The sequence below is a fragment of the Pelmatolapia mariae genome, linkage group LG10_11, assembly GCF_036321145.2.
Source record: "Pelmatolapia mariae isolate MD_Pm_ZW linkage group LG10_11, Pm_UMD_F_2, whole genome shotgun sequence".
NCBI lineage: Eukaryota > Metazoa > Chordata > Actinopteri > Cichliformes > Cichlidae > Pelmatolapia > Pelmatolapia mariae.
In genome coordinates, this window is record NC_086236.1 from 58,180,529 (window position 1) to 58,288,370 (window position 107,842).

The 107,842-nt window shown below is 41.4% G+C and overlaps 3 protein-coding genes and 1 long non-coding RNA gene across 6 annotated transcripts; 3 read left to right on the forward strand and 1 right to left on the reverse strand.

Annotated features, from left to right (window-relative positions):
* Positions 1–204: 204 nt before the first annotated feature.
* Positions 205–40,912, forward strand: adamtsl4 (ADAMTS-like 4). The gene is made up of 17 exons (XM_063486525.1): positions 205–471; positions 1,981–2,044; positions 5,167–5,753; positions 6,565–7,255; positions 24,183–24,285; positions 31,478–31,617; positions 32,076–32,280; positions 32,713–32,897; positions 34,845–35,010; positions 35,523–35,789; positions 35,936–36,065; positions 36,469–36,673; positions 36,912–37,085; positions 37,340–37,519; positions 37,649–37,828; positions 37,927–38,074; positions 38,157–40,912. Exons 1-17 carry the CDS (start codon positions 449–451, stop codon positions 38,285–38,287), a joined length of 3,579 nt encoding a protein of 1,192 aa, XP_063342595.1. The 5' UTR covers positions 205–448; the 3' UTR covers positions 38,288–40,912.
* On the reverse strand, positions 13,776–15,310 carry LOC134636514 (uncharacterized). The gene is made up of 4 exons (XR_010095015.1): positions 15,201–15,310; positions 14,725–14,784; positions 14,536–14,626; positions 13,776–14,369 (listed from the first exon to the last, which is right to left on the reverse strand). It is a non-coding gene; the product is annotated as an uncharacterized LOC134636514 (long non-coding RNA).
* A 2,724-nt stretch (positions 40,913–43,636) lies between the features above and the next one.
* Positions 43,637–76,987, forward strand: LOC134637903 (CUGBP Elav-like family member 3). 3 transcript variants are annotated; one of them, XR_010095200.1, is made up of 16 exons: positions 43,637–44,263; positions 44,588–44,618; positions 45,051–45,294; positions 47,288–47,370; positions 68,007–68,055; positions 68,577–68,705; positions 68,793–68,872; positions 69,199–69,354; positions 69,795–69,939; positions 70,595–70,741; positions 71,027–71,092; positions 71,814–71,918; positions 72,072–72,215; positions 72,387–72,550; positions 73,326–73,424; positions 75,957–76,987. XR_010095200.1 is itself a non-coding variant. In XM_063488462.1 (15 exons), exons 3-14 carry the CDS (start codon positions 45,150–45,152, stop codon positions 72,512–72,514), a joined length of 1,377 nt encoding a protein of 458 aa, XP_063344532.1. In that variant the 5' UTR covers positions 43,637–44,263; positions 44,588–44,618; positions 45,051–45,149; the 3' UTR covers positions 72,515–72,550; positions 75,957–76,987. The 3 variants fall into 3 exon arrangements, 2 of the variants coding, with proteins under 2 accessions (XP_063344532.1, XP_063344533.1); XM_063488462.1 differs by lacking the exon at positions 73,326–73,424; XM_063488463.1 differs by lacking the exons at positions 43,637–44,263; positions 44,588–44,618; positions 73,326–73,424 and adding an exon at positions 46,157–46,233 and having other exon boundaries at positions 45,185–45,294.
* A 1,705-nt stretch (positions 76,988–78,692) lies between these two features.
* Positions 78,693–106,914, forward strand: cers2b (ceramide synthase 2b). The gene is made up of 11 exons (XM_063486493.1): positions 78,693–79,148; positions 95,408–95,581; positions 96,096–96,213; positions 96,320–96,438; positions 98,967–99,024; positions 99,266–99,316; positions 100,740–100,832; positions 102,634–102,762; positions 103,791–103,897; positions 104,008–104,161; positions 104,412–106,914. The coding sequence occupies exons 2-11, from the start codon at positions 95,409–95,411 to the stop codon at positions 104,565–104,567; spliced, it is 1,158 nt and encodes a 385-aa protein (XP_063342563.1). The 5' UTR covers positions 78,693–79,148; position 95,408; the 3' UTR covers positions 104,568–106,914.
* The last annotated feature ends 928 nt before the right edge of the window (positions 106,915–107,842 follow it).

The window sequence follows — 107,842 nt, forward strand, 5'->3', positions numbered from 1 at the left end:
TTTAGGCTGGGTGGGGGTGTGTGTTTTTCATGTGTGAAAGAGAGAGGGAGAGAGAGAGAGTGTGTGAGAAAGTTGTGTAATCTGTCCATTTTTTGTCCCCCCCCCCCCTTCTCTGTCTCTCTTTCTCCCGTGCCCCCCCCCCCTGGCGCTGTCAGGCGTCACACCAGTTTATATTAAGAACCCAAAGAAGTTGTCGAGTGAACGGCACTGAAAGAGAAAAAAACGAAACTCTTCCCACTCTCCAGAAATCACGGGGAGTGACTGTGACAGGAGGAAGGGGACAGAGAGAGAGAGTGAGGAGAGAGAGAGAGGAGAGAAGAGAGCTGAAGTCCTCGCAAGACTTCATCGCGTTTCTTTCAGGGCTCCACAGATCGGATTAGACCACTAAACTGGACTGATAATTATTATCTGTGAGCGGAGTCGGGACCGTGCGGGAGATTCTTGGAGCATGCAGCTCGGTTTGCTGTTCAGGTAAAACTTCTTCACGTTTGCTGCACCCTGCTGCTTCTCTCGGTCTGCCCGTAGAAAACACCACATGGGAGTCTGAGTCCAACTTTGCGCGCAGAGTTGTTTCAGAAAGTTGTTTTGTTTTGTGGTAAAGTTTGTGGTTTTACGCACGATGCCCTCTTGTTGCGCACTGGGCGCTGTCCAGGTAATCTGAAAGGAATTCACCCAAAGGCGACTGTTTTTTAGCTCGGAGTTCCCTCTGTCTCCTCGGGGCAGATTTTTTGGGAGTTTTCTCCACTGATATAATTCTCTTTCTCCCTCTGTTCCCCTGTCCCCGCTGCTCTGAGGTTATTCTACAATGTGCCACTGTAGCGGCGAGGGAAACGTGGACCCGCGTAGGGGGTCTTTACTTCGGCCTGAGCGGCTCTGTTGTGCGGGATCTTTGTGTTTTTCGGGGGTAATTGTGTAGTCTGGTGTGGGGAAACTTCCAGAGACCGCGGCGGTGCACCACACTGGGTAGAAGGGACCAATTACTCTGACTACATGTGGCTTGCGGAGTGGTGATTGTGGGGATGGTTTGGTTCTGGTGGTGAGCGCTGAAAGGTCCATCTTAGCAAGTAGTTTAGGATCGTGTTCTGGCTATTTTCCTTGTCAGATGGAAAGAATTTATCCCTCTTGTTTCAATACACTTGTCTAGGTTTCTATGACAATTATAGACAGACTTTGAAACAAGTGTATTATCTGACCTTTTTTTCTTTTTACTTTCTCAATGAATAGTGAGACTTCTACGACTCATGTGAGGATTTAAACTACTTTTTCAGGTGAACAGCTTTTGCCCAGCCCAGTCAGCGACTCAACATAATCCCCAGTTGTTGCTTCATGCCCAATTCAACAACTCCAAAGCCACCCCAGCCATACAGCACGTCTTTGAACATCACACCTTCGAATTAAAAGTAGCTGAAATTACAAGATGATTTCGGATGTTGCAACTTATTGAGCCCGAGAGCGTGGCAGCTGTGTGTGTGTCTCTAAAAACCACATCCTCAGGGTGTGTACACACGCAGGGAGAGGCATGCGGAGGGAAAACATGCTTGCTGTTAAAACCCATTAGTTTGTTAGCACCTCCCAGGCTTTCCCAGATTGATTGAGATGCTTGCCTGTGATCCTTGAAGGGGGAAAAAGAAACTTTTGTTCACACCCATTTGAGCCCACAGGCCACCCAGAGTGGGGGAGAAAGTGGCATAATTGGTTGGTAAAGTACACTTAGGTCACTGGAACATTTAATAAGGTGTTTGGGTAACACTTGTAACACCTTTTAAAACAAATGTACACTGAAGGAAAAGTTTAAGAAAGCTGACAATCCCTCAACAGGGACTAATGAAAGTCTTTAAGTCTGAACATTATATAGCAGCAATTTCTGATTTAGGTCATGGATTAACTGCGTGCTTTACAAAAGACCTTATTCAACCTGCTGATATTTTAAATCCTGTATATCTCCCACTTTTTTTAACCCTCTGTTCTTTCTCCCTCCAGGCTCTATGCGCTGTGGAGCTTTGTGGTGGTCACGACCTCCGTGACCAGGACTGCCAAGAGGAAGGTGAGCCATGAGCCATTAGATCGTTAAGTTAGCTCAACACACAACAGTGTCGCTACAGAGGGGTGAAAGGTGACAGCAGTTGAAAGGACAGGTTCACCTTCTCTTAAACGTCACTCACATAATCATGTACACTGAAAGAGTTACAGGACATGAAGGTGTCCATCCTGTCCTTACTGCCCGTGAGGACGTCCAGTGAAAGACAGATAGCAAAATATGTAGTCATCATGTTTTATGCAGCTATTGTGAGACTTTACCAGTCAAAACTGAAAAAATTAAGTGTTTTTTGGTGATTAACATTCCCTCTATGATTTACTTTAGCATCCTCGTACTGCAACTAGGCGAGAAAAGGCCGTCAGGGGAAGAATGCTGAAGCCTGAAGTTTGCAATTCACAACAGCATCTTTTAATTAAACAAGAACAGCAACCCTATTTTTAGCACTTTGAAGATGAATTTAACAGATGATCTGGTTAAGACCAAAGCAGACGTGTGCTGCTTGGCCCAAAAATTCATTACAGAGTAAACAGATTCAGCAACACAGAGCACCACATTGGAAACTAGTTGATCATTATTGTTTTATTGCTACTAAATAGTTTAAAAAAAAACAACCCACATCATTAATAAAACTGCTTTTAATGCCAAGCATGATGATGATGGACCTGTTGCATTGCTGCAAAAGTAGAGCCAGGTTCAGCTTTAGTTATTGGATGAGTTCTCTGTGGCATTAGCTTCTTTCAGGTGAACGTCACACCTGTGTTTCACCACACGAGGACAAAGACACTTCTCTACCTATAAAGCAGCACGTCATTGGAAAGAACGTCTCTTGAAACATACAACAACCATAAGAACCAAAGCTTACTGACTTATAATGATCAGTGTTATATTCAATCAGTCAGCCAATTTCTGCGTCACGTCGTTGACCTTTGTGTCAGACTCCTCTCATTTGTACTGTATTGTACATGTGCACATTTCTTTCTCCTTTTTTAGCATCATTTTTATCACTTTATTCACGTGAATGTTCTTTGCAAAGTGCTGCATTTTTATCTTGAAGGCCACAAGCCAAAATGTGTCTCTCTGGCAATAAGATGAAAGTGTAAGATGAAAGAAGGAGGAAAAAGTTCTCTTCCACTGGAAACCCACAATGCCACTAATGATTAAAGCCACTCTTTCACTGTAATCTGGCCGTGTGAATATTGTTTTAAAAAACGGCTTTAAAGGGCAAAGTCCCACCAGTGTGATCTTGGAAAATGACTGCGCGGAGGGAAGACATATCTGCACCCCTGACTGGTCCAGGCCTGGTAGAGGAGCAGTGTCGCTGGAGTTTAACCAGTAGTTCCAGAGGTCGGCGGTGGCTGCTGTGGGGGTCACTGCATGGAGCTCGTTAATGGTCCCAGTTATGTGGCAGCTGTGTTTGATGTCACTCATTACGACAGAGCACGCCTCCCCACTTCCACACACACACACACATGCGCGCCTCGACCCCCTCCTCATCCTCCTCACTTCTTTCTCTTTCTTTTTCTCCCACCCTCCTGCCATGTTACCCCAGTCCAAGACAGGAACTTTCTTTTTTTTTATAATCTGGTGGCGAACTGGCGGATCAGAGCATGCCCGCACATGCGCTCAGGCTTATATTTGTCCCCTCTCTCCACTGTCCACAAACAGTTTGTACAAGATGTTTACTTGCACATTTCTGCCAATTTAGACATGCATTTACACACTTGGAAAGAGAGAGGAGAGAAGCGGAGCACAGATTCACGTTTTGATTCGTTCTCAATGGAAACTTTTGTTCAGCTCGCATGTTTGCAGGTCTGCCAACCAGGCCAGCGCTTCAGTTATGAAACGAGAGGAGAAACATTTCTTTATGACCACAGAGGAAGAGAGCAAAGCCTGAACTGGCACCAACATACATGCATTCACACACATTCATATGGACAAACAAGACTGCACAGAGCAATCAGCCCTGATTTTTGTCATTTCTGCAGTGCGTCCATATGACGCCGGCTCCTCCTGCTCACAAGCTGCTGGCAGGTGCCCGAGTCTCTCCTAAGCCTTGGCGAAGGATAGTATGTGTAGGATTTATATTTTGGCCCCAGAGGAAGGAAATTCATGAGACTATAGCTCATCAGTGAACTCTGTTTCTGTGAAGAAAAAGGATTTCAAGAGAGTTTGGATTTTGCAATGGCAGTTATTACTGAGTTAAGAACTTCTTTAAATTATTGTCAGGGTTTGCAAGTTTCACCCTTTGAGTCAGAGTTGCAGCTGCTGCAGTGGTTTGTTGGAGCACTTTAACATACTTAGTGAATTTTCTTTTCCCTTTATAGACTTTTTTGACCTTTAAATCTTTAAAAAACTAAATAGCTGCAGCAGTTTATTGAAACATAGAACATAGAAATACAGTATGTTAGAGTTTGTGCAATTCTCATGAGCTTGTAAGTCAAGATTTGGTACCTTTATTCTTCAACACAGCATGAACTCTCTGAGGCATCTTTCTCACAGTGTCTGTAAGTAGTCTTCAGGAATAGTTCTCCAGAATTCTTCAAGGACTCTTGAAGAGCTCTTCTTTGGATGTTGGCTGCCTTTTGTTCTGTTCTCTGTCAAGATGATCCAACACTTTTTAGTAAAGTGGAGGTCCGGGTTGTGGGGAGGGCATTTAGTGTATTTGCAGTGTGGGATCGTTGTGATGCTGAAAAATGAAGCTGTTGCCAATCAGATCCTTTCCTGATGCTATTGCATGGTGGATTAAAATCTGATGGTACTTTTTTTGCATTCATAATTCTATTAAGATTTAACAAGAATGTTCAAAGAAGAACTTTGAAAGACTTTCAGAAAGCCCGGAGAACTATTGTTCAAGACATCTTTAAAATTTTACAACAAGGTTTTGGAAGAGTAGCTTGAATATGTCAGTAAAGGTGATCACTTCATCAGAAACAGTTTTATTGTGTCACACTTGCCCTCTTTGATATAATGCAATTATTATTAATATTAGTAATAGTATTATCATCATCGTTTATCTTTGATACTCCTGTTTGGATTTTCTTCCATTGAATGAGATTTTAGGATGTTGCCATGTCTGTCTGATCTTGGCACTGCTTTTTATTGACAACTTGTGTGTGTTTGTGTCTCAGGTGGCAGGTCGAAGGTCCAGACAGGTGTTTGAGCCTGCAGCAGGCGTGTGGTCAACATGGGGGGAGTGGTCAGAATGCTCTCAAACCTGTGGCGTGGGCATCTCACAGAGGAGCAGGAAGTGTTTACCTCCACCTCCTCAGCAGGCCCCTCCACTATCCCACTCTCCACCAAACTGGGCAGGTTATCTGCCCGAGGGCGTCGGAGATCCTGCCGTCTCACCTGTGCGTCCCTATTATCCTCCTCGTTACCCTGGGCAGCACCACCTGCCTTATCGCTCTACATCAGTCTCCACCAATCAAAACCCAGGATTGCCTCTTTATCGGGACACACCCGCTGAAGGAGGAGGAGGGCCTCCCGTACCAGCGCAAACCAATCGATCACCTCCTTTGTACCAGCCAGAATTCTCCTCAAACAATCAAGACCCCGTGCCTCCTGTTTTCAGATCTCCCTACCGTGCGCCAGCACACGGCTACAACCAGCCAGCACGGGTCATCAGGCGACCAACCAATCCTGGAGCACTGAGAGCAGGAGGAGGGGGGAGCAGAAGGTCGGTCTCCACCAGTCGGGAGGGTTTACCTACAAGAAGGTTAGTGATTTAAAAAAAGACCAAAAAACACAGCTAATTTTACTTAAAGAGCAACAGTTTGGGTGCACCACTGCACCTGTAACCCACCCAGTTGTGACGTAACAGCGTAACAAAACACCTTAAGGATGATGAACTATAAACCACCAAGTCAAGAAAAACAAGGTCCAAATTTAAGGATGCTAATCTACGTAAGCTTCTTTCCATCACAGTTACGGCACGTATCAAAAAAAAAAAACAAAAACCAAAAAACAAAGAAGAACATTTACATTTGGCCTTACTCAGCACTCTTGAGTTCGCTTTTTCCAGGAAAATGTCAAAGGAAGTGAGTTTTGCATCGCTGGCAGTAGCAACGGCGGTTTGTTTAGGATAAATAGACAGACTCAGTTGTTTGGATGGGGAACAACAGCAGTCGCCGTGAACAAAAACACAAAAAAAGATTGATCACCGGGCGTGAGGGAAGGTGTGATGTTACAATAATGAAAGAAACTGCCGGTTTGTTTTCAGAGTAATGTTTGACTGACATGTTGAGGTTTCATTCAGGTGCCATTAGTTAAACCGCTGACATTGTTTAAGCGTTACAGGGTTTGTTATTATGTTTCAAGCTTTGGGAACTGGCGTTTTGCCCATCTCTGTTTCTGGTATCTACTGTATTATTACATCATTACGTCTGGTTTTTGTCATCCAGACAGGCAAGGCATCACCCTCCCCGCTCACCACAGTCTGCTGGCTGTGTCGTTTATAATAAATTTACTCTGCCTCTCTGTCTATTCTCCTTTCTCTTCTTCATCTGCCTTTTCTTTTTGACCCTCAGGTCTTCCAACATCCGTCCAGGTCAGTTTGGATACGGTAGAGTTCCCTTCTCTCTGCCTTTGCATCGTCAAAACCGCCAAGCTCGCCACACTGTGAACGGCACTGAAGATGCCACAGTAGCGCCCGAGCAGGCTGCTCCTGAGGACATCATAGAGAGTAACAGGGGAGAGGAAGAGGAGGCTGGGAGGGATGAAAGGGACAGGCAGGAGGAGGAGAATGCAGAGTGGGAGATTTCTGAGACACCTGCCGCAGAGAAGGTGCCCACAGTGCCCACCACCCGCCCTCTGCTGCGACCCTCTCACACCCATACACAGCACGGGAGGGCCAGAGGGCAAGTCCCACCCTCTCGTCCCTTATCACGTTCCTCGCTACCGTCTGTCTTCAGTAACCGCCAACGGTTTGACTGGAGCTCCGTCACTGCCCCACCTCCACCCGTCCCTCCTCTGTCGCGGCCCTACTCCCCTGCAGCCGGTTCACCTTTTTCCCCACCTCTCCACCGCAGCAGCCCTGTGCACAGAGACAGGGAGCTCCACACGGCCTTCAGTCCCCAAGCTCCACCTGCCGGAAGCATCTACCCCTTACAGCACCCGCACGTCTCACACCTGGGGATGGAGTCAGGCAGAGAAGGTGGGGCTCCTCGCACGTACACATGCGCAGGGCCGGAGAAGGAGTACCGCAGGTGTTTCGCGCAGGTAAGACCTAAAGATTGTGTCCAAATCTTCACCTGTGAGTCTTCAACACACAATTAATTTTCCACTTAATTTACCGGCTTCACACCCAATCATTCAGTCTGCAGTCGCGCTCGCTTCGTATGCGTGCCATGTGTTTTAGGGAGCAGTCAGGCCACCACGCAGTGAATATTTGATAGGTAGACCATTCTCCAGTTTCTCCAGTTCCAACACTAGCTGGTTGTCTCTGAGCACTGAGACGGAAAATGCCTGCTACTGCTTCCGCTACGCCATGCCATTTGTGTATTCTGGGACACAACCAGAACACACATTTACTCCAGTGAAACTACACAAATAATTAAGCACATGTGCATGTCTTTACAGCACACATACATGTGAGTATAAACACCGTGGGTGTTACTCTGGGCAAATGCGTGCACCTAGCACATCTGGCTCGGGCCCTGCATTGATTGCCGTCTTATGATTGGGGTTGCGACCTGCTCCATACCTATCAGTGCAGCACAGTGAGACCTTTATCTGAGCAGAGAGCTGCCAAGAAGAGGAGCCAGAGACACCGACGGGCTGCTCGTGCCAGATGGGCCAACTCACTGTCAACGCACAGGTGAGAATCTGGGGTCGACCTCGCAGCAAATCAGGCTTCACTCAGGCGAGAATGCCGCACTTGATTTCACTCAATTAATTGTGAGATTTAGAGTGGATATTGCGGATAAAGTTTCCGAGCAGTACAGCAGGTATTAGGTGTATCTATGGTGCCATTTCAAGCTGACCTTACTTGTTTAAAAAGGGAAAATAACTCAAAGCACAAAGGCTCTGCACATATGATAGTATTTTCAGCCATCAGCTGCATTCAGCCTGGTAGGATTACAATTGGCAAGCTTAGACGTTTTCCACCTCTTGCTATGGCTGCTGTAAATTAACAGCAGACTTCCACACAACCTTCAGCCATCGCTGCCATTTTTCAACTATCAATCAGTCAAATCTGGTCTCTGGAGAGGGCGACAGCACATGGAAATTTACATATTTCAGCTCCAGTAGCCAATAAGCATGAACTGTAGTCAGGCATTCATAAAAATACCTGATTTATAGACACTGTGTGATACCTGAGGATCAAATTAAAATGCTTTCGTGCACGTGGCAACAAGTGTCCAAAGCTATTTTTCAGTTTTCTTAGCTTTTCAGCTGCTTTAAAGAATGATTGGAATTATATTAGGACTAAACCTTAGATACATGCGTAAAAGCTAACCTCTCCCTCTGCAGATGGAGAGACGAGTAAACAAAACTGAACGAAACATGGCACTCGAATCACGGCAAAAATACCCAGGGTGACATGTGACTGGGTTATTTATTCCAGCAGGTCTATCTTAAGTGGGCGCGCAGGAGGACGTGATAAGACTGGGCTCAATGAACGCCACACTCACATGCGCACCTACACCCTCCTGCCCCCACAGTCCACATCTACAGCTTGCTCTCATCAGAGTGGAAGTAGACACTCGAACGGGGCACTCACGTTGGCACTCACAATCCCTTGACTTTTCCCTCTGCAGATAATTTGGCAGCCTCTCTGCACTTGTCTTTTATCCCCCTATCTTTCTTTCCTTCTGTCTGTGTCCTGTTCTGTGCTCAGTAGTCCCCATGTTAAAACAGATTTAGTAGCTGGCAGAATACATGACCTGTGTGTGCCAAGAGTGCTAATAGCAGTCCTGTGATGGCTGAGCCTGACTCATTGGGTTACATATTTACCCAACATTAGCCTCTGTTTCAGCCTCTCTTGCTGCTCCAGTAGATTGTTGGTTTTATGTGTCTTAAAAATAGGTTCAAGTCCTGCTGAATGCAAGACTTTGCCCAGGCTTGTATGAACTGTATATATAATGTGTGTGTTTGTAATTTAGGGAGTGAGCCAGATCTGGAGAATGACACATCCTATTATCTATTAGGTGTGTTTGTCAAAACACGGTGTGCCTGAGGCACATTGCAAGTGTGATTGGCTGTTGCAGTGAAGCAAATGGGGAAGCAAGAGAGGGACAGAGGAAGCGAGAGGGGCCAAAGGTCAAATGTGCAAGATGTGTGCGTAAGTGTCAGAGCGAGGGTATAAGGGGAGGGTGGTAAAGGAAGTGACGCAGTTAAGTAGTAGTGAAAGGGAGTACTGTTTTTAGAAAATGTGCCCATAGTAGTGGGAGGGCGAGCCAAAGGGCAAGGGAAGAAAAAAGGTGGGGAGGGAGCAAGGCGGTGAAGAAAGAGAGATGGAAAATGAATGAGTGTTTCGGTGTGGAAGGATGGGGACAGAGGTGTAGAAGGAGGCGTGGTTCACAGAAGCAAAACAACTGACTTGGATGGAGAGGAAGAAAAAGATTCTTCTGGAAGACGAAGTTTATGTCAAAGGAAGAAACAGATTCATGGAAAACTGTGTGTGTGTGTGTGTGTGTGTGTGTGTGTGTGTGCGTGCGTGCGTGTGTGTGTGTGTGTGTGTGCGTGCGTGTGTGTGTGTGTGTGTGTGTGAGAGAGAAAGAGTTTGGGTTCATGTGTGTGTGTAACAGGAGAAGAAGTTATTCTGTGTGAGGAAGAGTGGAGGAGAAGGTGAAATTTGAGAAGAAGAGGGGAAAAAAGAGTTCGAAGCAGACGTTTCACAAAGACACCTCCTGTCCCTTCCTGTCTGAGGTCTTTCTAATAACTTTCTGCGATCGTCTAAGTGCTCCATCTTGTCTCAGTTCCTCTTTCTGTGCTTTACATGAGTGTAAATATTTACATAGAATCACTAACAGTGAATACTTCTACATCAGCAAGTCAAGGAAGCGATCCTCAGACCCAATGATGTAATTTATAGTCACGACCGGCAGGACATCCACCTCGCACTTTCCAAAAAACACAGTTTTATTAGTCCTAGTTTAGTGTCCTCTCTCTATATCCAGTTTCCTCTTAATTTATTGTTCTTGTCATTGACCTAAACCAGTGTTTCTTCCTTTGCTGTATTTCTCAATTTGGAAGCCAAGATAAACTTCAGTCCCCACCAACAAAAGGCTCTTAGGTGAGATTTAAGGTGAAGGTTAGAAAGATGAAATCAGAAAACTCCTGCAGTGGTTCTGTGCCCACCTGTCAGTTACAGAGCCACAGTTTGAGAACCACAGGCTTAAAGCAACATTATTTATGACCCTCCTCAAACCAAACTCTTCATCTTGATGAGACAATAACACAAAAGATAATGCATATAATGCTTTTATGTATTAAAATTTCACTGATTTCACTCCTACATCTGACCCACTTCCACAGCACTGTGCAAAAGTCTTGCACCACCCCTCATTTCTTTACAATTTGCTAGGAAAATGCAAAATAGTATTGATTTATTACAACATATACAAACATACCTGGAATACTTTTGGTACTGATCCCCAACAGCACTGGCGGAAATGCTGCCCTTTTATAGATGGCTGTTGTCCCTCTCTCCTGACCTCCTCTGTACATATGATGATTAGAAACACAGATTTTTCAAATTTAGATTAATCACTCCATAAGTTTCCAGTAATTTTCAGCTAGGTTCTTCTGTTTGGTGTACAAATAAGTACGGATTTATTCTGGTCAAACTGCATTTTTTTTGTATTGTCAATTAAAGAAATAGAAACAAATAAGATGTTTTTCTAACAGGCTGCTAGAAACAAATTCCCCATCATATAATTTAATATGGTTCTTTCCCATTTTGTTTGTTATGTGTAAACACAACACTGGTTCATCCTAAGTTAGGGGCTTTTTTTCATGGTTGAATGATTCATAGGTCAGTGTTAAGTGTCTTAACAAACAAAAAAAATTCCTCTGAAACTGATCTGGTACAGGGAGTGGACTGAAAATGGAGAACTTTGAAAGATCTTCTAAACTATCGCTCAAAACCACCAAAAAAAATGTAGAAGTCTGGTCCGTTGGAAGCAAAATATAAAGAAATGAGGGGTGTTTCGAGATCCTACAGACACAGCACTGTACGTTCTGGCCATCAAGACAAGCACACTCCTGTTTTCAGGCTGCTGCAGCGAGTCAGATGATCTAATCACACTCTGTCATTACAGAAGTGGTATTAAACAGAAAATATATTATGACTAACAGAGCTGAGGAGCCACACTCCTCAGCTCTAATGAGTATGTGCTGGCCCTGCCACGCTCACTGCGGTTCCCAGGAAGTGACAAACAGGCCCAGATGTGCTGGGTTGTGGCATGAAACCACACAGACTCATTCACAGGGATCTGAGCTTTATGTGCTTTTGTGCATTAACAAGCAGAGCTACCTGCTTTTCTAGAAAAAACAAAAAAGCAGGTGCTGCCTGCTTCGCCTGCTTTTAACAGCTACTGCGTCCTGATTACTTTCATGTTCCTTTGATCTCTTTCGGTCTGTCTTTAGTTAGCTCCCACTCGAGAGACGTAGCACTCGAAGAATCGTGAATTAAAACCACAGAAGTACAACTGCCAAAGAAAAAAATATAACTTTAGAAAACTTTTATTTGGGGGCAAATCAATAAACTTTTTAAGCCTTTTTTGATCAAATTTGGCTGATGGCTGCATATGTGCGGTGTTTATGCCCCAGTGAGCACTGAAATTAGAGTTAGTTTAAATTAATTTAATTTAGTAACGTGCTCTGAGACGTTACCAAGACAGCTGCCTAGTGGTGAAAGCCCCTCTTAAAAGCCTGCATCCTTTCAAGAATTTCAACATTAATTAACGATGTAGGCTGTTATTTGTTGGGTTGCACACTTATTTGCACAGTCATCCAATGAAATGCAGTTTTGTCTGCACTGTAAAAAAAAAAAACTGTCAAATTTACGGTAAAATACCGGCAGCTGTGGTAGCCAGGAATATACCGTGAAAAAAATGTGGAATCTGTAAAAGACAATACGGTATACTGGTTTTGTAACCCTAAATTTTAAGGTAGACAACGTACTATTTTACCAAAATCATGATAGAAAAAAACAAATATATTTGTCAATTATACAGCAATTTAATGTAAAAAATGCAACTTTCCATAGCTTTTTACGGATATTTGCAGTAAAAAAAAAGTTATAATATAATAATATTTACAGTAATTTGTTGTTAATTTAACAGTAATAGGATAGACCCTATTATTGTAAAAAACTGTAAAAATAACAGAAATATGTTAAACCTTATTAAAACCTTTGACAGTAAAAAACACAGTGAAATTGTATAACAAATTACAGCATTTTATTTTGACCAGATACATTTTACGGTAAATTCCTGGCAACCACAGCTGCCGGTATTTTACCGCTAAAAATACAGTACAATATGAGGAACATAAATGGTTTACCGTAAATTTTACATTTGCAACCGCTAAATATAGAAAAACCTAAAGATGCTCATATATAACCAAGGTAGTGAATATTACTGATAAACAATGAGAAAATTTGACATACCATTTGAAAACAGACTAAACATATCATTTTCTCTATTCCTACAAAACAGCATAGATCTTGAGAATACAGCATGTGTCCATATATATGGCTGGTAATCCATGGAGGAATGAATAAACATGAAACAAAATATTACCTGCCCCTGACCTATCAACACTAATGAGTCATTGGGTCCTGCCTTGGTGAAGGAAAGGACTCAGTGGAGTTTCTAATGCGCATGGTGTCGAAGATACAAGCTCTGCAGGAGTACTTCAATGTCCATCAGGAGTTCACTTTGGACTGGCAGGATCCCCTCTGCAGCAAAAAATGGACAAAGTTTGATCAGTGCTTGAGCAAAATGCACAGAAATGAACAAAATGTGCTGCCAAAAACAGATCTAATGATAAATGATTTCTTAAGTGTAAAATATACAGTTCTTAAAGGATAGCTATTGTCAAAATGCAACCTGGGCTGGTTTTTTTTTTACTGTAAACGAGACAAACATATATCTAAAAGCATAATTACGACAAATGAGCCGTTTTTGAGATTGACCTTGATTTTGTTTTGTGGTCAATAGCCAGTGAATGGGAATACTAGGGGGCCAGGTCATAAATTTGAGCGCATCAAAATCAATACAGTAAAAAAAAAAAACAGCCCAGGTTGCGTTTTGGCAATATTTATCCTTTAAATCTACTTATGTAAAAGTGATACATAGACAACCCAGCCCTAATCACAATCACAATTTGTTGGAAAACGTATTTAAGTTTCCTATTGATTTATCATAGATAGGGCTGTGCGATATGAGCAAAATCTCATATCCCGATATAAGAATTCTATCGTCCCGATAACGATATAATTCACAAAAATGTAACATTTTCTGTAAATTCTGTGAATCTCGGGCAGCTCGTCTTGCGGGAAGTGTTTCCAGCTGCGCGTCATGTACTTTGAGTCGAGTGTTTTAACCGATGCATGAAACTATACATTTTTAGATATAAGTTGTAATGGCCGCCGTTTTCTTTGTATTTATTACACGGCGTGCTGCGGGGAAAAGCCTGTTCTAACCTTTTAGTCTAAGGTTTATTTTTTAAACAACTGTTGGCTCTTTTTTTTACTTCTCATCTGTAAATAATCTGCTCTTTCACGTGATTCAGTTTATTTTGAAAAGTCTCAACAGGATCTTGAGCTTTATTGTGAAAGGTTTATGTGGAACATAAACAAGCGGACACGCGATGCTGTTACCGTCGTTGTTGCTAACCACAACGCATAAAAACAGGGGCTTGTCCGTCTGTAGTGTGGTTATATTAAATATAAGAGAAAGAGAGAACTTTAAGAAATTAATATAGCCACTACAGTGACCGTCAAAACAATGAAAAAATACTGCCGTAAACAGTTTATTTTGTGACAGCACGAAACAAACGATAGTGTAAATCATCCGATATATATCGTTATATCGAACAGCCCTAATCATAGAACTTGAAGTTAATGGCTGAATGCATGGTGATGAGACCTATCATTCAATCTACATTTTATAGCGTATGAAACTGCTCACCTCACTGCTCACTTGAATAATACCACTGCTTACCTCTTATTGAATCTTTGGGTGCAGACTTAATTGAAGAGCCTCGTATAAACAGGCAGGGTGTGATGTTTAGGGAAACCAAAGAGTACAGGCGCCATCATTTCTGCCAGAAGACTCATGGGGTGCACCGAAGCTTTCATTGTGGACTGGCTAGATACCTTCTGCATTCAGAAAGAAAACAAGAAGGGCATACACCATAAACAATAATAACTGACAAAAATAATGAGACAAGAAATTAAAGTAACAAAATAAGTGCAAATCAAGTTTCCCTGTGTTGCAGTGTAGCTGAATGTTTTTCAACAATTTGATTTACGGTAAAACACATACCAAATATTTCCAGCCAAGGTTTGTTTCAATCTTCAGCATGTTTTTCCTGCCATTGTCTTGAAACTGTTTCATCTGTCCCTCTCATTTGATGCTGTTTATAAAAAGAAAACAGCAATATTGTAAAGGGAAAAAGGAAAATGAATTTAATGGGAAAAAAAAGAAAAAAAAGATTATGACCTGAAATCTCACCATTTCCTGAGAGTCACAGGTCCTTTGAGTATCCTTATGGTTTCTGCTCAAATTCAGTGTCTGAAAAGGGCAGGAACAAAACAAAGCTTTTTAATCATAATAAAGACAAAATAAGACTTAGAGACAGACAACAAAGAAATGTGTAAAATATGTACACCGAAAGAAACAACGTGGCTCATTCCGATGCAGTTTACAATGAAGCACGTAGCCCCTTGATGACTGAACTACCTTACCACAGAAATTACAGATTAACATAACTCCATGTACTTTGGTAATTCCTCCCTAGCGAATTAAGCAGCCAAACACAGAAACTAATCCACAGCAATGCTTTCCTGGCGACAGTAATGCTAACTCAACTCACAAATGCTAACTAAATTCACAACCTCACTCGTAAAAAACGAACTGCTAAAATTATCTATAAACGCTGGGCTGGTGGATTTTTATAACAGAGATTACTTGAAGTTGCATGTACTCACCTCACCTCGAACTAATTGTAAGCTGCCAGGATGTCTACAAATTCCGAAGATGCTGTGGTCCAAGCAGCCATAAATGGCGCTAATATAGGAGTTCAAAACTGTGTCCGTTAGCGAAGCCAACTTGAGTCTCCTGCATGAAAAAAAGAGCGGTTGGCACACAGCTCAGCAGCGCGCCGCGCTATTGGTCATTTTCAGGTGACGTCATCCCGCAATGTAACGTCGCTCTTTGTTTCTTTAGGAGGAGGTTCGAATTTGATCAGAAGTCACGTCTGCAGACCGCTGCAGCCACGTCTTGCCTTGCTTCCCCTTTTTTTGGTGAAATGGTTCGCTCATACTGCACAATGTTGCTACCAGAATTTTTTTTTCTCTGCAATTCGAACGTAAAACGTCTGTACACAGTTTACCAGCAGTTTAGCTACCAATCAACAGCGATCACACAAACTCAAAATTTAAGGCGGACCCACTTAAGGTGGTCTGATAATATGGCGTGAAACACAACAACATAAAGTTGTTTTAAAATAATAATTAAAAAAGATTATTGAAATCAATTTTATTCACAACCATGAACTTTATTTTTAACATCTTCTTTTGCTGTTGATTTTTTTTATCAGAAGGTTAACAATGATAAACTGCAGGCCTAACTTTTAATCTGTATATCAGTATCTGAATTTTAAAATAAAAAAAAATACTATCAATTTTATTGTCTTTCACTGCTGATATTTCCTTTTTTTTAAAATGGTATTTACTGGTTGTATTATTACAGTGGACCCTATTTTTTAACATCTTGCTTCTGTAAAAATGAATGTTTTTGTTTGCTTAAAAATCTACAGCTTTATACTGTGAATTCCAATGTGCACAACCCCAAAATATGTAGTTTTACTCAAATAATACCGTAAAATCTAAGTGTTTCAGACATTTTCAGCATTACAATATTTAATTGTAAAATGTATGCATATTTTTTTGTTTTCACAGACAATATTTATAATTTCAACATTTTATTACAGTAAAAAACTATGTTTTTTCCAGTCTCACAATTAACGGTTATTCAATCTATTTAATACAGTAAAAGGAAGTTTTTGGTTTTACGCTCCATTACCGTTGGAATTTGACGGTGTTTTGCTGTATATTTTACTGACTTTTGTTACAGTGTGATGCCTCCTCCATCTCCCAGCATGCTCAAGATGACTTTTAGCATCAGTGCTCAGACCAAGTTTATTATAGAACTAGAACTAAACTTAAAGCTAAATCGAGAGTTGAGAGAGAGAGAGTTGTAATAATCTCACCATCTACGTCTTTGTTAAGATAATCAAGTAAATATTGAAGGAATTCAAGCTGAAAGGCTCATTAGATAAAAATGAGGACATAAATATATATTACAAAGTCATATAGAAGATGTTCCAGTAGAAATAACCTTAATGCCATATTACATCACCCTCAGGGACATCTCAGCTCTTAAAGATGAATGAGATTAAACATCAGCAGCTCGGAGGTGAATTCACTGAGAGATCAAATATTTCCAGGTTCAGACGGTTGGACTCTTTTCACACTTGCTGCTTCTGTCTCTCTCTCTTTCTGAGGTCCAGGTGTTATTAAGAAAGTGAGGGTGATTTCTGGGTATTAAAAACATTCTGGTTTAAAAAATATGTTGTGGATTTGTAGAGCTGCTACATGGAAAGTGAAGCATGGAAATTGGCATTTCAGTGCTTTGAGCACAGCTTTGGACTTGTTTATTGATCTTGTGGTCACAGTGTTCTTTTCTTTTCTTTGCTCAAACCCACATTTCTCCCGAGGACAGCATCAATGTTTCTCGCCATTCTCCCACCTTCACTCGTTGCCTGTTTTTTGATTAGTGAGAAATATTTTCTTTAGGGGACTCATGACACCCCCCGCCCCGCCAGGTCATAGCTGAAAGCTGGGTGGCGCCCTATGAAGAGGCGGCACACGGCCTCAGTCACAAGATTAGGCACAGAATGTTAATCACTCGGGACAAACCTATACACACACATATGTCAGCGTATGTCACGGATTTGCATGCACGCAGAGACTGATTAGTCATGCTGCGAGGTGATTCATGGCTGCAGGGGCCGGCCGTCAGTTGTTTTGTCTGCATTGTGCTGCAGTCATGCTTGAGGAATGACCGGCCAGCCTTAACCTGTATTGAGGCGATTTTGCCAGCTGTGCAGGCGTGGGCTTCAGTGGTGAATAAATGAGCAATGAGCAAGATGATAGGAGTGTGTCTTCAGAGGTTTCTCTGCTGAGACACGCACGGCGCTAAAGGTAGATCCCGACCAAGCTGCGGTTTGGCTCGTGTTATTGGTGGATTTCGACCTGTCACTTGTCAGTGTCAGAGTATATCGTGTCCATTATGCAGCAGTATAAAATTTCTTTAAACATAACAAAACTGTGAAAGGTGTTAGAGGTATTTATCCAGCCTTCAACTTCATCTAATTGTCTGGGCAAGAAGAAGGCACAGAGAACAGACAGTCTGACAAAGGATTATATATATTATACATATTATATATACACACAGAGGTGAGACACAGGCACAGGCAGTAATTAAAGTCAGACAGTTGCAAAAGAGGGAAAAGAACAAAAACAGAAAGTAAAACCAAATCAAGATACGTGAGAAAATTAATGTTTAAAGTGAAACTGAAAGCAACTAAAAGACAATAACAGAAACAAAGAGATGTTGGAAAGTTAATATACACCCTTTTCAACTTAATAAAGTATGAACATTCATATTGATACACCAAAAACCTGCATCTGGATCCAGCATTGGTCACAGGGCTGTTTCCAGGATTTATTTGAACTGGGGTGACGTGTCAGGGATCAGAATATTTAATAAGAAATTCAATCAATGTGAAAGACTGGTCCAAAACTCGAATGCCACAATTTTCTGTCTCATACACAGGTGTGTAACCCTACTTAAGTAGCTTTATAGTGCACAAGTGGTATAATTCAAATATATTTAAAGTAACTAAGGTAAACATACCCCTTATGCCGAATGACACTTTTTAGATTCATATACAGTATATAATCAGATCATAATTATTGATTTATGTGTATTCGTTGATGTGTATATCACTTAAACGTTCCAGCTTATATAGTATATAAGTATAATATAGTATCTTAATGGATAGCTTGAGCTAAAATAATGCAGGATTTGGATTATTTGGATTAGCAAAGTAATAAACAGAAGACAAATAAATAAGGTTTAAAATAAATGCTGTGGAGAAGAAAATACAAAATTTGAAGTAAAAGCAGAAAGTAGCATAGCAAAGATTACCCAATTAAAGGAAAAGTACTTCAAACCTGTACTAAATAGAAAATTTACTAAGTGGCATTCCTAATGGTCCTGTCCAAGCTTTTATCCAATGGAACTGCCCAGTGTAAGGCAAAGGAGTTTGCGAAGAAAAGCGTCTGGACTTCTTTAAGTTGCTTGAAGACGTTTCACCTCTCATCCGAGAAGCTTCTTCAGTTCTGCCCAGTGTAAGGTTAACAGTACTATAGTCCAATGGCGTTGGCCAGGACGGTGCCAGACAATCTTCCCACAACCCCCAACTACTACCACCACCTATTCATGAATGATCAGTTGGGCTCCTTAAACCTTAATTCCTAAACAACATCCTCACTTAAAATTAAACATCACATTTTACTTTTCTAAAACTTCTCATTTTAACTTGGATACACAGAGTTTTCTGTACTTTTTGCCTCTGTGCTACTTTCCTTTAACAAATGCGTGCCGAGTATGGAAAGTTGAGCACAAATGCTCCAGGGACTGTTAATGATCATTATGATGATGATAATGAGCATTATTATTATTTAAATCCTTTATTTGAACAGACTGAGATCTGTTTTTCAAGAGAGAAGGGTGTACAGAAAACACACACACAAACTGAGACCAACAGCCACACAATGAAACAACACATTATATGTGATTACAAATAAAGAAAAACATGTGTAAGGGTAGTTGCAGATAAATAAATATAACCTTTTGAGATGTTTCAGTGAAATCCAAGAATGTAGCTACAGAGTTTATTTTTGCAGCTCATTCAATCCATTTACAGGCAACAAAGTATTCAGAGATGATCATTAATTAAGTCACGTTGCCGTGGTAAGTGTGTGTTTCAGCTGTGTTGTGTTAAGGCTTCGGCTGTTGTGAATGTGTGATGTGTTTCTGTGGCTCAGAAAATATTGACCAAGACTCCTGCAGCATTTAATGTCTTCTGGCCGGTGTTCAGCTTCCGGGTTCGTTGTTGACGTGTTAATTAAAGCTGCGTTCCTCTAAGGGACCTAAGAATGCGTATAAGTAATCTTAACTTTCTAAACTAAATGAATTGTGGTTTTCGTGATCGCATTTCTTTTACAAAATATCACGAGTTGGCTTAAAGCAAAAAGTTCCATATTTTGTTCCTCTGCAGAACTCATTAGTGTAGTCTGGGTGTTTGTTTCACATTCGAGTGCGATGTGTGATCAGGGCTTTGGCTTGTGTGGCATTTTTGTGAGTGTGTGCAGAACAAAGCCGTCACCCCGTCTGCTCCACATGTTCTTATATATACTGCGCACAGATCTCCTCCCCCCCCCAGCCTGGGCAGTAAAACACATCTATAACCTTCACAGCTACCGTACAAAAAACACTAACTGTCCCTCTTCCTCCAGCTGCATTCACTTTACTCTCACCTGCTGCTATACGCTAGTCTGTCGCTCAGTCGCAGACATTTTTTTAAATCTCTTGCCTCATTTCTTTTGTGTTTACAGCACAATCTCTGAGCTGCTCTGACTTTATCAGATATGTTTGGTAGTATTTCATTAAACTAGGCAGCGAGGGAGTGGGAAAGTCCACTCTGGTGGAATTTGAGTCTCATATTAATGGTTTTGGCCTTCATTTCTGTAACACAGCATTTCTTAAGTTAATTGCTGAGATCTGTAATCTGCAAAGGAAATTAAACACGCAAAGAAACAGAAGTAATCAGATGATAATCAAGGTGTTACACAAACCCACCGGTTAACCTAATCTGTGTGGGAATCTCTCCATCTATCATTCCTTATCTTGAAAGTGTTTTTGCCTTGTTGGCCCATTTAATAACCTCCTTTTCTCCCCTCCATCCCTTATGAGGAGATTCGCCCCTCGCCCTGTGCTCACAGTATACCACTCCTTACAATTACACACAAATTATCCTCCAGAACCATGAAACACCAGAGAGCACGTCGCCTTCTCTCTTCTGCTTTTCCCCTCAAACCGTCTCCGCTTTCCTCCCCTCTCCATTCAGTCCATTGTCTTTCCTGACGTCCTTACACACCCTAGACTTCTTTTTTTTAGAGCAGAATCCACTCCTACCGTCTTACATTCTTTCTTTTTACATTCCTTTTCCTTTTTTTTCTGTACTGTAGCATCCCACGTCTGCACACTACACCCTGTGCACATGTGTGTTTGTTTATGGGGTTGTTGTCCGTTTAATGTTTGCAGGCGAACACACATGCCCTGCGACATGGAGCATATCCAGTTTAAAACAGGGCTCTGCATGTTTATGTGCAGCAGAAATATTTACAACCAGTACCAACCGTATTTCACACACAAATCCGGGCAGATTTGCACGGTCCCCTGAAAACATAAGGTCGCATACGTGCGCTGACCTTCAAGGAGCCCGTATTCAGTCCTATATTCAGTGGATGTGGCTCGACACATTCCCTTATAAGTGGTCTTAACCAAATGTGTATCATATCACCCATAAATTATGCCAGGTTAAGTCTGTTTTTTGAGCAGCGAGGACATGTGGTGAGCCGTACCACATAAAGTTTCATGAGCTGGTTTCACACTTTGACAGAGGAGAAATACGAGACATAGCAGATACACACACACACACACACACACCAGTATGAAAATGCGGCTGGGGGGGGGGGTTCAGCATCACAGAGTGCATGCTTTGATGGTTTATCCATGAGAATCTTTTACACTTTGTCGCAGAGGATGGTTCACGTGGGAAATGTTGCTCTGTGTGTGAGTCTGAACCTTAGTATTCGCTCTCCCCAGACGAGCTGCTAGGAACTTTCCAGCTGTTTGTGACAGCTGTGTGCGTGACGAGAGGTTCAGAAAAAAAATACAAGAAAGAAAAAGAGGAACGAATCAAAGAAAGTAAAAAATGAAAGACAAGAAGATTGCAGAGCTGACAGAGATTAGAGTTCCAAGGAAATCTGAGAGCTCCGTGTGCGGCATGCAAGAAAGTGTCTTTGTGTGTGTGCGTGCGTGCGTGCGTGCGTGCGTGCGTGTGTGCGTGTGTGTGTGTGCGTGTGTGTGTGTGTGTGCAAACTCCTCGGGAGGGTGATTGTGGTTTACCACAGAAGTGACACCTGATGAAGCTGAGTGTGTGTGCGCTGGTGGGAGTTTTAAAACCTGTTATTTAACTAAAAATGAAAACAGTGTAAGACTGCTCTGCAACGAGTAAAAGCAGAGAGATATTACTGACTAAATGCACTGCCCTGCACGTCTTTTAGATGTTGATGGTATCTGTGGTCATTGATTTATTCTTCAGCAGGACAGTGATGCCAAACACAGAGCTATCTTCAGCAAAAACAAGAAAGATTAGTTCTGTAGCAGATGGTCTGGCCCTCACTGAGCCCTGGTCTCAGCGCGATGCGGTCAGTCTGGGATTGTGAGCTCTCCAACTCAACACACTCACCAAATACCTTCAAAAGCTGTGGAAGTGTACCAAAGACAAGTGGCACTCGTTTAAAGGCAAAGGGTGTAGTTTTTTCCTTTTTACAGCACTTTTCTGAAGGACTATTGATAAATGCAGAGTGATAAAGATAATTTTTTTTAAAACAAAATATCACAGGACTGTGTTCAAAGGAAATCATTACATGGCATCTTAAAATTATGGATCCTGCTGGCAAGTAACTTATCAAACACACTTTAAAGGCTGATTCTGTTCATAACGTAGCTTGCCATCACCAGTGTGTGAATGTGTGTGTGAATGGGTGGATGACTGGATGTGTAAAGCGCTTTGGGGTCCTTAGGGACTAGTAAAGTGCTATACAAATACAGGCCATTTTTTACCATAACATTTATGGACAGAGATTCAAGGCACAGCCAAGTGGCATGGGCTTTTTGGTTTGGTGGCCTCAGGATCACCTCTCTTTTGGAGGATGATGTGGTTCTTTTGGCTGGATTATGTGGCGAGTCTACGCTCTCAGTTTCCAGCCAAGTGTGAAGCAGCAGGAATGAGAACCAGCACCTCCAAGTCTGGTTCTCAGCTGGAAAAGGTTTCAGTTGCAACTCCGGGAGTTGCCCCAAGTGCAGGGGTCTAAGTATCTACATTCCAACCCTCACCTATGGCCACAAGACGTGAGTAATGACCTACAGAATGAGATTGTGGATACAAATGGTGGAAATGAGCTTCCTCCGAAGGCTATGTGGGCTCTCCTGTAGAGATAAGGTAAGGAGCTCGGGGAGAGGCTCAGAGGAGAGCTGCTACTCCTCCATTTGAAGGAGCCAGTTAAGGTGGTTTGGTCATCTGATTAGGATACCTCCTGGACACTTCCTAATAGAGGTGTTTCAGGCATGTCCTACCAGGAAGCAACCCCATTGTAGACCCAGGGCACACTGGAGAGATTATCTCAGCCTGCTCGGGAATGCCTTTGGCTCCCCCCACAGGATGAGCTGGAGGAGCTGGCAGCAAGAGGGAGGTCTGGGCATCTCTGCTTAGGTTGCTCCCTCCAAGACCCAGACCCGGATAAGCAGCAGAAAACAGATGGATTGATAGTAAAGCATACTCTCCTCCTTTTTGACTCCAGTGGGAATCATAATTTAAAAAATGAGCTTTTTTGTCATATCCAGCATAACTTTAAACCAGTGGCTTAATTCCTAAAATCATCAGGAAACTATTTATTGAAGCCAAAGAGCAAGTGAGATGAAGAGTTATATTATCCCTTAGACTTCAATACAACTGGAAATCTTTTTGCAGCCAGTGGAGTCGCCCCCTGCTGGTCATTAAAAAGACTGCAGCTATAAGACACAACCTGGAAGCTACGCCAATCTTTATGTTTGGAAATGAGTAATTGCACTTATTGTGGCTACTTCCTCCTATTTATAGTCTTAATTCTAAGTAAGGCTAACTGACTTCTTATTAATTAACTTGAATCAATGAGGAAGTGGCATTTTAATGTTATGACAAGTTAAGGTTGAGCATTTACTGTATAACCATTTATAACCAGGCAGGTTTCTAATGTGAGCCATGGACTGAGGCCCTTTTCGTAAGGCAGTAAAGATGATTAATGCGGCACAGTGAAGAAGAAACTACAGTCTAATACGAATATTTGAATTTACTTTTTGACTCTAAATATTTTTTCCTGTTTAGCGCAGCATTTAATGGTTTTTCTTCTTAAAAACACTTGTGTGTTTTGTGTGTACGGCAAACCTCAGCGAGTCATAGCCGCTGCAGTGTAAACCAGCAGAGTCGTGTCTGCCTGATGTCTCAGCTGTCGTTTAAGTGCATGTATGATAAAAACTGTTTCCACTATACGGCTCCACAAGGACTCTTCTTAAGCGAGCACAAGCTGGACATGTGTTCTTACACACACACGCATAGACACACACTCGTACATGTGCTCACACAGTCACTCACATTCTGTGGCCATGCACCGAAAGCCACGGTGGATTTATGTGAGCAGCCGCTTCCAAAAAATCTATTATTTCCATATGGTTCTTATACTCTCGCACACTGGCCAGAGCAGCATGGGGAGTGCTTGTGTGAGTTTTTCTCCATAACAGCATAGCGTGTTTGTGCTTACCTCTGTGATCTCAAGTTAATTCTTCCCTTCTTTATTAGCTGCTTGTCCTCAACTTTTCCTCACTCCACCCTTACTTCCCCCAGGGACTAGGAGAGAAACGGCCCTCTGTGTAATCTGGGGTATTTCACATCAGTTCAGTTTGTGGCATTAATTGTTTGACCTCTCTCTGTCTGCTTTGGTGTTTCTGTCCTGCAGGTGTGCCGAGGAGGTGCACTGGACTCCAGGGCGGAGCAGTGTGCGGCCTTTAACACCCAAGAGTTCATGGGTCGACTGTACAACTGGGAACCTTTCACTGAGGGTGAGAACTGAGTTAACACACACTGTAGTTTAGTGGTGAGCTGCACAGTGCTTCAATGTTATAATAGGCTTATTGGGGGAATTAAATGGTATGATGGGGGAGGCGGGGTGGGGGGGAATGTGTGTTTGAGTGAGTTAAATATTTCTCTGGTATGAGTGTGTCCCGGCTGGCCTGCGCTGATTGCCCAGCCCACCACAATCCCCGCTCTCTGTCGTTTGAGCAGGCCAACATCTGCATGCAGCTTCGAGGGTGGTGAGAGTCAATAGAAACAGAGAATGACTGGAACCCAATCTGCTTTGATTCTTTGCACCGAACACTTTCCCTCTTCTGTTTTTCTTCTCATTTGTCCAACATCTCCCTTTCTCCCCTCCTCTCCTGCCAAGTTTCTCCTCCCAACTCTGACTAAGCACACAGATTCCTACTGAGTGAGATAAAGAAGGAGAAAGAAGGACGGGGAGAGGGAGGTGAGAGGTGATGGGATGCGAGTGTTTTGTCACATGACCGCTGGGAGCAAACGGAGACAACGTGGCTTGGGTGCGTGTGTGTGCGTGTCTTTGTTTCTTCACACAGAAGTGTGCAGCTCCGTGTGTTTGTTTACTCTTTGGTTAAGTGTGCAAAGGTTCGCAGCAGTGGAGCTTGTCTTTGTTTTCCAATGCTGGAGGCAAAGAAAGAGAAAAGGCTCAGCGGATATTTGAGGAATTTGAGCGAATAGGAAGGGTGAATATTGCTTGCATGGAGCTGAGGGAATCGAGGAGGGAAAGAGAAGAGAGAAACACAGCTGTGGGATGATATCAACAGTATTTGTCATTAGAATTAGAAATATGTGCTTGAGCCTGTGTGTATTTGTGGTATTAACATATTGGCAAGAGTGCTTGTGCTCTAGATGAATAGCTTAATGGAGCTCAGATAAAACAGAAACAGGGGGGGAGAAAGCGTTTGCTCATTCGTGTTTGTGTGTCCGTCTGTCTTTGCACTTGTGATTACTGGATGAGCTGGATGAACTCCTTCGACCCACACAGACACTGGGGGAAGCACAGACCCAGTAACAGTAGATCAGCAACACCACCCGGCCTGCACACAAGTACATTAGTTTGACAAATTTTGTCAAAAAGAAATACACAGTTAGCACACTAGTCCAAATATAGACAGCACACACAGCTGAGAACGTCGAGTCAGTAGAGTTTACTCATTAAAGTAGAGCACGACATGCGATCAATACAGTAAAAGTTAAAGTAGCTCCAGTTAATAGATTATTTAATGGAGCAGATGAAAGCAGTTCAAAGAGTTCTCCCACTGAGTGTTTTATCAACTTCCAGCCCACTATCTTGATTTTCCATCCTGTTTAAGTTTGCTGTTATCACTCTTGTTTTTGGTCGCAGCAGGAAGCTGTTTTTAATGTTAAAGCTCCATAAACCGACTGTTTATGGAGCTGCTGAATACTGTGGAGCAGTCGTGGAATCAAAATAGGCTGCATGTACTTTTGATTGAGCAAGGACCCCTATGGCCAAAAGAAACTTCTTTCCAAGCTAGTGTCATTTAAATTTGGAGATCCATCTCTGTTCTGGGACCTCGCCATGCTTTCATGTGCATACACACTGCAGTGCAAAATCAAGCAGGCATCACTGACAACATAGCTGGGGTGGAGGTGGCTTGCAAGGTGGCTTGCAGGTTCTAAAGTACACTACATGGACAGCCCCTAATCTTGTCTTTTTTCACTGCCGTTGCCACAACTGTATAAAATCAAGCAACTAGCCACGCAAACTGCCTTTCCAAACATCTGTGAACAAACGGGTTGTTTCTTAAGAGCTCACTTGATGCGAGTGTGATATTGTAATAGGATGCCACCCTCACCACAAGCCAGTTTGTGAAATTTCTTCCCTCCCAGATATTCCATAATCAGCTGTAAGTGGTATTATTGAAGAGCGAAAGCATTTAGAAACCACAGCAGAGGGGCAAACCACGTAAAGTGCTGAGGCGTATAGCGTGTAAAAGTCACCAGCGCTCTGACTCAGTAACTCCAGCGCTCCAAACCTCCTCTGGCATTAACATCAGCACAGAAATTATATGGATTTCCATGCCTCAATAGCTCCTGTAGGTGCAATTTGTAGGCAGCCCAGTACTTTTGGCCATATAGAGTAACTGTAGGCAGGCTAAAATAATTAAATAGCATGGCAGGTATGACATTTACCAATGGGATGCATGGAAGGTGTGCAGATCCCATCATTTGGCATGTTGATAAATGTATACTTTGTTGAGAAAGTATGAATTGAGTGCTTTTGCTCTGACTTCATCTTGAAACAATAAACCTCTTGAAAGGCCCGCAGACTGGAGCGGGTGGGCATGGATAAAAATCCTCTATCAGTGAACCTATTGCAGTGTTGGAAAAACCCTAAATTGTTGTGAAATGAAAAAGTAACACAGTAAAGCGTGCTGTCTGAGCATAGTTTAAAAAGATAATTATGAGTTTTTGTCTGTTATTTGTAACACTCATACTTACATACTTACTTGTACTTGCAGCCAGAAAAAATAAGCCAATAGATGGATATCATTTTTTCCCATTACCTGAGTGAAAGGTCAGAGGCCGGTGTGTTTCAGCTGAATGCCTTGTGTTTCCCAGGGGAATACAACATGTCAGCCATGAAGGCTGTTTAAGATTTCAGTCAGACTTTGGGAAGTTTGAGGCGGATCTACAAGATTAATTCTGTGTGTTTGCACCAGAAGTCATCGCCGGGGTATCAGCTGGAGTCAAACTGTCTGCATAAACACACGGGAGCTTTCCTTTTACCCACTGCCATGTTTCTGTGCGTTTGTGAAACGGGATTGGGGGGGAAGAGATATCGCTGCATCCTGAATTGAGCTGCTGTGCGTCCTTGCCCTCTGCTTCACTTTGGGTTGTTTTAAACTGATGTGTCCTTGAGGTCTGCTGAGAAGGGGAGAGGGCTGTATAAGGGGGGGACAAAAGGGCAACCTCTGGTAGGGGGGATTTTATGGGAAAATAGTCAAAAACAGTCACCAAAGTCCACGCTTTGGCTGCACTATGCTGCTGTGCTGTGGGGGGCAGATGCTGTAGCCAGGTGACGTCACACTCGATCAGCACCGGAGATGATCCTTTCCCACTCCGCTAAGTAAACTCTATCACATTGTTTACTTCAGTCCGGTCCCATTGGCCACAACCCAGATTTTCATATCTGGCTTCCTATCAACACGCTGGAGGCTGCGATGGAGTGCTTGAGTGTGTTTGAACACTGACTGCTGCATGTCATTTTTCTCCAGCTGCTCTCATCTGTTTAAAGCTCTGTAGCACTGCATACATTTCCAGTCAGTATTTATGTTACGCGGTGCAGTCAGCTTGTGAACGTTTTCGCCTCCAAGGTGACGAGCCCTGTTATGTTTGTTCTTCGGAGTGGCGCGGCCTCGGGTTTAGAAGTGTACGTTTAAACAGTAAAGCTGCCACCGTGGTTATAAGCCACACAAGCGATGGGCCCTGACTAATTTCCTGCTACACGCTCGGCTCTGGTTAGCAGCGATTCTATAGATTTGTAAGCGCTGCACGTGCAGGTGTTGTTTTACTTGAATATTTCCTTTTTTCAGGCCTCATCCCCTCTGTGCACACCCAGCCTCCTCTCTTCCTGTCCCACTGCCTCTCTCTTTCTCTCTCCCCGTTGGAGTTTGTTTAGATGAAGCGATAGCGGGGAAGTATATTTAGGCACCATATATTCCACTGTCTGAACACTAAGCTCAGACAGGGAGCGAGAGTTAGAGCGACAGTGGAAGAGAATGAGAGAGCAGAGAAAACAGAGAGGCAAAGACGAGTAGGAAGAAACAAATGGAAGATAAAGGCTAAATTTAAAGAAGACAGTTTGGAGCTGAGACGCGCTCGAGCGTGGCTTAAGGAGACGGAGAATGAGGGAGGTGATGAGGAAGGCAGAGAGAGCATGTGTGGCGACACGTATCCCGCTTTTAGCTCCCCTGCTCTTTTCTGTCACTGTCTCCAGTCTAATCTCTCAAAGATAACTATGACAGACAGATGGAGAGAATGAGGGTGGAGGGAGAGAGGGTGGGAACGCTGCCTCTCTTTTTCCATCTCTTTCTCTCTCTCTCATTCTTTCTAAATATGTACCATATATCTTCTCATATCTCTCTGCAGTCATCAGATGGTAAACAAGGGGGCACATCGAGGCTGAAAAAAAGTACAGTTTTGCACAGTTGGATGCACAAATTAATGCACAGTAGAAATTCAAAAAGTTTGTGTGTTCATTAGAATCTGTCAAATGATTTATTTTAATCAATAAAAATGAAACATCATCATTTTGATTTGTTTTTTTCTACCACCTTATGTCAACAGCAAACTTTTCTGATATATTGAAATCAGAATAAATTACAATTACAGCAAGACAATTAAAGGCTAGCCTTAAGAAATTAGTTCCAGGAATGAAAAGCATATAATATACAGTAGTATACTTCTTATTTATATAATATATAAGAACTATATTATACTACTCATCTATTTTTCAAATGTGCTGGTTTGAATATTTGTTAATGGCCTGTTATTAATAAGCTTTTTTTCCCGTTGGCATTAGATAGTTTCCATTTATCTAGTCTAGATCACATTGTCCTCAATGCGACATATGTCTGCAATAAGTTTTCCCCACTTGAAGCATCTCCTCCAACTCTGCCTAAGACCACATGATGTCCTCCATCATGTGGTCTTAGGCCTGCCCCTCTCTCGCTTTCCAACAGGGATCCATCTCGGGACACGATGACATATTTTTGTACGTGATAAAGTGTTTTATTTTGTCCTGTTTTCACTGAGAATTAATACAGTTTCTCTGGAAACTCTGCTGAGCCCCTTCATCGCTAAATCTGTTGCTGTTTAGTCTCTTCGTCTTTAGTCCCTTGAAAAATTGTTTAAATTCCTCGAACTCCATGTTTACCTGTGTTGAAGGACTGCTGCTACATTATCACAGTGTATTTATAAGCAAACTTATGCGCAATCTCCTGCCTTACATTTGTGTCTGTATAAAACTGTTAAACATCAAGTCTAGATCAACTGTTTTGCTTTAATGCCCTCCTCACCACTTCCATCCACTTAGCGAGAGGAAATTCACTCCTTAACGCTGAAAATATGTGTTCCCTTTGTGGAAACATAAAAACCACAGATCTCGATCTGTACGTCGGCCCAAGCTTGAAATGACATTTTAACAGTCTACTTTAACTTGCACTTATCTTCCAAGTGGAGGTTATTCATTAACGTTTTTAACGACTTCTCATCTATGATATGATTTTCAACCCATGTTTCTCTCAGTCTGTGATCATTGCAAAATGTGATCCCGGAGCCTCGGTTCCTTTAACAGGAACTACCACGAAGGTTTTGAGTACTTTGGCAGGTGTTTGTCCTTTCTGAACTCGACGGCCTTGCAGTCGTGCCAGATGCAGTCATGAAATTGTACAGGTGTGCAGCTGACATTAAAAGTTGAGTTTAAAGATGGCTACTCTCTGGGCCATCGGGACTGAGTAAACGATGGTAGAGGTAAGAGGGCCACGTTCCCTCAACCCCAGTTATCACACATTTGTCACACATTCTTTTTCAGTTTAATGCTTTTGTAAGTCACTTTTGAGTGATCTGGTGTACGGTGTCACAGCTGCTTTGATCCCGGCAAAAGATTGTTTAGTTTCCTACTTCTGTGACACCTGGCTGAGCAATGTGGTACTCTGAGAGATTTGAGGACCCTGAAAGCATATGGATTTCCTTTGAATGTGAGTCATACGACACTCTTTGAATCCTCTCTTGGACACACAAGGTGAAAGCAGGGCATTGGTATTTGACCTTTACCCTTTGTTCTCCGTTATCTCCTATGAACCTCATGACTTCGAAGGTGATGGAAAGCTCGGTTTACTTTCTGCTGATGTCATGACTTGGAGTGGAAATTTTTCCGTTCTGCAACAGTGTAACTATTTCGCAGCACTGCTGTATTATCACAAACAACATTTGGTTGCATCATAAGATTAACACAGGCTTTTGAAAATTGTTTTAAGAAGAAAATTATTTATCTGTATACTGTTTTGACTGCACTGGGCAAAGTGGCATGGTGTTCATATATGTACAGAATTTAATGGTTTTTACAGTTTCAGAAGACGAGAATTTTTCCTTTTAACCCCCAGCCCCTCCCTCCTCTCTTCAGCTACCTCTTCTTCTCATGGAGTGAGCTCATGTCATTAGCCCTGTTTCAAACAAACATGATCACAGGCCTGTACATTCACATACCCCTACAACTTCTTCTTAAATAAACTGCAAAACAGTGGACCCAATCACCAGCCGTGATCCCCCCCTTCCTCTGTGTCTTGCTCTTCATTTTAAATGAAGATCTTAACCTTTTGGGAAACAGATCCATACTCTTTCTCCTAAGACTATGATGAGAAGTTGTAGGCTACATCATACATTTGAGGAAACCAGCAACTAACTTTGTCTGGGGTTTGGTTGTGGGAGGGAGTTGTTATGCTTCAAGACTGTTTTATTCCTTGGTGTTTTACATGCTGAATTACAGTAACTCTGAGTCTTTCATAAAATACAGGTTACTTACACACCCTGCAGTCTGAAAAAGCATCATGTTTAGGCACGAATGGAGGACTGAAGACGGTCTGCTGATGTTGTGCTCATGCCATGCCCTCAAATATATTAGTTCTTTTTCTTCAAAAAAAGCTCCTTATTTTCTCCACATTTTCCTTTTACCACTCTGCCCTGTGTAGTTTTCTGTATTCTCCACACTATTTATCTTCCCTATCCTCTCTGCACTGAATGACTTTCATTTTCTCTTTTACCTTGAAGCGGTGCCCTTTTTCTTCAGTTCTTTGACTCTGTGTTTCCACACACACTTCGCCCTGCTGCATGCATCCTTTGGGTCGCACTCATAAATCTTACCTTTTTCAAGCTTAAGATTACACCTCTTTTCTGCGTATGTATCCGCTGGGAAGGTGCAGCAATGAACAGCGGGGGAAATAGCTGATCACTCTCCCTCTCAGGGGTTATATGGTCTGGCCTTAGTTTCCTGACCACATGGAAAGACGTTCATCCTTCCAGCTGTTTCTTCTCCGTGGTTGTCAAAGAGAGAAAAAAACACACACACACACACAGAGTTAAGAAAAACATACATGCTGTCTAGTGACCCTGCTGCCCTGTGTTTCTGTGTTACAGTTGGGGCAGACAAGCAGTGCGAGCTGACCTGCAGACCCGCTGGCTATCGTTTCTACGTCCGTCAGTCAGAGCGTGTCAGAGACGGGACCCCCTGCTTCAATGTTAGCACCAATGATGTGTGTGTGGAAGGACAATGTCTGGTGAGTGGTTTCAAATGTGTGTGCGAGATTTCTTGTTTCACGTGTCTGAGTCCAAGTGTCTCCTGTCTCGAAGAGGTTGACAAAGCCCAGAATCTGGCTGTCTCAGTCTCACGTCTGGAAGCTGATTTAAACTGGCATTCAGAGTCAGGCTCTTTTTACGGCCCTTCTCAGGGCCTCTTTTCTTCGCATCTTTTCCTCTTTCTCTCATTTGCACTCTCACTCTCTGATTTTACCCTCGTTCCACCCTTCTGCTCCTGGCAGGAATCTAGCGAGCATCAGTTACCAATTTAAATAAGCAACGTTGAAATAAACACTGGCAATGGATGCGAAATGTCAACAAGATTGGACTCGTTTTTCTCCATCCCGACCCCTTCTCTAACATCTCAATTGTTTCCCAGCCACATTTCCTTCATTGTCCGACCCATCACTCACATCTTTTCAACTCCTTCTCCTGTCAGACGGAGGGCTGTGACGGGGTGCTGGGCTCCGGCTCTGTGATTGACAAATGTGGAGTGTGTGGTGGGCGAGAAACATCCTGTCGAAAGGTGACGGGAAGCTTCCACAATACCACGGTTCCTCTTGGTTACCACAAGATCCTGGACATCCCACCCGGAGCCACATTCATCAACATCACCGAGAGACGAGCGAGCCCTAACTACCTGGGTAAGCTGAGTTGCACACGCACACATTCGGTTTAGGGTTTCTTGAATAATGCTGGCCTACAGCTCCAGTAAAAGTGAAATACTGGCGAGGATAGTGCAGATTTGGGAATGAGATTTGGCCCGTGATCGTGTGTGTGCTGGCTTTGACTGAGACCTGAGATTTTTGTGGCCTCACAGACTCTAAGCTAGCATTGTTAGAGCTCATAAAGAATCAGTCAAGTGTGTAGGTTTCTGTGTGTGCGTGTGTTTCTTGTCAGCCTCCTGTTTGTTCACCACACAGCACTCCAGGGTCTGTGTTTGTCTTTTTTGGGAATGTGTTTGAGCATATGGGGGGATTTTCTAAGAATTCACCAGACTAAACAAGGTCCTAATAAGAAAAGAAAAATTCACCCCAGTTCTTCTGACATTCCCACTCCCTCCTCCCTTTTTCCAGCCATGAGGAGTGGAACAGGAGCTTCCGTGGTGAACGGACGTTGGGCTGTGGACCCCCCAGGGGAGTATCAAGCAGGGGGCACTACCTTCACCTACACCAGGCCTAGAGCACAGGCGGAGGGGGAGGAAGCAAAGGGCGAGTCCCTCTGGGCACCAGGACCCACAAAGACACAACTACAGCTATATGTAAGTTCTGTAAGCAAACATGGACCAGCACTACAAAATTAAGATTTACTCAGAGAAACATGTATACGTACAGAATATTTCTCTAATATATCTCCATGTCACTGTTTTGTGCCCGAAGCTGTGTTCTTCTGCTCTGTGTCAAGATCCTCCAAGGAGACGGAATTATTTTAGTATTATGGCAGGATAAAGAAGGATATACTAAAGCTTATCCTGAGCCACCTGAAACTATCCAAGGCTTAATAATAACAGCGCTAACCTCAGGCTAAAATCTTATTAAAGATCAGGAGTCATGTGTAGCTTCACATCCAGTAACATCAGGATCAGAGGAGGTAAAAAAAATAGCTCTGGTTTGATCTCCCCAAGAATCACCAGCATTTTTAAGGTTTAGCGGGATACAAAAAGTAAGATATAAAAAGATTAAAACGCTGTCACCATGGCAGCGGCACTGTGATGTCGTGTAGCTCATTGCATGCTTGTTAGATGGATTAAGAATATGTGCTCCCTCTAGATCCTTGCCAGTGTTGCAAAATAAATATATAAATAAATCAACTTTTTGGCACACCCTGTAGATTTGAGTTAACACACAGACCACAAACTAAAATGCCTCACTCCAGGGACTTTTTTTTCCTTCACTCACAAGGGCACGTGAAGTAGGGGGGTGTAAAGGCCCCAAATGTCCTCTTTTTTTTAAGTCACGGGTTGTATCCCTGTTTTAAATACACCTTCCAATATTAGGAAAAATAGTCAGTGGTGTCTTGGGCAGTAAGGCACAGAGGGACCTGTCCAAAGGGAGGGCATGGAGTGGCACTGAAACCACTCCATGTTTTCTATATTGTGCTATATTATTATAGATAATGTTACACAGAATTAATAAAGTCATTAAATCATCTGCTTTTACAGAATTAAGGTAAGCGCATGACTGATTATAATCCAGTAATTGTAATCCAATAATATGATACATTTAATTTTGTATAATACTTATATTTAAATAAGCAATACTTACCTAAGTAATAGGTCTAAATGTTTGTTTCACCATTTGTTAAATAGCTATTCAATATTAAATGTTTTACAGTCACAGAGAGCTCCCTTTCCATGTAACACATCTTTATTACGGTCCTGCACATGAGCATGAAAACTTACCTTACATTTTTAACTTCATGTTTTCTGCAACCTCATTGTAAAAAATCCCAGAAATGCTTCTGACAGCACTTGATTTTTCATCACAAGGCCAGCTGTTTGACTTTAGGACCCAGGTGGTAATTTAGTATTTTGGAAATGAATCCTGTGCTCTTGAATGAGGGGGTTAAGGAAAAGCCAACTAGAGCCAACCGAGCAACTAGACAGCAAAGCATACTCTAGCATGGAGACTGAAAGCTAGGGGAAACAGCTCTGACTCTTTTCAAAAGCAGCCAAATCAAATATCTTGCACCCCTAAAACTCAGACATTTAGATCTTGTTTGTTTAACACAGATAAAACACCAAAAGGTTAAATGACGTGGGTGTATTAATGGTGATACAGCAGCTATATATTTAAATCTGAACTGTTCAGTTAATCTCTAAATCATCCTTCTAGGAATTAGATGTTTTAAAAAAAGCATATTTTGACTCTTAGCACTTCCAGATGAATTTCACTCTGCAAGCAGATGCTACTCCGCCAAACTAAAGCAGTGACTGAAGGCCCTCAGGATCAGTTGCAAAATATAGCAGATCAAAATGTTTTTGAAATGAGACCCCTGCTGATTAAGTCTAAATGACCTTGACTAGATTATATCTTATATATAAGACTGTAGGATTATGTAGGGGGTGCGTTCTTGAGCATGATATCAAGCTCCTGCCAGTTCATTCTGACCTCTGACCTGTAACAAGTACATTTCTCTGTGGGAATCAGTAATGCGATTTTCAGGCATTTTTTTTCACCCTCTTCTTTGGCTCCGTTTTGCTCTTTAGATAATCTTCCACAAGGACAACCCAGGCATTGACTATGAGTATTACATTCCGGTTGAGAAAAAAGAGGGAGAGACCGAGAGGCTAATGGAGAGAGAGCGGGAGACGCCCAGAGAGGCACCCAGGGAGAGACCAAGGGAGCGAGAGCCAGCGAGGGCACCCCTTCGCAGTAAGTCTATGACACCCCGGCTTTCTGACCTCCTCTCTTCTGTTTGACAACCATATTTTCTCTATGCTGTGTACAGTAGCCTAGATGGCAGCTTTCCCAGCAGTCATGTGCAGCACATAGCTGAACCGTGTCAATGTGGAGCTCTCCAGACTCATTCTTTCCAAGTTACTAAAGGAAACATCACTGTAATGCAGATTCTGGGAGAATGACTGACGTCTTTATGGTTTATGATGGGTGTGGTTGTGGGCCAAATGGGAGGGATTATTTCACGAGTGTGTTTGTGTGTATTTGTGTGCGTAGATGACCTAGATGGGAGGCTATCTGATCCATATGTTGGCTGTCATGAGATCCTGACCTCATCATGACATCATTAATGTTTTCCTCTTATTTTCATCATTTCAACATGTTTTTCGACTTTCCCCGCTCTTAATAACTCCTCTTGTTTGTTTCCCAGTCATGTTCTCCTTTATATTTGAGCTTTAATGTCCATCTTTGTTCCCATTCTCTCACAGGTCCTCTCACCGTCTCAGTTGAAGACCCTGTTCCTGCTCCTCCTCCCAATTCAGTCCATTCTTACCCTTCCTCCTCCTCGTCCTCCTCCTCTGTGTTTTCGCTCCCAACTTCGAACCAGTGGACACCTGAGCGGTCACGCCCACGAGGATCTGCGCCCAATAGGAATGCCCGGATCCCCCCTCGCACCGACCTGCCACTGGACACCCTGCCGCCATTTGTGTGGAAGAGAGGTGGCCTCACTGAGTGTTCTGCATCCTGTGGCAAAGGTAAGACTTCTGATTGTGGGACTTCATACGTGTTACACCCCAAAAATTCTCTCATCTGCTTAATTACTTTGGATGAGGTGGTGTCTCCCTCCTCTGGTTGTTGGAAGCAAGTACAAGAATCTGTCCATGTCTTTCTCTCTCTTAAGGTACTCAGTATAGACTCATCGTATGTGTGAGCCGTGATACAGACGAGGAGGTCTCAGAGAGCAAGTGTGACTCTGCAGCCAAACCTGTTCCTGAGGAGGAGCCTTGTAACACACACCCCTGCCCGCCATTGTGAGCAACCTATAGTTTAACTTAATCATATACAGGTTATATAGAAAATTAATTTCTATATTGCATTTTTTATACATTGAATCTTATTTAACAGCTTATTTTTAAAATGACATTCATTTATCTTGGCTTGAAAGCATAGATTTTTGCATTTTACTTGAACATAGAGACATTTTATGCATATTTTTGCATACAAAAAGTAGTAGAAGTAGTAGTAGCTACATGGCAGTTAATTTGTTTGGGTTGGCTGTATTTTGTGCCATGCTTAAGAATTACTGTGAAGAATTAAAGATAATTCCACAAACTGTATAACATAATTATGAATGGAAACTAACTGCTTACAAAAGTCTCTTTGCTTGAATGACTTGTAAATGTTTTTAAGTGGATCCTGTCTCCTCTGTCACAGCTGGGAGGCTAGTTCGTGGTCGGAGTGCAGTGTATCCTGCGGCCCGGGTGTCCAGCAGAGGCAGCTTCAGTGCAGGCAGAGCTTTGGCGATCGCTCCACCATGGTTCACCCCCAGCGCTGCGCCGACCTCACCCAGCCAGTGCTGACACAGCCCTGCCAGCTCCGCCTCTGCTCCCACTGGGCGGTCAGCTCTAACTGGAGCCAGGTGAGTCCACAACACATGTATGCAGCTAGCAACAGCCTCTGTTCTTGTCTGGAAATAACAGACCAAGAGACCCTCTCACATTGTCAGCAAGCGGGACACTTGTATAGTATAGTGTCTCAACAAGGCGCTATCATTAATTTCAAAAAGCTATAATTAATACTACAAAAAAAGCTATAAAAAGAAGATTCGTTTCGTGGTTTGTCTGCATATTCTCATGTTTGTCCTGTTTCTGCCTCAGTGCTCGGTGGACTGCGGAGTAGGGAAGAGAACAAGGAGTGTGCGCTGTGTCAGCGATCAAGGTGACGTGGTGAACGAGAAGGAGTGCAGCTCCAGGGCCCGTCCACAGGGAAGTGAGGAGTGCAACATGGGTCCCTGTGTGACCAACTGGTACTTTACAGACTGGTTAAAGACTGTAAGTAATGCACACGCATTTCAGCTTTCAAAAACTTTTTAAAACCTTTTCAGCTTTAAAAAAAAACAGTTGAAAACACATCTATTTAGACAGGCAGTATTTTTAATATCCTTGTAAAGCACCTTGTAATAGATTCTTATCTTAAAAGGTGCTATATAAATGAATTTTACTTACTTATGTACTCACAGCAACAAAAGAATAAAACATGCATTTAGCATCGGTCCTCAACATGTTCCCTGACTTTGTGTGCTCAGTGTTCAGCGCAGTGTGGCCCTGGGGTGCAAAAGAGAGAAGTGGTGTGTCTCACCAGAGGAGGAGTCAGAGAGGGTGGAGAAGGAGGAGACTGTGTTGGGGACAAACCAGCAGAGATGAAGGCATGTAACGGAGGCCCCTGTGTGCCAGTAGCTATGTGGTATAGCAGCCCCTGGACACAGGTAGGAGAGTGGTGTCTAAAAACTTATTTTGTGTTGTGAGTTTGGGTCTCATATTGTGTTTTCTGTCCTACAGCTGCTTTATTCTTGACTAGGGTTGGGTATGTCACTGATTTGTGGTCTTTTTTCCAGTGTAACGTCCCATGCGGGGATGGAACTCAGCGACGAGACATCATTTGTGTCCAGAAGATGGGGAACGATTTTACTGTTGTTCCAGACGCTGACTGCGCTAAGCTGGACAAGCCTGCATCAGTCCAGCAGTGCAAGATGGGAGCATGTCAGGCACAGTGGTTCACCACAGAGTGGAGCGCGGTGAGAGATGAAAGGACAACGAAGAAAAAATTTTTAAAAATCAGAGATTTGTGGAAATTATATTTATACTCTTGGCCTGCCTGTGTTTTTGTTCTCAGTGCTCAAAGTCTTGTGGAAAGGGCTTACAGATGAGGGAAGTTCGATGTCTAACACCAGAGAAGAAGCACAGCCATGAATGCGACTCCAGCACTAAACCAGTCCAGGAACAAATCTGCAACACAATACCCTGCAGCCCACAAGTCTCAGGTCGGTGCGTGTGTCAACAAAACTGTGATCAAGTGTGTTTTGATATCCCTGCCAACCTCTCTGTCCTTCTGTCTGCTCACAGATGAAAACTGCAGAGACGTACGTCAACAGTGTGAGTTGGTGGTGCAAGCCAGACTATGCGTCTACACCTACTACAAGAAAGTCTGCTGTGCCTCCTGTGTTCAGAGTGCTCAGCGTGCCAAGAGACACTGACCGGCCAATGGCAGACAGCCCCTGTGCGCAAGTAGTGGAGGATTAGGTCAAAAGGGCTAATCACCCCAGAAATGACAAGTCTGTAGAAATGAGCAGCCCAGAGTAGACACGTGAAGGCGTTTGGATGATATTTAGCTTTTTTGTCCTAAATCTTAACATAAAACACTGTGAAAGTTCCTCTTATCAGTACCAGTCGCTTAAACCTGCACCTTCCTCTGAGTTTGCTTCAATATACTATGTGTGTTAGCTTTAACAGTTTGCTGATTTCCCACACACAGTTTAATTGAATTTCATTGTCATTATCTTCACTCTCGGAGACTCATTTCTGTGACTTACAGGTTGTAAAGAAAGGAGGACACAGCTGTGTTTCAGCAGCAAATTTAACAATTTTAAGATTCCTCCTAATCTACGGGATCTTCAAGCAGACATGCATACCACTAATTATGTGCTAAACGAATGATTACCATGTGTGCTAAGATCTACTGGAATAGATCTGTTATCAAGTGCCCCACTGAGCTACAGTGGAAAAAAACCCTCCCAGACTAGAAGGATTTTATTTACATATTTTATCTATTTTTTTCTCTTTGCCAAAAATATTTCCTCAAGTGTCCTCTCAGTATTTGGACAGATGAACCAAAGGATTGGGGTGGGCATAAGAGTTAGTGACCAAATATAACAGGGTGGGAAGACAGAGATGAGACTCTTCCCGAACAAGAAGGTCAGCTGACATAGGACATTCACAACAAAGGTTGCCCACAAAGAAATTTTTGTTTAAATTCAAACCTAGCTATAAAGATTTGTAATTGCAAATGTTTTGGGGTTTTGTTTTGTTTTTTAATTTTATAAATATATATCAACGAAAGAACTGATAGGACAGCTGTTGCTGTAGAATTTTCTTCTTGACCAAGAACCAAGTGTATACCACATTGTTAGTCTCACTTCCCAACTATGCATTTGGCATACTCAAGATATCATGTAAACCTTTACTTGCCACTAAAATATAAACAGCAGGGCATTACTTAAGCAAGAGTACTGTTGACAGTAGGATGTTGACAGTCCTAAATGACTAACAATTCAAAGTCTGCATTTATCTTCCAGCTTCAGCCCGCTGGTTTCGCTCCACCCTCCCTTTAAGCCAACTTTCTTCTGATTGGCTGCCACTTGCAAACACAAGCATGAACAGCAGGTGGGTGGGACTTCACCTGCTGTGTGCCTACAATGAACATATTAAGGATATCTCCTTCCAGTGACCTCATACAGAGCAGAGAGTAAAAAAAAACCTGCCTTAAATCAATGTTTAGACCATTCTGAAGCCTCAGGGTTTTGACTGAATTAATCTTTTTTTTAATTATTTGTTAGCTATGTATAATATTAGCATCCATTTTAGCATTTGCTGCTTTCTTTGGTCAGTCATTGCTGGTTTTGTACTTTTCATGACATTTCCTTTCAGTACAAACCAGAAGGACATTCAGAGTGTGCATCCTCTGTCAACTGATTTCTTTATTTTTAACACTTATAAATAAAGTGACCTAAATTCTCCCCAAAATTTGACAAGTTCTTAACATTATCATAAAGTCAGCTTCATAGTTTCTGCATAATCTTGCTGAACAAAAGCCAGTGATCATATATGTTCAATAGACAATACAGAAGGTGGCCTTTAACCATTAATAATTACTGAATGATTGATTTTGCAATCGTTATGATTAAGCTATTAGAAATATCTTTATGTCATTACCTTTTTGGGAGGGAATGTTGAATCTGTCTAGTGAAATCAGGTGAAGTCATAATAGGAAACCTTAAGGGGACTGAAAAGTTGCTTTCTTACATGTAGTCTTCTAGATATGATTGGATCATATGCAATGATCCTGCTTTGACCTGAAACATAAATAATGCATATCGAAGTGGCAGCCTCTGTATATGTGTGTATGTACTGTTTAATGCTCTTTCTCTGGCCTTGGTTGTTTTTAATTTGCTCCCATTTTCTTTTTCACCTCCCACCCTGACATATACTCACACCCAGTCAAAGGTGAGGAGTCTGTATATTTGTGAGATATGTTTTAATGTCTATAATTTCTCTGAAGATAGTCGGTGCTTATGTTTATAACTGAGTAGAGTTATCAGAAGTGTTGTTATAGAATCCATTTATTCACATCTAACTGTCACATAACTATTTTATGTTGCATTTGAAGAAAGAATCAGTGTTTTTGCTCTTAAATTGCGGATGTTCGTGTGCGATACATGTGTATGTGTGCCTGGAGTGTGTGTGTGTGTGTGTGTGTGTGTGTGTGTGTGTGTGTGTGTGTGTGTGTGTGTGTGTGTGTGTGTGTGTGTGTGTGTGTGTGTGTGAGTTTTGCAGATGTGGCTTTGGATGTGTCATTCTTGTCTCTTATCCCTTGTAGTAGAAATTAGATTTTATATATAAACATAAAAAGGATAGTAATTTATCTATTATCTAAAGAACATGTAATTTATTTGCTGTTTTGAGGAGCTGTAGCAATTTTTTTGTTACCACAAGAGATTATCAGATTGTTATTTTCTGTATACAGACAATTTTATGATGCAAAAACAGGAAACAGCGTGGAGGAGTTATTATCTTGAAGCTTCATTTTAAATAAAACGGAAATTACAGAGAAATCAAGGCGTGTGTGTTTCTTTTTGGTCCACTGAACAAGGGTGAATTTGCCACTTTTGTCCAAACAGTGGCGCTGTTGAGTCTCTTACACAACTTAGTCAGGCCTAGCTGTCTTCCACAGTGAGTCATCTATGGATAAAGAAATAAAGAGGTGTTTTTAAAAAATGTATGCTGTGGTCGAGATATTGAATGAACACGATTGTTTTATTTCACTTTTCACCCTAGATGTGTCTTAAATTCTAATTCTTGTGTAATGACGATAATAATAATAAACATCTGACCAACATAACACAGTAAAAATAAATCAGCAGACAAATGACACTCTAAGCATATATGTGCTGTAGTACAATTAGTATTACAAGGCAAGATTATTACTTATATATTTATTTATTATACTCTTTATAAAATCTTGTGTGTGTGTGTGCGTGTGTAATGTGATGTTTCAGATAGGAAGTGTAGTGCACAATCCTCAGTCTTTAAGGAAACCCTGCCAAGGTCAGCTGCTGTCTGAGATGAAAATCTCGGAGTGGACGAGCTTGTGTAATGAGTAGGACTATCAATAAGGCAAAATCAAACCAGGAAAGAAGAGAGTGGATGCTAAAAAGCTATAGGACCTTCATTAAACTTAAATATCGCTTAAGCCGGTGTAGTTTCCTGAGTCCGCGTCAGCAATTTTAGAAATGTCAGCCCGAGTAACTTTGAATAATTTCAGAACTTTTTGGTGGAGAAGTGATAATTTCACATAGAAATCTGTGATGTAAATGTATACTTTTACCTCCCATGGACGCTATAATAGCCAGTCAGTCAAATACAGTCAGTGAGGATTTTATTAGTGGGCTCGGACCCCATTTTGGCTTCAGCACTGCCTCAGTTCTTCAATACATAGATTCAACCAGGCAGTGGAAACAATTTGGTCCATATTTACATGGTCGCATCATACGCGCTGCAGATTTGTTGGCTGCACATCCATAATGTGAATCTCCCATTCTACCTCATCTTAAAGATACTTTATTGGATTGAGATTGGTGACTGTGGAGGAAATTTTAGTGAAACTAACTGTCATGTTCAAAAAACCTGTTTGAGATGATCTGAGTTTTGTGACATGGTGTGTTATCCTGCTGGAAGAATAAGTCAGAAGGTGGCTACATTGTGGTAATTAAGGGATGGACACAACAGCAGGCAGGGTGTGGCATTTAAACGATGCTCAGTTGGTACCAAAGTACCTAAAATGTGCCATGAAAATATTCTCCATGCCATTACATCACCACCAGTAGTCTGAACTGGCATGATGAATCCATGCTTTTATGTTGTTTATGTCAAATTCTCACCTTGCCATCCAAATGTCACAACAGAAACCAAGACTGATCAGAGCAGGCAACATTTTCCTAGTCTCCTCTTGTCAAGTTTTTGTGAACCTGTGTGAATTGTAGCCTCAGTTTCCTGTTCTACACTGACAAGAGCATCCACTGTGCTCTTCTGTAGTAGCCATTTCGATTTGACTAACTCAAATGTTCACTACATGCCAAAAAAGGTATTTAGTCGTTGCCATGTAGATGCTGATTAAATATTTGTGTTAACCAACAGTGGAACGGGTGTACCTAACAAACTGGCCGGTGATTGTATGTTTTAAATTGTGGAACGTAAACTCCCTCAGATTGACCATGCCCCCAGTTCCCACTAACTTAGGGGGAAAGTGTTCTCTGTGTCCTCCAACATAGCTAAAGATTTTCCAATCCAGTGGTACTGGAACAGTTTGGAGCAGTTTTCAAACAAGTGCAAGGTAGAGCATTCATAATGCTTTAGCTCAACTATGAAGGAACAGAAGCAAAATCAGGATGTACTCTCTTCTTCTCATTCTTTTTCTTTTTGCAAGGAAGACCTATGAGTTCCAGAGGGCTACAGCCCTTTACACCGGGGTTTTCATGCAAGCCTGCGTGGGCGGGGTATATATGTTGGATGAATGTGGCTCACAGAGGGCACGATGCAAGACAGGCAGATGGTGACCTTTGGGAGTAAATTACCATGAACCTTATGACTCTGTTCCCTCAATCTCTCTCTCCTTTAAAGGGTCCGGGCATGCACACTGGCTTTCAATTCAAAGATGTGAAAAAGGAGCGTGCTGTTATCGATAACTCTGGAAGTTTGGGGTTTTGGGGGATATCACAGTTAAATAGCCCAGTGTCTGCCGGTTTTCCAAAATACAGGCTGTAAAGTAGGCCAACTCCAACCTCGAGCTATCTCTCTTCCCTCTGTCACACATTTCACTCTGTGTGGGTGTAAGCGTGAATTTCGGGCTCGGGCGTGAACAGCTGTAGTAGTCGTGACTGCGTGCTCGACGACGGCGGCGCGCTTCGGCTTCACGTCAAGAAGCATCGTTTCAGCACCAAGGCCAGGGCTCGCGGCGAGAACAATAGGCGGCTCCGCGCACAGAGTTGGCTAGGCATCGTCTTTAAAGCGGCACCCGGAACTAGCCGCTAAGATAACACGGCGCTAAAAATGCTAAAAAAAATATCACTTTTTGTTTTAAATACTGAACATACATCCACAAGTTATTGAGTAAAGCTTGAAAAGATCACCGAGACGTTTAATCCTGATTTATATTTTTATTTTTCGTGTGTGTACGAGAGGACTGTTATTGACGGTCCCCGCGGCTGACGTCACGCGCTAGCAACCGCTTTGGAGATAGGAGGGGGAGGGGGAGACAGAGAGTAGAGAGACACCGGTAGCTTTAGGACGTTAAAAGCCATAGAACCGTCGGACGGGCCGGTCGCTACAAGAAACAGAAAATAGTAAGAGCAGCTCCCCATTAACGGTTAGAACAATAACGACAAGGCTGAAAGATCCAGTTACGAGTGACCGATCAAGTTTCAACAGTTTTAAGCTAGCCAAATTTTAGAAGCTGCTTTGTCCATTATCACTTTGTTATAATATAACAGGACTTGAGAGTGGTGAAAGTGATAACTCTGGATTTTTAAACCCTGAGAGGTTGGGACTAAGTGCAGAAAGCGGTGGTGTTCGAGCTCACCTGCCGCCAGGACTTCTTCTCCGTCACTTCCACACCCGAAGACCGGGAACACCGGGATTTTTTGTGGATTTTTTGTTTTGTTTTCTTTGTAAAAACACAAGCCGAATCTATAGTATTACACACCGAGGAAAGAGGAGGAGGATAAACACAAACACACACACAGCACCGCAGGCACAAAGAGCGGGGAGCATCCAGAGAGGGGAAGAAGGCGGACCGCACGGAGAGAGAGCGGGTTGTGAGGACAACAACCCGACTGAGCATCCCTCTTTAATTTCTGATCTGCTCAGGAAACACTCTGCACGGCCGTACAGTACAAACGGTAAGAGCTTTGATGTGTGCAGCCTGTATATTCCCATGTCTTGTTTTGTTATGACGAGAGTATTATATATATATATATATATATATATATATATATATATATATATATATATATATATATATATATATATATATATATATAGATGTGTGTGCGTGTGTGTGTGTGTGTACATTGAGGAGGAGGGGGGGTGATCGGACAAAGAGCAAGGGAGCCCCATGACATCCGTGTGTATGCTGTAACCTACAGCTGGCTAAACAAAGAAACCGCTCTATTGCAATGTTTTACCCCCCAGTCACACTGTTTCCTCTTCTTTTTTATGTGTAGGGGATCCTGAACGCCGTTTATCCACGGAAAGGTAACGCATCTGCATACATATTTTCTTTTCATATATTTTTAATTGGAGCGAAAAGTGCCATTATTGTTTTTTGATTGGCTAATTAACATTTGCATAATTGTTTTACCAGAAGCAACTGGAGCCCTTTGTCATCAGCGTGGGCACTAAATACACAAATAATCTATAGTTTCTTTTTCTTTAATTTAATGGATGCATGTATTTTATTATTAAATATATTCATGAAGACATTTGATTGGAAATTTATCATCTTTTTACAACATTACAATTGCAATTTGGCTAATACTATAACACATGTGATAAATGTTTTATAGGGTAAAATAACCAAGGAAAGTAAAATGAATTATTATTATATAAATAAATATTCTAAGGATAATAATAGTTATTTTTCACTTGTTTTCTTTTCCTCTCCATGTTTCTGGCTATGTCCCAAAGACTCCTCCAGCATCAGTCGCTCCTCTCCAGGGATAGCTGCTCCCGATCTGTTTGCCCCTGAGCCCTGCAGTACCCAGTCGTCCTCTCCACTTTGTCCCGATGAAGGAGGCTGATGCCATCAAGTTGTTTGTGGGGCAGATTCCCCGTAATCTGGAGGAGAAGGACCTCAAGCCTATCTTTGAGCAGTTCGGCAAGATCTATGAGCTAACTGTGATTAAGGACAAATACACTGGCATGCACAAAGGTAGGATCTGCCTTCGTAACCCAGAGTTAAAAAGATGCCTCCGGTGCTTGATAGATGTGCGACACAGAGGCAGATAGATGACTGAAAATTTTTCTACGTGTATGTCACATGTATCCATGGAAACTGTCACAGCGCCTTCGTGTCTTCATTTTGAGTTGAGGCATGAGATCCCGAAGACGAGGAAGCAAACTCAGTTACTGCCCGTACACTGCGAGCGAACTCCCTGTTTTGCAGCAGCATGCTTCATAAAACAATCGGGTGCCTAATGTATTTAAAAATTTACTCCGATTTGTAAAGCTTGTGCTCCACAGGCGGAAAAAGAATGTGATAAAAAGTTTTATAATATATGATAAAGAGTGGAAATAAGGATCTCTTGATAGATGCTATGAATGAAAAATAACTTTCTACTTTAGCAATACCCATTCAGGCACACACATGCACGCACACACACACACACACACACACACACACTGACCTGGGGTCCTTTGTGTTATGAGCCAGATTAGACTGTATGCTCCAATCAGTGTAATGGGGCTGTAAGCCAGGGTGACACAAGGGAAAGAATCTGTTGTTTTGAGAATCCCCACAGCCACAGTAAGCCGCTCTTAAAAGCAATGAGATGGACCATAAGATGCATGTGTGTCTATGTGTGTGTGCCATGTACTGATCCGAGTGCCATGTCAGGTGTGTGTCTTATCATTCTTTGTATTTCTTTTTTCTTTTTGTTTTTAATCTCATGGCAGCATTAAATCCCGAGATGCGCACTCCGTGAATGTTAACTTCATTTCTCTAATCTGAATCTACATGAGCCTGTCTGAGATGTCACTGGGATGCTAACCTGCTGCTAATCTTGTTGTCTTAGTGCTGGTGACAGGTGTAGTAAACAGCTCTGGGCAGCCAGCTCTACTACCCACCCTTCCCTCACACACACAGACACAGGTACAACACGTAGGAAAACAGAGGGAGTGTATCTGGAGTGATCGTGAGGCATGCATAGTGGTTGGTATAGGGCAAGAACCTGACAGTGGCAAGCCTGCAAGGCCTTGTTAGCCCCACGCACACGTCTGTGGTGCTGTCATGTGTGCTGACTCGTGGCGTGCCGTACTGAGATGTGCCGTGCCGTGGAGTGTCCTCTTCTGCTCTAGAGTAACATCATTAGGGATCATAGTTACCGTACAATGCATGATTATATATCTATATTTTAATCTTCACGCGTATATCCAGAATATATGATGACAAGTAATCAGGAAAGGTATTAGAAAAGACAACATTTAAAAGATTTAAATGGATGATGACGGAGAGTGTGTGTGTGTGTGTATGTTTGTGTGTGTGGGGGGGTGCAATATAACAATACAGTCTCAAGGCAGTGGTGAAGTAGTCATAATCGTTAATGTATTTATTCATGTTCCTGGACACCAATGTTTCATTTCTTCATGTCTTGCACACATTTTTGTTTTTAATCTGTTTGGTGTCATGTGTAGTGATTTGTTCACATTCGGAGACTGAAGGGGTTTGTGGCAGAGGGAATCATTTCCCCGCTTATACCAGAGATCACAGTTTGAGTCAGAAACGAGACAGATATTTACAGTTAATTTGTGTCATACATTATTAATTGTCTTTAAAAACCGAATTGATTATGTTTAGAGAAAGATCAAGGTTTGGGTTAAAGTGCATCGCATCGCCCTGTTGTCTTGGTTGCCAGGGTGACACAGCCCCGGTCCAGACTCTGGGCTGCAAACATGAAATATACCTCCTATTAAAAAAACATTACCTTCAAAGTTGTGCCAACTGTCTTGAAAAACGATGACAATTTGTGTCCATGAACATGAACAAATACATTACTTTTTTTTGTGACTATTTCACGTTTTGCTCTGAGACCCGGCTGACAAAGACAGAGATAGAGGATGACAAATATTAGAGCCGTACCCTGACCTTTTCTACCATTACTCTCTCCCTCTCTCTTTCTCGTTCTCTGCCTCTTTCTGTCTGACAGGATGTGCGTTTCTGACGTACTGTGCGAGAGAGTCTGCGCTGAAAGCCCAGAGCGCTCTTCATGAGCAGAAAACACTACCAGGGGTAAGTGCACATCAACAGACATAAATACACACACACAAACATCCCCAGATAAATCACACTTAACACTTATGTAACAATACACACAAGCTTCCATGTACATTCCTGTTGTAGCAAACATACAGACTCTGCCATCCATTTTATCCACACACACACACACACACACACACACACACACACACACACACACACACACACACACACACACACACACACACACACACACACAAGTGGCCTCGCATCAATGTGCGTCTGTGTGATTGGAGGTTCAGCTCCCATTAGTAACACTGACATAACTCAGCAGCCGGCAGGCGTCTTGCTGCTAAGGACAAACACTCCCTCTCGCTGGAGACACATAGGGTACTCCGTAAGCATTATCATCTCCATTTCTCTATCTTTCTCTGTCGCTCCATCTCTCTGTCGGCCCCTGCGTTAGCCTCCGGTGATAGCTCCCGCCTAGAGAGTGTATGTAATTAATGTGGCCATTCCCCTTTGTCTCATCCCAGTCTCCCTCCGGTCGCTCCAGTGAGGGATTGTGCGCTGCACCGAGGCCGGGGTAGGACGGTGTTCATTATGGATGGGAAACTGCGAGAGCGGTGTCTGTCTCGCAGGCTCTACCTCTCTGTCACTCCCGCTCTCTCTCTATCTCTCTCTTTTTCTTCCCTCTCTGACCTGATTTCCACTGCAGTTAAAAACAGATATTACAGTATGTGTTTTGGAGCATTTTGTATTTTTGCGCCGTGCACACTGTGTGGCTAAAATACGAAGTGTTTAAAATCGAAGTGACATTTTCCCAGTTTTATCCGACTCCCAATTTCCACCATTTATAACAGAATAGTAAGCGTGCTTCTACCATCTCTGAGGTGCTCTCTCTCGAATTCTCTGTTCGTTGACTTGGTACTGATCAGAATTTCACTTCATGCACCTTCTTCCTGAGCCAGAGTGTTGATAAGATCTGTGTGAAAAAACTGTGGAAAAAGAGCGTGAGGAAAAGGCGTTGGGGGAAGGGAAGTGTTGTGACACACACAAGCATGAAATCTCTGCATACATATTGCAGTCATGCATGCTATTTTTGAACCTCTATGCATTCACACATTCGCAGTCACCTATACAAACACACTATAGTGACAGTAATCCAATTAGAGACTGCTAAGAAGCCTGACCTTTTTTCATAATCACCTTTCTGCTGTCTGCTGTGTCTCCCTTTTCTTGTGTGCACTGCCCTTTGTCCTTTAACTCATTCTTAGTTTCTCTACATTCCTCTGTGATGTCTCTAAGCGCAAAAGGGAAATCATCTATACGGCTGACTTACAAGAACATAATTGCTGCAAATTTCCAGATAAATTGTGATAGATATTCTGGACACACAGAGGAAACATTTGCAGGGCGGATACTCATTAGCTGCAAAGATTTACTAAAGAGTCAGCATGTAACAATCAGAAGCACCACTCCCCTGAGGAAGGCTGTTGCTGAAACAAGGGTGTGGCATTCGTGGGCTGATATAGGCCTGGACTCTTAATGAAAAGCATAACTTTTTCTGCATTTGGTGTGTCTTGGTTTCCGGTTGGATCACTTATTCTGTCTAATTTGAGCCAGAAGTGTTCATAATGAAGCACTTGCAAGAATTTTAGCATGTCTGAGCTCAGTGAATTGGTTCATGAATAGCAGTAAATGAGGGGCTGACACAGTTTGTCATCAACACTTCCCTTTAGTTGAAGCACTCACAAATATTTCCATCAGCAGCCCCATTAATCACTCTGGATGTCGTTTGGGGTTGGAATGAGGACCAAAGTGCAGCCACTGAAGTAGAGGGAAGTAACAAAAGTTGAGTCTTTAGTTTGGTTGACATAAAAAGCTCTAAAAGGGAAGTGACACACAAATTCAAAAAAATAAACTCAAAGAGCCTGGGAATCAATCAAGAGAATATGGAAACAAGAAGGGGAAGATAGGACTACACAAATATACACAGATGAATACGGTCAACGATGGGTGAGGACGGTTAGGGTGGGGCAGGCGATCTAGGGGGGAAAAGACCAGAAAGTAAAACTAGTACAAGACACAAAATTAGCATTCAGAGGAAAATGATAAACAAAAGACAAATAGGACTGAGAATGAGAGGGTACTAAAAAAAAAGACAGAGACAGGAAAGCACAGGAGGAAAAAGTCATCAAGACATAGAACAGAGAGAGAAAAAATGAAGAAACACTACCTAAACTAAAAACACACAAACAGCCATGTATTAATCTCAAAAGAGGAACCAAAGCCCAGTTAAAATAAATGAATCAAAATTGTCTCCAGTACTAATACAGTAATGAAATCAAAACAAGAAGCACAGCTCAGTCATATTTAACAAATATCCAGAGCCATGACACTGGTTTGGTGACTACAGCTAACGTATGATAACATTTTAAAGCGATTAACTAAATTAAATTAAATGTCTCCATTTAATTCTATACTTTGATTCTTGGCTTTGGTAACTTTGTATAGAGCAGCCAAGGTTTAGCTCTGCTATCACATTTCACTAACCACTGAAACCTGTGTGTCAACCCGGTCTCATGTCAAACTGTGAAAAATCTGTTTGTTCCTGATCATGGACACAAATATTGTTGTCAGCACAACTTTGAAACTATTGTATTTCAGTGCTAAGTATATGCTTTGTGTGAAAACCAAGAAAATTTTCCATTTTTCCAAACCTATCCCAGTAGTTTAAATATCCAATTCGCTAGTTGTGCGTTTCTTTGTAAGTGGCGTTTGGTTACTAAGAACATTAAAGGCTCCATTGCCTACATATTTACGACTGTGTCACATGTCAATCAACGGCAGAAATGGCTATCGTTTCTGTCTCCTTGAAAGTGACAATTTGGGATCCGGCCACTTTGACCTTCCAGTGATTATTTCTCCCATTATCTCTGAAACTCTGAAAATCTCTGGCTGGCGCATCACAGTTTAAATCGCTAAACCTAACCAGGCTGTTTTTAATACCAAAAGCTATTATATTTTAAATGGATAACATCTTAAAAAATAAGACGAATGATTAAAAATCTGTCACATGTAAGATTCGAAACAAAGTTTCTGGTGTGACTGGTGAAATTTTGTTTTTACTTTTAAAAGTGAAAAATATGAACTTTTTGTACCCAAACATAAATCAGTACATCCGAGACTAGCGGAACAAAAATCGTGTTCAGGGACACAAATGTAAGGACAGGAAATCTTAGTACAGGACCACAGAAAAGCTGGAAAATTCGTTTACAGAAACGCAAGTTAATAGATTAGAGCTTGTGACTGTTTCGGGAACTGCCGTGAGACTGTGTTGCGCATGTCTCCCTTCTCCCTCGTCCCCTTCCCTTCCCTTGCCTATATTGACTTCTTTGACGGGATTTAGAAATGACTTAAGAAGATTTTTCACTCTCTTTCACACATCCTCCCTTTGTCCCATTCTTTTCTCTCCCTAAGAAATGCTTTTTCATCTCTTCCGTATTCTTCCTTTTATTTCCCCAGACCTGCCATATGCTTTCTCTCTCATTCAATTTCATCTCCGCACCCCCCCCCCCCCCCCCCCCTCTCAAATCCCCTCTGTCCTGTGTTCAACTCCTCCTCCTGACGTCTTCCAGTTTCTCTACAGCAGTAGAATATTACACTAGCCTGAACCCTTTCATTTCATGGTATTCCTCTCTCATCCCTCCTTTTCCCTCCCTGCTGTCTTTTACTCATTTTTTTCTCTCACTGCACACTAGCGCTTCCTCCTCGGATTCTCATTTCACAGTCATTAATGGTAACCCTTCTAAGTCCTCCTTCTCGCGCGCGCCATCTCCCTCCTCCACCCTCCCCCTCGCAGTTCCTCTACCCCTCGTCTCATTTCCCCTCCTCTTGATTAGTTGACCCCTTTGACCGTTTCACCCCCCCCCCATCTCATCCTCCCCCCTCCCCTACTCTTCTTCTTTGCCGGCTCTATTTGTTAAGCTTTGTGATGAGTTTATCACAAACTCATTTTCATAGTTAGATTCTGAGCTCCCTGTGAGGCACGAGGGCTGAGGTGTGTGTGTATATGTGTGTATGCGTGTGAATCTCGGGATCACTCTAAACTGCAGGCGGCGGAGGAACGTCAGGCACCTCATGCAACTTTAATTGAACTGTAGCATCACACACTCTGATGTGTTGCTTTTACACCCACGGCCTAGCAATTAAACGTCCGATGACAAGTCCAACGCTACAGAGTGTTACTGCTCCTGCCTGCCAATCACCGATGGGATTTAATGCTCTGATCGGCCAGTAGAGAAATGAAAAGAAGAAGAGAAATGCATAGAGGTGTGCTCTATAGTTTCAGCAAGGGGCGATAGACTGTCAGACGGAATAAGAAGAAAAAGTGCAGAGGGATTGAGAGAGGGAGATACGAACAGATGGCCTTATCAGAGTGTCCTGCGCCTTGTGTTTAATTTGGACACAGAGGGAATGAGAAGCGACGAGGGAGCATGACAAGAAGAGAGTGAGAGGGAGGGAGCAAGATAGTACATGATATTTGTCACAGTAGCAGAAATTTAACAGTGGAACCACTAGTAAAGTCCCGCTGTAGCACACAGATGTTTTGGTGTATTAGATGTGGTGCAAAGATTCCCTCTGGGATACATCCATGTGAAAGAGCTTATTTTTATCCGCCACATATTAGCATTTATTTTCACATAAAGATTAAATTCATATGTGCATGCAGGGGTTTCCTCATTATTCCCAAATGCAAATAATAGAAATATTTAGTGTCGTAAAAGCCTGCCCCCACAGATATATTCCTGGTCTTATTTTGTAGATATCTTATTAAAGGTGTCTCATTCAAGGAACCACTTTTACTTCTGCAAAAAGAGCCTTACTGTAGTAGATGCTCGATTTTAAAGGATAAAATATATAAAATCAACAGCCAAGAAATTATTCTATCAAAGCAGCCAAATAAATTCCACAAAACATCACAAAATAGCTTAAATAAAATAGAATAGCTGAAATGAATTCATACAATAGTAAGACAAAACCTCAGTACATATATTTCATGGATTTATTTAAGTTAAAATCTTTGGTGATCCACAGAAATACACTGTTGGCTGGCTTTGCAGCTAGTGTGGGTCTTGTTATTTCAGAGAGATTGTAGCACTTGGGTGATACCATGTGTCCGAGGTCAGAGGTGAAGGCTCAGCTTCCAGTGAACAAATCCAGGATAACCATTAGAAGGACATGTCATCCCCAAAGAGTGTGTGGACCACTGCAATCTAGCACAATGCACAGGCGACATTTTGGATACATATTCTTCTCTCCTTAATAATAATTATGCCTGCAGTCAGAATATTTCTACAGTATAATTAGTTTGACGTGTTGATTTGTTGCCTGGTTGTATAATTTTTTTCTCACATCTTAAGCTTTCATTTTTGACAGTTTTATATGTAAGTTAAAAAGCTTGTATTTCTTGTACATTCATTGGAGACACTAACAGACACACTGCTCAGTCATAGTTTGCGTACACGTACACCGGTAAAAGACACTGTTATACACACAGGCACACTCGTGCTCATGCAAACATCAAATTTAGAGTAATCATTCATACAAAACTATCCTTGTTTCATCCTAATCCCCCATGCATCTCTCCCTCCCTCTGTCGCTGTTCATCAGGCCACACTTCCCTCCCAGCCTGGCTAGATTTTAACCTCGTATCTCCCTCTGCTCTCCATCTATCGCTCTATCTCTCTGCAGCCCTACTGCTGCTGTATTTCCTCCCATATCTCTCCCCTTATCTGCTTCTTTTGTTCTTTGTTGTCGATATCTCTCTCTCCTTTTAATCTGCACGCTCTCTTCTCTTAGTGTTTATCGCTCCCTTCATCTTCGTGCTACTTCAAACACAACTGTTTGTACACACACATACGTCTACCCGCTTGTACACACACACACACACACACACACACATCTGTTTGGTCACGCCGACATCCGCAGATCTCAATGTAGGTGAAATTAAAGTGTGATAAGCAGCTTACCAGGTGTGTGTTGTCATGCTTCACTGCTCTCAAGGCAGCACTCTTCTGCTCCCTGTTTTTTGATTAGAGCCAAACTGAAGCTCTCTCTCTCACACACACACACGCACACACACACACACACGATGTACTTTCTGTGACACACTGAATGTCTAATGAATTATTATAAAGCCAGAAGAAGCACCACCAGACAAGTACTTAACAAAAGAGATACTAGATTGGTGCATTTATTAAAAAAAGAATAAAAGTTTGTAGTGGTGATATTGATTAAATACATTTAGTCTGACACTGAGCACTGATCCGGCTTTTTTTCATTTCCAATATGACACAGTTACCTTGGCTTTCGGTTTCTTCTGATAATGAGCACTGATCCGATACCAGCCTTAAATTAAGAAGTTGTAATCCTCACTGTGAGGAAGAGACTAGGAATCCTTCCTTTATTCATAAAATAACATTAGACTATACTTAAACATTTTTTTCTCAACAAAATCAACACGTCCAAGACTGTAAATGTTGACTCACTTCACCAAAGTTAGCAGTGAAATAAAAGAAAAAAACTTTTTCAAACACACAAAGAAAATCTGTTAGTGTAGCAGCGTGAAATCCCTCCAAACTCTCAACGCTTTGCTGTTACTTTCCCCCATTTCACATTAGGTCTCACACTAACAAACAGTGTGCTGCTGCGTCATGCATGAGCTGGAAAACAGAACAACAGAGAACTGATGTGAACAGCACGATTGCAGCGGTGCATCGCTGGTTGTTTTAGAGTTAATGCTGGATCTTGGAAAAGTGTTGGGATTTTACTAATTCTGTGAGGTCTAAGCTCTCGCTGGCACCCCTAAACTTATGTTGCGGAGAAATACAGAACGAAAACATATGGTTTGTCAGGTGTCAGTCATAATGACACTGGCAGGGTTATAAGCAATAAGCTGTTTGACGGTGTAAATTTAACTACAGTATTTTCAGGGTTAAGGCTTGATCCTGGAAACACGTCTATAGCTGCTAAGCATTTTATTAAGTCAAATCAAAAATCAAAACCGTGGAAACTGAACTGACTTCCATGATATCCTGTGTATGTATAGTATTGATGAGATCAGACACAGATGGTTAGACGGTGCAGAAACAGCAGCCTCTTCTTTATAATTAGTGTCACAGAACCAACATTGGAAATATCACCATAAATAATCGCTTTTCCCTTTAAGTATGTCAGTAGTGTTATGTGCCTGGGAAGATAGATGCGATCTCTTCAGGTATACATCAACCACTACTTTTAGTTGATGTTTATCAGATCCACTTAGAATGTGTCCATGTTGTGTACGTCCTGTGTGTGTTTCCATGTGGAATCTAAGATGCTTGGCAGACAGCCTCCCTGTGGGGCAAAGCTATGATGAGCAATTATCCACTAGGGCGACTTTGTAGGCTAATTTAGCATATTTATGTGGTCAGCAGCACTGTTTACTATTCCCCTTCACTGCTTACTGCTGCATTTTCAATTTAGAACAGACCCCAAATCTCTCTCTCTCTCTTTCTCAGTTTCTCTCTCTCTTTCTATATTTCCTCTCTGTCTCTTCCTCCTCTCCCTCTATCTCTCCCCTCCTGATGGGGTTTGTGATGTGTATCGCTTACCCCCTCCCTCGTGCTGTTTCTCTATTTTTATCCTCGCCGTGTGTGGGATGGGAAGGGAGTAGAGGGACAGGTGTAAAATTGTGTGTGTGTGTGTGTGTGTGTGTGTGTGTGTGTGTGTGTACAAGAAGTAGACAAAAAGAGGAGGAGCTGGAGAGAGTGATGCAGAGGGGATATGCAGAGCAGAAGGGTGTTTGTGAGGGGATGTGTACAGCTAAGACCAAAAGGGATTTGGCTTGTTTGTTTAAAACAAAAGTCTTTGCTCTGTGCATGCATGTGTGTGTGTGTGTGTGTGTGTGTGTGTGTGTGTGTGTGTGTGTGTGTGTGTGTGTGTGTGTGTGTGTGTGTGTGTGTGTGTGTGTTTGTAAGTGTGCATGTGGGTACATTTTTGCATGAAACATGGAGAGAGAAAAAGTGCCTGCCTCATATTTCACCACAAAAATGAGGCAGAATCTAATCATAGCCTAATAAAAACCTGACCCTGGAGAGCGCCTGCCTCTTTAAGACCTAACACACATACACACACATGCACACATACTCCAACACACACTGTTGTTTATACATGACTCCAGAGGACATTACAATGACTTACATTCATTTCCTAGAGACTTACCTTAACCTTAAGCTAGTGCTGGGTGGTTTGAAATATGTATGGTCGTTTTTAAGATTCTGGTGGTTTCGTTTTATGTCACAGTATTGTTATTATTAGTATTATTTTTGCCTTTGAGCTTACATACAGACTTTAATGTCATTATAAAAAAGAAATAAAACCTAAAATAAAACCACACAACCATAAGCAATAAATGTTCTAATCTTAGGCTCTGCTAATGAAAATCATTGGCACATGGCTGTAGAGGCTGCTTTCTGTGATTTACCAGTATAAACAGATTTTAGTCCTCATAAGAGTACTACCTGAACAAAATAAACACAGAAGGACCTTCATGTGTTAGCCTGTTTGTAAGATTATGTTTGTGTGGATGGATGATTACCAGGCCGTGTGTCTCTCAGATGCTGAACTCTAAAGTAGCAGTAAAGTTGAGTCCATATCACACACCATCTGCTTTGTAAAGCCAGACAGCTTTAGCACAGCCTTGTGTCCACATTCACTGAATGAAAAGACCTGAGTTGTAATTTTGTAAAGTTTGCTTCAAAACTTGCACAAGCACAGCTTTTTTGTAGCTATTTAAATCTTGGGTTCACACATTGGCTTATTGTAAACTGCCCACTGACTCTAAAATCCTCATATTTAAAATAGAGAACTGTTTTTTCCTGGCTGAAAGTGGCCATTTAGGGCGGCTATGCAAGTAAGCATGATGTGTCAAGGCAATATATTAAAGGTGCATATAGAAAAATATATTTATCTATCCATCCATCCATCCATCTGTTTTCTTCCACTCATCCAATTCAGGTTTGCAGGCATAATAAATTTATACTTGAGTAAATTACCTCCACTTAAAAAAAGACTTTGCTTGGGGGGAAGGCCAAAACCTCTTTAGTGAGCAGAAACCTTTACAAAATAAGATAGATGTTCCACATTAATGCAGATAGAAACTGGAAATACATTTGACTGATTATTGTAAGCTTACAAGAGGATTATCTTTCCCATTTGAATAAAAAAAATGCATTTCAGAGTAGAAAACAATTGTCAGAAATCAGAGTATGCGAGGATCACTTAAATGCGCTGACCTTAGCAAATCTCAGCATTTGTTCTTGAATAGGGCTTTCATCAGTGATCACCCCTTTTTTTTTACTTGAATTAATTTACTGTTCCTAACTCTCCGTCTTGCATAGATTTTCATGGCATGGCATGCTTTGGCATGAGTTGGCATCTTTTATTTTGTCCATGTCCATGTGAGACTGTATTTCTCAAAGCTACAGCTTGCAATCCAGACATGGTGTCTCAGCATGTAATATTTATGTGTCTATACTGAGGCGGACGTATAGAACAGGACCATGCCGGGGGGGGTGAATGAATGTGTGAATTTGTGTGAATGAAAGGGGAGGTTAAGCGGAGTGGAGGAGGGCCGTGAAGAGGTTTGGCGTGAATAGGGGTGTATAGACGGGGAGGGGGGAAGGGTGAGACAGGGGAGGAGTAGAGGAGTTCGGGTTAGAGAGAAGGAGGAAACAAGACAAAAGTTTCCCATAATGAGCGTGGAGGAAGGGGCAGGCGGGTGGTGTGCAGAAGAAAGGGCTTTTTCTGGGTGGTGGAGGAGTGGGAGGGAGTCAGGGCGCACTTCTGTCAATTTAAACAGAGACATCTGTCAGAGGGGGCCACTGGTGTGTGTCTGAATATGTGTGTATGTGATTAGGCGGGCAAGGGGATGACAGGACTTTGGTTGCACCTGGGGTATGACCTTCGCTCTGAGGTTCCCCCTCTAGCCACACTCCAACTTTGTATCTGAATAATGGCCGTTTTCCTCTGACCACAGGGCAATACTGGAGCTTTATGTGACCACATTACACAAACGTAAATCACCACACTTAATAATGCTGCGTTCAACAACAGAAGACAATGAGAACAGGACAACAAGCCTCATACGGGAGACAGAGAAAACTGGGCTTCGGGTTTTGCTTTTAGTTCAGCGACCGTGGTTGTGATTTAGTGCTATATAAATAAAACTGAATTGAATTACTTAACTAATTTCCTATGACAGCCTGGTCTAAGGCACTTAAAAATTGTTCATAAAGTATGAACAAATTCCGCTATGAGAATATTGATAAAACACTGATTTGTGTGTGATATGTTCATACACATGATTTACACACAGATTTTTGAATACGCGCTGTTAGTAAATCAGGTGTGAAAATGAGGCTGTTGTGCCTTATTTAACAGAAATCTATGCTTTTTTCTGCTGTTTCTGACAATTTGAGGTCAGACAAAAATGTCTTTGTAGATTGAGTAGATTAAATTCCAATTAACAAAATTAGTTAACAAAAATTATTTTATTACCATGCTGGTGATTTCACTTTGGTTCTAGCTGAAATCTCTTTAGGGAATCCAAAAATGTATATGTGCAAAAAAAAACAACAACCATGAAATACTAGTTGGTTGACTGACTTTTAAAAGTACTGCAGTAGTAACTTGTTGATTATAAGATATTTCTTAGTCACCTGCCTTAGCCAGGCCTGAGATAGAGCTGTGCCTTCATATAAATATAAACAAGCCACATTTTAGTAAACTACTCATTTACATACAGTCCCTGGACCACGTCATATGAAGCTACCCACTATTCAGATACCATATAGACACAAAACAAAGAACACAAACAAAAGACAAATACATACAATACAATCATACTAAATTAAATATGATCACAGTTCTGGTTTGCTATAAGCCTTTGTGAAACATGTAGAATGTTCCTTTGTTATAACTGGTAAGCTATTCCAATATTTACTTCTGTTCACTGATAGCACAGTTTGTCCAAACGTGGTTTTGCCTAGAGGCACCTCGCAGTGAGTTCTTTGTATAATAAATTCATTTATACAAGGTGGGGAGGGCATTTAAATTCTTATATATAAAAAAGGCTCTGTTTTTTTATTTCTCAAAGCTGGAAACCTTTTGTTCTTTCAAAAATGTCCCAGAGATTAAATTTAAAATGACCTTTTATCAAGCTTTTTTATGGCTTTAATGAAAAGTGATCCCGTTGAGGGTCGTTCCACCAACTATTCAGCATGTAAAAAAAATTCACTGAAGAATGAAGAATATAGAGGGAATTTATAACATTTTACATTTAGAAAAATATAGGTTTGGATTAGCTTGAAATGTAACCTTCAGGGTTATACACTGCTTATGTTAAATTCTATCAACATTATTTAATCAAAATGACTAAAATCCTTTCTCTATTTACCCCGAAGCAACCGAGCTATTTTAGCAACAACTATGACTGAGTGGAATTATTTATTATATAATTATATTTTATGGAGGAATACATTTTAAATTTGTTTTTGTAATTTCACTCAAGTTTCCTGTACCAATAAAATGATATTTATTTAGTCAGTTACAGTTAGTTATCTCAGAAAAAAATATTTTTAAAACCTAAAGTATATTTGAATAAAATGTGCATTACACTATGCTAGTATCACTTTAACACAAAATATTAATAGTAATAGTAGTATAGTAATAGTAGTAATAGTAAAAGTAGCAACAGCAAATTTTAGTTTTGTTTCAAGTTTTTGGGTCAGGATTGGATGGTTTCCCTTTATTACTACTTTGTTACATGTTTCTATTGCCTCTTTCAAAAAGACTATTTAAAATATTTTGTGCAGAAACACTTAAAATACTGAAATAAATGAAAATTCTTAAAGTCATAAAAACTCAGTCTGTAATGTTTAAAAATGAAAAACTATTATGGGGTTATTAATGGCCCCACACAACTTTCATTTTTCTTTTAAAAAGTTTGAAACGTTGTAAAAGAAGAATATGAATAAAGAGATTTGTTATACAAGCGATAAAGTGATAAAAGGCTAAAGCGGTATACCTTTTAAAATTTAAAGTGTGAACTATGAATTGTTTTCCAAGAAATAGAAGTTTAAAAAAAACAATTTCATACATCTATTTTATTCCTGTGACATGCAAAAAAGCTAAATCATCACCAGTCAGTGTGGTGTTTTTAGTTCTGTTAGGCTGTTATGTGAACACACAAGTCATTTGCATGTTTTTCTTGCTTTAATTTTCTGGGATCCTGCCTCATGCTGAAACTATCTGAGCATTCAAAAACGTGTCGCTGGCTCCGTGTTGAATGTAATCTCAGTGAATATGAGATTTTTGCAATCATGAATTTCTATGGCTCTGAGCAGCCTTTTTAATTCAGCCGTTCATTTCTCAAAAGACTTACACTCCCTAAAATAGAAAGAAGGTCCAAGTGCATAGGTCTAGCAGTTATCCGCTATAGTGCTGTTGGATTATGTTGGACTAAATCCAGAGGATCAAATTTCAGTGAGTGCTCCACTGCTGCATGCAGAATGTTCTCATTGGGGTTTGACAAAAACAGCATATAATATTATAGGGATCAACAGGGTAGTTAGTTCTGCTTTATGGATGGTTTGGTGTCATTACTATGGAGCCTGATAAAGAGGAAAAGAGAAGGAGAAAGAAAAGAGAATATGTTGCTAATCCGAGAGGCTGGTGAAGGGTTAACTGCCACACAGAGTATTGAGTGGAGAAGAAGGAGGGCGGACTTCTCAGGTGTGAAGAAGAGAATGAGGGAGAGACAGAGGGAGGAGGGATGAGAGCAGGGGGATGGGCCGCTCAGGAGCTTGTATTGTGGTTGCAGGCCCCCGTTACCAGGCAACGGAGCTGAGCTGAGATGCCAGGTTGCTAGGTAACCTGAGGGATGCAAAGCCTAACGTGGTGTGATAGAGAAACGAGGTGGGGTGGAGCTGTGCTGCCGAGCTGCTCCACCTCAGCGCTCACTGTATCTGTTTCTCACGTTTCAGTGTCTTCATCCAGCTGTGAATGAGAGGTGTGAGCCAGGGTGTCGCATTTACCATATCCTAAATGTGACACCCTGGGGTGGCTATGCATGGAACCATAACCGGCCACATGTAGTGAAAGCAAAGCTGATGTCTATGTGTTTTCCTTACATTTTGGATCATCTTTTACTGTTGAATGACAGTAAAATATTTTAAGACTATTACAGGGAGTAGAATTTTTTTTTATCACAGTCCTGATGATATTCCTTTGTCGGAAAGTGAAAACTTGGTTAGCATGGAGTATTTTAATATCACTTAAAATTAGGGCTGCTTGATTATGACAAAAATTAGAATCGCAATTCATTAGCAAGGACCGCAAAACTGAATATAAATGAAAAAAGGGGCCCACAAGTCAATCTATGGTTTGTGTTGGTCCCAAGTCTGGAAAAATGAGGAGGGATGTGTCAGGAAGGGCAAAGGGCATAAAATCTTTGCAAAAATCAAATATGCAGATCACCATAATTCCACGCTTGATCAGTCCAGACCTAGATGGAGGCAGGTTATGAAGAAGAAAAAGAATAGCAAAGATGATAGATGAATTACAAGCAACTGCGGTTTAGGGAAGGCCTCAGTGAGGGTCCGGAGCAGCGTGTGGGCCCAGCTAAGCCCTCTGATATCTGTGGAAAGAGGAGGGATGGGGGCGCGGGGGACGTGGCATTTATAGATTTATGACAGCAAGGGAACTGTTCCGGGTGTCGTTCTGCTCCTGAATTTCAGATTAATTATCTCCAAGATTTTTTGGTCACTATTTAGATCACCATGGCTTAATAAGTTAACTTCACTTTTGAAACATAAAGAAAAATAGCCTTTTGTAGTTCAGACTCCTCGAAACCAAAGGGTTTCCAAACAGCTGAATTGGTTTCACTACTCTTGGTAATCAAAGTCGCTCTTCCTTTCATCTTGACTTTAGCTGAGCTAAACCTGCCGCAGCCTTTTCCGAGAGCAAATTTGGTGTTTTAGAGAAATAAGTGCACCGTTGTGAGCAAAAGATGAAAGAACAGCAAATAAGAAAAGAACAAAACAATTGCTGGAATTGTTTTACTCAAATTATCCATTATCATTTAATTTTTTCTAGCGTATTTTTCTATAAGCACACATCCTCTTAGTGTTTTTTTTGTTAATAGATAGATTCAAGAGAGATCCAAAATGTAGGTATTTGGTGCCTTTAACATTAGGCCACTAGATGTTGGAACCAAAAATAATGAAGTAGTTAATCATTTGCCAAAATAACTGCACAATAATTTACGCTCACTGAATTATTGATGCTTCTCTCTTTGAAAGTGTTTAAAATTCAAAATTTGCATTCTAGCTTAAAATGCCTGCGTGATCACCATAAATTGTTTACCTCTCGCTCATTAATTTTACAATTAATTTGTTTAATCAGACTTACAATGTGTCCGCCCAGACTTTGTTGAGTCCAGAATAAAGGTAGAGTCGTTTAAATCAGTCATGTGGTTTAGTCTAAAATAATTTTTTCAATATTCACAGTTATAAACAGTGCTGCCTAGCTTAGTTTTTTGCATGCTGATGATGAGGATGGGTTTACTAAAATTCATGGAGAGAGTAAGAAAGTAAGAAGTAATGGTAAGAAAGAAGAAAAAGAAAGAGATTAAAAAAAAAACGCCGTGATGGCCACGTCATCAGGCGGGGGTATGGAGGGATTATGGAGCTGCGAGTCGGGGGGAATTGAGGATAGGCGAGAGGAAGAGGGAGAGAAATAATGCTAGATCGTGGAGAAGGGGTAAAAATAGTTTTCCTTTCTTGTGCACTCTGGAAAATAGACATCTGAAATTGTGTGGATGGAGTGCTCCAGAGAGAGATTGAAAGGGGGGAAGGGTGGACAAACACACACGCGCACACGCTCATGATTGAATGTTGTGATGCTGTGCTCTGTAATCAGTTTTATATTACTGTTTGTGATAACATTTGTTTCTTCTTGCGATTTAATGACAAAAAAGGGTCAAAAGAACAAAATGATAACATTGATTCAGCGCCGTCGTTTAATCCATGTCCCAAATAGTGTTTGTGCGCTCACATTTACATGCACACACTACCCCCTTCCCTCATAACACGGTGCAATGGTTTATTCCACTGATTTTGCGTAGGTGGGGGAGGGGGGGAGAATACGATTTGATTGGATAATCCAAGGATTTAATATCCCCTAATCCTGGCACAATCCTCTCTGCATTACTGCAGGGAGTAAGATTAACAGTATGTGTGTAGTATGTGTTTGCTTCGGTGTGTGCCAAAGGGCGGATGCTCTGAGAAGGGGGAAAACTGTAGTGGATACTGTGCGTCAGTGTATGTGTGTGCGTCTGTGTGTGTTGTCACCTCAGCATGCAAATGGGCTGTGTTTGCATGCCGTACATGATCGTGCATGTGTGTGTTTGTGTGTGTAGATGTGCCTCACACGCACACCATCGTATATCACATATCTTGCCCTCATGCGTGGCCTCACATATGAATTCACTTTCCTCTGAGATATAGAAACTCTGCCTCTCAGGGAGGGCTTCTTAGTATGCAGCAGGACGGATCAAACCACGCTCCAGTATGAAGCCAGCTCCTTGTACGTGTTTGCAGATGGTTACTGTTAATTAAGCCCTAATTGGAACGTGAGTAATTAGAGGATAATTCGACTCGAAAGGAGCGTGTGGCTGTTCATGAGTGCTGGAGTAAAGGAGACAGAAATACAGTGTGAATGACTAGCGGGGGCTATACTATGTTTGGATTTTTCACTGGGGCTCAAGGGAATTTTAATTACTACAATGTAGATTCAATCCCTCACCCTTACTTATTAAGACTGCCTATATCTCTCCATTATTCTCATCTTATTGCTCATATATATTTACACTTACTCAGGGCTCATTTTTCTCTCTATCATGCTACAATAAGAGGATGTGTTAGAGGGACGCTGAACAGGGGAAAGAAGAATTTACATTTAAAAAAATGTCTGGTATGAAAATGTAGGTAAAAGGCAGACCTTTTACATGTGATAACTTTGCATACAAAAGCCAAAATCTAATTTTAGCGGCATTTTTATTTTAACCAGGCTTAACCAACAAAGCGGTTTGGAGCATATGATAGCCATGATTCTCCTGTGTCAGAAGAAATCACAGTTAGAAAATGAGCCTCATATTTAAATGTAGGTAAACAGGAAACCTTTTAGATGGTATTTTTTTTGACAAGCCACCTATCGCACGTGGAGATGTGGCTCACAGATGTGATTTTCTGTGAAAACCAGGGTACCGTTTTTTGGGTTTTTTTTGCTACTCACTGTCAGCGACATTAAAGTGCACTTTTGCTTTTGTTATATATCCTATACCGATGGCGCAAAGGTGGGAAAAAATCAGTCTAGATTGTTTTAGATTGGGACACTTTGAGTGGGTGTAAAATTGATTTGCTTGCTGTCTTTGAATGAGCTTAAATGTGAATTTCAGCCCTGAAAAATTCATGTGGCTACCTCCTTTTTTACTTCTCCTGCTTTAAAAAATGCTGGTAAAAATGAGGTGACTTAAAAAAAGCACCAAATTTTGACCCACCCCTTTGTACATCTACAAGAAAATTTTGAAGCATTTTCATGTAGGGCTTCATTAAATATACTGAAGTTATTTTACAAATCAGCCAATTCTGAGGGTTTCATGATATTCTATGTGTTATGCCCTTATGATAAATGCTCATCTTTCTCTTATTATTTTACAAGGCAGGAAAAATGTGTGATGTTAAAGCCAGCAAACGCTCCTCCAGCACAAATTCTTTGTTTACTCAAAGAGCACAGGAGTCGCCCTTGGCAACCAGCGTTCTTGTTTACCTACCCAGTGTGCCGTCATATGATTGCCATGACAACGATCTCGTTGCTATGCCAATTTTCCAATGCTATTGTGTCTTTATGCCGGCCGACTGCACCTTTCACCTGCTGCTTTTCCTCATCTCTTCTGATTCTTCCTCTCATCCTTCGCAGTACATCATGTGGGATTCATATTATATGGTTCTATTAAAGTTTACACACACACACACACACACACACACACACACACACACACACACACACACACACACACACACACACACACATACACACACACACACACACACACACTCGCACAGATGCTTTGATAAGCTTTGATTCAAAGGCCTTAGTTTGAAATCAGGAGGTGTTTCTGTTCAGTCTGTTTCAAGGATGAGCTTGAATAGGCCTAATGAATGAACAAATGGAAGAAGTGATGGATGGCTAGAGGGATAGGGAAAGGGTCAGTGGATGCAGATCCTGCTACAATCAGCCTGCTCTACAACACAATCCGAAATCAATGGACAAGACGGAGCTGATCAATGAGTTTGTATCACAAGATGGATGGCAGCTTAGATGGACAGCAAAAGCACCCTGAGCAGGACTAGGATTATGATGGATGGATGGATGGATGGATGGATGGATGGATGGATGGATGGATGGATGGATGGATGGATGGATGGATTCAAGGTTATGGAAAACGGTCAGGGTGAAGTGTGTGTGTATTTTCCATGAGTTTATGTTGATGCTGACAGCTCGAGTCGATAAAGGTGTGGGGTTAAAAGTACATATCATTCCTTCCTTTGCAGACCCCTTGTGTGCCCATGTTTGTGTGTGTGTGTGTGTGTGTGTGTGTGTGTGTGTGTGTGTGTGTGTGTGTGTGTGTGTGTGTGTGTGTACGGGTTCGTACTATCCTGGTGGGGACCAAAATCTGACTTTTACTATCCTGGTGGGGACTTTCTGCACCGTGGGGACCAAAATCCAGGTCCCCTCGGGGTTGAAAGCAATTTTCACACTCAAAATGCGGTTTTACTGTCAGGGTTACAATTAGGTTATGGTTAGGTTTAGGGTAAGGGTTAGGGTTAGGCATTCATTTTTAATGGTTAGGGTTAGGGTAAGGGGCTAGGGAAAGCATTATGTCAATGGGATGTCCCCACGAGGATAGCAAACCAGACATGTGTGTGTGTGCGTGTGTGTGATGGCCTTGTCTTAGATCAATAGCTTTGTGGTGACAGCTAAGAGCTGATTAATCAAATGTATGGATCAGTCTCTCGCTGCTCTGCCCTCTCTTCAATTACCAGCTTCATTACATTGCCTTAACACCCCACTGGGACCTCTCTCCATTCTTTCTCTCCCCTTCCTCGCTTTCTTCCACCGTACTTCTCCTCCTCCTCTCTGTCTCTTCCCATCTTTTTTTTCTTCCTCTGTTTTTATCACCGTCTTTCAATAACTATAACTGTAAACTACATATTATTGAGCTTAAAATCATATTTTGACTGGCAGTGAGGTGTTAATTTATACATGGATTCTTTCTGAGACCTATATATAATAATATAATACTGTTATTATAATTTCCTCATTACTAGTATTATTATTATTATTAATGTGTTAAAGAACAAACATAGCAAATCTCTGCATATGAATGAAGATTATATTTTTCCACTTTTTAGAGTAATGTACCCACAGATATGACGCATAAGAGCTTTTTGATGAGATCCATTCCTGTGCTTTTTTTAAGCAATACCTTATGTTTTTTTGCTCTATGTTCTTTATTTGTTCTATTTTGATTTATTTTTTGCTTAAAATCAAAAAAGTATATAATTAATAATAAATAATTTCATTTTGATTTTATTTTGCAAAATGTGAAACTGTACTTCATGAGCGTGTTTTCTAGCTGTATATTTTGATGTCACTTCACTGGCTCATATCTCCTTTAGCCTCGTCTCCTCCCTCCATCCCTCCTCTTGATCCAGCCTTCTTTTTTCTCTTCTTGTTTCCTTCTTTTCATCACCTTCATTCTGCAGCTCTGATCCTCCTTCTCTCTGCCCTCCTTTTCTCTTCCTGTGTTTTTATTCCCATCTTTCAGTAACTCCTCATAGACATAAGGCACCTATTTTAAAGGAAATATCACATTTTGACTGGCAGTGAGACATAAGTACATGATTTCTTTAACATTATTTATTTCAAACTTTTAGAAGTTATTTTGAAACTAGAATTTTCTTCTATGTCTTTGCAGCTTTGCCCTCCTCCCTTCCTTCCACCCCCCTGCTTCTCTTCTTGCTTTCCTCTTTTCACCGCCATCATTCTGCAGCCCTCCTCGTCCTCCTCTTCCTCCTCCCCCAGCCCATTCCCCTGGCATTAACACTGCCTCATTGCCTCAGTGCTATGACTAAGCACTGTGTGTGTTTAGTATGTTTTTGTGCCTATGTGTGCTTCTACGTGTGTGTGTCGGACCTGTGTTTCTTTCTCCAAATAGCGAACGAATAGGGGGAGACATGGAGAACGTGTGTTTGCACGCGTGCATTAGCATTCATGGCAGTGGATTGGTGTAGTCGTGACATTTTTTAAAGATAGAGCAAGTCACGACTGAATCACGCCCGGCTCCTCCCTCCCGCCCTCCCTCCATCCCCTATTTCTCTTTCTATTCTTTTTGAATCATCCTCTCAGGGGCAGCTCTGCTTTCATCCTCCCACACTCGGTCTCTCTGTCTCGCTCTTCATGTACTACTTCTTTTTCCAGCCTTTCCATTCATTCCCCAGGTTCCTCTTGGCCTTCCACCTGCCCTTTCAGTCGGTCGAAGTCAGGCAGGGTCCCCCAGGTCTCTCTCTTTCTGTCTCTCGTTCAACATCCTTTTATTTTTAGCCGTTACACACTTGTCATTTCACCCCACTACAAAATCTCTCTCTCTCCCTTGCCTCCCCCGCCTCGTCGCCGTATCTCAACCTCCTCTTGTCCCTCATCTAATCCGTAGTTCTTCAGTAATCCTGATCAGCTGGCCTGCATTCTTAATCTCGTCACTTCTCAATCCTCCTCAGTACTCCTGCATGTGTGTGTGAGACAGAGAGACTGAAAGAGAGAGAGAGAGAGAGAGTGAGAAATCATAGGTAGTAAGACTGTGTGTGTTTGACAGGGATCAACCAGCCTCGGACAGAGTTCAGACACACCTGTTCCCTGCTAACATTCATTTATCTGCTGCTAAAAAAAAAAATCCCACTTGGATACACACAGGAGCCACATAAAAATATCAGCTACAGTCTATTCATCTTTACTTTTACAACAATATTAGTATTTGTGTCTGATTTGTCATTACACTTGATGCTTGTCTGGATTTCAAAACATGACACAAAAACTGATGTTTTCCCTGACTCAATATCAGACTTGGTTATGTACACAGGTGTGACTATTCAGCATATAGTTACAGTAATGAGTCTGGGTTATGTTGTTTAAGAGATTTCTGTGCATTTTCCTGGTATTGCTGCCCAGTTGGTGAACAAAAATGATTTTTTTTTTGCTAAAGTAAATTAAACCCGCCTTTACAAAAAAAAAAAAAATTATTGATTTTACTCTGGTGGAAAGCCAAAATTTCTTTGATGGATACCTGCTCATTTACAAAATACCAATTAATGTTTGAGTAAAATATGTTACCTAAAATGTAATGAGAATATGTACTGAAAGTGAAGTCAGTCTTAGAAAACAAATATGTCCAGGAGAGGCTTCTTTATGTTGACCATCTGTATTCCTGCTTGTTTGTCCCTCAGATGAATCGGCCAATCCAGGTGAAACCAGCTGACAGCGAGGGCAGAGGCGGTGAGAAACACACTTAAACATCCAAACACGTACTCCTGCATACACACACTCGTGTCTTTCTGTCTATGTGACATAATGACATAATGCATTCCCCTTACTGTAAACATAACCATCAAAGATTTAGACAAAAAAATAAACCTTTGAAGTTGTGAAGACTGGCCAAAAGGTCCTCACAGTGTACAGATGTCCTTGTTTGCCAGATAGAAGGGTAGGTGTCAAGTTGGATCAGATAGAGATGGAAAGTAGTCAGCGGGGTGCCTGGCAAGTTGCTTTTTATAAATACGCACACATACATACACATTCAGATCACACTCTTTTCATGCCACTTTCCTGGTTTATGGTCTCTGTGGTCAATACTGCAACCTGGTGGACATAAATGGAAGCTGCCATAAAAAGATTGTTTTTTTTCTTTTACTGAAGACAGCCTTTACTCTATAGCAGCCATGTCTCCAGCATTGGGAATATAACATTGAATTCATAATATTTTCTTCCCTTTCCTCCACACATCATTGGCCTCTCAGAGGACAGGAAGTTATTTGTGGGCATGCTGGGAAAGCAGCAAAGCGATGAGGACGTCAGAAGGCTGTTTGAGCCCTTTGGCAGCATAGATGAGTGTACTGTCTTGAGAGGGCCTGATGGCACCAGCAAAGGTAAAATGCACTCAAATATAATACCACAAAGTGCTTCATTTCATGCAGTGCCATTTTTATTTTTAATTCAATGACTGTTTGTTACAGGGTGCGCGTTTGTGAAATTCCAAGGACATGCCGAAGCCCAAGCTGCCATCAACAGCTTGCACGGGAGCCGCACAATGCCTGTAAGCAGCATGCACATGATCGCAGATGATAAAATCCATACGCATAAAACAAACAGACACAACCAAATATGTGTATGTACTTCTAAAGGCTTATACAGTGAACCGCAGGGGAGAGTTTGCATTTTTTGTAGGTAATAATGTAATGTAAATGTATTTGCTTTGGCCCTGCACTGCTCATTGTGCTGGGATAAGCGTGAGTCCCACGAGACTCATAAAGGATTAACTGGATAGAGGAAATGAATGAATCAACACGAAGCCTGGGCCCATTAACACCGAAAATTACTTGCAATTGAAACTTAATTCTGTCTTCACCTCTGTCCTCGCAGGGGGCGTCGTCCAGTCTGGTGGTGAAGTTTGCAGACACAGAGAAGGAGCGGGGGCTGAGGAGGATGCAGCAGGTGGCCTCCCAACTCGGCATCTTCAGCCCCATGACCCTCAATTTCCCCGCCTACAATGCCTACACGCAGGCGGTCAACGCACAGGCAAGCACAGACACACACAAACATTCGCTGTGCTGCACACGCATGCACCAAGTTTGTAAGGGGAGTGCTGTGCTTATGAAAGGATGTAATAAGTTTGAAGAGGCTATCAGTGGTCTAATTCAGGCTAATGTTATTACCCAGACAACAGAACATACGTCATCTGGCATTAGCTTTCCCGCAACACACAACCATTAACCCACTGACTCGGGACATAATGGCCTTGTAATTAGATCTCTATTCATCTGTTCCTCCATCACTCCCTCTCCCTGCCCCTTCCTCTCATTTTTCTTTCCCCTTTTTCTCCCTCTCTCTCTCTTTTTCCCATACCCATTTAACTGTGTCTTTGTTCTCTCTCACCCTCACTTTTTCTCCCCTCTTTCTCCCTCCTCTCTTCTACCTCTCCATCTCCTTCCTGTCTCTGCTTCCTTCCTTGTCCACAGCTTGTCCAACAGCAGGCCCTGGTTGCCCAGTCAGCGTACTTGTCTCCTGTGGCAACAGTTGCCGCCGTACAGATGCAGCAGATGGCAGCACTCAATGCCAATGGAATCATTGCCACACCCATTACACCCATCACACCATCCTCGGGTAGGCTTACATGCCATGCGTACTTAAATATATTCTTGGATTATTGGATGTATCTTCTAGCTGTACTTGTCAGTTTGTTATAACATCAAACATTATGCATTAGAATAATAGTCACAACCGTTTTTCCTTTTAATGTTTCATGTTATCAAAAGAAAAGTCTATATTGCTGCTTCTAGGAGTTTAAAGCATTCAGTTTATATTTTTACAGTGTAAGTATAGCAAGATGAATCTCTGAATAAAGGTTTGGTTATAGAAGCAGGTGTATTCACATAGGAAATATTGTTAATGTCCTTCTAGATGCAAGATAGGCCTCTTGGTAGCTATCTTAAAAGGCCTCAAGGCACTTCTTTTGAAGTATTATTTTTTATTCATTTTAATTTCGCTGGTCACTGGGACATAAAAACTGCATGCATAGTGTTGCCAGGGAAGTTTGATCTTTTTTAAAGAACAAAGACTTGTTCTAGTTCCCTGACTTTGCCCCCAAATGGGGTTTTAAAATCCTGAAAGTTGTACTTCTACTACCATCTTTCTACCACCAGATTTCTCCCATAAATCTAAATGTTTTATTCTTTAAGAGCCGTGTCTCTCATCTCTCTGGTATAGTGAAATATTTGCAATGACAGAGACTCTGTTTTGCTGTGATATCTGTCTGTAGGTACAAACACCCCCCCAACTATTGCAGCAACACCTGTGCCAGCGCTTCCTCCACCGATAGGAGTGAATGGTTACAGCAGCGTGCCAGCTCCCTCCAATGGGCAACAAACAGAAACACTATACACCAATGGCGTTCACCCATATCAAGGTATTTTGATCAAATCAAAGTATGGAATGTAGAGATATGTTTACTACTGTGATGTTGTGATGAGGACCGGACCCAAATTGCAGGATGCGAAGCAGACAAAGTGAATAAGACTAAACACAATAACAGAGACATAGAAAATAAAAATACAAACAGAAACCAAGAACTCAATAAACACTACATAAACCCCAGGTCCATTACAGATATAGAAATAAAATAAATCACAAGAATTTATTAATATATTGCCTTTTTTTTAATTCTCCTTTTTTAAAAATTTCATATCCCCAGCTCAGAGTCCAGCAGCAGCCTTGGACCCACTACAGCAGGCCTACGCAGGCATGCAGCACTACACAGGTTGGTGTATGCGCAGATCACAGAACCGATCACTTATAATCATCTAAATTCTTCATAGATATTAATTTCTGTGTGCTTTGCTTACATTAAGATAGACGAGGCATGCAAACAAAATCAGTAGTAAATACATCTGCTCAAAAGCCACTGAAGATGGTATGACAGATGTTCACCATATGCATGTCCTTGTAAATCAAAGTTGCACATATGGATCAATTACACGTGGCTCTAAAAATCACGTTAGCTTCAGTGAAGTCATACACATATCTAATCCATATTCAGCCGTATTATTATTAATGCATATGTGTGTATCCCAGCCGATGTCTCAGGGAGGAGGTTAAATCAAGATGAGCAGATTTGTGACTGTGTTATGAATGTGTCTGCTCTCAGACTGTCAAGGATAAAAGGACAGTTTGATTGACTGAATTCATTTTGTTTTGATTTATCCAATTTAATTAAGACACAAAAGGCTGGGGATAATGTAACACAGGACATATCATGTGTACATGATTCAATATCAAGGGGAGATGTAATGCGTGTACAGGCTCAGATCAACAGTGTCATTGTCTGGTGAACTTATTCCACTCGTATGTTACAGTTAATAGTTTTCACCTTCAGCAGAAGACGTTTCAGCTCGAACAGAGTGACTCTATTGGACGCTCCTATGTTGCCACTCGTTGTTGTGGTCCAATCATATTTTGTTGCTCCCTGTCTCTCCCAATAGCGGCATACCCTGCTGCGTACGGATTGGTCGGGCAGCCGTTCCCCCAGCAGCCAACACTTGTTGCCCAGCAACACCAGCAGCCCCAGCAACAGCAGCAGAGAGAAGGTGATGTGGTTTCCTTTCTGGCTGGGGCCACGCCCCTCTCTCCAGTGATCTTATTTAAAGTTTTTTTTATTGCAAAGTTTTTACAGCCTGAGATCATTTATCAAACTCTGTCTACTGTGTGGGTGCGTGCGTGTGTGTGTGGGTGTGTGTTAGGTCCAGAGGGGTGTAACATCTTCATCTACCACCTGCCTCAGGAGTTCAGTGACTCTGAGATGCTGCAGATGTTCCTGCCTTTCGGCAATGTCATCTCAGCCAAGGTGTTTGTGGACCGTGCCACCAACCAGAGCAAATGCTTCGGTGAGAAACGCAGACGGGGGAGAAAGGGGGAGGGTATGGGGAAGGACCAGTTTATCAGAGCGAAGAAAGGACAAGTGGAAAAAGTCATTGGCTGATGAAATACTGTGTTAATTTATGCGCGTAAACCCGCCTGACAAAATGACTAAAGTTAGCATTTTGCCTGTCTTTCAGGATTTGTGAGTTTTGACAACCCAGCCAGCGCTCAGGCCGCCATCCAGGCCATGAATGGCTTCCAGATTGGCATGAAGAGACTGAAAGTGCAGCTCAAAAGGCCGAAAGATGCCAACCGCCCATACTAAGTGACTACTGAGAGGATGAAGAACAAGTGAAGAGAGGTGAGGAGGTGGAGAGCAGGTGAAGAGTGGCACAATATGAGACAAGTGAGGCTTAGTATAGAGACAGAGTGCAATCAAGTCCCGCCCAAAGCAAACTAAGGCTAAAACAGTGAAACTCGTTAGTGTGGCGCAGGCATATTGTTACTGATATCCAGTGTCAGTTTTATTGGATGCTCCTCAGATGTTTACAAGACTGTGAATCATATTCAGAAAATGCTGCATTTGTATAGACAATTACTTTTACACAATATAATGTTTAAAAAACTAAAATTAATACTGAAATAATTTTTTTAAATACTAAAACTAAGTATTTTTAACTGAAAAAAATAAACCCAGTTTGACAGCTTAATTAAACTAAATTAAAAAGAAAATTAAAATTAAAAGACATATTTAATATTTAAAACCAAGGATAATATTAAAAAAAATAAAAACTATAATAAATATGAGGAGTTTTTTCTCCCTCCAGTGGGCGTGGTTTTCAGAATAAGATGCATTGCGCTCTGTCTCTGTGTTGGGGGAGCAAGCGGATAAATTTGGGTTAGTGAGGAAAAAAAAGTGGACAAGGTAACGTAGACTTGACAGTGCACAGCTAACTGACGGGGAAAGCTTTAACCTGACATTTCAGTGAAATATGCTTTGGGTAACTTACAGAAAAACAGCTTAATCAACTCAAGAAGAGTAAATATACTAAAATATTGTTTCCCTTTTTTATTTTCTTTGACAATCTTATTTATTTTCTTTCCTGCTGTTTTGATCTTTTCCTGAAACACCCAAGATCCTTCCGTCCAATCATAATTCACGAGGACCCCATCGCTATGGCAATGGTTGCCTAGTGACCGATAAAGCCCCGACCCCCCCTTCCTCTCACATTGTTGTAAGTTGATTGGTTGGCCTGTGTTTGGGTTGCTGTGGCGATTGATTGCCTGTGTTGGTTGCCCTTGGCAATTTTTGTTCTGTCACCTCGAGCAACCAGCCATGCGTTGACCTGCATGTCCTGTTGCTGTAGTGACCACAGACTGTGTTTGGTGCATTGTGACTTTATTTTGTATTGACCTGTGCACATACTGATCAATAACTATCAATAGCCCGGACTGTACTCAGAATCAACTGATTCGATTGGATACTTGATACTTTGAATCATTTTATAGTAATTTGATCAATTCTGTAGCAACGCTCGTTACTCTTTTCAGCCTCGTTTTTGATCAGTTTCTGTAGTGTTCTGTTTGGTGTGTTTATTATTTGAACAAATGGTTTGGGTAAAGTAGTGAGCGTGGGCATCTGTGTGTACGTATGTGTCTGTGTTACACTGTTAGCGTGTAATACAGGAGAGCGTAATCCTCGTTGTATTGGTGTCTGTACAGAAAGGTGTGCAGAGGCTTCCACGGTGGACTGCTGGAGAAAGCTAGAGCAGCAATACAGTTTACTGCAAATTACATTTACTTGTTTTATTATATTATGCAGCATACAGTGGCAGTACATGTTGGAACAGAGGCCATGATGTGGTTGAACAGAACTCTAAATATGGCCACAGACTGGTCCAAAGTATGGGCTACACAGGCCAGAAGAGAGACAGACAAGGTTACTTTCATTTTACTGACAAAGGCACACTGTACTTTGGAGCGAGCATGCATTTTGTTGAGCTGTGCTCTGATAGGCTGAGTTTTTAATCCTGGATTGTGATTTATTACAGTGTTTGATGTGCCACTTTAGTTTTTTGCTCCTTCGTTTTTCTCTCCTGAGCCATTTTCACACATGAACTCCAGACAGAGTCGGGAGAAACAGGTCACCACATTTCCGAACATGCCCTTCATTACATAGGCCACTTAGGACTCGCTGGAACTAGTAGTAGTGATGGTAAATTCACTGGACAATTACATTCTCTAGTTATACCTACTGGATATGTTTATTTTATATAATTAAGATGAGCACTTAGGTGCATTATGTAAGTCTTCCAGATTTTGCGATACAGGCTAACTTTCATCTGGAGTCCCTGGCAGGTTGAGGGCATTCATAGGCAGGAAAAAAAAGCAAAGATCCAAGGGCACCTGAGCACAGGTAAGAGTCATAATCATATGAACGATAAAACAAAGACATAAATAAAGAAAGACAACATATTAGACTTATAAAAACTCTCATACAGACACAAAGCGCATTAACACAATTACAAAAGCAGCGACCTGCAACACACTAAATCCGCTTACGTCATGTTTGATTGACATGGACTTTGTACCGGAGAGCAGGCAATTTAAATACTGTTTCAATTTTTCACATTGCACCTATTCCGCGTCATTTCTAGAAAAGTTCAGCGCTGCGGTGCATGTGTGAAAACAGCTTTTTATATATATCCCTATCACTTCTTTTGTGCTCTTTTCTCCCTCTTCCCCTCACCACCTCCTTCTTGCTCCTCATCTTCTTCTTTTTCCCTCCTCTCTCTGTCAGGTTTTTTTCTCTCTGCTTCTCTCCCCTCCAGTCTCCTCTTTCTATCCCTCTAGCTCGTGTTTTGAGGTAAAGGGTATGTGGTTACCATGGTGGTATATAAAAAAAAAAACTGTGAAAAAAAGTGCCTCTTGCTTATTGGAGAACAGCCTTCAACTATAGGAATTCTGGGAGAAAAATAACAAGAGAGACTGTGACGTAAATGTAATCCTCCACAAACCCGTAACCTTTACCAGAGAGCAGAAAATGTGTAGCTGCTGTCAGGTCGGTGTGTGGAGGCACTTTCAAATGGCAGCACACATTATAAATAAAGGATTCAGCTTCTATTTCTAGACAAGCTTTTACATAACAAATCCTTGTGGGTAATAAGAAGGCCATGTAATACCTCGGTATAATACAAAAAGTTGTGGCCACTTCTTTGTCCTGATTAAAATGATCACCCAGAATTTCTATACTGCAAATGCCAGAGAGTGATGCATGTTGGTAGTAGTGTTTGCTTGCTATGAATCGAGGCACATGTTCGTAAGGACACAGAGACATAAGTGCATACCTCTAGATTCTGTAGACTTACTAACACACACACACACATTTACATCCAAACACACACCTACAGTCCCACAGTAACACATTTGAGTGATTTTCACTGTATTGAGTTGCATGATCCAGGCACTGTGTGTGTATGTGTTTAAAGCACCATGAGTTACCGCTGCTGAAAGACAGAATGATGCTTTCTTGTTTGACGCACTCACCTGAGACTGAAGCTAAGCGAAGCTAGGAGCATCCTGAGGTGCAGTTTGCTGCAGGAAGTGTGGCAGTCAGGCCTACACAGGAGTCTTGTTTGACAAGCTGTGAAGATCAGAGAGAAACGCAGAGCCTCAGAGTATTTATAACTCTAACAGATCCTCCCTCCTTCTCTGTCCCTCTCTCCTTTTATCACTCCCTCTACCCTCCAACTCTCCTGCCTTCACAGGTGACCTTTCAGAGTCCAGCCGAGGAGGAATCCCAGGGTTCATTGTGCTTTCAGACTGTCTGCTGCCTGTGAGCGTACGCGGAAGGCAGCAACACTCACGCAAACACACAAACATACATCAACACCGAACCTCATAGGGTTCGTGGCTGATATGTACATAAAATGCACAAACACACACACACTTGCTGACACTTACACAAATACACACGCGAGTCAGTAATCTCACCCATACGGCCGAGACCTTGGTTTGACCGTAGTCTGTGTGGAACAGGGTGTTTAGTACAGCTAAGACAACTCAGACCAAGTGAGAAGGGTGAAATCAACCTGCTGATATATCACTCCAATAGACTTTAACTTGTCTATACCATGTCTAATACATGACAAATATAGAGGGACCGATGTTTCATAATAAAAACCCAAGAAAATACAAAAAAGACGACTAAATGAGTAGGTTAGAGAGACTTTGGAGAAGATCCTAATGACCTGTAAATAGTTTAGTTTACAAAGAGCAGCATTTAAAAAACAAGAAAAAATGCAAAAAGAATACTACTTTAGATAAACACTGAGCAGGACACAGCAACATTATTATTATTATTATCATTATTATTATTATTACCACTAGTAACATCATCATCTTCATGAAAGGAAAATACATTCCAAATTGTAAAATGGGAAATCACTAACCTATTTTAAATTTCTACTTAGACTTTAGGTGAAACAGGGGGGAGGGAGGGATTGCACTTTTATTCGGGAGGTTTTAATATTTGAGCTATTTTTTATTTATTTACTAATTTATCAATTATTTTGTTTATTGGGAGAAAGGGGGGTTTGAGTGGGTTGCAATATTTTGATTTAGGATTTTCTAGAGGAAAAAAAACAACTTTTGAGGGTCTGTCTCTCTCACTTCTTGCAATCGAGTAATTATAATGTATGTATTAATTATTACAGCAATTATATTTATTTCTAATTTATTGAATCCTGTTTTTGATCCACTCTCTTTTTAAGTTTAAATAAAAAGTATCATACTAAAATGCCTGATGTGTAATTCATGTGAGTGTTTGCATGCATGTGGGAGGGGAAGAAAGGGAGCAGGACTGGTCCAATGAAAATCTGCATTTGGAAGGTTCAGCAAGGAAGAGAGCACACATTCAACTTTTCACCAGGAGGGGGCATCACTACAGTAATCAGAGAAGAAGGAGAGAATTATAATACCAATTAAGCTACACAGCTTGTGATCTCATTTCATTCTTTATGGGAGCAGGCTACTTTTCTATTAGTAGATGCATTTGTCTTTCTCAGGAATAAGTATACAAGAGTATTATTTCTAATGATTAATTTACCAATAGAGAAAACTATTTAATAATGTGATGTGTGCAGACCAAATTTTTAAGAAAAAATGATTAAGCTGACAAAATATGAGTCCACAGGTGTGGGATTTGTTAGACCACTGAGAGGATACATTAAGTAGAGGAAATTTTGAGCATCAGACTTTTAATTTCCTGTGCTTGGATTTTAACTCCTTCTATCCTTCAGTCTATGGTGGACATATCTGGATTTAGATGAGGGGATATACACACACAACACACACAGCCGTCTACATAATCTCTGTGCTTGTCTAATGTTTCCCACTGAGATCTACAGCTACAAAAGTGTTTCTCTGGCCAAAACAAGTAAATAATTTAATAGGAAGAGATCATTCTGACATTTATTACAATATTGATTGAGGTTAGCAGCCAAAAAAGACCTCATCAATTTTATTATACTACATTTATTTTTTATGGTGCATGAGGCCATTCAAAGATAAGATGTAAAATTGGGAATATTCCAGGATGTGATATTTTCATTACCGCATGGGCTTTCTTAATATTTTATGTTATTCAAGTATAAAATATTCTATTTATTGAAGGTCTTTTATCATAGATTGTGTTTGATTAAACTTTTAGCTGTTGCAAAAAATAGGTAAATAAAGTACATCTCATGTTATTTAACCTTATCTTTGTGACCTATTCAAATACTTTTATGATTCAAAGATAAGTTAGGACCAAGACATACCCCCACCCCCCGCCCTCACTTTGTGGGCCAAATATAGTATTTAATATAATTAAACTTAGGTAAACTCAAGCACAGCCTTATTGATCTGATCTGAACCGTGACTGTCTGGAACAAACTGTTTGACAGGCTGGCTGTGAGTCAGATATGAAGATCCTTTGACCCCTCACCTGCTTCTCTTATAGTTCACGTGTCACTAGGAAAATAGTTATGTCTGTAGAAAATATACAAAATAAAATATCCTATTGTAATTATCCTGTTATTATTATTATTGTTATTATTATTATTATGTATTTAAAATATTTGATTAAACGCCCAGTAAAATGTAACAGAAAGGTCACGAGTGAGTGGGACATCACCAAAAGATTTCTACATTATAGTAAACATTCAGTCAACAGCAGATGCTACGTCCGCAAATAACGAGGTTAAAGGTCAGCCACGGCAAAGCTTCCAGCCGATCAGAAAAGTATTGTAAGTTACGAAATGTAAAAAAAAATGATAGCTTTTTAAATAAAAAAACAAACAAATATCAGACACTTTGGATTAACACGGCTGTTTCGGATACAAAGATTTGGGCTTAAAACTTATTCCGAGCGGAAACAAAACGCGGATGTGTGTGTGTGAGTGTGTATGAGCCAAATGCTCTCTCATGTGCTTGGACGTCATCTGCGTCCCTCCCTCTCCGTTATCCCCTCACTCCTCCCTCTCTGTCTGCGCCTCTCAGTCCGCTCTCCTGCCGGCCCGACCCGATCCTCTGTCCGGCCACAAAGACCCCCGTCGACTCCCGGGACACACGAGGGGGAATTAGCTGGGACACGACGAGGGAGGGGGGGGGGAAACTACCTGAACACTGCTGGGAGAAAAGCCGCCGACATCGCATTGCAGCATCTCACAAATTCTCCCCCATCTGTAGCTCCCCTTTCCTTCCCTTTTTTCGCACATTGTTCTCCATGGAAACATGTAAAAATCAGTAAGCTGCGCCCTTCTGAGCACAACCAGCGGGCTGGGCACACTCAACGGGACCGTTAGCTTTTTTTTCCAGCGAGCTACGCAGGACCAGGAGAAAAAGACAAAAAACAACTGACAATTTTTGGTGGAAAGAAGATTTTTTCTTCTTCTTCACGGCGCGAGAAAGACACCAAAGTAAGTACCGTTTCACTTTCATGTCGGTTGGTAGACGTTGGTCGTTTTGTGCGCCTGAGTGTTTGCGGGAGACGCACGCTCCGCATCTTCCCTCACCTCAGACGTCATTACGCACTCATGCAGGAATCGGGCAATTAAAAATAACAGGCCGCTTTCGGTCTCTTAACGAAAGAAAGAGAATGGGTTTCTGCTGGGTAAGCTGGGTTCATATGTGATGGTAGGTGAATTATTCCTGCCAGTGGCTGTGTAATATGAGGACACGAGGGCAGTCTGGCGCTTCAACGGTGGATCGCTAAAGTTTGCTAACTAGCCACATTATCACTGTAACTAACACACACACACAAGTCACAGCCCCACTATACAAATATAATTTTAAATAATATATATCGTTTTTTCTATGTTTAATAATCTCCGTTTCACCATCTCCTTCAGGCAGTCTTTAATATGCTTCACTTTGCAGTAGCTACATTAAAGCAAATCTGCAGAATGCTAAGTAAACATAAATACTAAAGCTTTAAAATGAGAGGAGGCAGCTGTAGCTGCCATACGGGAAATAATTGTTTGTTTTGTTGATGTTGCCACAATGACTCTTTCATACTCAGACATGTGTAAATACGTGACATCATAGCAGGCAAGTATGTATAATATATTGTCACAGTTATAATATCCAAGAAGTAGGTTAATTACAGGAGTGCCATATTTAACCTCAAGTGAGTCAGACCAATAAATCCAATTTGTACAAAATTTTCCCTTTAATGTAAAGAAGTCCACACTGGAGATGTTTTTAGCACTTAGCCAATATAGACCCACATTTAATACGTTGAAAGATACTGTATAAACAGAAACCCCCACTTTACTATATGCTTTAATGGCCAGACAATATAATATTTTCTTGCTAAATTGTTTTTTACATTTAATTAGCATTTTATTAACAAAACAAGCCGTTGATAGAATGAGATGTCCTTAAAGTCTTCTCATATTCAGTTCTTGTTTAGTTAACCACCATAGTGTATATATATGGCTTCATTGTAGGAGCCACTATTGTTTTATGTTTGCAGCTCCGGCTACCAGCTGGCACCTCTTGTGTTTACTGCTTATTTAGGCGTATGTATATAAGGGACAGCAGCTACAGGTGCTGCCTGTTGCCAAGGCAAACAGCTTTTTGACTGTGCTATTGTGTAACTATAACGTGTTGAGGAGATGTGCACTCAGTGGTACTTTAAATAGACACTACATTTACAGTTTGGTCACCTTATGAGGGGATAGAAGTACTTTTAACTTTACAGACTTTTACTCCTGTGCAGTGAAAATAAAATGAATAGTGGTGCACTGTCATACATTGGCCCAAAAGGGACCATTAAGTGGGATTTGCACTTCTACGTTAAATCTACACCATAACCTATGCTATAACCTGACATTTAACTCCCTAAAACTGGAACTAGATGGTTTGGTATTTTTGTTTCTTCCTATGTATTTCTAACTACTTATTCTTTCACTGTCATTTCTTTCTGATGGTCTGAAAGATCAGTTTGAAGAGAGAAACCCTACTGCTAACTAGTGTTTTGGCTGGTGTGCACACCAGCACAATAGTGCATTCCAGAGCAGCTCCAACAACCCCGACTTAACAATCCAAGATCAGTGACTGTAAACAGTAATAAAACTGTAAAGCTTTAAAACAGTGTGGCAGCTGTTGTGTATTTGTGACTCCATAAAACAGCTGTATGCAGAACATTGAGAGGGCTCTATGTCTGAACATGCTGCAGCAGTGTTTTTCGAGTTACAGTGTGTAAAATCTCACCACTAGATGTCAGTAGATTACAGATTGCAGTCAACTACGTTATTTTTTCTAACTACTTCCAATTCATGTTGATAAATCTTGGTAAGGTAGGACAAATATCTCTGGCCACTGACCATCTGTAGTTAGTGTAGGCTGTTAGTCTGCTGTTTACCTCAGCTTGTGTCCACTTGTGTCTCCTCTTGTGTTTACTCTGGAGGAGGCTGTAAAAAATTTGTGAAAGGAGTCCAATAGTCAACGAGTCAGTGAAGCTTACTTGTATCTAATGATAGCGATACTGAGATGAGCTGTTGTGTTATTCTGAACTTTTCTGAAGCCTCCGTGTCTGTTAGCTGCTGTTAGCCGGTGTTAGTGAAACTTTCTTCGAAGTAGCTCATTGTTGGACACTAAGTGACTAACTCTTATGATGTGAGAATGTAATCAAAGTGTTTATTAGAGAGAAAGTTTCATTTTTATGACATTTGAGCCTAACAGTAGCTGGCATAACATTAACTTATAACCAGCTGTTGTTGTTCTTGTTTAGCCGGCTCATTGTCAGTTGTCTCGAGATGGGAGGGTGTCCGTATGTCTAATCTATACATAAACTAACATAAACATATATATATATATATATGTATATATGTATATATGTATATATATATAACTAGAGCTGGGCGATAGAACGATAATGATATGTATTGCGAAATAACTTTTTCTCGATAGAAAAAATAAACTATTGCGATAGACCTTGCTCTCTTAAAAAAAAAAGAAAAGAACAGCCAATCCAAATTAAGTAGCGCAGAGCCGAACCAATCACAGCCGCAGCGTCATGTCACGTGACTTGTTACGTACAGCACAAGTGCCAAGCCGCACATGTGTAGTTGTTTGGGAAGCAGCCAGCCGGGCTGCCCAGGTAATGGAGGAAATGAGTGTGCCGACTAGAGAAAAATCAACCGAGAGCGTGGGTGACCAGGTTACCGAAGAGAAAACAGATGATGGTTCCAATGCCGGAGAGATTGTCGAACGGAAGGGCCATAGAAGTTCCGTAGTGCGAAGGTATTTCGTAGTGATGTGTCGGTCGCGAACGAAATGGCTCTTAGAGCCGGATCTTTGACGTGAACGACGTGAGCCGGCTCCTTATCGCGAGCCGTGGGTTTTTTTTCTTTCCTTCTCTCACCCTCTCTCTCGCACTTTTTTTCCGCTTCACTCCGCACGCGAGCCTTGTGCTTTGCGCTGGAAAGAGGGGCGGTAGTTACACTCGCAGTAGCACAGGAACAGAGCGGGAGGGAGAGAGAGAGAGAAAGCGAGCCAGGGACAACAACGTGACATTAGAAAGGTATAGTAATCATCCACAACTATTTTCAGTTGCGGATGATAAAGGATTCAGAAAGTTCAGAAAGCTATACAACAAGGAGAGATTGAAAATTTCCTTTTAGTTCTCAGTGTATTTGATATTGACAAAAGTTAGTCAATTTTGTCTGTTCTTCTGTAAAACAAACTAAGATTTATTTTTAGAATTAATATTTTGTTTCTAAGTGGAATTGACAATTTAGTAGTCTGTTTTGTTTGTTCTATTTTGAAACTTAAACGCTTTAGCGGCTGCCTTTTGTGTAGTTTGCAATATTTGCCTTTATTTATCTGAAACTGAAGTCTCATGTTCCTTAAGTACATCTACCCTGTTGAACTTATTATGGGAAATAAATATTAAAATCAAGACAAGCTGCTGATTATTTCACATTTTACTTGTGAGCAACGGCACATTTAAATCTTACAATATAGTTATTTGGCTTATATCGTGATATATATCGTTATCGCCTGAAATGAAAAAAACATATCGTGATATGAAAAAATCTTATATCGCCCAGCTCTATATATAACATAGATTGTTCAAACTGCTGCCTTCACGCAGGTGCTACGGAGTGGTGTTTACTAAAACCAGCTGCCACAGACACAGTTTCTTGCCCCAGTTTGCCGCTCTGATGAACACTGTGAAATCTGCCACTTTTATATCATTCTGGTCATATGCACGCTGTCTAGTTCTTTTCTCCGCTGTCTATGGTATACTATATATGGGGATGATCTCTAGCTATATGCATAAAATGTGATTGGGCGGAGCAGCGATGTCCATCACAGCCAATGTATTTGAGACGGAAGGGTAACATGGCCGCTTCCACAAAACGGTATCTGCTTCTGTGTATTTTTAATGGATTAATTCTAAGTTTATGAGAATGATTAAATTTTTTGGAAGATTTAATTACACACATTTAATTTCATTTAGGGTCATCTACTGATCGGATGCAGTCCTCTGAAATACAAACCGGATTCCAAAAAAGTTGGGACACTAAACAAATTGTGAATAAAAACTGAATGCAATGATGTGGAGATGGCAAATGTCAATATTCCATTCAGAATAGAACGTAGGTGACAGATCAAAAGTTTAATCCGAGAAAATGTATCATTTTAAAGGAAAAAAATGTTGATTCAAAATTTCACGGTGTCAACAAATCCCAAAAAAGTTGGGACAAGTAGCAATAAGACGCTGGAAAAAGTAAATTTGAGCATAACGAAGAGCTGGAAGACCAATTAGCACTAATTAGGTTAATTGGCAACATGATTGGGTATAAAAACAGCTTCTCAGAGTGGCAGTGTCTCTCAGAAGCCAAGATGGGTAGAGGATCACCAATTCCCATAATGTTGCGCAGAAAGATAGTGGAGCAATATCAGAAAGGTGTTACCCAGCGAAAAATTGCAAAGACTTTGCAGTTATCATCATCAACTGTGCATAACACCATCCGAAGATTCAGAGAATCTGGAACAATCTCTGTGCGTAAGGGTCAAGGGCGTAAACCCATACTGGACGCCCGTGATCTCCGGGCCCTTAAACGACACTGCACCACAAACAGGAATGCTACTGTAAAGGAAATCACAGAATGGGCTCAGGAATACTTCCAGAAACCATTGTCAGTGAACACAATCCACCGTGCCATCCGCCGTTGCCAGCTGAAACTCTACAGTGCAAAGAAGAAGCCATTTCTAAGCATATCCACTAGCTCAGGCGTTTTCACTGGGCCAGGGATCGTGTAAAATGGAGTGTGGCAAAATGGAAGACTGTTCTGTGGTCAGACGAGTCATGATTCGAAGTTCTTTTTGGAAATGTGGGACGCCATGTCATCCGGACCAAAGAGGACAAGGACAACCCAAGTTGTTATCAACGCTCAGTTCAGAAGCCTGCGTCTCTGATGGTATGGGGTTGCATGAGTGCGTGTGGCATGGGCAGCTTGCATGTCTGGAAAGGCACCATCAATGCAGAAAAATATATTCAGGTTCTAGAACAACATATGCTCCCATCCAGACGTCATCTCTTTCAGGGAAGACACTGCATTTTTCAACAAGATAATGCCAGACCACATTCTGCATCAATCACAACATCATGGCTGCGTAGGAGAAGGATCCAGGTACTGAAATGGCCAGTCTGCAGTCCAGATCTTTCACCTATAGAGAACATTTGGCGCATCATAAAGAGGAAGGTGCGACAAAGAAGGCCCAAGACGATTGAACAGTTAGAGGCCTGTATTAGACACGAATGGGAGAGCATTCCTATTGCTAAACTTGAGAAACTGGTCTCCTCGGTGCCCAGACGTCTGTTGAGTGTTGTAAGAAGAAGGGGAGATGCCACACAGTGGTGAAAATGGCCTTGTCCCAACTTTTTGGGGATTTGTTGACACCATGACATTTTGAATCACCATATTTTTCCCTTGAGATGATAAATTTTCTCAGTTTCAACTTTTGTTCCGTGATTTATGTTCTATTCTGAATAAAATATTGACATTTGCCATCTCCACATCATTGCATTCAGTTTTTATTCACAATTTGTTTAGTGTCCCAACTCTTTTGGAATCCGGTTTGTAAAAACTGTGCCTAGTCTTTCAGGATTGACATTGTGCGTGGATGAAATGCTGATTGGTTGAAAAAGTGTGCTTGTAAAGTAAAAGGAGTGACAGTGGAGTTCACTAGGAAGAGGGAGAAACACCATCAAAGATCAAAAAAGCAGCATGAGAACCACAAACAGTGGCCGCACTGGACAGTTTTCATTATTTTTAACGCCTGGTTTCGCTTCCCCATAAAGAAGATCTTTGTCTATTATCTCCTTAGTGGGAGGAGCTAAACTAAAGGAACAACAACACCACAAACATGACCAAGCAAGAGTAGCCCTCAGACTGGGTGCAAAACATGTGGATAAGGGTCTGCAAATTTCTGTGTAGAACCAACATAGAGCTATGCCAGCCCCCCTTCGGGGTTATGATGATGTCACAATTACTGTGACCATAAACGCTGCTTTAGATAGGCTGCTTCTAGCCTGTGCCGGAACTGTGCCACACTGTTGGTTGATGACCATCTGTAACTTTTTTTGAAGGATTTCACGCAGCAGTTAATTTAAATGATTAATCAGTCATCCAATTAATAACTGCTGTGCTACTCTTACAGACTGAATCTTTGCATCCATCCAGGTTAAACATCACAGAAGTCCAACAGCAGAGAAAAGAAAACACAATGCAGTTTTTCATTTACCTCAGCCTAACCTGGACAGATAACAGCTGTCAGCTGTCAATGATTACCTCTTCTTCTTCCAAACTGTTCAATGAGTAATCAGTAATTCTGTTGGGGCTCATTTTGTCTGTTGTCTGTTTTTGAGCATCCTATATGTCCAGAGGGCAAACCGCTTGGCCTCAGCATGAGCGCTGTGTTTGCTCAAAGGGGCCGAATTGAACTGTGAGGAGAAGAAAATCAGTATGACGATGTCCCCACTAGGGCTGCCACAAACGATTATTTTGATAGTCGACTAGTCACCGATTATTTTTGCGATTAGTCGACTAATCAGGTCATGCATCCATTGGACGTAAAATGTACAGCTTATTGCACCAGCGTGCATCTGCTCTTATATAACTATCATTAGCTTACAGCTTTAAGTGTTTCAGGTATGTGCTAACTAAAAATAAAGACAAGATGATTGTTTAGGTGAAGTTTAATAAACTCGGCCGTCTGCTCCTTGCTATCTAAAATATAACAGGACACCGGAGTATATTCTCCAGCATCTCACACTTCTGATAATCAGTTGTCTGCTTGACGTTTATTCAGCTGTGTAAAAACTATAACTTTAATCTCAGCCAAACCGATTTACTCAGGAACAAATAAAATACTAAAAAAAAGCCAAACAATAACATTTTTAAGTTATCTAAGTGACTTATATATGTTTAACCTGAGTAGCGAAAGACGGCGGTGGGTTTGAAAACGATTTGCCGGGAGTCCTGTGTTCTCACGGGCTCTAGTGAGCCTTGCCCCCGGCTAGCTATCGAGCTAGTGGGTAACAGACGTCTCCGAAAACGTCGGAGCGCTTTTGAAAATATGTGGTGTCTTGATAAACTGAGCAGATATTTGAGGTTTACACAGCTACATTCTCGCCTGAAAATATGTTAAACGTTTATTTTGTGACCCAGAAAGAATAATAAGAGTAATATTAAAACTAACTAGCTGCCGCCATTGTTGGAAACTGAGCTGGGCTGCGCTATGAATTCTGGGATAGAGCTACTTCTTCTTCTTCTTCGGGGTTTAACAGCAGCTGGCATCCTTGTACATGCAGTGCTGCCATCTTCTGTTTCAGTCCATTATTACACTCTTAAATCCTACTACTTTGCGTCTTTTGTGATCTTACAAAGCTTCAAACGACGCGTCGACTATTAAATCAGTCGTCGACGATTTTGATAGTCGACGTAATCGTGACTAGTCGACTAATCGTGGCAGCCCTAGTCCCCACACCACCTGAACAAGCCTGTTCAAATCAGTCTGCTGCCTGATTGAACGGTCTCATCAATAATTCATCAGTGTCACAGATCAGTGTCAGTGGTACTAAAACCGACTGACTTGTGATCTCTATCTAAAACACAGACTGCGTGACAGTGATGAAACGTTGAGCTGTCCGTCTGCTTTAGGATGATTTCGCATTTTCTTACACGTAAAAGATATAATTCACATTTATGCTTTTTGTGTTTCTTTATTTGCTACGTCTAATAAAAATATCTATTTTAAAAAGCTATTTTTTAATCCAGTGTAAGGATGTGTAAAATGTGAACAATGTGTATGACTCACCCTGAAAACTCTCTGGCCCAGAATATCCAAAGCATGACCTGAGTTACAGCTAATGAACCATGTGCAGAAAGCATGTCAGCCTCCTGAACTGCCACTTCATCCCACAATGTGTGCATTCAGGTTTTCGTGGTTTGTACTGTGATTCCTAATCCGTGGCTGTGAGCTGGACCATAACACATAAACAGTGTATATAGGGAGGCTTGACATACTGTATTTAGTCCACAGCTGAGATGAAAGTATTTGAAGAGTTTGAGTTGCAAAAAAATTGTATGAATCCAACACTGCGCTACAATTAGGGGTTGATATTAGGGTTTGCCTGATTATTAGCCTGGCTGATTATGTGGCCTGATAATCCACTCTGGTCTCATAACAAAACACAAACTGTCACGTGTTTATATGACAGTATGCCTTTGCAATTAATGTATTTTAATAGGAAGTATATTTCATGTCTGCAGCATCTATGCTGTCCACACTGTTTAGCAGGTTATGTGTCCCCTTGACAGCAAAGAAAACTGAGCTTTAAAAAAGGTGCCAGCCTTTGCATTTTATCCTGAACCACTATTTTTTTCCTAAACCTAACCAAGTAGTTTTGCTGGTAGAACATTTAATTCCTTAACCTAGAAATCTGTCATGTGCAGGGCTCAAAATGTGGACTTTTCTGCCCTTTTAAGTCTTCTTGCCAAAGCTTTGTTTCCAAAGGTCAGAAAAGACGTCAGGTCCGATTATTTCTCCAGTACTTGTAAGTGATGTGGCTTCCCTGGTTCTGGTTATTTGTTATTGGTGGCTTATAAACCTGTTAATAATTAAGAGTGGTAAGTATAAACTATGTGTGTATGAACATGAATCAGTACTTAAAACACCATGTAGATGAAAAAACGTTGTGCCCAGAAATAGAAGATAATTAGATTAGATGTTGTGACTATGCCAAAGGGCAGGACAGAGGTGCAGTGGTGAGCAGTGTTTCTTCACAGCAAGAAGGTTCTGGGTTCAGACCTGCTGACCTTTCTGGGTTGAGTTTGCAGGATTTCTTTGTGGCTGTGTGGTTTTCCTCCAAAAATCCAAACACATCAATGTGAGCTTTGTTATTAGTTCACACATGCAGTTATTAGACTGCATGTGTGAACGTGATTAGGCTGACTGTGACAGACTCGCGACCTTTTGCCTATATCAGCGCGGAATAGGCTCCAACACCATGACCCTTAAAATTATAGATGATGTTTTCTTCAATATCTGTAGAGATAATTTTTTCAATATGGCTTAACACTGTCCCCACCAATGATGACGTATCATGCGATTAGAATAAAAATGTAACTTCATCCATCTATCCACCTACATATATACATGGATGGATCTTCAGTGTAAAATCAATACGCAGATTTACAGCAGTCTAAATTTAGGAAATTCATTAAATTACTTAAACAGAGAATAAGCATTGAGCAAACACTTAGTGCCAAGTGACTGAGATGTAACTCAATATCCTTATCAAACCAGTTGTAATAAATCACCAGGCCCAGCAGTTTATGAGCCTTTAACTATGAAGTAACCAAGCTTTTTTTTATCAAATAATGAGTGGGATAGTTTATGACTCTCGTTATATTTTACACGTTATTGCTTTATCATACGTAAACTGTTTTCTTTATCAGTGACAGATATTGTATAACCTGTTTATATTCTAAGTAATTACAATTTTCTAACATTTTTATGTTAAAAAAGGTTAAAAACTAATCCTGCGAAAAAGATTTATTTAGTGAATCCTTGGGTGTTTCCTTTTACAAAAACACAGTATTTGTGTGAGTAATACCAGGAAAAAATACATGCTAAACTTTAAAGTATGTTGGAATGAATTGTGTACTGCAGTATGCTATATATAAATATAGATGAACTGGTGATACTTTGATCAGCAACATATTATAGATAAGTCATGATCAGGCTGCTATTTCATCCTTTTTTTTACTTCCATATGGTTGTTTAAAATATAAACAGCCACCTTTTTTTTTTTTTTAAAGATATATAATATTTAAAATATACTATATGGGCAAAAGTACTGGGCCACCAACACATTACAGCGACAGGAGCTGCTTAGCCCGGAAACCCATGTCATGAAGCTCCTGGCGTTCAGTTTTTGTGCTGATGTTAATGTCAGAGAAGGTTTCAATTCCACAGTTATTGAGTCTGCAGTTTGTTAATGATTTTTACTCACTTGGCGACCCCTCTCTGTAACTTTATGTGGTCTTCCACTTTGTGGTTGAATTCCTGTAGTTACTAAACACTTCCACTTTTCAATAAAACCATTTATAGCTACTGGTGGAAAATCTAGGAAGGAAGAAAGTTCACAAACTGACTTTTTACAACAGTGACATCCTGTTAAGTACCACACTTGAATTTAGTTTAGCTTTTCAGAACAACCCATGTTTAAAAAAATGTCCAACAGCAGAACTCCAGTCTTTTGAATTTTGCTAAAATTACCATCAGTGTACCATTCTTTCTGGTCTCCAATAGTAGTTTTTATAGCTTATCATGTGAGTGATCCATTCATTCACTTCATAGTTAAAAGCTCAGTTTTATTTATATAGTGCCAAATCCCAACAACAGTTGCCTCAATGTGCTTTATTTTGTTAAATACCCCTAAGAGCAGTGGGGGAAGGAAACAGCGGGAAGGAAAACCCCCCTTTTAACAGGAAGAAACCTCCGGTAAAAACCAGGCTCAGGGAGGGCCGGCCATCTGCCACGACAGGTGTGAGGTGAGGGGAGGAAGACCTGGAAGCTGAAGACTCTGCCTCCCATTCTACTTTTAAATACTCCAAGAACTGTCTGAGAATGAAGTGCTTTAATGGGGTGATACGATACTATGAGGTCTTTAAGATAAGACGAGGCCTGATTATTCAAGAGTTTGTGTGTGATGAAAAGGATTTTAAATTTGATTTTGGATTTTCATTTGCTGTTGAATGTGTCAAGTGTGGATGGATATGAGTAAATGGATGGTTGTACAATCATAGGTGGTTTGGTACAAGTGACTCACAGTCAGAGCACATCACTACTGTCTCGTGACTTATGTTCCTCTGGCTGACTCAGTCCTCTACCATCCAGAAAAAGGCTGACTGTAAATCTCCATGAGATGTTCTTAATCTGTGGAGATGAATTGGAAATCTGGAGTGCTTCCTTTGTGTGGTGGCAGCATGTTTACATTCCCCAAATTTTCCTGGACTCTGTACCAGGAACCAGTGAGTGTCTGTGTAGGTTTTTGCTAAAATTTCTGAGAAACTACATCACTTGTTTGAAAACCCAGGATCCAGGAAAAGCTTAAAAAGAAACAGCAGTGACAGCTGGTGAACTGAGAGAACTGTTGATAATCACCAAACATGCTTGTACTGTACATTCATTGTCAGAAAAACAGAAGGAAAGGGACATACACAGACAACTTCCTTTTCCCTCCCCTGCCAGAGGCTTCCTTTATTTTTATTGGACCATTAAAATGGTCAGAGTCTGATCATGTGACCTAGTGAGCCAATAGCATGAAGGGTTAGGAAAGCTGTGGGGGGGAAAGTGCTTTAACATGCTGAATTCACTGCATGAACTCAACAAGTCACCCTAAAAATACCCTCTGGGATCCTAAGTTGAACTCACCACATACTGCTACAATAACGAGAAATTAAAAGAACTTTGTTTAGTACCATGTTCCCCCCTTTGTTTGCTTTTGTGTGTATGTGTTTGGTGAACTAATCACAGCGGACACACTCATAAACAGTGTTTAGTCATTTTTAATTATAGGAAATCACATATTTATACGGGGGAATAAGTGCCATCTGCTCTTTTGGCCATCCATAGTGATGCTCAGAAGCTCATTTAGTTATCGGATTTCAATGAGCTTACACCGTTGTTGTTGTTGTTGTTGTTGTTGTTGTTGTCTTTTTTTATAATGGAGCCGGACATGCATGCAAAAACCCTGCTCAGCGGAGCTCTTAAGATCTGGCAGCACACTCTGGGAAAAGTGAGATGTAGGGCTACCGAAGTGGAAGAGCTGGCAAAGTGACCGGGAAAAATATGTCACCGTTCCTATCCACCACTACCTGTGTTAAAAGAAGGGGGGTGGTGGGGTACGAGAAGGGGCAGCCCAATGCTCAGTCAGCCGTGCTCCTGCAACAGGAAACTGGGGCCATGACTAACATGACATGATGAGGAAAATAACTGAAGCACTCAACCATGAGACGTAGCCAACAGTGTCAGTGAGCTGCAGTTTACATGAAGTGAAGCTGAATTTCTTGAACTAGTTATGAAGTTAAACATAAAAGATCATTTATGGCTTTTCTGTTACAGATGAAAAAATCTAAATAATCAGGAAAATTGTGGAATCATGAAACTAAAGAAACTTGTTTTTATGTAAGAGAAGACTTGAACTTAATTATAATCCAAATGGAAAAACTGAATAAATTAATAATTAACTGAGCTAAAACTCCCATGGTCTGTCAGGGAGTGAATCTGGAGTTTTACTGAGGGGCAACAGGAAAGGGAAAGGATGTGCTGAATAGCAAAAAAAAAAAGGAGAAGGAGTCTTGCAACACAGAAAGTGGCACAATGTTTGTTTTAGTAATTCATAATAGCTGAAATTATAACATTTTCCCAAAGTCTGTGTGATTAAGTGGAATAATCATGAGCTTATCAGCTGCTACTTTTGGCTGCTCCTAAAGCCTGTGACTATGGGAGAAATACCTGCAGGTGAGCAACAGAGGTAACTACCAATGAAAGCGAAGAATACTGTTGATTGGAATATGATCTGCTCGTTAAATACGTGAAAGTCATTCTACATCAAGGGCCACATACTGCCCACTTTCTTAAGTGGGTCAGATCAGTGAAAGTGGAAAATATGTGCCCACATTTTCCAAACCTGTCAAGTGGGCGGATTTGGAGTCTTTGCCGACTCAAATCTGGGCTTTACGTTTGACACCCCTATATTAGAGTGTTACCTGGGCAACCAGAGGTTTGGCTGTCCGTTAACGACAAGCTAGCAGCTTCGAGCAAATCGCTTCCAGTGTGTTTATTTCGATCCCAATTACAAATCGATTTGTGTCTCCTCCTGGGGTCAAACTAGAAATCTTTCACATGTTTAAATATGTAAACAACTACTAATCAGTCTGATGAGTTCAGTACACCAATAAAAGGCCAGTAGAGGAAGGAGGTCAGTCAAACAGTACACTTCTTCTTTATATGACAAATGCTGGATTAATAATAGATAATCAGTAATAGAAAAACTGCATACTTTCCAGTTTCCATCTGTTGGTCAGGAGAAACAAGTAATGTTTAGATGTCCCCTTTGTATCCATTTAATGGGTGTTTTCCACATTATAAGGGTCTAATTTAAAGAAAAGGCGCTTATTTATTTCTCAGAGAAACTCTTTTTCTGCTCTGATATTAAAGTATTTCATGTGAGCTCTTATCAGAAACGTTAAAACCAAACACAGCTCCAAACACAGATAAGGACATGCTAAAAAATTTATGAACCGCACGGTTGTTTTACTGCTTCTGCTTCTCTTTCTGTAAAACTCTATCAACATTAATGGCTAAGTAGGGTTTAGGCTGTAAATTTTAAAGATAGTCATGACAGGGAGGCATTACACATGGTTTTGGCTCTCTAAGCTAAGGAGGGAATCCTTTTTAAATAACTGGCAGGGAGCAGCAGGGTGGGGATGGGAGTGGGGATGAAGCGGTTACGAGGTTTTGGCATTCGCAGCTGCAGTTGTTGGGAGGGGAGTTACTGTAGATCTGCAGGGGGACGCCGGAGATAGAGTGCTTTGGGGCGCCCCCGCTGCTCTGCACTTACGACTGACTCATGACTCACGTCCCGCAGATATTCATTCAAACCTCTTTACACTCTCTCTTTCTGCCACTCCCTGAACTTTGCATCAGAAATATTCAGCTATGTACTGTCTGAGGAGAAAGTGCTGCCCTCGACTAAGCACATGTGGAGGGAACGATTTGCTTAGTTGTTGGTCTGCCTTTTCCTCTCCTGTGAGGGCCTCTTGACTTCTATGCATGCTGTCTTTGCTCTGTTATATGCATGGTAAGAAACACACAGGAAGGCTTCCACTTAGGGGGAAATCATCCAATTCTCCAAATTATGTATCCGATTACAGTTGTCCTCCTATATACATAGCCAGGGATGTATAGTGGGTGCATGTATAGCCAGTCTATAGACCACATATGGGCAAAATATGGCCTGAGGGCTGGGACAGGCTCACAAACCATCTCAGTCCAGCCCGTGACATCCTCAAGGGAAAACAAGATAAACACCCCCAAATCATTAAGAGGCAGCATTACACTAAGAAATGAGAGTCTGTCCTGCAACTCAGGCATGTTTTCACTGATCTCTGCATGGTGAATATCAGACAACAAGACGTAAGATAATGTAAGTGTTCTAATAGCACTTTAATTTTATGTTAGTTACGGGTGAGGTGCTTGGCCATTGAGGATGGGCTTGGAGTAGAGGTGCTGCTCCTTCACACTGAAAGGAGCAAGTTGAGGTGATTCACAATCTCTAACTAGAATGCCTTGTTGATGACATGATTCAGACATGTCCAGCTGGGAGGAGACCCCAACAAGAGCTCAAAATGCCGCTGACATCCTGAAATATGTACAAAAGCAGCCACACCACCAGCTCATCATCGCTTGATGTCAACATTTTCCACAAAAACACAGCATGTTCAGTTTGTAAATTTGTTACACGACAAGTTCAAATCTGGGAAATTCTGATTTTCATGTCGCTTTTTTACAACACACTCGGTGTGTAATGCCCTTAAAATTCCCACTCAAACTCTGATAGGTGCATCAGGGGTTAAGCATCTACCTGAGGATACTTCATCGTGCAGAGTGGAGGGATCAAGCCACCTAACTTCTGATTGGCAGGCCCCTGATAATTGCCACCCATATAACAATAATTTAAAAAGACTAGAACTAACAGTGGAACTAATAAAACTAAACTTTTTGAAAAAGTAAAAACTAAATTGAGACAAATAAACCCACTTTGGAAACTAACTCAAACTAAACTGGAAGAAACAAAGAAAGATTCAGAATGAAATAAAAATTAAAAATGATGAAGAATTACAAAACTTTTTAGCTCAGTTATTCAGAGTTTACCTCTTTGCTTGCTCGTCCCTGCTTTTTGATACAGATTTTAGGAAGAACAATATCACTGTTCTTGAAAGAGATGCTCATTTATGAAAGATCAACATTCCTACTCTCACTAGTAGTGAGATATTGGAGAAATACTCTATTATTAAAGCTCTTGGAACTTTAATAATAGAGAAGTGATCATACTTAAAAATATGATCACTTCTAACAAATTTATTAGTAAAATGTGCAGAAATGACTCTACTGCAGCTGTTCATGAGGGAATCCCCCACATCAGCAGATATTTCCTTCAAAATGACTCAGAAAGGCATATTTTTAGAAAATGTATTTACTTTTAAAAGAGCAACAGAAGTAGCAGCATGCGCCTTTAGTCTCTGTTGGGTCTGTTTGGGTTGTTGTTTTTTTACATCTTAAACCAAATGACTTTTAAAGGGATTTTAGTTTAAAAGATAATTGATAAAAATAAAATTGTGAAAGCTCAGCTGAACCTGCGGCTCGCTCCTAACATGTTAATTATTTTTTGTAAGATGGTCATATCTTCAGTCAGAACATCTTTAAGTGGTAACATTCTGATAAAAGCAACCTCCTAAAAGTTTTTCTGTTCGGCTCATGGAAACAGTGGTATAAATACGCACAAACACTGTAAACAACCTGTTGTTTTCTCAGCCAGCGTCATGTCCACATTCTGTTGTATTCTCTTTTTTCACTGGGCTGTTTTCTTTAGAGTAACGCATTGAACACACTGTAGGAGCCGTGGCTAAATGGTAATGGTAAATGGCCTGTATTCGTATAGCGCTTTACTAGTCCCTAAGGACCCCAAAGCGCTTTACACATGCAGTCATCCACCCATTCACACACACATTCACACACTGGTGATGGCAAGCTACATTATAGCCACAGCCACCCTGGGGCGCACTGACAGAGGCGAGGCTGCCGGACACTGGCGCCACCGGGCCCTCTGACCACCACCAGGCTAAAACCTGCTCCACTACCCAACAGCTTTTCTTCAAATAGATTTCCACCAGGATTGTGATGGGACATTATTTCAAAAATATAGGTGTGACCTGCGAGTTCTAGCAACCATCCAGCTGTCTTTTCTTCACCTATTTTGACACCAACAAACTTTAGGGTTTGCGGGTCTAAATGATAGCTATTGTATTGTAGCTTGGGTTACACGCTGTCTGAAAGTGCTGACTCCGTTTGTGTCCGTGTGCTTCAGGATGTTGTCGGAGCTCAGTGAGTGGTTCTGGCAGGAGCGGCGGTGGTTTCCGGAGGGCCTGGGCTGGGCTGACCTGGAGGATCGGGATGGACGAGTATACGCCAAGGCCCGCGACTTGTGGGTGGCGCTGCCCATTGCCCTCATATTCCTCATTATCCGTCAGATCTTTGAAAGGTCGGTCCATTTTTCACTCTGTCTTGCTCTATCTCAGACATTTACCTTGAATGCGTTTATGCATTTCTTTAGGTCTTTAATCTCTCATCAGGTACCTCCTCTCCTGACTTTGTATTCAGTTAGTTTATGCTTTTTTCCCCTCAGTAGTTACTTAAACTTCTTTTGTTGTGCCCTGATCTATGATGAATAAATTCCCATTGTTTCTTCAACTGTTATTGTTTTCCATGTAAGTGTGCAAACAGCGTTCCTGTTTCCAGGAGCTAATCAGCGTTCATATGTGTTTCCCTGCTAATGCCAGGAGACTCTGTTCCTCATTGTTTTTCATTTCTACCTCCTATTCAGCCACAGAATTGTTAGAATATACAATAATAGAAACAGTGTAATCAAAACAACACATTTACAAAAAAGATATATATATAATAGCTTGAATATCAGATTATATAATATTTAATGATCACACCTATGCTTCCTTTTTTTGTCACTGTTTTTTAATCCCAACATGTCACAATTGCAGGATGGTGGCCACGCCTCTGGCCTCGCTGCTCGGGGTTGAAGACACGGTGCGGCTCAAGGTCCCACACAACCCCACACTGGAGTCCTACTACTGTAACATTACCAAAAACCCCACACAGGTAGATACCTCTGGCCTTCTATTGCAAAATCACAAAGGCTCTAATGCAGCTCTCGACGAAGTCACTGGGAAAATAATCAAATCTGACCTCTTTGTGCTGTTCTCAGTCTTCAGTAGCAAGTCTTTGCAAGAAGACTGGCTACTCAGAAAGACAAGTTCAGCGATGGTTCAGGAGACGAAGGAACCAGGACAGACCGAGTCTGCTCAAAAAGTTTCGCGAGGCCAGGTATGCATCCGTGCTCTTCTAAACATATATGACTGCTGTAGAGTCCAGAGAGTGTTCCTCTGGCAATATGAGCACATTTCTGAGGGCAAAAGTAGCCATCTATTTCTGCTCTCATTGCAATGTTGCCCCTGCTCTCCACACACACACACATCCAACCATGCTTATTAGCACAGGGCCTTTGCAGCTGGGGCTCTGTCACCACTGTTGGTTATTTTTATTTGTAAGCCAACATTTACTGTAATAGAAGCCGAGTTAAACCAACAGCCTGATCACCTGATAAGACAAGGCTATTGAGGCCAGCTACTACCAGCTGACAGGATTCACAGCGGCATGCTTGAAGATACGTACAGTACAATAGACAGTAAGCAGCAGATAACATGATACCGATACTAGTACTGATAGCATGCAGATATACTGTCCACTGATATGGATGCAGAGAAATCCTATGATTATATTATCCCATGTGTCCTGTTTGTAAGTCTTTCATGATCTGTTGGCTTGGGTGTTGTTTATGTTTGATGCAGATCTGTGAAAGCTTTTAACTCAAAAGATCAGTTTACCATATTTACCCAGAAAACAGTGGACACGCTGTGTACAGTGGATGAAAAAGTCATTGTAATAAAGAGTGAGATAGAAATACAGTTTGTACCGACCACAGGGTCTCTGTAGCTTCTCTGGAGCCTCTGATTGCATCACTCATGAGATGGAGTTGTAGGGGAAGTATTACAGCTTTGTTTTTTCCTACAAGGCTCAAAAGACATGACATTTTTCAGTGCACGCTCACCCTGGAAACCCTTTTCAAACCCCGTTCTCTCACACCCTTTATTTCCTGCGTGTCGGTTCTTGGTAAAGACATAAATGACATTAATGATGGCACTTCCTGCGGAGAGATGTTGCTGATAAATATGACAATTACAAAACTGTAAGTGTAAAATCAGGAGGCACCGATATGTTTGCCAAGTATTCGGATGGGTTGAAGTTGAACCCATTTGTTCCCTGAAGAAACTCGTTTGTTTCATTACATTTGCATTACTTAGCCGTACGTCATAAGTTAGCAACATAAAGCTTAAGCTGTAGTCAAAGTGTCTTCCACTCAAATCTTTAATGAAGTCACACACATGATCTGTATTTTACTGTTTAAGTATTAACTCAAAGAAACAATAGAACACCTGCCCGAAGCCACTGGAAATGGAGTCTGCAGTGCTTTAAGCCTGACTGCTCAACAGCATTTTTGTTACTTGTTCTAAATCAGGTTTTGGCTGCTTGGCTGGAGTCACCATACACTCAGCTTTAACCTCGCTCTTTCTTTGCCGCTTTAGCTTTGGTTTAGCTTATTGCAGATGTTTGCAGGAGTTGATGTCATGTTAAGAGCAGTTGTTTCTGGGTTAGGGTAGCGCTTTGCACTTTAGCGGCACATTTTTGTCCTTTGGTGCCTGAAAAATCAAAATAATTTTCTGCACCCTTTTTTGTATCCCACCTCCCTTCACATGAACTGAAGTGACCTGATTTAAGTGGAAGTGCAGAAAACAGCATGTTTTATTATTTTTATTTTCTTTCTGTCTGCCTATCACACACATCATTAAAGAGCTTTTGTAACACAAGTTTGATTAGTAACTGTGATGTGATGCTGAATTTGTGTGTGTCACAACAGCTTTAAGTGGGCTAAATGCTCAAAAATAGCTTAAAATAGCTTTTGAAGTGATTTTGTTTTCCTAGCACACATGATGGGAAAAATAACTACAAAAACCAAACAAATAAAGCAAATAATATTATAGATGTCAGGTATGGGCCAAACATTTACATTATTTCAGCCAATTTACAGTGATGTGTGTGCATATGTGACATGTGGGTGTGTATGTGTGGGTGTGTGCAGGCGTGCATGTGACTGCATGCTTGTTGCTCTCTGGTCATGGTGTGTTTTTCACTATGCGGGCTACAGCGTAAAGGCATTTTTCTTGTGAATCGATGTATTGTGGATGTGCACACAACAGGCTTTCTGTATCTCTCCCTTATTCCCCCCACTGGGGTATCTCCCACACTCCCACTCCTTCTCTGTATCCGTGTGTCTGCTGCAGCGTTTTCTGTAGCGTCTTCTCATTACACCTGTATGAGCAGTGACAATGACTTATCACTGTCTCCAGTACAGGGTGTTGTCTAGTGGCTCTCATTGTCTGTTAGCACATATTTGACTGTGTCTGTGTCTCTGTGTGTGCATTTGTGTGTTCCCGCGTGTGTGTGTTGTGTTTGACATTATCAGCAGATTTTCCAGGCAGTTCACGCAGCTTGACAGCTCTCTTTAACTTGTGTGTTTGTGACTGTAAGCGAGAATTTGTCTGTGTGTGTATGTGTGTGTATGTGTGCGTGTGTGCGTGTGTGTGTGTGTGTGTGTGTGTGTGTGTGTGTGTGTGTGTGTGTGTGTGTGTGTGTGTGTGATGCATTTACGTGTCTGCTGGTAGAAAATGTGCCTACTGTCTTTCCTCATTGACTGAGTAGAAAGTGTGTTTGTATGTGTGTGTGTTCTCTTGCAGTTGGAGATTTACCTTTTACCTTCTTGCTTTCATTGCTGGCCTGGCCGCCCTCATCGATGTGAGTACTGCCATGTTAACCTCGACCACTCCTCTTCCTCCTCTCATGCTTTTATGTATATTCATGACCTGTCCAGCTCTCTGAATTTTTTTGTGGTAGTCTGCCTTTTCCTTTGCCGTGATAACCTCACCTCTCGCGCTGTCAGAGGGGGAAGCATTGACTCATCCTTGTGCTGAGTCAGTTGTTATAAATACACCTGTCGTGTTTTGCTGTCTCATTCCCATCCTGCATGTCCTTCCAGAAACCTTGGCTGTATGACCTGAAGGAGATGTGGCAAGGCTTTCCTGTGCTGGTACGTCTCTAGAATGACTAAGTACAATAAATGCACTGCGTATCTGTTCATTAAATTAAGCTCCAGAACAAAAAGGTCCTGGAAGGTAATAAAGTTTCTCCCTGCCTGTCCTGAAATGATGGAAGCAACATGTCTAGAGTGGGTTTTCTTCGTTTCGGTTTCACTTTAGATTTGATTAGTTATAGTGTTAGTTTTAGTGTCTTTAATGGGTGACATTTGTCAAGGTCAGATTTAAGGACTTTAAAGCAGGTGTTTTAACATAAACACTTCTCTCACAGTAGGGCTGTGCGATATGATCAAAATCTCATATCCCGATATTAAGACATCTATCGTCCGATAACGATATAAATCACAAAAATGTAACATTTTCTGTAAATTTTGTGAATCTCGGGCAGCTCGACTTGCGTGAAGTGTTTCCAGCTGGGCGTCGCGTACCTGGAGTCCAGTGTTTTAACTGATGCATGAAACGATACATTTTTAGACATAGGTTGTAAGGCTGCCGTTTTCTTTGTGAGTATTTATTACACAGCGTGCTGCGGGGAAAAGCCTGTTCTAACGTTTGAGTCTAAGGTTTATTTTTTAGCACCTGGCGGCTCTTGTTTTGCTTCTCATCCGTAAATACTCTGCATCTTTCACGTGATTCAGTTTATTTTGAAAAGTCTCAACAGGATCTTGAGCTTTATTGTGAAAGGTTTATGTGGAAAATAAACAAGCGGTGGTTTTACCGTCGTTGCTAACTACAACGCATAAAAACAAGCGCTTGTCTGTCTGTAGTGTGGTTATATTAAATATAAGAGAAAGAGAGAACTTTAGGAAATTAATATAGCCACTACAGTGACCATCAAAATAATGAAAAAATATTGCGACACCACGAAACAAACGATAGCGTAAAATGCAACGATAGACGTTTTTATATCGTCATCCGATATATATCGTTATATCGAACAGCCCTATCTCACAGTCTCACTGACGATCCCAGACTCAGTGAATATCTGTGCCAAAACATCCTCAGGCTTTTTAGTTTAGTTTAGTAAACTATACTCCCTCGGTTGGGATGCATGACACATATAGATTCAGCTGATACTGGATTGGAGCCTCTTTTGTCTTTAGAATTGCCTTAATTTTTCTTAGCATTAATTCACCAAGATGCTGGAGGCATTCCTCAGAGATTTTGGTCTATATTGACATAATATCTTCACACAGTTGCTGTGACAATCATGCAGCTTGGAGGTGTTAACTGGCACTCTCTGAAGTTAAACCAGACATCAGTCATTTTTAAAATTACACCAAAATCAATTTCATCAGAGAACATTTAGAAGGTTAATCTGTAATATAGGAAAAAGTACAGCCCCACTTCCCAGTAGTGATTTGCACAAACTGTTATATTGACTTTAAAATTAACGATCTGTCTCCTCCCCGTCAGACTCTCTTGCCGTCCCAATATTGGTACTATATGATTGAACTGGGTTTCTATGGATCTCTACTATTCAGCGTTGCCTCTGATGTCAAACGCAAAGTAAGTGAATTTATCTCAAGAACACAAAGATTTTCTTTATTTAGGAGTACAAAGGATTTGAACAGGAAAAGGAGGAAAAGACATTTGTCTTTCCTCCCAACCATCCATCCATCCATCAATTTTATGCTGCTTGTCCAGTCTGGTTGACAGAGTCAGCAGCCTAAGCAGAGATATCCAGACCGTTTGCCCCCCAGCCACCTCCTCCAGTTCTTCCAGTGGAGCACAAAGACATTGCTAAGCGAGCCAAGGTTTGCCCTGGAGCCCCCTCCAGGTGGGACATGACCAGAATACCTCACATAGATGGTGCCCAGGAGGTATCCTATTCAGATGGAACCACCTCAACTGGCGCTTTTCAGTATGGAGGAGTAGTGGCTGTTCTTTGAGCTCCTTACCCTACCTTTAAGGGAGAGCCCAGCCACCCTTCGGAGGGAGCTCATTCTCATTATTTTGGTCACTACCCAGAGGTCGTGACCATTGGTGACTGACTAGTAAATACACAGCTTCATGTTCATGTTCAACTCCTTCTGCTGTGTACAGCATTCGCACATCACTGCAATCTCCTGCACCACTCTTCCCTCACTTGTGAACAAGACCCTGATACACTTAAACTCCTTTATCTGAGGCAGTAACTCATCCCTGTCCTGGAGTGGGTGCTCCACGCTTTTCCAATTGAGAACTTTGGGAACACATCAGACTTTGAAGTGCTAATTCTCATCCCATATGCTTCACACTCACGCTCAAACATTCCTCCAGAATCCTAAGGTTGACTGACAGACAGACTCTCCTCTGTCTGTTAGTTTAGTGGAGTGTGACTCCCCTGAAGTTGGAACACTCTCCAGTCCCCCTTCTGAAAGAGGGGATCCACCACCCCAGTAAGACAGTCCCAAATCAATGTCCCCAACTTCCATACAGTGCAGAGACGTATCAGCGACAACATTTCCACAACAATTAGAGCCTTGAGAAACTCAGAGAGAATCTCATCCCATGGTCCATGAGACTAAGTCATACTGAACCCAGCTAAGCCCTGTGATCTAAGGGCTAAGGGTGAGCCCGTCGACCAGTCCTGCCTCCAGGGCTCCAGTAACCCCAATGCAGGTGAGGTAATGTGGCTCCATAAGCGTCTTGTGAATCACACTTGGCCTGACCTTTCACCTAGAACCAATTTGCCTTGGCAGACCCTACTGGGGACAAATTTTGGGGACAACGTGGCATTTAGGATCATTAGGGCAGACAAACCCCTTTACCATGATAAGGTGGTGGTTCATGGAGAGGGGGCATGCAAAATGTAAAATGAGTATGTCATTTGTGCAGACACAGCCACCATTGAATCTCTGTGTGGATATAGCATCATAATTCTGCACACAAGGCTGACAAAGAGTCTGTCGTCACTCTTCTCTGATCAGTTTCACATCTGGCATGGACTGTGAGTGGACATTAGGCTGCTGTGACACGTGTGTGTGTGTTTCAGTGTGCCTTTGTGTGACATGTGTGTGTGTGTATTGTGCACCTTTGAGTGTGTTTGGCTTGGACTTTGCTCAGCCTGGTCAGCTGAGCACAGTGGGGTAAAAACTCTTGCCACACTCTTTCACAGTGTGTTTCAGCAGCACAAAGTCTAACCCAGATAATGTTAAGCTGGATTTACTTGCATTCTCACGTACCTGGTTAAAACATAGCGCACGGTTATATATGTGTTCTGTTTCATGTACACGGCATTAATTCAAAAACATCTTTACCCCCCCACAACTGCCCCACCACCACCCCCCACAACCCCCACCACCACCATCTATCTCCCCCTCTCCAGGACTTCAAGGAGCAGATAGTTCACCATGTAGCAACAATCCTCCTCATCAGCTTCTCCTGGTGTGTTAACTACATCCGTTGTGGAACTCTCATCATGCTGGTGCACGACTCCTCCGATTACCTCCTCGAGGTAAAGCCTCACCTCATTTTATACACTGATGGAAAGCACGTGCCCAAAATCAACTAACCTGTAGCTCGACATATATTTACATCCTGTCATCCTGGAGATATTTTACTCCGTGAGGTGTGAGAACTGTGTTTGAATGTTGCACAGTTTGCACTGATGTCATTTATCCCTACCACCACTAAGCAGGATGTTTTGGCCTTTGAGTATTCTGATGTCTTTACACTGATCACATACTGCCCCCTTGTGGAGGAAAGTGCAATTTAAGTATTATTTGTGGGATATAAACACTTTAGACTTTCATTAATTAGCATGGTTTTTATCAGGTAATACAAATATTTGTAACCTGTTGCTTTTTTTTTCTTTTTCTTTTTTTTATTCAGGTCATTCCCTTAAGCATTAAATGTATTTTAGTTTGTCAAAGGGCCATAAATAGCAGGAATGTGATACTGACTCTTTGCCAAAGACTGTATAAGTGGTGAACATAGATGCCATGAAGTCACCCACTGTTAGCAAAGTCCAGTTAAAAGTTAGGAAGATTTTATCTGAGTGTTTGCCAGACACAACGAGCGAGGGGTGGAGCTTACTGTGAAAATGGGGGACACAGCACACAAATCATTAGCCAATAATCTGACACATAATTTATAAAATGAACTTCATGCTTTATTCAGCATGGTTTGAAGTTATTGGCTGAGACCATAAAACCATCAGAAAAGTGTCACTGGGGTCACAGAGCAAGAAATCTGAAGACCAGAAGTCTTTTTGTAATCACAGGATCGCCCCCTGCTGGTCTTTAAAGAGAATACGTGTTTAAAGCACTTTCACTTTAGCCTCTGAATCTTTTACAGATCCATTGGCTAAGTTCCTCCTTTATACCACGAATACTCTTTGGTTTTACTACATGCGGGTCATTCATGCAGTCAAGCCCAAGAGGACCCATTTACAAACAGAAAAACTATGAATGAAGCTTAAATGCTTTTTTTTCCCCAGAAACTTTCCCTTTTTGATTATTTTTTTATCTTTTCCACTAACAGTCTGCAAAGATGTTCAACTATGCTGGGTGGAGAAATGCCTGTAACTACATTTTCATTGTATTTGCTGCAGTCTTCATTGTCACCCGCCTTGTTATCTTCCCCTTCTGGTAAGCACACACACATACATATACACAGATTTGAGACAGTAATTTTGACTGCTGCAGTATACCACTTTGTCATGCTTCACTCTCCTTAATCCTCGCCGTCTCTCTTGCAGGATTATTTACTGCACGTGGGTGTATCCAGTGACCATCTATAAGCCATTCTTCGGCTACTACTTTTTCAACGGACTGCTGATGACTCTGCAGTGTCTACATATCTTCTGGGCCATTCTCATTATACGCATAGCAATCCGATTCCTCACCAACAATGTAAGCAAACCAAAAGAGATCAATTAGGTCAAACAGGAAAAACTAAATAATGCTGCAAAACATTTATTTCTGTGAGTCAAATTTGCACATACTCTCTTCTGAAAAGCTGCAGATCAAAAATGAATAAGGCGTTTGAAAGTCTGAGTTTGTTCTGACACTCTAAAGAGCTCCAGGAGAGCATGAGCAGGAGGTCTCCCTGATTAATGATGATGTTTACATATTTTCATGAGCTTTTCCTCGTGTTCTTCAGGAAAAAGTGGATGATGAAAGAAGCGACAAAGATGAAACAGACGAATCAGAAGAGGAGGAGGACGAGGAGGCAGGAGAGAAAAAGCATATGAAGAAAAATGGCCCGGTGCAGAATGGTCACACAGTCCACAACAACAACCACCGCAAGAGGCAGTGAAATTAAAGTCACGGGATGGAGAAACATGAGAAGGACTTATATCCCTCAGTAGAGGAGCAGGAGGGAGGGACCAGTGATTCCCTAAAACCCAGAACAGCGGGTATCTGAGGAAATTTGGCACTGTTACTTTTACACAACACACATTCATGTTTTTTAGAGGGCACAGAGATCCAGCAGATGACATACACTACATTAAGTGGCACGGCTCTTCGCTTTGTCATCAGAGGAAAAAAATTTATCACTGCCTTTTGTTTGATGTTAGTCCCAAACGTTTTCAATGAGACGGGGAAGAAAAAATGGAGAAGAGCAAAGTTTGGAGAAGACAGATGAGGGGGCGGAGGAGGTGATGCTGCTTCTACTTTAGCTTTCATGTTCTGACTGTGTGCCTTAGAGCCAGCTGACGGCTACGAAAAAGCCATTTTAAAGCCTTCTGCTTTGAAATTGAGTTGCTTTATTCTTTGTTTGCTTTTTACTAACAGAACAAAACAACTGAAAGTGGGTTATGTGAAGGTGACACAATAGGGCATTTATTTCCCTAGGTTTCTGTCTATGCAACTATCTGTTCAGCTATTGCAATGTCTTTGCACAAAAGTACAGAGTCTCTCATATAAAGTAATAACCTGCAGTAGGACTGTGCTCCTCTGCTCTCCGGTGTGGTTTGTGCCATTTGTAAAGTGTTCTGGTTTGAGTTTAGTAATCAGCAAGATTTTTTTTAAAGGGGGACCTATCATGCTGGTCCATATTTTCTGTCATAAACTTTTAATAATGGATGTTCACATTAAACATGGCCAAAGTTTCAGATAATGAGGTCTGTGCATGTGCAGGCATTCCCTGTGAGCCAAAAGCTCAGACTTTACGTTACTCTAAATGCTCTATTTCAGGTAGTTTTTTCTACCCCTGCATCTGTGTGATGTCACAAAGAGAGGCTATCCCTAATATGGTAATCTTGGGCACACAGCTCTACCCACATAGTGTTAAAATCTTTTGTTTACAAGAGGCAGCCAATCAGAAGAAAGCTGGCTCATACCTGATTTATGGCACTGTGTTAAAAGTGTGACGTAGCCAAAAACCTCAGAAACTGCAACACATCTGTTTGGCAGTGATACGCAGTGTAAACTCAGTATGCTGTTAGCACAAGGATAAAACATTAGTTGAACAGCATCTAATAGGCCTTAATTGTGACTAGCTTGCCCCTTATACTATTACAAATATCTAGTATTGTGCCAGATTTATTAGCTCAGTTTTACTCATGTTGACAGTGACAGTGCCCGAGTATGAACGCAAGCATCACCCGCTGCAGTGGAGATTCAGCGCAGTACTATAAACCATGCTTCAAAGGGACCTGGCAGGGAGCTAAAACCGCTTCTTTCAAGATAACCCATGATTATTCTGAACTGTGAATCATGCAACGCTCCTCTAGCAGAGTCCCAAGAATAAAAATATGGTGCTGGAAAAGAGCATAATATGTCCCCTTTTAACTTCTGTTCATTCCTAATCCACCAAGGCTCACTTTGTACAATTCCTGCTTCCAGTAGAGTCATCTCCAGAGTTCAACAGTTCTTTGGCGTTTAGGCTATAAAAGAGCCAGAAATTAATATAAACTCCGATAGAAAACTTGAACTAACTGCTAAATAACTTTTTCCTCTCTTCTTCAGCTCAAGCAGTTTTGCATTGACGATGCCACCCACTGAAGAGCGATGACTCAATGTAGTCACTGCGAATGGGCGTTGCTCTGTTGAAATGCTGGAGTTTCATTAAGTACAGTGGAGCAGGACGGTTTCGCAATTTCAGATTTCCCGAGGTCACTGCCCAATAGTCTGGGTTCTGATTGTTAACCCAGCTGCAAATTTAAAGTGTTGATCTGAGTAAATTTTTTAAGTATAATTCTGGGTATTAAATGTGTTTACAGGTATGTTCTTTGAAGCTTTTATTTTGTTTTAGTTTTTAGATGAAATCATGAAATGAGTGTTACAGAGTTTTGTTGCTCTAAAGCTTTGTATGTCAAGTGCCTTATCTGTAATGTATGGGAAGCTCTCCTTGTCTTCATGCCCTCTCCTTTTCTTTCCTGTTTCCACCTCACATCATAGATCCAACCCTAAGACTGCTACATGCTCTCACGTCTTCTTTTCTTTATAAAATGCCTTCCTTTCAAACTCACCCTCATTCCACTACCACGTTCTTTTTAACTAACCCCCAACCAACCAGCAGCCTCTCTTCCCCAGCGATACAGAAGAAACAGCTGTGTCCTAATTACAGTGTTATTATTATTTTTTGTCTGTTTTTTTGTTTAATGATGCCTAAGTATTGTTATTAATGATAAAAGCAAAGATCATGAATCACAATGAAACCAAGTTGAATTTGTGGTTATTTTCGCATTCATCACGGCTAATCCTAAGTAAATCAGTCCTTTTATAATAAGAGTATATTATATATACAAGGGGGTCACACTCATTTTTAATTACATCGTGGACAACATAAATTCATCTTAAGTGGGCTGGACCAGTCAAACTTTTGCCTAATAATCTATATTTACACACACAAAAAAAAACTTTCTTTCAGCATAATAAAGCTACTACAGTTAGTCCCTGAGGTAAGAAAAAAAGAAAAGGAAGTGCAATAGACTCACTTTTACACATTAAAAATAAGTGCTGCGTTTAGAAAATTGAAGAAATCCATCACCACTGCTCTGTGACCAATTTGACCAAAGATGTGAACATTTAAAGAAAATGCACCATCAGCTAACTGAACTACCTGAACTTTGTCCTATAATTTAAAAACTTGCATTTTCTGATTATTTGCAGAAATGTTCTGTTTTTGCAGTGCAAACACTGTAAAAACTAAAATGATATAATAAAATGGGTGATAAAGTTGTGCACTAGGTGGCGCTGTGACCTCATAATGACATCCTCAAGGGTTTACGCAGTTTAATATTAAGAAATTGAGACATTTTTTACTGTGCATTGTTGAGCACTGTGACTTTGCTAACCAATAAAGTAGTTGTATCCACTGCATGTATAAAACTTTATGTGCAATGGATGGTTTTTATTGTGGGGTATTGGAGCTTATGTATAACTATAAATGCGGTGCTGTCGCTCAAAAAAAGTCTGACCGGGTTAGCGCTTTCATTTGATTAGCAGTGTATCCATATTTTACATTATTGTGTCACACATAAAACAGTAGTACCAGAGGGACAGCTCAGGTTAAGAAAGGCTGCGAAAAAGAGGAAGACTACGGAGAAAATTCGTGGATGTAGTGATGGAGGAGATGAAGATGTC

Excerpts from the sequence above, each read along its gene's own strand:
- adamtsl4 (XM_063486525.1), top strand. The coding sequence starts at position 449 with ATGCAGCTCGGTTTGCTGTTCAG. Across the intron at positions 35,011-35,522 it reads AGCGAGGGCACCCCTTCGCA|GTCCTCTCACCGTCTCAGTT; the intron begins GTAAGTCTATGA and ends ATTCTCTCACAG. Across the intron at positions 37,086-37,339 it reads TTACAGACTGGTTAAAGACT|TGTTCAGCGCAGTGTGGCCC; the intron begins GTAAGTAATGCA and ends TTGTGTGCTCAG.
- LOC134637903 (XM_063488462.1), top strand. The coding sequence starts at position 45,150 with ATGAAGGAGGCTGATGCCATCAAGTTGTTTGTGGGGCAGATTCCCCGT. Across the intron at positions 45,295-47,287 it reads ATACACTGGCATGCACAAAG|GATGTGCGTTTCTGACGTAC; the intron begins GTAGGATCTGCC and ends TCTGTCTGACAG. Across the intron at positions 69,355-69,794 it reads CGCAGGCGGTCAACGCACAG|CTTGTCCAACAGCAGGCCCT; the intron begins GCAAGCACAGAC and ends CCTTGTCCACAG.
- cers2b (XM_063486493.1), top strand. The coding sequence starts at position 95,409 with ATGTTGTCGGAGCTCAGTGAGTGGTTCTGGCAGGAGCGGCGGTGGTTT. Across the intron at positions 99,317-100,739 it reads GGCAAGGCTTTCCTGTGCTG|ACTCTCTTGCCGTCCCAATA; the intron begins GTACGTCTCTAG and ends CCTCCCCGTCAG. Across the intron at positions 104,162-104,411 it reads TCCGATTCCTCACCAACAAT|GAAAAAGTGGATGATGAAAG; the intron begins GTAAGCAAACCA and ends CGTGTTCTTCAG.